At 41.1% G+C, this 144,179-nt stretch overlaps 1 protein-coding gene and 1 long non-coding RNA gene across 4 annotated transcripts in view; both read right to left on the reverse strand.

Moving 5' to 3' along the window:
- Positions 1–2,036: 2,036 nt before the first annotated feature.
- On the reverse strand, positions 2,037–104,275 carry PCSK2 (proprotein convertase subtilisin/kexin type 2). Of its 2 annotated transcripts, XM_040059104.2 has the most exons (13): positions 104,270–104,275; positions 103,689–103,883; positions 85,404–85,508; positions 54,050–54,163; positions 52,601–52,709; positions 50,536–50,573; positions 33,532–33,608; positions 27,867–27,955; positions 24,743–24,918; positions 14,036–14,251; positions 12,725–12,825; positions 9,960–10,187; positions 2,037–5,179 (listed from the first exon to the last, which is right to left on the reverse strand). In XM_040059104.2, the coding sequence occupies exons 2-13, from the start codon at positions 103,872–103,874 to the stop codon at positions 4,693–4,695; spliced, it is 1,926 nt and encodes a 641-aa protein (XP_039915038.1). In that variant the 5' UTR covers positions 103,875–103,883; positions 104,270–104,275; the 3' UTR covers positions 2,037–4,692. The 2 variants fall into 2 exon arrangements, with proteins under 2 accessions (XP_039915038.1, XP_039915036.1); XM_040059102.2 differs by lacking the exon at positions 104,270–104,275 and having other exon boundaries at positions 103,689–103,932.
- A 32,005-nt stretch (positions 104,276–136,280) lies between these two features.
- LOC120751316 (uncharacterized) overlaps positions 136,281–144,179 on the reverse strand; it is a 43,701-nt gene continuing 35,802 nt past the window's right edge. Inside the window, exons 2-5 of one of the 2 annotated variants that reach the window (XR_005700380.2) lie at positions 141,798–142,256; positions 140,444–140,712; positions 139,042–139,753; positions 136,281–138,244 (exon numbers count right to left, since the gene is read on the reverse strand). This is a non-coding gene — a long non-coding RNA (uncharacterized LOC120751316). Of the gene's footprint in view, positions 139,754–140,443; positions 140,713–141,797; positions 142,257–144,179 lie in introns of both variants that reach the window. The other variant, XR_005700379.2, reaches the window with a different exon arrangement.

Here is a 144,179-nt window from a genome sequence, read left to right on the forward strand (position 1 = left end):
GGCACACAAATGATCCCACTAAAGCCCAAGACTTACTGAAGGGCTTAGACTTACTAGACACGTACTAGATTAGTCTCTACACATTTCTTGTCTAATCCGATCCCAGCTCTCTAAGTTTTCATTTCAGCTTCCAGCACTGTTGTGCCTTTCCCTCCTGCCTGTTAACTCCTGTCAGCTGCAGCAAAGCAGGGCTAAAAGCCATTTGAGCTGACAAGCCTGAGCTTCAGGAACTCCTCACAGCACCCAAGATTTTCCTCTGATAATACGTTGGTTCGGGTCATTTCATTCATGAGGTCCAGCACAAGTGTAGCATCTGATCCACTGTGATTGTTATGCCTGGTAAAGTGGCACCTTATTCTTTAAAACAGGGGCAGGTCAGAGGCACAAATTTAGCCAGGACTTTTTGTCAAGGCCGTTTTATCGGAATGCTGTGGGAGTTTATTCCAGACACGGCTTACTAGAGCATGTTGCCTTACAGTTTAATATATTAACTGTGTAAATAACTGCAGAGAAGGAATTTATCAATGCCTGTGCAGGCTGGGCTCTGGTGAGCTGGGAGCAGCTGCTGCTGAAAGAGTTTGACTGTTGCAAGGTAAACAAAACAAAAAACAAAGAAAATCAAACAAACAAAATAAAACAAAACCCAAAAAACCCAAAACGAAACAAACAAAAAACCACACACTAAAAAACCCTGCCCTCCTTGCAGCAATAGGCAATGTTTAATAGTTCTGTCACAAAGCAGGGTGTAAACAGGTTCAGGCAGTACCTAGATGGAACTGGGTATTCTTCCCCCTCTCCCAGTCCACCTGATTTCAAGGCAATACAGTGGACTCAATGTCCAGAATACAAAAGGCCTCTCATTCAATGACGAGGAGGCAATGTCAGTGCAGCCTGGGTGAGGTGTGAACACCTGCACCACCTTAATCCTCTTTGCTTTGTGGTGTCACCACTGGCTGCTGGCCCAGACCTGGCTGATGATGCCCGTAACCCTTACTCAGCAGCTCGGCACGATGTAAGAACTGCTCCTAGATCTGGTTTGATGGCACTTACTGCTGAAGGAAGTCACATACTGCATTGCCTGGGCAGCAACCAGCAGAAGTCAGGGACTAAAGAGGTGAGGGCAAAATTCTGCCACAATCTCTGACCTACCTTCCACAGACACTGCAGTTGCCCAGTAAGGCCGCAGACCACAGGCATCTTTCTGTGAATTTGCATGAAAATTATACAGAAAGCCACTAGCAGTATCTGGTTAATGGTGACCATGCTGAAATGTATAGTACATCTCACTATTTAGGGGGCTAAGCTCTTCATCAAATGCAGATTCTCGATGAAGTGTTTAAATCCTGAAGTTCAATGGTGAAACAGTTGCAAGCACCTGTTCAACAAGAGACTGGAATGAGACACAGGTTACTACAGGCACATTCTCACTTCTGAGGAAACCAGAACTAGATCAGGAGGTTCCCTGCCAGATTGTACTGCTGCAGACACAGTAAGATATTATAAAATGAAATGTACCTTCTGCCATGGGAACACATGAGCTAAAAAGTACCCAAAAGGGTGGGAAGTAGAGCTGAAAAGGGGAACAGGGGGTTTAATGTGAATCAAAGTGCTCCAAGCAGCAGAGGAAAAACCAATCTGCTTATGAGCTGCAGTGCAAAACTGTCACAGTCTCTATTCCTGATCATCCTCTTCCCAGTGCAGCCCAGCACCTGCACTGCTGCTGCTTTTGCAGAGCTGACCTTGGAGCCAATGGGTTTGAACCACGAAAATATTATCACGTAAATTAAAAAAAGCTCCTCCCAGCCTGTGGCTTGTATGTGCCAGAGTTTGCACAGAGTTAAAGTGCTTTACTCTCAACCTGCTGCTCTCAACTCTTTTGGAGTATGGTCTTTATCTTCTCCGCATCCAGTATATATATGCAAGATACACATTTCTTTATGGGTGTAAAAAACAGAGAAGCAGGAAGTCATCCCACTTAGAGCATTATTTCACCTCCCGTGTACCTTCAGGTAAGCAATGATGATAGGACCTGCCAGTTTATAACAGCTCTTTATTTTACTGATATTATAAAACATCATCACAGGGTTCACCTGTTTTGCATCATGAGCTTAATTTTCCCTTTTATTATAAATACTAGCAAATTAACTTTATTTTCCATCAGCAATACCATAAAAACTCCATCTAGCTGGACATATTTTTCAGTGATCCCTTGAAGCAAAAATCCCCAAGAATTTGATCTCTATATTGTATATAAATGCAGTTTTATATTTATATATATAATTATATCAAAAGTAATCATTTCTGCATATCACTCTTACTGTGATTTTTCAATTAATAAATTATGTCAGCATTATGAAAATATGGACAGCCATCTAGTTATTTTGCTGCTTTATAAGATATTTAATAATTGAACAGACAACTGCAAAATTACATGAATGCAATGGAAAGTCGTGTACACGTTCATTTAAGAATTCCACATGGACTTTTCTGATTCCAAAACTTTTCCACATTTTAGAAGTCCAGTTAAAAACTTTCAGTAACCTCTTTCTTTGATCACATACACACACGATGTATGTGTATTATACCTTACATACCATATGTAATTCTAGACATATTTATATGCAAATATACGTAGCATACTCTGAATATATATTGTATGTTAATTATAATTATAATTAATTATAATTATACAGAGAGAGCGATACCACAGGTGTGCGTGTATTTAGTCATACAGGTGTATGCATAAATATATATATGGTAAATTTTTCTGATGGGACTGCAGCACACAACGAGAAACCTGTGAGTAGTGTGAGGCTGCTTGGCCTGGCTTTAGGGTGTAATTCACATAGACTTTGAGTTGGCTGAGCTGTTTATCTTTCATTTGGAAAAGGAAAGAACAGGCCTCTAATGGAAAAACAGAAGATGGATAGACTCTTGTATTAACATTATTCTTACACATTCTTAAGTGAAACATGTCCACCATAGAACCTCTGGGTTATGGTTTTTATTTGTTAGATAAATATTTACTTACTGAATGTGTTTCTACTGCCATGCACCGGATCAACCAGGACAACTTTTATTAAAACATCTTAGATTAATACTCTGCATATTAAAAATACATAATAAAATTCTGAAACTAGTCACTGCTAAAATGTGGATCCTGGAAAGATCTGAAATACCTGCTTAAAATTACCATTTGAGCAGGTCCACTGATGGGCTTTAGTGCAAGTGCCTAAATATTTGCAGAATCAGGACCCTTTATTTCTCAAAGGTCAAATTTGGGATCTCACACCTGAGAACATGTAGTGGTTGCTCCCATCAGTAATTCCCACCAGGGAGAACGTTATGTTTTGCAGCAATAGCCAGAGCATACTCTGAGGGTGAGAGAGATGGACTTTAACTCATCAAAGTGGGACTGACTTTAAACAGCAAAGAACAGTGACTGCCAACAAATCTTCCCAAATATACTACATTTTATTTCTCAAGAAGGCCAACTTTGCATTACACTTTAATAACTTCAGCATATTTTTCTCCTTAAATATATCTGTACAACATAATACCAGCAAATATATACCTTTTAAAAAAAATTAAATTAAAAATTGCTTTGGGACTGACACTGTGTGCTTCGACTTTTCCCCACAGCAGTTTAGTGGCAGCTGGAAACCAGGTGGCAACCCAGGTGTCTGTGGTTGGTAATGCTGAAACAGCCTCATTTTACAGTGCTGGAGAACATCTCAGCAGAGAGACCAGCAGATGCACACAAAAGCTGCCAGGAATCCTACAGCTCATGTTCTTACATGTGCTTGTTCTCCCGTAAGATGGTAAATTGATTTAAACTGCCAAAATTGAAAAAAAAAAAAAAACAAACCCAAAAAAACCCCACCACAACACAGGAAAAGAACCCCCAAAACAACCAAACTAAAAAAAAAAAAACAAACCTCCAGCAAAAGTGGGACTTGTGCTTCTAGAAGGCCCTGACCCAGTTTGCAAATCACTTCCCCCTGCCACCCAGCTTCGGCATCGCTTTGCCTTCCTTATTGCATATCTGTTGATCCATCCTGTAGCTGAAGGGTGTACGTAGTGTAACTGTAGTATGAAACAAACATCTCAAAAGAATCGGGTTTCTGCAAATCGGATTGGCGAGTTTTCCTTATTTCTGGATTATTTCTTTTTGTGGGGTCTAATGCTACTTTGGTTGAACCCAACAGAGAAAGTCCCACTGAAGTCAGTGATGCAGAAGGAGCATGTTCAAAGACCTCTCCAGACAACTTCTTTGTGATTCCCTCTCTCACAGTCCTTTTTTTAAATGTGCTCATTATCACCATCTTCCAGCGTTAAAATTCACTCTTTTTTAAATACAAACATTTACCACAGAAATATGAAGGGAAAAGCCATTAACTTCTTTGCAGGTTATTACCTATTTGTATGACACAAAAGAAAAATCATCATTTACAGTCACAAACTATACATAGTATTTGGTGGGAGTACATTTTGTGGTTTAGAGATAAAAAACGGACTGCTTCAGTGGCAATTAAAATAATTATCGACGAGATATAAGACTTCAAAATCAAGAAAGGGCGATAATTTGGCTACAGAGACAATCATTGTAATACGTCTAACACAGAGGTTTGGATAGTAGAACGGTGAGTAGAGGGGTCTGGGGAAGGAAAGACACCGTCATGCAACACAGCACTAGTTCTTGCTCAGTATACTCTTCAGGCTTCTCTCCACCGCTTCATCTAATTCCTCCTCCAGCTCTTCCTTCTTGGACATGGCCAGTTTGGACTGATAATCTTTTACGATTTGGTCTATGTACGGTGCACTCTGAGTCCCGTGCAGCATCAGTGTCCACTCCTTCAGCACGCCCCGCTGGGGCTGGCTGCCGACAAAGCCGATCTCCAGGGCCCAGGTGCCTCGGGGGTCTTCTCCCCAAGTGTGAGTCGTCATGAAAGGCCATTTGTCAAAACCCACCTTGGAGTCATCATCCCTGGGGCGCCGGCTCAGCAAAATGGACTTTGTTCCCATCGGCGAGGTCATGTTGATGTTGAGGTCTCCTCGCCGCGTGGAATTCACAGTTATGACTGCCTGGACGTGCTCGAGGTAGCGGACAAAGTTTTCCTTCCCCTCGCACGCGTCGGTTGTCAGCGTGAGGACCAGTTTGCCACTCGGTGGTATCTTTCTGTGGGCCAGAGAAGATAAGGAAGCAAATTAAAACAGCACAACGTGGCTGATGCTGAAACTACTGGGGTTTAATGCCTCACAGAAAAACACTGTGTTATTTTCCTAATTAATACGCCGTTGCTGTGTATTATTTGGTTTCATATTGTATTTCATTTTTATACTGGGTTTTGTAATGGTTTCTTCTGTACCCTCCTGTTCCCCTGGAAAATTTAACATCCCAAAGTTTGTCCCTGCCCCTTTTCCCCGCCCATTCTCCCACACTGTTCCCTTCCGGGAATGTAATCCAACCCTGTTCCATTCCCACCTTATCCCTGATTGGGTAGTTGTGGGAAGGATGAAGCCAGAAAGCCCTATAAATATGATTGCTTAGATTCTGAGAATGTGAAACCTGTAACTGAGATAGAATTGAAAGTAAGTTTTGATGTTTGAGATGTCCTAGCTGCTGGATGCCTGCGAAAACCACCCCCAATGTATGATTCATCCTCCCCTGAAGTATCAAGTATCTGTAACCCCATTGGCACAAGCCTGTTACAGCCCACCTCGAGACCCCTTATCAGGGGGCTGCGAGAGTGGGCCTGTTTCCTCTTGTCTCTTTGTTCTCTTCTCCTTCGCTCATCTCTCTTGCCTCTTGCATCTTGCTCTTGGAATTTCCTTATCTCTCACTGCCCCCACCTTCCAAGGCCATGCTACAGCTGCGCCTGGCGGCTCCGAGCAAGGCCTCACGTCCCATACAATGAACCCCTTCTTCTAAAACCTAACTTCAGAGATCTCTCGTCTACATTCATCCACACCGTCCTGGAGTCCTCAGCAGCAAGCAGGAGGAGGCATTTCTACAGGTAGTGGCTTGTTCCTGCCTTTAGCCTCTTCCCTGGATATAAGCCGAAGCAACAAGTGGAAAAGGTCTCTTGGCTCCGGGGATTGGGATGGGGCTCCTGACCCAGGCTGGGGCAGGACCACAGAAGAAAGACTGAATAAAGCCCTAATTTCCCCCTGGATCAAGTGCAGACATTCCTTTCCATCAATGAGGTCTTGCTCTCTGCTAAGGGAAAAGTTCCTGGCCACTCCTGGGTTTTTGGGACCCTGAGGAAAAATCTTTCCAACTGTGGTTTGTCGCTCAAGCTAGCCGGAGCGAAAACAGAGCCGGGGCTCCGAGAGAGACAAGCCACAATATACGAAGAACTAAGGAACTAATAACTGCACACTTAGCCAGAAAGTAAATGGTCCCCTTTTAAAAAATCATACCAAAACCTTAATTTGAAAATAATGATGAAATGCACACCTACGCAAAGAGGGAAGTAATGCAATTTTAGAAGCACATACTGCTCTTTAAGGACTAACATTAATGGTTGTCTTATCTATCATTTCTGTATGGATAATTGCATAATAAGGTGCATACTCAGTAAAAGAACTGAGTAGTCAGTCATGAGGGTTTCCTTAAATGACAGCAGCAAATGGCTCTCTGGTGTTGGAGGAACCAACTGCGCAGAATTTCAGTGCAGTCACATTAAGGCCTATGTTCTTGTTCTGCTTTGGAAACCAGCACAAACGTGGGATCCCAGAGCTCATTTGAAAAATACTTTTCTGTGAAGATTTCCATCCTCTCCAGCTCCTGTACACAAGCACATACACCAAGGAAGGAAGCTGCACTTGTTTACTGAGTCGCCAAAGTGCTGCCTGGCCCAGGAGCCAAGGCTGTAAAGCGCCTTCTAAACCCGCTGGGGTCAGGATGCAGCTTCAATTACCCACGGCCTCAGAAACTGGCTGACAAAATACATGGTATTTTATATGGAAAGTGTAAAAATGCTCTACATCTTCACCATCAGTGTTCTGCGAGCAGTATGACATTTTCCTCTGTCTAAAAGAAATAAATGAAACACAAGAATTACAGCAATTATTAAAAAAGAGACCAAGTCACAAAAGACTCCAGTCACCTTGTCATTATCTTGTCTTCCAGTGGCTTCTCCCCGACCTCAGTTGTGCAGCCAAATTGAGAGTCTTTTGAAGAGCATTGACTACCGTGGCAATGAATACCTTCTTTTCAAAAGAAATCTGTACCAGCTTTTTCCCTCTGCTAATGAAATACAGTGTTCTTTAGAGACCAGTGAAAGCATTTCAGTCAAGCCTAGCTTCCAGGAATTCTTTTCTTCTTGAGATGAGCTCCAGATATTACACTTCACTAAGTGGCTCAGGCCAGTCTCCGTTCCCCTTTCATAGGGCATTACCTTCCTGGAAGTACTTGCAGAGCAAAATGTCATTCAGATCCAGATCCTCAAGGCATTTAAACACCTTAAACTGAAAAAACTGTGTTGTTCTGAGTATTATGGAGCAGAAGTTGGTATAACAAACATTGTATAGCTGAAATATTTGGACATCTAACATAATACCATTGAGATACTTATTTTATATGCCAAAGCACAAGAAAAATGCAGTATGTGCAGACAGAGGTGAAGGATCATGATTGCAGGATTTTGCCATGTGCTTGCAGTTTCTCTGCATGGGAAGCCTCAATCTCAACTCAGTCTGAATTCATGTTGTCCCACAGCCCTTTCACACAGTGGACAAAGCTTTGCCAAACACTGCTTCATTCCCAGAGATGTGATAAGTGTTTTATCTCCCCCAGTTAATGAGGAGGGACATCACAGTGTGAGTTTTCTCATTGTCAAGACTAAAACCCAAAAGAACAAAAGCAATGTGTTCCCACTACATCTGCTCTGCAGAAGGCTTGACAGCTGCAAAAAGCTTTTCTCTCCACCTTCTCAAATACTTGAGTGCAGAAGTACTCTCAGGTCTCTAAAAACATGTGAAAAGGCTTGCTCTATTTCCCCCTCTTGTATTAATTAGGATCTAATAGTGTCTGTTTCACTAGACTATTTATTTTAAGTCCAGGTGAATTTTCCCAAAGAAACAGAAAGAACCAGGAGTGGTGGAAAAAGCCTGACACAAAGGAGCAGAAGAGAAGATGGATTTTCCACAGCCTTACCAAGTGCCACTGCCCAGTTTATGTGTGTGTGTGTGTACATATAGTGTATCCATGGCATAGTACCCAGGGGGAGATTTTATATAATATATCCACTTTTTCATGAGTAGCACCTAGTGAGAGATGAGCAGGGGGAGCTCCTGTGTGCTCCTGTTCCTCAGCTAATAGATTTAAAACTTTAAGGTCTTATAACTTTGTATCTCCCTAAACCAGCCAGAACAACTGTCAGGAGAAGTCCCTATTGCTAACAAATGTTTCTATTTTAAATACTGATTGCTTTCAGCACACAGTATATTATGTCTGGTAATTATTTCCTGGCCTTTTGCTTAATTGACAATGCTGCTCTGAAACACACCTCCCTATCAGCTACTCACCTTCATAAAGCTATACTAAATACGTATTTTATGTGTACAAATATCTATACTTAAATAAAAATATGGAGAATATATATATAGAAAGTGTTGCTTCAGCAAACTGAAAGAATGACCCAATTATCCACAGCAGAATTGCAGAGTAGAAGCACACAGTTTTCATTTCCAAGAAATCTCTGGAGATGCTGGGACTTAGCTAGTTTGTTTTTTTATACAGTGCAATTCAAAAAATGTACATGTTGCACTTCCTAACGCTTATTATCTCTTGTCAGTGACATTTTCATTGGGGAATGCAAATATTACAGCAGTGCTGTTAATATATAGATGTGTCAGACAATTAACAGGGGGGCACCCTTACAGCCTACAGAAAGAAGTGTTCTCTCCTCCTCTAGGATGATCCCCATTTCAATAAATGGAGCTTCCCTAAGATAAATGAGATTATTTGTCTTCAATTAATTATTAATAAACTAGAGATATTTTAAAACTAGCTTCGGCATTCTCATTTGGTTTTTTTTACCTGTGAGTATGCTTATGACAAATAAACTAAAACTCAGAGCTCAGCTTTTATTCCTTGAGTCATCCAAATTCAATTTGCAAGGCTGGGGAAAAACTCACTCTTTGCCTGAGTGAGCTATGTGCCAGGGTGGCATCCTGGTTTGTTTTCTTTTTCCAACAGAATAATGTTGCCTTCAAAAATGTCTCTGAAAAGTCAAATTTCAAATGGTATAGATATAATTTAGGCCATTATTAGGTTAGAATTTCAATTACTTAAATTAAACTAAAGCTGTTGTAGTCAATTAGTATTAATTCATTCACTTGTTGACTCATTCACTTTTGCACATAAAGGTAAATCAGAAAATCATCTGACCACCTACCCTGTAATTAGAGATTTGAAGAGCTTAAAACAAGCACAGTTAAATGCTGTAGTGTTCAAATTGTATCACTGGTACCTGTAGATGATTGCTTCAGTCTTCTGGAGATAAAATTTTCTGCTGAAGAATCTCACAACGAGATATCACCTGGCTGATGGATATTTAATGTGGCAGCAGTTTATGTAACTTACAGTGCTAGTCTCCCAGAATTTTTATTTGGGGATAGGCTTTTTATTCACAGAAACTTTAGCACAAACATTTCTGTGAGTGCCCAGGGGAATCGGATGTTGTTATTAACACTACTGGCACTAGCAGTGAGGATACAGATGCGCTATGGACTGCTCCAGCAAGCCAGGAACCGAAAGATCATATAGTTTCATCAAGCATTGTTTGATAAAAAGCGTTTATCAGCTTGTTATTGGTAATGTTAGGGTTTCTTAGGAAAAAAAGCCAAACAAAACTTCATTAAGTTTCTGTAACTGTCAATGTAATTGTACGCCTGCAGTCTCCCAGATGCCTGGAAGAAGCCAAACACATCCACTAGGACTATCCACTTACTCAGGTTCCTGTATTGACCCTCCAACACAATGGAATCTCTCAGGGACAGTCTTCCAGTCTTTTGCCATCTTAACCATTGCTCCTGCATCGAGGACACCGTAGCCAAACAAGTGGTTGAACTCCAGCCCAACGCCATTCCTGCGCCACCTGTGAACCTCATCGTGAAGCTGGTTCCTCTTGGAGGTGAGCACTGTCAGATGCTGCATGTCTCTCCACGTCAGATGCAAACTATAAAAAAAGCAACATGAGGAACAAAACATTATTTCCAAGCAGACATTGAAGAGAAACTGTGTTTGAGCAAGGCTTTGGGTAAAATTTGCTTCTATGAATATCACTGAAATTGTAACTGCACGTGTCTCAATAATAAAGCTTCTATTGATCTCAGTGGGAACAAAAATAGGTTTGAATTATATAGCACTTTTCCAAATACGTTCTCCAAAACTGCAAAATCCTTTCTGATTAAAAATAACTTCCTTTAACTAGACATTACAGATCCAACATGCAAATTTTAAACTAATAAAATGAGTGAGATATTATACCAGATCCTGAGAGAAATACAAAAAAATTCAAACAATAAAAAAATTTCACCTAGCTTTCCTCTCAGATCTTGCCCCCTTTTTCTTGACTGCTTCTTCTGCTTTTCCCATGGAACTTCCAAGTTCCACCCTGAGAAGTCTATTGGGTGTTAGTAATGTCAGGATTCTGTGAATACGGATACAGGGGCCGTGGGTGGCTGCAGCTTTGCAGTATAAGGTATGGCAGAGGTTTTCCACCCGTGTTCTATTAGCATGAATGGATGCAGTCAAGTAATGTCTGCCCAGTTGCAATGGTTACTTTTCATCATCCTCTCTTGTGTTCCTAGATGTACAGTGATTATGATAACAGGAAGGGCACTTGCTATTCTAAAAAGCTTCAGAACCGACATTCTAATTCTACATAACTAAAGCTATTCCAGTTGTTCTATGATGAACTCTTTCAACATCACAATATGTTTGATTCAAACCATCAGCCTAAAAGGAACTGCTTTTCAGCTTTCTGTGCCCCAAGTAATAAGCATGTGTGCGTGCTGAATGTACTCCAGAATAGCCAATTACTGTCGTTCCCCCAAGGTGACACGAGAGAGCTGAAAAGAAGATATCACTTGCATCATTCTTATGAAATCTTTAAGAGCTTGCTTAAAAGTACAGCTTAAAGCTGTACTTTCTATTTCACAGATTGGTCTGATTTGAGAGACATTGTCAGCCCCATATTGTGTATGAGCTGACAGACATCATGCAGGCAAGAACGGGCTTCATGGGAGATTGTCAGTGATTCCCAGGAAGGCTCATCCAGGATAGTACTGCACAATGCAATTCAATACAGCCAGAAGGATATAGAAGACACTGACAGTCCCTTCTCTCTCCTGCTGCCTTCTCAGCAAAGCCTAGAAATTCTAGCGCAAGCCGGGGGTATTAAGTCTAATTCCTATTCATGATAATTTAGGCAGAGTAATTCCAGTCCTTATGGGTAGCTCAAATGAAGAAGAATGATAATTATTACTGAGATATTTAGGTTCCAGTCCAGTTTAAACATTCAGTGGTCAGAAAATTCATTAAACATTTCCATTTTTATGGCCATATTAATATTTTACCTAGTGCTGTCCCACTGAATGAATTTGACAGTAGAAGGAATGATCATCCAAAGCTAAACATTTGGCATGTGTTTTGCATGTATAAAACCTGAAAAAATGAGACTTGGACCAAGTCATGTTCTGAGCACGACAATCATTGCTCTGCTAATGTAAACTTGGCCTCCTCTCACAAATCTTCATTACTCTGCACTGTTGAAGGAAACTATGCACACAGTACTCACTTCATGCCATCGTTACAGAAACTGAAGCTCTGTAACTAAGCAAATGTTGCCTGAGTTCATAAAAAAACTTAACATTAAGTAAAAAGGTGGTATAAGTTATTGTAAGGAAAACTTTTTCTAATCAGTAGAGAAGAAGATAATGATTCCAAGATACATAAAAGGTTCCAGTGTCAGGAATACCACAGAGATGGTAAATAGACAATGGATATTTATTCCTTCAATTAACAATTAACAGCAATTAACAGCACAGAAGCAAGCTACCAGCAATGGGTTAAGAAAACAAAGAAAACGTTCCACACCACCACTGCCAAAAAAATATTGAGGAACTGATTATTACTGGATGGCCTAGATGCCAAATGCAGACAATTTGAAAAAGAGTTAGGCAGCCTCAAGGAAGATCAGTCTGCCTGTGGCTATTAAACAGAACACCCACTGCTGTCTCTACAAACCACGGATCGACAAAGCTCTTGTTGAAAGATCACTCTTAATCCCCATTCTTTGTCCTCTTCCCAAGCATCTGTCATTGCAGACAGTACCCTGGCACAAGAGGAACTCCTGTCTCATACTACACGGTCATTCCTCTGTTTTGGTCGGCTGAGTGGTTCACACAGGACATGTGGAGAAATTAAATAATCTCTTCCTCCAAACAGTGCTAGAGAAGTCTAATCCCTGGATGCAGAGGATGGGGAGGACACAGAGAGAGCCAGCCAGCCAATATACATCTGCCACGAGACTTTGGCAAGGCTGTTGCTCCGTCTGCAAGTCGCCACGCCCGTCACTGCTGCACGAGGTGGCTTTTGAGCTGGTTATTGCAGCCTCGTGCCACAGCCAGCCAACTGAAATGATGAACACCATTAAACAAACCACAGGCCCTGTCCTCTCCAGAGCTCATGAGGAATTTCTCAGCAGCATACTTAGCCTCCAGGGCCAGGGCGAACACTCCGGCTGCTTCAGGGGCAGCTGCAGACGTGCCAGAATGACGCAGGGTGCAGTTACCGTACAAATCTGTTGTAGCCTGCAATGACATTAGATGTAATTAATGAAACCAGCTATCCCATTTTCGTTGCAGCTACAGACTCAGAAAAACACAGAAAGTGGAGTTTGTGCCCTTGCTCTTTAATTGTGTTTGTGCCCACGATCTGTTTTCTTTTTCGGAAGAGCGTATCAATTTAAAACCACAGTGAGACACATTTAGAGCATAAATGAAAGAGCAAGTCATCAGGTAGTAAACCAGTGCTCATTATCACTTAGAACCCATCTATTTCTTACAAACACAGTTTAACCAAAGGCCTTAAATTGCTTTCTGATTATCAAGAAAGATTTGAAACTAGAATTGTTAACACTATTGAGCTTTTCAACATTTGTCCAGCTCTGAGACCAGCAGCGGCACCAGATTGCTGTCTTCTGTGCAGATTAGTCACTAGCAGAGACCAGAAAAAAACCTTAGAAATGCATTTTATGGCAATAATTACAAAGATCATTTTGGTTGGTATCATCACAGAGCTGATGTGAAGATAGAAACCGGTGTTCTGTCCTCTACTGCACATGGATATTTAGGGTGTGTCTTGGGGGTCTGAGACAGGGCCATGGAAAATGTACAACAGCTTTTGGCAAAAACTAACCTTGAGTGAGCACACCTGCATTTTCCAATCTGTAACTGAACTAAGCCCTGGCAAGTCTGAAGTGCTGTAGAGCTGAAGAGCAGTGATCACCACGGTGGAAGAGAATCCCAAATACAATTGAGCAGAACCTGCCTGTTTTCCAGCTGTAGGTGTGGCCCTGCAGCAACAGCAGGCTCTGGTGATCTGAACCCCCATATGTCCTCTGTGGGTGAATAAATGTCATTCTGCCCTGTGCTGCTTGTACAGCAGAAGTCTGCCAGTACAAGTAAATACAATCTCAGATGTTAACTTAGATTTTTACAGAGACCTCCTGTCACACCATCCTCCAAAAAGAGGACAACTGAACTTCTGAATCTGGTTTCTGATAGAGGAAAGCACCAACTTTCCTTTGAAGCGCTAAAAGATCATTGCTGTTCTCAGTATAAATCCCACATCTTCTCAGCTGACAGTTTTGGCCCCATCACATACCGCAAATGAGAAAATACTCATCTGAACGAAGAACCATCTGCTGCTCCAAAGCACACACAGTTGCAATAGGTCATGCACACAGACATGCATCATGGACAGAGACAATAAAAACAGCACAACAGTACGAGGACTCACCACGCCAGCCTCTGGATTTCTCTTCCTGCCGTTACTGAAGGTGGAAGCTAAGGTTGAGGAGCAGCTTTCATCATAGAGAGCCGTCCGTCCATCGTTTATGGCAGAATTGATGGAGATCGTCCACATGCTCGATGCATAACCATCGCAGTTACAGTCGTCATAGCTGCCTCCATCTCCAGAGGCCCAGACATAGATGCTGCCTTTTCCACCCCGGCCCTGTGAAAATCGACCCTCTGGAGTCAAACAGCAAACAGGAGATAGCAGCAACCTCAAACTGCTGAAGTGCTCAGGCCTGAACAACAGGCCCCAGCCAAAGCTGACTCAGATAAATCCTGAAAATCACGTGATAGATACTGTCTGTGTTAGCCATTTAACAAAAGAACCTTGCACACAGACTGACTAAACTGCTTTAATGCGAAATCAGCTGCTATAGGAACTTTCACGTGACCTTGTGTAATTATCGGCAAGATATGTTAATAAATGTATCCTTTCAAGAAACCTTCCCAACTGACATCACCAGATGCTTATTTGCAAGAAAACCCTATCCCCACTGTGGCCGGGGCTGTGGCCAAGCCCTGGTCCTGGTTGGTCGGGAATTGTGTTATAAAAGCTGGAACTCCCCATTTGCAGCAGCTTTGGAGACCTCACTTAGGAGTGAATGCCCTTCCAGGACCACCCAATTCCCTGGAAAGTTCTCCACATCACCACTGCAACAAAACCAGCCACTGTGGGTTCTGGATGATGGTAAAGTATTTAGGTAATTGGTGATGCATCTTTCTCAACCACTATTCTCTCTCTCTCTCATTTAGTGCATTATCTTGCTTATTTTGTTCGCTGCTGAAGCCAAGTGCATAGTAAGCTCATTGTTTTATTAAGAGTAGCATTTTGCCTCTGTGTTGCCCTAGTATTAGCAGTAAAATAAGACCATTCTTTATTGGTGTCTGTCCTTTAAATTTCCCCCATCAACTGGCAAAACAACTTGCACATCTAACTGTAAAGCTGAGTATCTATAAAGGAGAAAACTGGTACGAACAAAACATACATGAAGCTTCAGCTGAAATGCACAGACCTCTGCAGGTTATTAAATCCAGGTAACTGGCAGCCAAAGCCAGTTCTGCAACCTTGTGTACACAGAGCATTTCCATTTATCTCCTGGTTTGCTTCTGTGGCAGATGCTCCTGAAGGCTCCTGTGGCAGATGCTAAGACATCTAAGACATTTTATGGATTCATTAGCATTTATGTCATGGTCTAAGTGCCGTGAGGAAAAGCGTTCTTTTAAAACAGATATAGGTCATCTCACAGGCTGGGTTTGTAAGAACCACCTAGGTTCAGACAACTGCTAAAAATCTCTACCAGCACATTTTTCTCTCAATAAATTTCTTTTTCCAAAGATATGATTGGTCCAGAGCTGTTTTTCTGACAAACCAGCTTCTACTTCTAAGGAGAAGATAAATTTATGAGGCCATACAAATAATCTACAGAAAAACAGCCCAGCTATTATGCTGAGATTGACAGGAGTGACTGAGGCAGAAGGGGCACTACAAAGGCTTCCCATTAATTTAAGGAGAAAAATCCATACCCTCTCCCCAACTTCCAGATAGGCAGGTAGTGGGAAGGGATCAACTCAGCTCCTTCTAATTCCATGGTCAGAAAGAGGTAGGAGCTGCCTGAAAGAGAGTCAGACCTGAGAACTTCAGCTCTCAGGGTGAGATCAGTGCTATGGAACTCAAAGTTCAGATCTCCAACTGATTCCAGCACAGCCACCATTTCTCTCACTGTGTTTACTTCAAGTAATTCAACATTTACTTCCAAGAGCACCAGAAGTCTTCAAGGCTGGAATTTAACACACTGCTTGGATGTACTGAGCAAAAGACTAAAAAAATTCTTCTGGTCTTCTCACTGCCCAGCATGAAATGGAAGTTCATGAATATACAAACTTAGTAACCTGCAGTGGCATTTTAATAGGGAACCTTTTCAGTCAGGATTTTAAATCAAATCTGAGTTTCCCAGCAGTAGCTTCTATTTTTCACTGCACCCCACTGAACAGAGCAACCTCATTATTTCAAGCACGTTGGTGAGTTGCATTATAATCCACTGAATTGCACAGCAGGACTGCTGACACTGGGATATGTAACGTCTCAGGACACAGATTTTCATAATAAAGATAATGACTATGAAAAAGCTCACTGAAATCCATCTAAGAACTTCCACAAAGACCTGGTATCATTCGAATTTTAAGGGAGGATGATACTGTTGCAAAAATATATTCTGTTAAGAACAAAATAATTCTAGCAATTTATTGTAAAAAAATAAAATAAAAATCAGTAAAACCAGACCAGTTACGCCTTTTTTATCTTTGACCTTTTCCATATCCCACCTTGTGCTCTGACTGCTTTAGTTTACAGGGCCCAAACCTGGTCTTTGGACTGCCTTCAGAGGCTGCATCCCACTCTTGCCACCAACATGCCCACCTATACCACCACACCACTTTGCAACCCTCTACCCGCTCTGGACAGCTTCTGTCCCAAAAAAGCAGGTGGCTGCTGGTGGCAGGAATAGGATGCTTGTCATGTAGGGAGCCGTTCTTCAACAATCTCCCTTCTTGTCATTTGAAAGGGATGGGTTTTATGCATGCAATTACTGTAACTTGAGAATGGCCTCAGGATGTCACTTGTACGGGAATCACATCCACAAGTGGGTCTTAGTGTTTAAAACCTGTAATTAATCTCTTAATACTCTGATTTCAATTGCCTTCCCTTCCTAGCCAGGACTGGAAAGATGAGCAAACAGTGCTGGAACAAACTGCCAGCAGCCCAACTGCATTATTTGCAATGATGCTTAGGACTGGTTGCTCGTACGTCCCACAAGCCAGACCCCACAGTGGGACAGCTTGCACAGGCAAACTCTCTGGTGGCTGTTCTCAGGCATCATGTCATTCATCAGGAAGAAACATACAGCTTCAGAAGAAGTGGATTTTCAATGCTCTGGATGGCAGTAGTAGTAAAACTGATCTAGTCCTGATCCAGTGGGATCTAATCCCCTGCTCATGGCATGGCAGGGGGTTAGAACTAGATGGCCTTTAAGGTCCCGTCCTGCTTAAACCACTCTATGATTGTATGATAAGCCAGAAAAAAAAAATAAAATCAGTTGGGTTAACTAAACATCAAGACTTAAAGTGAACTGAAAGCTCCTCTTTGCATCTCAACCTTACGTGAACTTAAAAAATGTTACTAGTGTGACTCAAGCTGCTGCACATTTGGACCAAAAACGGGGCTGAGGAAGGCAGTAGTGACGTCCACTATAACCAGCAGAGGGAGCCTGAAGGAAGAGTCAGGAAGAATTAAATTATTATTAAAGAATTAAGGACCCCAGCAAGATTGTAAGACACAAGTTTGAGGAGAATCTTTCTTCTAGAATGTGTATTCCACCTTGTGGAAGTGGTGCACCAAGAGGGATCCTTATTAAAATACCGAGGTAAAAAACCCTTATCCCTTAACCATGCCTGGCTCTCAATTTTTAAGACCACGAAAAGGCATCAGGACACCAGGAGGCAGACTGGAGTGGGGAAAAAAGAGGAAAAAAAAAAAAAAAAGCAGCACCTGACTGTGAGGAGGTATTTTTTTTAGGTGCAGTGAAAAGCTGTTCCAGGATAAGGATAGACAAATGGTTTGCTGATGTTTACGGACTGTTTCATTTCTACGGTAGCAAATGCAAATGGAGCACATTGGAGAAAAATGAGAAAAAATTACAGAACTGAAAACTGCTTTCTGTAACAAATTCAAAGCACACGTTGTTTTATAAGCATCTTTCTTTCTGCTTGACATGTGATAGCTATTTTGTAATTCTTTCTCCTAGGAAAATAGAGGTGTTTCAAGCACATTCTATATCATTTAATGGCAATTTGTGTGCCTGCTACAGCAAGAGATAAACTGGTTTTCCTGGGAAAGCAGAAGAAATTCTACAGTTTCTTCTCATCTTTTTCAGGGGTCCTACTGACTTATGAACAGGACACAGTTTCTGGCCTCTATTAATTTTGACTACAATTTCCTCTGTAAAGAGGATTCCTTTCTCTTCACGACTGAATTATTCGAAAATCCTTACATGTTTTGTAATTAAAACCCGCATCCTTCACTAATGATTGTTAATTATTGCAGAAAGTATAGTCTGCAGCCTGGAAGGTAAAATGAAATCACCATCGTATTCCCTGGCTGGGACACTCCAAGGCAAGGACAGACTGGAAGAGCTCTGGGATCATTTTTCTGCTGTCACGAGCTGTCGGGGAGGGTCTTGGGCTCCCAAAACCTCCCTCCAGGAGATTACACAGAGACCTTGCTCTGCCTTGGTGTCCCCAGTTTTCCTGTTCACCAGCAATCTGGCCATGCAGTGTAAGCCAGCTGGAGGCAGTGAGTCCTTGGCATCCCTGAACTGCTGCCCATTTTTTTGTACTGCCGGGGCTTTCTGCAGCCTGCCTGCATGTTCCTGCATCCCTGACATCCCTCGCTCTCCTGGCTCCTCCAGCTGCCAGGATGATTTGCCTACAGCAATCTGGTAGCCGCTGACTTCTTGGATCCCTTTGCTCCTTCCCTATACTGATAATTTGGGCGCTGTTAAAAATGTAAAGCAAAATCTAGGCTGGAACACATTCCTGACAGCCAGCCAAGCAATCTTGATTTAACCTAGAGAAACCTAAGAGAAAGTCTAAGCAGGAGACACATTTGGATTGCCAAAGTTTGCCACCACACAGGTTCAGGGGGACAGCTGCGTTGTTTACTCTGCTTTTCTCCTACATCCAGCTCCTTCTGAAAGCCTGGAGATGCTGAACTGTAACTCTGGAAAAGCCCAGCACAGCCACAAGCCAGGAAGTTCAGCTCAGAAGAAACAGCAATGGGGTTATCCTCTCAAATTCACCACTGATGAAGGCCCTGTCCTTTCCCTGCTGGCCTCTCTAACCAATCTGTTCAGCAGTGGAAGGGGAAAGGCTGTTTTGGGAGGAACAAGAGCTCCGTTCAGCACTTGGCTACTGTGCAGGTGACAGCTGTCCCTTGGAACCACATTTCAGCCATGCTTCTCCTTCACATCCTCCCTTTCACATTTTGCTGTCTTTAATAACTCTGTCCAGTTTATCCTAGCAGATTTCTGAAACCATTTGGGTCAAGCAATAACCACCAAACTCCGAAAGACCGCTGCATATGAGACTCTCAAGAAACCTAAGCCATATAATTTGTTAGCCCTAGTAAAAGGCTTTCGGTAACTTATTTTAGAATTGGTCACAGAAGAGTACTGAACTCACATCCACCAACCCACAATTAATTGCATAATTGTTAATACCTCCTTTGGCTAAAAATAATGCTTGAGCTATTTTCTACATCGAAATTGCTGTTCAAATTGGATTAACTTCTCTCAGCCAAGGGAAATGAATGTAAAATTATACTTTTGGTGAAGAGAGGCAGTGTTAGGTTTCAGTGAGGGCTCAGCCTAGCAGGGAAGTGAGGAGGGAACTTTGAAAATGCTGAGGCAAAAGTCTTTTAATTAGCCATTTCTTTTTTGCTGGATGCTGGGCTGTGTACCACAAGTGATAATTCAAGAATTCTACAGGTGTAATTCTAGCATCAACAATATTTGCAAAAAAAAAAAAAAAAAAAAAAAAATCAATCTCATCTTCTCCTCATCATAAACAATTTACTCTTTACCAGTGACAGCATTTCCCTTCCCAGCATTCCCAAGTGTGTGATGAACTCCGGTCTCATAGCTTCACCTGCGCCCTTGGAAGCACTGGGCAAAGCTTCCCAGCTTGCAGCATCAGCTTTGCTGGGAAGCTAAACCAGGTATCTGCTGAGCTGTGGCACAGTTACTAGGCAAAAAAACCACTCCTGGGGGCAGAGTGAGACAACAAAATCAGCATTTTTAGGCTACAGTATTGTCTTGCCTCCTTAGAAAACGCCCCTGTCAGATGATCAGGGCTCAGAATTCCAAGCAGATACAATGTGTGGGGGGTTTTAATAAGGTTTGATTTTATCTTAGATGAATAAGACAAGGCATGGAATTATAATGTATATTTCAGACAGGTAAGAAGCTTGCTTGGCTTCCTCAAAAATGGAGTAATCAGATGGTTGCCATGTCATTAATTTCCCTGTCCTCACTCAGCTGTTGAACAAATAAAATTATGTTAGAGGTATCTAACTGTATATACTTCATTAACATGCTGTTTTCAAAGAACAATAACACAGTTTCTGTGCATGTGGAGAGAGGCAAATGAGAAATATTTCCTTTTTTTTTTTTTTAACATTGTCCTTTCTTCCTTCATTGGTGAGCCCAATTACAAAGCCATGATGTGACTATGAATTCTTAATACTGCTCCCCTGGTAATTTATACTTGGTCATTGTTTTCTTAGGTAGAACAATATTAGGGAAGCAATAATGTTTTCACAGGCACAAATGGCTCATGTCTTATATTCTGGCTGAAACGGTGAAGTCTCAAGGAATTAATTCAGTCCACGAGCAACTCCTCACAACCTCCTAATATAAAAGCCTACATCATAAAAATGCGATAGGTAAGAGACCAGTTTATTTGATTACTTCTTTTTGTTGCCTTAAATTCCAATAACTGAAGCTGGAAAGAACTGGACTCATGAAATGGGAAATAAGAAATGTTTACTTGACACTACATTAAAGACAGGATCGACCATGAAATATAAGTGGAATTAGTTTGTGACCTAAGTTGCCTTTTCCTGTTTAAGATAATGGCTGCTACGATTCTGGATGCAAGATACTAGAGAACAAAAAGTCTCTGTTTAAGAGAGAGGCGTTGTCACAGGATTCCCACCTCCCATCTCTGCCTCCCTCTACAAGCCTTCTAGCCCCCAAAGTGGGTAAGCACAGCTCAGACAAGGGATATATAAATCACACAGCATTGCTTTGTCCAGTCATACTACAATGAACGCAAGGACCATTCACTAGACAAGTATTGTACATATACAAGTTTCAGCCTGATCTTTAAAAACTAGAAGGTTTTAGAAGTCCTTTCCAATTACATCCCAAATACATCTTTTCTAGCAGCTGAAAGTTGCATTAGGTAAGAACACATCCTGTTCATCTGTGTCAGGCCAGTGCTGGTAATTACCAAATACCTGTGGATCCTTGTGTGCGTGAAACTCTTTTCAGTCCCTATTCCCAAGTTCTTGCTAATTCAACTGTGAGCTCGTTTATCTTTGCAGTGCAACCACCACTGCTCAGTCACGCTGCTGACTACTGTCCCTGAACTAAAGCCACAGGATAACACAGTGAAGCCAGATCACATTAAAAAAAAACAGCAAAAAAGGATTGTTACTGTGTATTAGTAACAAAAAGCAGCTTGAGTACCTTTCCCAGTAACTTCTGATTACATGGGTTATGCTGGTACCCAGCTCACACCATCCCTTTTGTGTTCAGCCTGGGATACAGTGCTAGTAAAAGAGCCCATAAAGGAGCTGCCAGTGTGATGGCAGATTCTGTTGTCCTTAATTATGCTTAATTATGCTATTTAGTGCTGCCTCTATCCGTGTTATTTACCTTCCAAGAGAACAGCACACCAAAATGAAGGTATGATTAAGACAGAAGGCAAGAATGAGTTTAACACGTGCTAAGAATGGATAATGGAAGAGGAAACGTAGGAAAATACAATCAGAGAATAGTTTGGGTTGGAAGGGACCCTTTAAAGGCCATCTAGTCCAACTCTGCTCTGCAATGAGCAGGGACATCTTCAGCTAGAAGAATAAAATAGAAGACACGTTGGCCTTAGCCCACCTGGTTATAGCTGGGTGGCTTCAAGACATAAAAATAGACAAAGAAACATGAAGTTTCACAGTTTCTGCAGTTTTTATCGTATTGTCATTGTCAGGTGACTAGTTACCCCCACATCTCAGTAGCTCTGGAAGGAGGAATTCTAAAGGACCTGACCGTGGAATGGAGATTGTGGGAAGGACGAAACACTTGGCAGTGAGCTCCTCTTTGAGCTGGGCTCCCAAGTGTGGTGGCAGCAAGGCAAACCTTACCTGTGTTTGTCAATTCAATTAAATGCATATTCTGTGTAAGAATCCTATATCACTCCTACTTACTGACTTTTATTTCATTGCATTAGAAGCAAGGATATTAATCTTGCTCCATGCAAGAGCTCTTATATTGCCTTCTAGGACATTTGGAAGTATTGCTTTTAGTTTAAGAACACATTTTTATTCTCAGCATGTTGCTTCCTCCCCGCCAATATTTCAGCTTTATCATTAATTTGTGAACCATAACTCTAGTGAGAATATTCTCTAGGCTGATAAAAATAATTCCTACATTTCTTTGTCTCTCAGTTTATGAAAAAACTTTTTAATAAGACAGGAGGGTTACACTGAAAAATAATCATAAACTAGATTTACATTTTTACAGTCAATAGAGAATGTGACACATATATTATAGACCTAAACTAGGTAAAAGGGTATTATTTCAAAGGCTTGTTAGGCTTCCTTTACCCGCAACCAACTCTGTCGTGGGTTTTTCAGAGCACCAGCACCCACTGATAGCTTGAAATATCTCTATAAAATCTGTCTCTAAAAAAAAACCAGACCAGAACAAACTATACCCCAAAACCTCATTCTATTAGGAAATGCAATGAGCAAAAGAAGGGTAGATATAGCTATGACCACAACACAAAGGGAGTTATCTGGGGTGGAACTGTCTCATCTTCTGCGTACATATTGCCAGGTTGATAGCTGGGATGCTGCCACTACAAGATTAAGTGTAATTTCTGCTGGACAACAATATTTATTTAGGTAGAATCCAGTATCATTCCTCCTAATTCTGCAATGGCTGACAGAACTGGCTTACTAATGCAGTCTCTCCTGTTAATTTTATGTCTCCTGAGAAGAGAGACATATGTCTCCTGATGAGAGCAACCCCTGCCAGAGCACAGCTCACTATGTTCACTGTCACTGCTCTCTCTTTCCTGAGCCTTCAACCTGAGTGATCTCAGGGCCCCTTCTGATCTTAATATTGCAAATTATTTCTTGAAGAGAATCACAAACACTCCTGAGGGTAAGGTATTAAAAAGGCAACATGCCCAACACTCTGAGTATGGGACTTCAACCAAGCAATAAAACAGAAAACAAAAATCCCTACTCTGATACCAAACATTCCAAGAGAAGGTAAATTCAAAGGTAACTCCACAAATTAAAGCAGAGGGCAATATGACAGCAAGTAAATTCAAAGGTATTTTATATACCAAATGGCAAAAAATCCCCAAGATTATGACTTAAAATCTGCTTCTCTTGAAGGGTAAAATAACTCTAGTTCAGTTTTCATACTTCCACTTTTTTGCTGCTTTTAGACAAGTCCTCCATTGGAGGGGGACAACACAAAAATTACACAGAAGCTTTTCTGTGTTCAGAGTTTGTATCTGTGCAACCAAGATTAGTGGAAGAGAGATCAAGCAACTATAACACACCAAGGTGCTGCTAAAATGGTCAAACACCTAAAAAGGATTCTCCTCAAGACCAAAGTGTTTATGGGCACCTTCATGGAAACACCAGATGAATGAAAATTGTGAGAAGAAGCACAGCCTGTGTAAGGTGACTTCAGAGGGACTCCAAACTCATCACAGGTTTGTTTACAGTTTATAATACAAAACTGAGCAGACTCAGAAGGAATTTGTGACAAGTCTTCCAGTGTTATCAAAGTACATTGACAATTTTATGGGTGGAAGCATGAAAATTACTATAAGCCCTCTGTTACAGACAAAACATCTGAGGCTCAGCATTCGAGAAAGCTTTAGATGCTCCACCACTTATCACAGCGGTAGATTTAATTATCATGTCACAAAACACGGTACGCTGAATGTGCTGCTTACAGCGAGCTGGTGACGAAGAGTTTGGCACAAGTAAAAGGAAGAAATAATTTGGATGGAAAAGTAATTGTGGAGCTCCCACGCAAAACCGTCCCAGATGTCCCGGGTGATTTCAGATCTTGTCGATACAGGAACCCACCTACAATCAGCCAAGGGGAAGAGGCTCATTCCCTACAGCACCAGGGGCAGCCATGGCTGTCTTGGCTGCATGACACTGAAGAGGTGGAGACAAAGCCATGCAAGGTTGGTTTGTTTGGGCTAATCTATTTTATTTTTGAGTTGTGCCACATACATTTCCTCCAAGTGTCTTATAGTGTACCAGCTAAACAGATTACAGGATGATATTGAGTGTCTTTTACAAAGACTACAGACTACTCCTTAGAAGGAGCTGGAAATGTGGGGATAAACAAGGATGCTCCTGGATGATGTTAATCCATGGGCATCTGAACTGTTGCAGTTCAACCGCAGCTATAATAATGACCATACACGAGTGACCCAAGAGACACTCCAAATCCAAAACACTAAGTTGGTAACACACCAAAACAGATAATGCAGTGTCAGTAGCTCAGCTGCCATGTTTCAACTCGGGGAGTATTTACAGGTTCAGGCTCTTCCATTTTGACTGCGATGGCCCATGAAAAGCATCTGCAAGCTGACTAGGGATAAAGACAGTACGCCGAGACAATACAATAAAGTCAACATCAAAATATTGCGGAGGGAACGCCAAAGAGCCTGGAAATATGCTGAAAGTTGGACAATTTGTGCAACCGCGTTGTGTTCCCAAGTCCGGCACAAGAATGTACAAATCATTCTGCCCCAGAACTCGGATGACTAAAACCATTACCTTATTCACACCATCTGCCATTGCTTGCAGTGTTAGCTCTCTAGGTCCATCCACAGTCTTCCCATTATCAGTTGGTCCCCAGCTGGCACTGTATATATCAATGACTTGAGGCATATGACTGATGGAGGAAGCCTCAATAATGTCCGTCATGAACGGCTGGTCGAGCATCCGAATACCTGTTGTTTTAACCAACATGAGCACGGAAAAATGCATGAACCAGCACAAAATGTATGAACCAGCACCTGCAGAAGGCCCCCCAATCACAGGTATTTTAAGTAACTGGCAGTTTCACCCATTCAGGAACTCTGCTCTTGGCATTCCCATTTCACCAGGGTGTGCTTACCCAGCAGGATGCCAGTGTTAAACACCCAGCAACCAAGGCAACACGGCCCAGAAAGACAAAGAACAGTATTGTTAGCTTCGTAATTACACCATGTTTTCCATCTACTCTTGGAGAACACTTTAAAAATACCAGAGTTCAGCAATCTCAGAAATTCAGTGTTTCAATAGTAACAATGGCATTTAAAATAATATTTTGTAAGCTAGCAAAAAAGAGTAAAACCACCCCCTCATCTAACTTACATTCGGTTTTGTGTTCACATGTCATTAGTTTTTCAAGTAATTTTTCTATTTATTTTGGTGCATCTCCAGAATTTAATCAGAGGAGGGAAACATGCTACACAGCAATTTCCTGGAAAAATATCATTCTGTCAACAGGCAGACACAATAGCAAAATATGGCCAGCATGTGGAGGAAAAAAGCAAACTAAAACCTGCTTCCTTTAACCCATACTGCAGTAGAAGTTAAGAGTTTAAATGATGCAATCTTAGGGCATGTCAGCTTCATAAAACCTCAGCGTTGACTCTAAGTGAGCCAGAGTGCAACAGACAGCAGTGCAAGCCCTTACATCCATCGTGCCCCACACAGGGGACAATTTCACTGACAGCCAGCCTGTCACTTGGCCTCAGGATGAGACCTGAGTAACCAGGGACTCATTCCAAGTTTAATTTGTATCCCTGGGCTGAAGTTCAGCTTTTCCCAACGGTTTAGGATAGGGATGGGGAAGAAATCAGTAGCACGAGTGCCAAACAGTGTGAATGGAGATCAGGGTCCAGAGTAAGAAGCCAGTGGCTTTACTGGTATTTAACAGAAAACCAGTGTGTCAACAAAGCTGGAAAAAGGGTGGTATAAGTTTCATATAGAAGTCAGACCAAAGCTGGATGTTCTTGATGGGCTAATTTGAGCTAGAAATTATGAAGTCAGACTCAATGGGTGAGAAATTGCTTCCCATACTTAAAAAATGCAGATCTGCACAGAAACCACTGTCCTGGTTAAAAATACAGGTGTCTGCCAAGGAAGGCAGGAACCCTTCCAGGAATGGAAATGGCCCCCTCCCTCCAAATTATTTTAACTTTGAAATTATGGGGCTTTCAGGCAAAAACTATGGGGAAAGCAGTAACAGTTCTTCACTAGAACATATATGTGTCACAAGACACACAAACAACAACAAAACAATGCCAGCAGTTCCCCACCCATTAAACAATTTCCCCTTTTTGTGTGGCTATGACCACAACAGGCCGTGGTTCCAGACAAACCAGCAGCGTGGACCTGAGGACAGTGGGGGAACAGGAGGAGCCACACCATCTTCGAGGAAAAAAAAGAGGTACAAGAAAAAAATCAAGTGAGGCACCAGATCCTTGGCAATCGACCTCCCATTCATTCTGCAAACATGGACTCTGAACCATGGCAGCAGCAGACCCTCAGCTTTCATGGACTTCCAATGCCACGGACCACACAGCGGTGTTGCCAATGCACATTGTCCTCAGGCAGGGAAGGCTGGCAGACACTTCCAAAAAACTAGAGGGGATTTTGTTACAATGTGGACAAACACCAAAGATTATTTGTGAGCGGTTGGTCATCAGAAAAAGTCTTCACACCTCTTGATTTTTAAGCAACCAGCTTGAAGTTGTAGAGTTATATGAATAATATGGGCACGGTCCAGACAAAATCCTATGCCTCAATTCAGATTCCTTGAAGAGTTAACTCTTGAAAGAATGTAAATTTTGTGGAATATCCCATCCCCAAAGGAGATGTTACCCTCACTGAAGAAAGGAGACATTCATTAGACCTGCCCAGCCAGTTACTAACCCTCAGTGATTTTTCTTGGGTAACAGCTTAGCAAACATTGCTTGGTGCCCTTCTCTGGTGGAGATTCAGCTTTCAGTCATATAGGTGACAGGTGAAATGCAGCTTTCCTCAGATTCTCCTGACACTACAGTGAAACAGGGACTGGCCAAGCAGAGCAGAGCTGTCTGTGAGCACACACTGTGGACCATCTCCAAGAAGCAATGGGTACATCCATGCTGATGCCCTGGTGTGGATCAGGGAAAGCAAAGTGAAATTCATAAGCATCTATCCCTGCCTTCTGTGCCTCAGCTCTTGTCATGGAACAGTTTTAAAAGTGGGAAAACTGGATCTCCTCAGATTTAGCTAAACTGACACAGGGTGTTGAGAGCCTAACTTGCTCACAAGCACTGTGTTCAATATATATGTGCAGAGAAGAACTCGTTAGAAGTAAAAATACCCAAACACACACAAGGTGTGGATGCTGGGTGCTAGGTACCACCTGCTTCATGCTCTGCATCCTCTCCTATCACTCTGTATCACTGTTAATAAAGAGGAAACCAACAACCACAGAGACCTACAGCACGGCAGGTCCTGCCCTGTGAGAGCCTAAAAAGTAAGAGCAGCCTGAGATTTGCCTTTTCAAATGGTTTTTAGGCGCAGCAGGAATTCATACTTTACCTCCTGCAAAATGAGATTTGCCACAAATGGTTCTACAGCTGTGCAGGGAAGAAGCACTGAAAATCAGTACACGAACAGGAGCTGGCCCATGAAGGAGCAGAGCTGCTCTTCTGCACTGTTATTAAAGAGCCTGTATAAGGCCCTTGATTGAAAAGGCAAAGCCATGGAGAAATTCCTCTCTCCAGCTACTGTGATAAGTAATAAATACATGGTCCTGTACCAGTATGCAGCCCTGTCCAGGGCAGCACTCTCTGTCTCTGCAGGAGGAGCTCTGCCTGGAGCACAGTGGACCATTTACAACTTTGGATTTCCACCATACCTGCCACTTTGGAGTTGTAGGCAACTCCCACGCCGCAGATGTTGTTGTTGGCAGCAGCTGACACCTCTCCTGCACACCTTGTCCCGTGGCTGTGAAAAGGAAGGCAGAGAGACCAGGTGAGCCCCAGTTAATGCACGTGCTGAGCTGAGCCGGATCACTGTGAGCTTGTTTTGCCTCAGTCAGCTCCCAGTGCTGCAGAGGAAAACCATCCCATGGCAAGCTGCTGAGTGCTGGATACTGGGATGAGCTCATTCCTTCCCAAAGGAGGTGATATCCCGTCTCCCCTCTTGCAGAATGAGTGATGCTTGCTCTGAAGTTAACACGTACTCTTACACTGCGTTTAATTGTAAAGCTAACCAGGCCTTTTCCTTTTAGCTCATGAGACAAGTTCTGCCACGTTACCAACTCTCAACAGACGCAGCCCCTGACAGAACAGTGTAAATATAGGATCAATATTAATCCCTTTATTTCTGTGGCTTGACAGCGTGACACCCATTACTTTGAACCTTACGGAACAAAATCTGGTTGCCTTTTTGCTGTTTGAACATGCAAAAAGAGCACATCCCTGCCCACCAAAAAAATGCTACAGGAAGAGGTGGGTGCAGAGGAGTAGCAGAAGGGAGCCACAATGGTCACAGCAGCGCTGCAGCACGGCTGGCCAGGCCCAAAGCTGTGGGACCTGAGGCATGTGCACCCCTCTCACCCAGTGCCTAATTCCCAAAAGAGCTGACAGGGTGCTCCAGCTCACAGAGCTACTGCTTTCTGCTCAAGTGGGAAAAGTCTCTGCTCCGGTACAGAGGTCCAGGTTAGGGCAGACATGTGGTATTTCAATAACACCTGGTGTCTGTGAAGTGCTTTACAGCTCTTAACAGAGACTCTTTAAATGGGAGTGGCTCCTGCAGGAAGGGAGATTGCATTTTCCTTTCTCCTAATTCATCATAGAAATTAAACTCAAGGGAAGAGAAATGCAGACAACATAACCTAGTTTTTAAAAAATAGCACAGCAGCAGGGAAACTACTGAAACCTGTGCTGCTCTCAGGGTTGTTTTTTTTTTTTTTTTTTTTAAAGTCTAAGATGTTGAATCAATACATGAATCCATCCTACTGCTCACATCAATCCACTCTTCATCGAAACTGGCGTTGATCCTGCAGCATGCTAAGGATTCATGCAATTCAAAATACTACATTATAAAGTTATACTGAGTATCAGATGGACCTCCTTGGGAGGCAGCAAAACTATTTTAATCACCTTTTTCTCTCTCCTTCCCTTCTTAAGGTGTCTGGAAAAGGTAAGTGGAACATTAGCAAAAAGGTGAAAAGAGGCACATACTTTTTCCTGCTCTACTTGGGAGAATGTATTTTTAGAGGCAGTTCCATAAAGATGACTGAAGAAGATCTCATCTGCTTCCTTTTAGAAAGGGGGCAGAGAAGACAGCAATACAGATTTCTTATTCAGCTGCTGCAGAAATTGCTATCAACAATCGAACAACAAGATTTTCCCTCATGTTCTTGCTCAAGGAAGTGTGACAGAAAACATTCATTGCTAGGTGCTATCAGTGCTGGGCATTCATTATCTCGTCACCTATGGGCCAACTACAAGCCACAAAGAATAAATGGCTTTGTTCAAAATTGGCTTGACTAATGCTGCGGTGCAAAACATCAGTGATGCTGCCAGATTACTGTGAGAAAAACTGTATTAGGACCTTCCTGTCAAAAAATTTTTACCATAACGTCCTCTCCCTGTCCTGGCCTCCCCATAGCAGTGGCCCACACAATGGAGATTATAAACAGGCCTATTCCAGCAGCTCAGAGTTTCAATATTGTGCTGCTGACTAGAGAGAGAGAAAAAAAAAAATCACTTTGAAGTTAGTGGAAATGCATTTGGTTGAATTATTAATGGCAAATAGCAGACGTTTCCAACTCAGCCCTATTTGGTGTTCATGTATCATTGATAAACCCTTTGTGGTTTCTATGAAGTGACTCATGCCACAGGAATAAATCCCAGCCTTTCTCTACAGTGTTCACCTCATCCCTATTTCAATATTTGAAGCAAGGGGCTAGAACACAAAAATATTTTCATCTGCGAACAAGCTACTTCAAGTCTAATTTATGTATGTATTTATGTATTTATTTATTTATTTATTTAGCAAGTGGAACAAGCCTTACATAAACTTCATGTAAGTGAAAAGATGTTACATGAACATGCATGAAAAAGTAAGGTTGGGAGAAGCAGATATAGCTGGAAGATGGTTTGGTGTATTTGTGTATTTGAAAAAATATCCATACTAGCTATGAAAATTTCACTCTGCTTTGTCTTTGAAAACAATTCTAAAATCCACTGCCAATGGTACTGTGCACGCCTCCCCACTGACATATTTTTGGAAGTGTCAGAAGTGGCACAGATTTTTATTGAGGCTCCTTTTCACCTGCTTTGAAACGCTTCTGCAGACAGCAAAGGAGAGGACCCACACATCCTATCTCCAGCTGTTTGCAGGGGAGGGCTAGGCAGAGCTGCAGTCTCAACAGCTGGGACCATCTGCCTTTCCTGACCACTTTAGCTGCTTGCATTGGGCAGCAATTAAACATGCAGAGCTCAGGTGGACACTTTTCTGTGGCAAATGCAATCCCCTTTTTACTCAGATGGCATTGTCAGCTTCTGAGCGTTTGAGTGTTCACAGAAGGGAAAGCATTCTCCTGCTTTGGTTTGGATCCATAGTTAGAAAAAGGTTCTCGTGTCTGAGGAATATAGGTTTCTAAGATAGCAAATAAATGTTGCCCTGCTAACTCATTAGCTGAGTGAGAGAATACACAGAATACAAAGGCTTTTAGATGGAAAGGCCAAAGTGATTCCAGCAGTCTTACAAAGCACCAAATGGAAGGAGAATCTGTGCTTACAAGCAGAGCAGCTGTGATTAATGAAATACTCCTTGCAAAAACCTCTCCTATTTATTCTTAAAGTCTAATGAACACATTGCACATGCAGCTGGCAGCTCACAAAAGCCCTTTGGTGATCAGTCCTCTGCTTCTTGTTCCACAAATCACTTGAATTGCTCACACAGAAATGTATTCTTTATGGGAAAAGGGATATTACGCTCTCCTATTTCGAGTCTGATCCTTCTGCACGCATAACATTCAATGGGAGATACATCACTGCCTGTGCAAAATGGAGCCTTTATTCCAGGTTTCTCTCAATAGATCTTCCATGTAATCACGTCCTATCCAGATGCAGCTACACGTAGGGACAGACAGACTGTCAGAGGCAGACAGCTGTCACATACCAGTGACACTAATTCAGGAGTCAGAAGCCATGGCAAGAGCTTATATGGGAGTATGTCAGCTCGATTAACAGAATAGCAAAGAAATACACAGAGAAAAACAGTCACAGCTACTCCTGGGCAGCTGGGTATGGTGTGCTGGTTTGCACCTTAACCTGTGGAAAACTAAGAGTCCTGCATCTTAAAATTTTCTTATATCATGAAAGCAGGAAAGGGATGCTCCAATGAATGTGCTGCTCCCATGATTTACCTTGCAAGACAGAAAATTCCCTGTGTTACCATAGAAATGTCAAGGTTCGTGGTATCATAGAGAGGTTTGGGTTGGAAGGGACTTTAAAGATCATCCAGCTCCAATCTCCCTGTCATGGGCAGAGATGCCACCCACGAGATCAGGCTGCTTGCTCAGGGCTCCATCCAGCCTGGCCCTGAACATTTCCAGGGATGGAGCATCCCATTGTGACTAAGGATCATTGACAAACAATGTTATACTTCCTAAATATCGAATTTTTTTTTTTTTTCTGAAAAGAAAGAACAGTAAAGGAAATCCACAAAGCAATTTCTCCACCATTTTCCTCCTCCTGTTGCTGATCTGGGCTCCCCATTCCCCCAAGAAACAGAAGAAAGTGCCACAGCTTTCTGAAAACCTGAATGATGTTGTTCTCAATCATCAGAGATCGGGTCACAGACAATATTGCTGCTCAATCCTTCACTGAAGTGCTGTCTTCACCTGGGACCAGAGACAACAACCCCTGCCACATCTGGAATGCTTGAGGTCCATTCAAAGAGACTTTGGGATGTAACTCTCCCTCCAGGGAGAGCTGACCTTGCAGAACAGGTAAGGTTGGCAAACTGGGCCCCACTGTAAAATACTTGATAGCAGCAGAACCAGCGTTAATGGGACTTGGCAGAACATACTTAATTTTATGAAGTTCCACACTGAAAACAACAAAAGCTACCATCACACACTACAGCTAAATTGAATTTTCTTCCTCTCCAGGGCTAAGTGGTGTCTGTCTCCTAAAAAGGTACTTTGCATAAATAAAGCAAGAAAGTCGGCCAACCTTCACAAATTAGAGGCCCAGTCTTTCTCTGACTTTCCATTCACTAACTGGATTCATACTACTTTAAAAGTGCCAGATGTCCTTTCCCATAATGAAGCAGAAATCTCATTGAGATCCTGCTTTGCCTGAAAAATTGCAGGACTACAAAGAAGGACATCACAGCTCCTAACTCTCTTTAATCCATTCCAGGAGGCCCATGTCTGAGGTGGAAGCACAGCTGCTTCTTTGTTGTGTCACTCTGACAGAACTACAATTGATTTCTTTAGAAATAAAAACAAAAAAACCCCATCCAAAACTGGGAGGCCATCCAGTCATCCTAAGTTAGAGATGAAAGCCACATCAAATAGGCCTGAAATATTTTTGGATAGGCACTCAGTCTGAGCCCTGAAATCTTTAAAAAGTTTTCAAATCCTCAGCACTACTGGCAACTTCTGTCTAAGGGATATTTGGAAATTTCACTGAAAATACCCGGAAATAATTTTTGCAAATCCAAGCTAAGATGCAGAACACTTGGTAAAAAAACTGTCAAAAATGTTTCCACTCTATGGAAGGAAAAAAAAAAAAAAAAGTTTAGGGAAAGTGAAAGTCACACTTCCTAAAATCTCAAGCCTTTTCTTTTGGGCCATCCTTATTTATACCATACCTTGAGAACCAGTCCTTCTCCTACTGGTTAAGTTCAGAGCTTTGTTCAGAACACACTGAAGAAGGAATGGGTCTTGGGCCATCACTGGGTATTCAGGAGAAATAACACAACAAGCAGAGCTGCACTGTTGATTCCAAATTTATAAACATGACAGAACAGATTCCACTGTCTGTGGACCTCTCCAGCACCTACAAAAACGCTGCCCATGCACACTGTTCTTAAATCAAGGTGATTCAGAACTTAATCTAAGATCTAATTGTTTTTGAACTGGTCATTCTACACCACGCTGCTGTTCTGACTTCCTTGGCTGCAATAGGATGAAAAAACTTTTTTCCCCAAAGTCTTTCCTCTCTCCAGCTTACTCCCTTTAAATTTAGCTAGCAGATGGGAATCCAGTTTACACAGGTATGGATTACTGGACTGTCCTAGGACAGCTGACAAAAAAGGTATGTAGCCATCACTTATCCAAACAATCTAAAAATAACCTCTTCTGGAGCAGCAACTTCATTTATCAACTGCAAACTTGAAAAAATGATGTTGTAAGTAACCTCTAATTTTCAAGCAGTAGTGAGGCTGCAGTGTCTGCTGTGTGATGATTGAATTTAGCAGGAAACAGACATTTCACAAAGATGCAGAATTTCTTACACAAACCAAAGTGAAGGGCAGGCTGCCCAAAATCCATTTACCTGTTAAACCAGTCATCTGTGTAGCGGGGATAGGGGTAGGGATCATTGCTGCTGAAGTCATAGCTGGCCTTGGCATTCTGCAAAACACAAAGAACACAGAAAATCAGCTGAAGGAACGGGCATGCAGGGCAAAGTGAAACACAAATTGAATGGGAAGCTGAGAATCACTAGCAAACTTTGCCCTCTTCATTCTGTGAGATGTATCTGGACAGAAATTATTGTGCTGTGCCGTTTCCCATCTTCCACAGCAGCGAGCCTGGGGAACAACACTTTCTGGCATGCAAAGCCTCCTGTAGACTAGTGTGGTTAATTGTGAGAGTCCAGGTCACTTACTGAGGGACTGTTCATCAACACTTACAAGAGTATTCAGGTATTAAACAACTTGGTGCAGCAAAGCAAAGGTTAAATCCTATTTTCCAAACAGCGGTGGAAGTGACAAGATGCATGGGTCTTCTGCAAAAGAAGTATTTTTGAAAACCTCATCTGTGGTATTACAACAGTCACATTTCTAAAAGCATTTCAATGCCTAAGAATGTAAATTTCTAAAAATTCAACTGTGAAAACTGCATTAATGGCCAGCACATATGCCTGAAAATCTCTTTGCATACTTTCTCATTCCTTTAGTTGTCTCAACAGCTTCATAAATGTGGCTTTCAGGCACTTTTCAAAATGTCATCCCATGTCTCTGCTTTCCACATAAATCTAAATCATTCCTGATTTGTCCTATCAGCAGTTAAGGACACTCAGCAACTTTTTGATCTGAAGCAGATAGAAAGTTTCAGAAAGTCAAGTGCCATCTTCTTTTTTCTCTCTTAATTAAAAAATAAAGGGTGACTGAAAATCAGGCTTTTAAAAATATTTAGCATCTTCCTCTCAAGTGTATGTTCATTGAGTTTATGTTTTAATAGTCACCATACTCAAGGAACAGAATTATGTTAATTCTTAATTAATGTGTACTTGTATTCCTTTTAAGATTTGGCTGAGCATGCTGTTGAAGATAATTTGAGACTTGTGCATGAATAACTTTGCTCCTAAAAACATTCCCTTTCATCTGATTCTCAGTTCCTGGGATACAGGAATAGATAGTCCACTGGGAGCACCCAAGTCCTTGGGTTTTGGGTTCAAACCCTTCAACTCCCAAAAACTTGTTCCAGAATGAAGTGAGTACAACCTTGTCCTTGATACTCGGAGGGCAGAACTAAGTATCTTTCAAGTTATTGTACAGTGGGGTTTTTTGGGCGGTCATTTCAAAGCCTGGTTGCTTATATTTCAGCAAGGACAGTAAATATTTTGCAGCACTGGAATGGAGCAGAGATTTTCAGAATGGCCCTCAAGTGGCTTGATGCCGTCCTCCAGAGCTCAGAGATGAATCCCTTTTTGAGATCCCTACAGATCTCTCTGTATCGCCACACTAAGGCCCTGATTTTCAGCCTGAAGACGCCTTCCAATCACGTCAGCTATGGCCACAAATTCTCACTGCTTCTAAGTCTTTGTGCCCAGGTGTCTGATGAATTTGCTGCTTTTAATTACCACATCTGCTTACACAGCACTTTGAACAGCATAGGTTTGCATGAGCTAAGAGTAAACAGAACATCACTTTTCAGCCAGGGAAAAAGGGGGAATTTGACACTCGCCTGTAATTCATACGTACAGAGAAGGTGGACAAGAAGCTATTTTTTACTGCTTCTCGTAATTCAAGAAATTACCAAGGGGGAGACTTAGAAGCAGCAGGAAACAAGAAGTACTTTTCCACAGAACACGTAATGAGTTACAAAACCCACTGTCATGTAAATACCACGCAGACATATTACCAACTTCATATTCACTCAGAACTTCTGCTCCCACTCTAAAAATATTGTACCAATGAGAATTGAAACTCAGTCATGTGTTGTGGGAAATGAAGGCATAGAAAGCTCTCAAAACCTTGTGCATGCAGGCCCAGACACAGAAACGAACACAGGGTTTGATCTAAGACCTCGGGAAAGGCTTCCAGATTTAGAGACCAGAAGCAAGAATGTGGATTTGTAGCTTAAGCAGAAACACATTGAGCTAGGTAGTGGAAAGTTTCAGAGCAGAAAAGTTTGACTAGAGAATCTGTTACAAAGGTAGTAAGAAGCTATAAGGTGTAGTACTGTAGGTTTGTGTGTCGTCGTAGGATTGGTAATGAAAATCCACACTGCAACAAAACGTGTACAACAAAATAATTAACTATTGGTTTAAAGACACTAACAAACTTTGGGGCTGTAGTTCATTGGGTAATAAATCGATATGAGACTTTGTAACTAGAGATCTTGCGACTACTGACCTCTGCCGAATGATGTGAAGATGTTCTCACCCTCTCCGAGACAGATGAAGATAAGAGCAATAAATCACGCTTTAAGACATCTCTCAGTCGTCCTGTCTCTCACTCAATCCCCATAATGTGTCAACTGTGTTTTGTTTTCCCACCTAGAAGATATGCAGTCCCCCTTACATGCCCTAAGCTCAAAGGGGGTCTGGTGAGGCTGACTTTTCAGGACATCATCAAACATGCAAGCACCTTGCTATCAACCACTCCTGACTCCAGAATTATCCTGTGCAAAAATTAAGGCTGAAATAACCCTGCAGCTGTGCTGACGCACCACTCGCGCTCGTCGTAGCGACAGAATGAACGATTCAGACACCCCACAGCAATCTGCAGCCCTGCTGTAGCCCCCAGGTAACAAAGCTTATGTAAAGATGCCTCTAGGAAGGCTGTAAACCAAGTTGTGCAGCCACATCCCGTAGCTCTCATTCACTTCATTTTGGATCACGGCACTCCAAGGAAAGAGATAACTAATGGAGTGGGAACCCTCCACAAAGGGCAAAATTAAGAAGAAGTCTTGGAAAGAAAACAACTGCTAACTGAGCAATTTATCTTCATTAGGGTCTCTGATAAAAGATAGTGAGTTTCAGCATGGTGAAGGAGTCTTTCACCCACACTGTGGAAGCAGTGATGGGTAATGAAACAGCAGAGACAAGTACAAATGGACTGCTTCAAGTTCCTAATTTAAAGATCAAATTCACAAATACCTAAGCCTCAGCTTTTTAATTTCTTTTTTTTTTTTTTTTTTTCCTGAGCTTAAGCAAGAAATTAAATCAACTTCAAAACTGCATCACAAAGGGAACTGCTTTAGTGGATAGCTTGAATATTTAATTTTGTGTTTTCAAAGTGAATATTAAAATCTCTAGTTGCCATTGTCCTCCACAGGCTGGAGTCCCCAGCAGGCAGCAAGAGGGAATTTATTGCTAACAAGGAGAATTAATCAGCATAGGAACCTGTGAGGTAACAACCAAAACCAGCGCAGATGAGGAACCACAGCAGCACACTGAAATGGGAACACTTTGCTTTTCCACGCAGGTGATTCAGTGCCTGATTTTCTTGCCAAACTAGTCTACTGGCAGTTCCTCCTCTTAGACTTGAAGTGTTTAACACTTGATTTTCAATATCTAAGGCTGCTGCCAGGTTTTTAACCTCAGGGAGAACTTAAGCCACCAATCCCGGACACTGGTCTGGCCTTAGACCAGTCCCTGGCACTGAGTGTTACAATGAGGTGAATCTAATCCCTCATGTTCAATCAAAACCAGGTCATTGCTGCAGGGATTTGATGTTTATCAGCCACTATCTATACACAATTACTTATAAACAACATCTATTATATAATAAAAATGCTACTGCATAGAAGAATGATATTGTTTTCTAAGGAATATCTCTATTTTTGCTTTCTAGCCTCTACACCAAATAAAATACTAACATCAGATCCCAGGATGAGATCCTTCCAATCATTTATTAAGTAATGGCTTGTATACCATGACACTAATAGATTACTTTTGCCTCTGCATAAAATTCTGCTTTCCTTAAAAATAAGCTGACTAGAATTTCCCAAAGAATTGCCTTGTACCTTTTAAAACACATGCAGTAAAATCATCTGTGGAAAAAATCCACTATGCAAAATATGACACTAACAATAAATCAGCTGTCCCATGTGCTGTTCAGCACTGTAATAAAATTATGAACCTTGAATAATGCAGTAAGCCCATAAATTTTTGTATGACTTCACAAGCTTCTGCGGAGTAATTCACATACACTTCTTATTTTCTCTGTAAGTCAAGAAAGATGCCTACGCTCACATGCTAGTCCAGGAGACAATTAAAGACACATCCAACTGGTCACAGCCTGATCTGGTTCATGACATTAAAGTCCTGGACTAGATCTGACGCAGAAAGATACCTTTTGTTTATTTGATTTCGTTACTGATCCAAAGAGCAAGCAAAGCCATGAACTCAAATCACAACACATAACACCTCAGGGAAAACGTACTAAAGCAACTAAAGCAACTAAAACATCACCTGGTGGCAAAATGAAATTTGGATTTGTACACACAGGCTTAAATACGTGGAATATGCTCACCAGAAGGCGAAAAAGGAGGCAACGTGTTTAACCTAGCAGAGGCGCTGCAAGGCTCAAAGGTCATTCACAAAAAACAGAGGCACTGCTGCTAAGTCAGCCATTGTACAACAAGCCCTTCTCCTCTCTGCCATGGGAAGCACACTTTTATTTTGGTTTGGTTTATGGGGGTTTTTAAATGGAAATGAAAAAAACCCCTGTAATTATTTAAATACCTCAGCCCCAACATGAACAAATGTACATGCCCTGTATTTCCACCCAGCAAATTCTGAGCTGCCTTGAAGACCATGCAAACACCAAGAATGTACATCCACAAAGTAACGGGGTTTGCTCTGAAATGTCAGCCCTAAAGAGTAAATTCACAACTGGTGAAATCTGCCACGTCTCTCTCTCCAGACACAGCAGCCTTTTATCCAGTTCTTATAGGTACGTCACAGAAGTAAAAATACTGAGCCAGGCAACACCAGCCAGATCTTGAATAATAAATAAGACAGCAGTACACTTCTCTGCTGTTCTTCTTTTCAAAACAGCCACAGAATAATAAATCAGAACATCATTTGAAATGGATGGAGTTGTGTCCTGGGTCCAGAATAGATACCTGAGGTGCCTGCAAGCCCTCCTGGTATTCCAGTTCCAGGTGCTCAGTACAGGCTCTACTTGGCCACAGAATGAGCAAGTAAAGAGCTCACCACAACAGTGATTTCATTTTGCAGTCATTACTGAAAAAAACTTCAATTTCCTCAACGATCACCAACCATCTGGGATTAGGTCAAAGGAAAAACTAGTGGTATTACAGCCAAAAGAAGATAAACTGACTGCAAACAACAAATTGCTACTGCTTAATTTACAACAATTAATATAGCTGAGATTACAGGAAGTAAGAATTCTAATAATCCAGCTTCAGAGTTTACAGGAAGACAGGTTGGCTGTCCCCCACCTCTTATCTAACAACTTATTTCGCAAAATTTAAAGTTTTTCACTTCTTGGGTTTAAAAGCAAACAAACAAAAAGGCAGTTGAAAAAAAACCATGGAGTCTCACTTTAACACTTGCATTTATCTTCATTAAGGTAGCATTATTTTAAAGTTACAGTTATGAAGAAAAATAGCTTTCCTGAGGTCATGTCATACTGTATTATTTTTTCTATATTGAACAGATTTCTTTGTCAAGTAGCTGATGATCCTCTCTACATATCACTTAGCGCTACAATGTCACACAATCACTTATTTTACTTTTACCTCAGTAATGGCCTTCCTATTTCCCCTGCAGGCAAAATGAGAAAACCAACATCAGTTACAGTGCTGGCTGGTGCTCTCCAGCATCTGAGCATCAGTTTTTTCTTTAAAAAGGGTGCAGTAAACACACTTTTATTTCCCACAGGGTAAAGCACATGGGGAATGCTGTATACCAACCAGGCAGATCTAAGCACAGACATTTCCCAGCTCCAAAGAAGTGGAAAGAAAACAGAAATTAATTCTTAGGTACCAAGGTTGTTAGGTGTTTCCCCAGTGAACAAAAAGAAAGTCCAAATGCATCCAGCTAAATGCCGTCTAACTCTGTGGTTGTTTGCTAATGCTTGGCTCAGAGGTATATAGTCAAACTAAAAAAAAAAAAAAAATAGGAATCACAAAGACTCAAGAAAATGTTAGGTTGGGCAGATTTTTTTAGATGTAGAGAATTCTTTTTTTCCAATCTATTTTTTAAAATAAAACCAGGTTATTGAAATACCCTCCATTACTTTCCCCTGCATCTTCACCCGACACAGGAAAAAAGAGTAAAAAATTGAGGCAAGCATGAGACTTCACTAAAAAGAAGCAGCCAAATGAATTTTTGTTTATAATAAACACACTGCTTCATGAATCACCTCTTGGCATTCTTAGCCTGCTCCACAATTTTCAGGTTGATGGGGAGAAAACCTGAAGCACATCACCAGTTGTTAATTTCTCAGAGCCAGGGCTCTGAAGGCAAAAACAAGTTAACCTACAGGACTGACACCTATTTCTGCTCAGCCAAAAATTCCTTCATTTTCAGAGGGGAGGCACAAGAACCTTGAAGCTGTACCTACAACACACCAAAGAGGTATGTTCATAGGGAGTCATAAGGCAATAAAATTAGTAAAAATAAAAATAAACTAAGCAACTTGTTGCTGTTAAAGATTTTCAGGGCAAGTGGCAAATTTAAAGCCTTGGATTGTGGAGGGAACTCCTTGGTTTCTTTAATTCGGGGGGAAATGAAAAGGGGAAAAAAAGGCATATAAGTTGTCAGAGAGATGTGAGTCCTTGGATTATTTTATTATAATAGGAAATGCAAATTGTGCAATGACTTCCACAGAAAAAAAAAAGAAAAATCTCTGAACACACTTCTCGTCTAGCTTGAGCGTTCCACTTTATTAAAAACCTGGCCCACATTCCCCTTCCAATGGATAGTTTTCCCGTTCAGATACTTTGACTGTGCATTAGTTTGACCCAGTGAAGATGAGAGACTCACAGAGGTATAAAGCTGGCAGCAGAGAAATGAAGTCCAAGCCCATTATTCTTAGTTATGTCCCTGTAAGAAACAGCTGACAAGTCCATCAATACATCAAATAAGTGCTTGCTGGGCACTGAGCTGCAGAAAAGGTTGTGTTTGCAATGTTTTGATGGCAGCCAGCACTTGGAGCCTCTCAGAGGGATAAGCAGGAAGGGAAAGGGAGCTAAACAGTCTTGCTCCTGCCAATGAGCCCAACATCTAGCAAAATCTGCCATGGGCTCTTCTCATCAAACGTGGTAAGATCCAGATCACACCTAGCATCAAGGTCTGTTCAGCGACACGTGGGTGGTAAGTGAGAAATATTTTTCCATCACTGTAAGAAAATCTACAGCTCAGAGGACTCAGCAGTCCTCCAGGTCCAGCCATTTAGCATGACACGCTCTGGCAAGGAGCGGTCACTCGTGCTGGGAGAGCCAACCCTTCCCTGCAGGCACTGGCACCCACGTGGCAGAGCCCACAAACACTGACAATTATCAGCAATGCTCACAGCAAAGGGCAGCAATACTGGGCTTGTGGCTGCAATGGCACTCAGACAACAAACACGGCACGTTGTTAAAGATGCCTGCTCCTAGAGGCTACACCAACCCATTGTTACAGAACAGCCACACCGCAGCTTTGCAAAGAGGGAAACCAAAGTGGCTTAGGTGGTTTGGGAGGTGACTACAACAGAGAGACCTGGTCCGTGTGGGTTACTGAGAGGTTAGGACAGAGAAAACTAGTCTGGGGATGCAGGGGAACTGAAAGTGAAAGCAGACAAGACAGAAAACTGGTTGGGTATTTTCCTTCTCATGAAAGGCTTCTCAGCTGATAGAGAACTGAAGTTAACAACCACACAGCTGGTGTTTCACCTAAATTGCATTAACATGGAGGACAAATGAACACATAAAAGTGACCTTGTAGATGAAGCGAAAGGAGGAGAAAATTTCAGGGAAGAGACTCAAAAAACCGTAACGCAAACTATTACCTACATTTCTTCCATCACAAATAGCAAGCGGAGCTTGATTTACAATCCTGAGAGTTAAAAGGTCTTGAAGACCTATTGTGTTTTATTCCAGTTGTATGCTGACCTCATTAGCATCCCAGGGGAGAATTAATAATGTGACTAATACCTGTCAAGACATGCTGGGCTCTCAGGGATTTTAATGCACCAATTCAGATGCTTTGGCATTAATTAAAAAGGTTGCATTTCTTATTCTAATTTAATCCAAAATTACAGAGAGAAAAACTGGAATCTTCAGAATGTGCTTGTGTAAATCCATACCTACTAAATTTTTCAAATATTTAAGATTTTAACTAATACATGATCATTCCAGATTCTTCTGTTAAAGATTAGTATATTTGATTGTAGCTAATGTTTTCACAGTAATTTACTGGATGTTTAAATTTAAGAAGTGTCCTAGACATCATTAGATGACTGACAGAAAGATTCACAGCTACATCTGTCAGACGTGGTATCACGGTTGACTAATCCTGCAAATGAGTTAAGTGCCACTGAATTAAAGTGATTTCATTTCTCACAAGAAGGAATTCTAAAAAACTTGTGCTAGCATTGAAATTATGAAGTCTTTGAACACAGAAAAGTCTTCATCCTTACCTTTGTATATATTTAAAACAGAGATTCACTTAATTTAACAAAAGTCAGAACACAATTTGAAAAGCATTTCCAACAATTCCCAATCTACATCAATGCTTACAGGTAAGGACAGCACAGGGAGCGTGTGACTGGGGTATCCACTACCATACACATTTAAGTTTCACAGAACAACAGCTATGCAGTACTGGAAGGAGCCCAAATTTCATCAAATACAAGCTCCTGTTCCACATGAAAACATGTTATCCCAGGCAGTCATGTTTCCACAGCCCTTGGCATCATTATTGGCTCTGCTGAAGTCTGTGCCTCTTACTGCAATGCTTAAAAAAAGAAATAAATAAAAAAGGCAATGAACAGTAGAACAAACATGAAAAACTTGCTATTTATATGATCTGTCAAATTGCTGATTTTTAACACAAAAACTACCACTGACTTTAATGTGGCCAGCATTTTATTGGTCGTTGTGCACTGCTATTCAGTACCCAGGTAAGAGGTGTTCATTATGCACATTGCTTCTATTGGGAATGAAACAGAAATTATGAACATTATACTTAAATCAAAGCAATCTGAAATAAAGCAGGTGTCTAAAAATATCTTAACTACCTACACAGCTGCCAGGAAGTAAAAGATTAATATGAAGACCACAAATGCATACAAATAAAATCAAACAATGCAAAGCAAACAATCATGCCAAGATGAAGTCCCGGGACAGAAAACATTGAATTAATTTCAAATTAACCAAATTAATTTACAGATACAGTGAAGGGGAGGTGTTTAAAGTACTGGAGATCATCTGTAGCTTTATTTACTGTATTTAGGCCATTTTGATTCCACAGAAGAAAAGGCACTACTTGTGAATTACAGGTCTCCTACACTCCTTTGCTTTGCAAGACTGGCTTATCCAGAGGGCTTGGCAAAAACTCTCCTTTTAAAACCAGTTGAAAGTGCAGTAGTTAAGAGTGGGTTTGTGACTTTCCTTGCCCACTGGGCCCAAAAAACTCTCCCTTAACCCCATCAAATTTAGATGAAGCTTTGTCAGGGAACAGCGCTCTCCACGTGCACCATCTAACTCAGACTTCCCTGGTGATACCTTGGTAACCAAAAATAACTACAGCATGAATTTTAATTAGGTTGCATCTAAGCATTAGTGGATATTCAGGGATTTCCACACTGGTTTATGTCTTAAACAATATCAGCAGCTGAAATAACTGTTCTTTGAGAAACAGAAAACAAAGGTTTTAAATGGAAAAATCTTTAAAAATTATCTGGGCTATTTTCAACACAAAATGCATTACTTTCATTTTGGGGAAAGGAAAGCTCTTTCCTTCAACTTGTAGAATTTGGTTTTAAAATTATCTGGTCCTCACTGCTTCCAGGGGACCACGTGTCTGACCCTCTCCTCCCAAGTGCACAACGCACCAGAGTTGGAATTTGTCACTGCTGTTTTAATTCACCACGTTCTGGATGTCAAATATTTAAAATTAGGTTGAACTGATCCAAACCAAAAATGTTTTGCTTTCATTTTCCCATGGACACTTTAATTTTATAAAAAGACTTACTTGGAGAAACCCCAGAGAGAGGCACAAGCCAATTCCAAAAGCACCAGGCAGAACTGACGCAGAAATGTCATCTCCTCTTTCACCCTTGTGCATTTCTCATTTCAACAATTTTAATTTACTTTCCACAGACGATGCCTTAAGTGAAAATTAATACTAGTGCTTTATGATTAAAGCAATTAGCCACCTTGCACTTTCTCAGTGTGCAACTGATTAAGTGCATTGATTATAGAGAAAAATAAATGCTGCAGACAATGAGTGGTTGTTAGCTTGCAAAGTAAGTATTTTGGCACCATCTCACATTGCTTGCACACCAGGCATGTGTTTAACTTGAAAATCATCTCTTTCAGGTGGTTCTAAGACAGAATAAAGCTGGAAACTTTTTGCAGCATGCATTGATCTGAAAATAATCTCAGGCAAATGCAGATACAATCATATGAGTACCTTTTGATTCCAAAGGAACAGTGTTTTGAGGTTATTTTATAGCCAGTATAAATCAGTGCATCCCCCTGGAGAGGCCAACATCAGCAGAGTGGTGCCAACTCCAGCTGCATGGATGGTACTAAGCACCAAGCCCCAGGTCCTGACACAGCATTCAGGGTACAGATCTCTTAAAATGGGCTTTAGCAAAGACATTCACAGAATAACTTGCAGTGGAAGAAATCCAGTTTTCAGCTGTAAACACAGCCCTGTGACAGAAATCATCTGTCCTTAAGGCTATCACACCTCCCTCACAAGTCACAGCCTCCTCTGAGGAAAAAGCCTCTTCCTGTGCCCTCTGGCCATATGAAATAATCCAGTGGGAAAAGAGCCTTTAAATTCTTTCTGCTGTTTGATTGAGTTTAAAACTAGAGATTTCAATTACAGAAAATTTTTTATCTTTCATTAAATAGGAAGACCCTGACATCTCCTTTACGCAGGCTTCTCTCCCCCATTGGCAGTGCTCTTGTTAAGCAGCACCAAGGCACAGAGCAGAGGAACTGCACAGTCATCTTATTTAGTCTTTAATACACCAGCACCAATGATAGGTACCTTTAATAACAGTTACTTTTGGGAGCAGGGAAGGACTGTTTGTAGGAGCCCGTTATGTTTTCCAAGATTTGAAGCGTTTTCTGTTTGTGACTAACTCAGGACACCCCTCCAGGTACACTGAGGACCTTACATGCCTGGCTGATATGATCAGAGAAGGCATCATCTCTTTTTTTAGCCTTTAATTATGTTCTGAGAAAAAAAAAAACAAAAACAAAACCAAAAATAACAACAACAAAAAAACACCCACCAAAAAAAAAACCCCAAAACAAACCAAACCAACCAAACAAAAAAAACCAAAACCAAAACAAAACAAAAAACAAAAAGCAAACAAAAAAAGCCCACAAAAACAACAACCACCAGATTGCACAGAACACAGAAATGAGCCCAGAAGCTGATCCTGCACGGAATAACAGAAAAAAATAGCCACGTCTGAAAGAGAGAATTTCATCCTTTTCCCAGTAACTTCTAATTTCTGCCAATGAAACTTGATGGTCATGCATGTCCATTCTAAATGCTGAAATCAGGCCCTGAGCTGCCAGAAGCCACCTGAGCAGCATAAACAGCCCAACAGCTTTGACTGCTAAGGCATCAGTCAGCCTTGCATTTAAACAGCTGATCCATCCTCCCAGCCTGGCAGAAGAGAGGCTTCATTCTGTCTCAGCAATTTCTTGAAGCAGATTGTGGCAGAAATTTCATCAACAGCCTTCATCCACCAGTGTTCTAACTGAATTGTCAGTGCTAGCAGAAGGATGCATTGTGAATTCATCCCAGGGTTTGGTTTTAGGGTTTATGCTAGTGTTTATTTTAGAAAACCTATTAGCAGGAACCCAACTCCAAAGCAACAGCAAAAATCTAATTAGTGTTGTGCTGAAACAGGTTTATCCCGTTCTTTATTTTTTGGTAATAAATGTTGTTTTTAACATTACAATTAAAAATGGAGTTTGCTCATAAAATACTTTAATGTATCAGAAGCAAATGTTTATTGAAATGAAGTGTCATTGGGCATGTGCCCAATAACCTTTTGAAATGCAGTAGGAAATGCAGTGTAACTGTCTCAGGGTCTTTTGAAAATCATGCCATGGGAATTAGATCTCATAAAGCTGCCTGAAATCATTCCCTGACACTAGGCCAGTGTGAACCTGACTCTTCTGTGCTTTGTGTTTAAAATCCCTGAGGGTTCCCTGGGTTCATATTAAGTGCAGAGACACTGGGAGCTTTTCAATGCCTTCAGAGTGTTTCCTACAAAATTTGCTCTTCGAAGGGTAATATTTTTCTCCCCACCCGCTGTATGTGGAGTCTATTGGACTAAGGAAAAAAATCAGCTGGGATTTCGGGGTGGGAGGGTGGTGGGTCACCAAGGCTGGATCAATAAATGTCAGTGGAGCTTTGTCAGCTCTACAAAATCCCACAACGAGGCCCCAGAGATTTTTAGTGAAGATACTGATGGTTTGTACTGGTCAGTCATTGTGATCAGGCTCATGGCTGCCAGAACAGCTCGCTGGTTCTTTTTGGGGAGGCCAAAGGACACTCAAAAATTCATGGTAATGAAGGAAAAACAGACTTTCTAAAAGTAAGAAGACCCTTCCTGCTGTTGCTACGCTGTGCTGCACATATTGCAGTGTGAAATTTACTGCCCGTACTATTTTTTTATTCCTTTTGTGGCTGTAAGGATTATTCCATGATGTTTTTGTTCCTCTAGCAAACAATGGCAAATGCAGCTCAGAACAGAAGTGGAACATCTCCCCGCTTCACTGCTTATGTGATAAGATAATTATTCCAAAAATAAGCTCCCACTCTCAGCAAGGCAGGGGGAGGTGTGATGGTATTGGCTGGAGACAAGTTGCCAGAAGTTACGAGAGAGAGACTGCTTTGTGTTTGGAGATGCTGACAAAGTGGAAAGAGAAGATAGGTTAAGAGCATCAGCTGTCCACATCTGAAGGAGAAATGGCAGATGACAGAAAACTTTGACTAAGCTTGAGGTAAATCCAAAAAGCCTTCCCTCATTCCTTACAAAGGGCTTTTCCTGCATAAAAAGGAGTTTGAGTTTGTCACTCCAGTTTGACTGACAGCTGGCAAAGACCTTGGAAGACAAGGCTGCACCGTAAGGACTCATAGTACAGAGAAGAAAAGAGAGGAGGTTTGGGGAAGGCTAGCAATGAAGCACTGCTCAGGCTGATGCTTGCTTGCACATGTTACATCTGTGCAATTCTACAGAGTTCAAAGTCTTTTAACTTGCTATCTATTACTAAGAATTGCTGATTGATTCTCATTCTACACGTACCAATACTTTGTGAAAATGTTACCTACCCACATAGTCACCTCCAGTTCTCCTACAGCGTTTCTCTTGCTCTCTCTCTCTCTCTCTCTCTATCCTTAGGTTTTCTGAAAAAAAGCTGTCAGCTTCAGGCAGAGTTCAGACACTGAAACCAGCAATTTTTAACTCCTGGCCCGAGTCTCTTGGAGGAATTCTGATTTTTCTAACTACTGCTAATCAGAGACAAACCCACTTACAGGAGATGATCAACTCCCTGCTGCTCTAAGTGGGATAATGCTGCTACACTGCCCTTCACCAGCAGACAGTGGCCAAGGATAAAATACCACAAGAAAAAACTGGTATCAGAGAGAGCTCAGCTTGTTTCTGTTTGTGGCACAACAAATCTCTACTTGCTTAGTTTTTTCTTTAAAACAGCTTGCTGTGTCCATCTCCAACAGCTGGTTTTTCTCCCTTTTAATTAGACATATCTCAGACGCAGCCCCTGTAACCTGACTTTTCTTTCTCGCTCAGATGCGGTATCTTGGAGAAGTCAGTCCTGAAAATTGCTGGGTTTATAGGTACATTATGATTTGAAAGCAAACCATGGCGTACATTAGGCCCCAGCTTTTTAATTAGCAGTTCATAATGAAGGGCTCTCTATGCGGTGAAAAAAATAATTTCCTGAAGGTTTCCAAGGTTCCCTGCAGGGTTTCCAAGGCTTGGAAGAAGAAAATATAGCTCATTTGACAATGAGTCTCTCCGCATTCACAGTGTAGAATGGAAAATTCCAGCTTTGCCATAACCCCCCAATCCCAGAAAAGCAAGGAGCTACACTGCAGCAAGCCAGGAGGCAATGCTGGGAGAGCAGTCCACCCACAAGCCGTGAGCAGGCACATGTCTTTCCATGTATATAAAGAGCATTAAAACCAGAAATGGATGATTCAAGCAGTAAATCATAAAAAACTACAAAGAAAAAATATGGATGGAAGTGCACTCCATATGATAGGTCAAAGTTCAGCGCTCTTAAGAGAACATAGGAAGTTTTCTTCTTTAGAAAGATCTTCCTCTTTCCTGACCCTGCATTTCATCTAAGTGCTAACCTCCATTAAACTATTCAAGCAAGAAAACCAGAAAGTCAAAATCATAAAAGCCAAATTAAACTGAGGAACCAAGGCCACGGTTTTACACTTGGAAATGCTCAACTGCCAAACCTACCACCTTTGAGAGACTTTCTCGTTGCTCCCAATTTTCCAAGCAAGATGTATGGACACTGCCAGGGTATGTAGGCTTTAATACAATTGAGAAACTTTTTATTTCCTAAAAATAAACAACACAACTTCAGAAGAAGCTGCCCCAAAGTGCAGATACAGTGAAACACCAAGGAGTAGTACAAAGATGACTATAATTGCTATGCCTGAAGCGGGTTAACCCCTCATTCCTTAAGAGACTCGTTCCATGGCCTTTTTACATCTAAACCGATCTTTTTCTTCAGCAGAATTTAATTCCTTATCTTTAGTTCATGCCCAAATTACTACTGGGAAAAAGGCCCCCGTGGGCTCTGAGGGACAGCAGATGCTGCCAGAGCAGGAACTCCTGGGACTCAAGGAGGCCCGTGCAGCCTCGCAGGGAGAGGCAAAGAGCAGGGGAACCAAGCCCTGCACTCACTCTGCTGTGGCTGGGCAAGGTTTTAGCAGCAGGAGAAGGAGCCAGCCTTGTCCTTAACCAGCCACCTCCCAGACAAAGCACTGTGGCAGCCTAGGACCACAGAGCTCATGTGCTAAGTCCTATTTTTGAATTTCAGCATTAAAGCCTGGAGGTCTTGTCACCTTCAAGATCTTTTGGATGGGATTTCTGCTGCTCCATTAATGACTGTCTTGTCAACTAGCCATTCGCTTCTGCATTTTGTACTAGCCAGCTAATCTTCTCTTTTCCCTCCACAGCATGATCACTGCTGCACTACAGAACATCCCATCACTTGGACAAAGTCACTTCTGCATAAATCTTTTCAGATTCTCGTTTCAAAGTCAGTCTTCTCACAAGTCTTCCATGACTGCCATTAAAGGTTTGATGACCCCATGCCCAGACAGCTTTTCTTTCCAATTTTCATCCTAATATCTCTTTACTTTCAGATTTTTCTCCAGCTACATTATTTCAGGATTTCTACCATCATCTCTGTGCATCATTCTTCTCTGTCATTTTCCATTAATTTCCACAATACTCACCATTACCACTCCAAAACCACTCTATTTCTGCTAAACCTGACAAATATTTATCCATCAAACAGAAAATATTTTGGAGTTAAAAGAGAAAACACTGTATTACAACAGAGTCTAGTTTTGATTTCTGGGCATGACTGTAGATTCACTCTTAACAGAACTGTTACATCGGGCATATTGTGCCGACTTTTTGCTTGTCTATTTGAAACATGATTTTTAGAAACAGAATATTCCCACATAATTTGTCCACACTTGCTGTTGAAAAGTGAATGTAGATCATGTGCTTTGCCCACGTCACACAGTAGAAACACACACAGAGCACAATTCCTGCAAAGAAAAAGGCTGCCTTTTACAGATTCCTTTATTTCTATCAATTTATGGGAACATCCTACTGGGTTATTTCACTTGGGAGAGAATTCTGCTGTCAGGGCACAGGGTTTAATTAGCTGCTACTAAGCCAGTTCGTAAGGAGTGAAACTGGCTAATCTGCATTCTGTGGTCAGCTGTTTCCCAAATTCCTTCTCTAAAGCCTTCTATATGCCTTCTATGTCCCCTTAACGATCTACCAAATGTGCTTTGCTACTTGCAACACAAATAGGTTTCCATCCTGTGTGTTATTATGTTCCAAACTGCACATACATAAAAATGTCTTCCTCATTTTGGAGCTGTTCTATCCAAGCGTCTGATATATTTTTTTTCCCGTAATCTCCAGCTCACCTTGTTCCTCTTTTCATTTAATTGCAATTACAAACTAAACCACATTGCTCAGCTGAAGCAGCCTGGGTTTCCCTCAGGAAGGGACCTGAAGGCACCTGGAGATAGGAATGCTAGTGCCAATGGAGGGTTGGAGGGAGACAAAGAGTTAAGACATGCAAAAACATTCAGTCCAAAGGTCTGAATCCTGAGATAGATTTCAGGAATAATCAATTTGCATAGCATGTGCTGAGAATATACAATCTGCCCTGCATACGCTTTGAAGCACTGGATCAAAAAACCTGTTATAACGGAATGAAACTCTTCCTGGAGGTTTCAAAGGCTAATACATGCCTTGTCACAGCCCGCAGCTCCATGGGCCTCCAAGTGACAGGGGCATTCTGCATCTTAATAGCAGAACTTGCAGCCAATTCACAGGTTGCTCATTTACTAAATCAAATATTACAAACTGCAGCTTGTTTAATGTGACACAGGACTGTCACTCCTCCACAAAGAGCCTTGTCACCTTTCCACTCCTTGCACAGGCAGTCCCATTTCCAGTCTGCTTCTTTCACTGGGAAACGTACCATCACTAAGATCAGGAGTCCAGCTGTACTTCTGTTCGACCCTCTATTTAAAATTTTGTAGCAGAGGGACTATAATAACAAGAAAATTCACATCTTACAGAAAAGGTCAGCATGAACTTACGTAGTTTGATGCAAGATCTGGATGCAGATAATCAATTCCTGCAATAAGACAACGACAGAACAGAAAACCAAAGGTTAAGAGTTTCAAAAAAGATTTCCTAATGATGACAGAACAAGATTCCTTTACAACCAGAGGAAAATAATCACGGTGAATAATGCAACTGATTGAAGTGAGATTCCAGTTTTTAAATGTGGACTTTTCAAACATTTATGTCAAAATCCAGATGCCATTTGAAAAAGTGAGCTGAATGACAAAGTTTATTGTTTTGTAGACTGGATCATATTTACTTATAAGGATTAGGTTAAATCACAATTTATCTTCGCGTAAGTTTTGTCACCTCAAAGCATACCCAAACTAACAAGATTGGTAAGCACTGGATAAGTACAGGATAGAAAACCAAGTATTTTAACCACTGTAAACTAAGTGGAAAATTACCTAGAGTAGACTTGGGGTGATCACTAAGGCAAACATTGCAGATTATATGCATGAAAGAGAACTTTTAATATTGGATTAAACCATTTTAGCAAACACCTGTGTCTAGGCTCCACATTTTGGTAGCGTGCCAAAGATTCTAACAGAGCACTGGTGGGTAATATCCTCATCCTATTGCATGGCATCTTTCTACACACGGGAAATGTAAAAATCCCAGTAGATGGTGTAACAGAGGCAGAAGATCTGCACTCAGCTGGGATAAGATGACCTATCACACAGCCAGTTAAAACATACAAAGAAATGGCCACCAACCTCATGCTACATTTTCATCATCACCTCTCTATCCTGTTTTTCCAACCACCTCACCATTACATTCTCTATTTTATTTGCAAGGAGAATGCCATGTTATCATAGCAATTCTGACGGAAAGATTACTTCTCATTTTGTAGGGTCCTTAGCACTAGATTTGCACTAGGAGACCCTTGTTACTGATCCAAATGCTAGATGGACAATAAAAACCTCTATGAAGAATCCTGTTATTCGAGCTGTCTTTTTTTAGAGTTACTAGAAACAAATTATAAGGCAAATTACTCCCTTCTCTAAAAGCTGTATCTGATGGACCATCAGTTTTATTGGCGCAAAGCTCAAATGGTTTTCCATCGTTCCCACCAGAGTTGTGCCTTGCTGATCTGAAAGCCAAGTCCTGCCCCTGTGAGATCAGTGAAATTTTGACACAAGAGATCATCTCTCAGATGAGACTGATCTTTTGTCAATACACAGATCAGGTTGATCAAGGCCTTCTCCAACCTGGCCTTGAACACTGCCACAACCTTCCTTGGCAACCTCTTACAGTATCTCATGACCCTCATAGCAAAGAATTTCTTCCTAAGATTCACATGTCTGAGTTTACTTTCTTACTTCCACAAAAACCTTGCCATAGGAGTAAGCAGGTGAGGAAGAGAAATAAGTGAGGACAGATCCTGGCTGACCCTAGGAAACATATGTGGATACAGAAGCTTTATTTATTTTTAATACTGTTCAGCCCCATTAGAAGAAAATATCCAAAATTTATTCCAAAGAACAGTGTTGAAAGACAGCATGGAATTCCCGTACTTCAGCAAGAACCCGTAAGTAGAGGAGCTGTAACTTCAACTGTAGCTTTTATTTTCATCTTTCCTGAACTTAGTCTGAAACTAGCAATATATCTAATATGCAGCCCTTCACTGACATTCAGCATGAAAGTGTTTAATTATTTCAGCTATGAAGGATGACTTTGAAAATAATATAATCCAAAAAACATTTTCTTAAATATTTTTTGCACAGCAATTACGTCCTCCAGTCAGTGCCTACAGAAGTCAAGGAGAGATTTTTCCTTAGGTTTAATGGCCATTACAGTGTGCCCTGGAAGATATCTGAGTGATAATTGCAAACTACTTGTAATGCTTGGATATCCATGCTTCAGTACCCCATCTTTGTATCATATTTTCCCTGAAGATCTCAAAGTATTTAGAGGCTGGTTGTCTCACCACTAAGCAATTGGTTATTAATTTTTAATCTTTTTTTTTTTTTAAACTTCAATTGCATGAAAAAAGTCTACTTAAAAGCATTAAATTAGCACTCGGTTTTCACTTACCATCATCCATAATTCCTATGGTTACTCCCTTCCCTGTGTATCCCAGCTCCCATGCTTCAGCTACATTAAGGTCAAGTCCAGGAGTCCCATCTGCTTGACCAGTGTTAATCTAATACATCAGTGAAAAAAAAAATAGCTTTTTTTACTTGACTGACATATTTCCACAGCCATTGTTTTTTTTCTTTATGTCTCTGCATGCATCTTTGGTAAAGAAAATATATTCCATATGTTTTTGGAGTACACATCTGTCCATAATAGTACCTACTGCAAGAATGCAGCTGTAAAAAAAAAGAAAAAAAAAAGAAAAAACCCAACACTGGCAAAATTCAATTTTTTGTGATTTATATGGTTTGGTTAAACACTGAATCTTTTGGACCCCAAAAAAGGACTTTTCTACTTAATATGTCAGCCAATGGGTCAATTCAGGAAAAAAGTTAGAACAATTGATTTTACAGAGGACTTTTTTTTTTGAGCAGGAAATACATTCTTTCTAAAAGCAGGGTTCTACTGTACAGCTTCCTAAATTTTTGTTACTGTGATCACTGCAACATTTTGATTAACTACCAGAAAATAAGTGAATTAATCCTCACTTTAATTTATCAACTCATCAAGGATAAAATCCCATCCATGCTAATATGCCTCCAATTCATTTGAAAACTCTTGCTTTAGGAAAAAAACCTGCAGCCATATTGGATGGATCCATAAAACATAAGAAATGGATTAAGAAGAAGAAACATTGTTCTTAAGCAAAAACGCCCTTCTTAAGTTAACAAGGCAGTACTGCATTTACTGTGTATTTCATCATAAATATGTTGCAACAATAAAACTGACCAGAATTACTTTATCAACTTTTTAAATAAAAAAATAATTTCACTTCAAAGTAAAAATATAAAGTGTTTTTTTATGACTAAAGACTTCTCCCTGGAAAAATATGACACAGAAAAACTGAAACAATTTAGCAAAATATGAATTTCCTTTGACATTAGCTTTAAGCAGAAATTCATCAGTTTTCAGCTGTTCTGTTTTTGACAAATGAAACTATATTCAAATTTCCATACGAAAAGCTTTAACTTTTACTAGCAAATACATTACAATATTTTGTTATAATTCCATAACAATATTTTACCCGGCAACAACTCAAAGACATGATTCATATGCAGTTCTACGGGTCACATCAGCACCCCAGTAATGCCCACAGGACAATCAGTACAGTTCTCTTTCAAGCCTTCTAAGGATCCTTCCATTGACTGAAATTAAATTTATCTCTTGAAATGTGCTGGATCTTCCCAATATAAAAGGGGTACAATTAAAAGCAACACAACAGAGCCTTGGATCCATTCCCAAGTCCTGCATTTGGAAAAAGCTGTTGTGAAACAGTGGAACTGCACAGAATGGCTTGAATGACAATTATTTAGTTATGATTGCTGTGATTTTTCTCTCAAAACTTACCAGGTACCACTGCTTTGTAAATAAAGGATCGTTCATGTTGATGTCAATGTCATTGATGTCTCTATATCCTCGTTTCCTTCTGATGAATCCCTCCTGCTGCACAGCTTTCCTCACCTGGAAGGGTTAATTTTTACACCATTAGCTCAGCATTCTTGACACACATAAAAAGCTTCTTTGAGACTTGTTTTCATGAGAGATAAGGGTTATGAAAACACATTCTTTGTGTTTGTGTCATTCATTTGCAACCTCTAAACCAGGGACTGATTGCAGTCAGAATTCACAAAGAGGTAGAAAACTCCACGACTACTGCAACAGCTGCGAGGGGAAGAGACTCCCCCAGAGTGTCCTCTCTGGAGAAAAGCTCAGCTTGAACATGTTTTAGACACCAAACAATCAGCATAAGAATGAGCCCCTCTCCACATCATTATCATGAGTCTTCTTGCCATAGTTTTATTTTTTGTTGCCACCGAAATAGAAGCTAAAATTATTTAGCTAATTCCAAATATGTCACAGCTCCAAGCTGTAGACATTTGACAAAATGAGGAAGCAGATCTCAACCACAGTTGTACTTCTTCAGATTTTTCCCCAGGGTATTATCAGACCATTAGATAACCTTTCCTGCCAGAGAGGGACCAATCTGATTATTTATGCCTCAACTCAACATTATACATAAGGTGAAGGATTCCTATAGGGGCTGTACATGTGCTGGCAGCCCTGTCCCCAGGGAGACTTTGCCTGCCAGCTGATCAGGGGAGAGGAGCTTCCACTGATGCCTTAAGTTTTAGCTTTCATATTTTTCAGACTCTTTGCTGCCTAGGGGTGTTGTTCTGAGCCTTATATTGGATGCTGGTAAGCTCTCTTCACAGAGTAGGGAGACAAAACAAATCCTTTTCCTGCTGGACACCAAAGACAACTTTCAGGCCCAAAAGCACAAACAACAGTGGCTGAAGGGATGAACAAGAAGGATGAGACCTCACAACCTGAAGCTGTCATTGGACAATTAAACCCCAATACACAAATGGACCAAAACTTATAAAAGTGTGAAACCTCGTGACTGGCTGTCCATTTTGTGACCATTTTTTAGTCCACCTTGGGTGTTGCCCTGGCCAGGCTCTTATCCTGCCCAAGGTGTACCCTAAAGGCCTTTCAATAAAACTCTACTTTATTCTCTAGCTCTGTCCAGTCTCTGTTTCACGTCAGCCTTCCCAAGGCATCACCATGATCAGGCTGCAAGCGACCCCCACTTCCTAGCAGAGCAGAGCCCCGAATGCCCAGGAAAATGCTCTGGAAATTGAGCTATGGGAAGAGCTGTAGCAAATAAAAGCAGTTAAAGCTTTTATCATAATAGCTTGCAACATTACTGGGGCCTTTTTTTTTTTTTTCTTGCAGGGAGCGGGGGCTCACCTGGAGGGTTAGCTTGGCCCCCTCTGCTATAGATGAGTAACGGGACGATTGGCTCTCGCAGTTAAGGGATGAACCTTGCATGTACGTTAAGAGAAGTTTTACTGATGTACAGGTATGCTATTGTGGTTTGTCGTTTAGATGTCCTCTAATGTTCTCCCCATAGACCCCTTTCCCCTGCTCTGCTTTTGTTGTAACTGGACAGCCTGGGTTGTCTGAGACATGGGGAGAGAAGGTGTATAATGGGGGAAAGGTTGCTGCTGAGGGGAGCGGCATGGCAACACCTGAGCTGCAATCAAGTTGCAAGAAAGCAGCCACCACCAATAAAGAGCAAAGAAGAGTTGACTGGCAGACTTTGGGAGGGGCCAGGATTGCCTGATGCAACACCAGGGTATAAAAGGCGGAGCAGCCGTTTTGTAGGCGACCACATGGCGGGCAAGTCATGCACTCTCAGCGATGCCGTCCCTTTGCCTTATTCAGTCCTTTGTTGAATTTGTTAAGGTTTAATAAACCTTCAAAATTTTAAAAGTGAGCATCGTTTCTCACACCCTCCCTCCCTCCCTCCCCTTTATTCTCTGCAGTACCACTTCTTCCCTGGCTTGCTTCCCTGTCCGCACCTGTCCTGCCTTCTCCCCTCTCTGCTCCCTTTTCTATCCCCCTTTGGTAGGAACACTTACTTTATCAAAAAAGTCCTCAGATATAAAATCACTGCATTTGCGCTTTTTTTCATCCGAGAAATCTATCAAAACGAATCCCCCCGACTCCTCTTTTTACAGCGGGATGGGACACTGCCAAAGAAATTTTCTGGGAGGAAAAAAACCTGGTGTTGTGAGCTTTCATCATACTTCTGAGGCTCTCAAAAATGTCTTGTAAAGCGATCTACTTTTGCATTACCCTTGCAATAAATAAGTGATAAATACATATACTGGCAAGAAAATCTATATGGCAAAAAGGCCAGTAAACTGACCACACTGGCTGAAGTATAGGATAGGAAAATACAGGTTATAAAACACAAGTTGTCACAGGGTTTTAGCAACACTTTTCTTTATGCACCGCAAATCCACAAGACATTTAAGGAAGCACTGTGGAATATCAGAAAAGTTAAACATGCAAATATCTTCGGAGGCAGGAATTTCACATGTCAGACCATAATCACCTTACTTGTAGCCATGTAAAAGATCATTCCTAAAGGAGACCACTCAGTGGTTTTAACTGGAGTTTTAACACGTACTAAGATATTCACAGACCTTCCAAAAGGTGCTGTCAACTTTGGAACACTCATTTTGTACTCTTCAGTACAAAACACCTGGAAACAAGATAGCTTGAAGAGTACCAACATTCAATTGTAAAAAAAAAAAAAAAAAAAATCTAGCCTTCTTGATCAAAAAAGAATGCTTAAAACCATTAAGTACATGTTTAGGTGCAGCAAGAAGGCAGTAAGACCCCTAACATTTAAATAAGACCCCTAACATTCACTTAGGTGTGCTCTTGAAAATAATCCACGGTTATTAAATAAATCTAGTAACTCAGAGAACCACTTCTACATGCGTGACTTTGGCATTTGAGATTAAAAAGGCATACATACAAGTTATATGAGTTACCCTGCTGTGTCATAGCAACTTTATATATATAGTGTCAGTCAAAATCAACAGAGGAGAAATTCATCCCAAGGTTCAATCAGATCTTAGGACAGTTGAATCACTCTTGGAGGCATCTTTCTGTCTCAGTTAATTAAAGCATGAGCATAAAACACAGTGCTCAGTGAGGTGTCTTAAGACAGAGATGAAACTGGGGTCTAACTGATGTGGGCTAAAAGCTGTTTTCCTCACAGCTATATTGTTTCATTATAACCCCAAAAACCTAATACCAATTCACAATGAGCAGGATGGGGCACAGCACAGCCTGAAAAGGCAGTGTCAAAGGTTTCTAAACAAAGGTGTCATACTTGTATGAATTTTAACTCCTTAACTAAGGGCACCAAATGGTAAATACTGAACTGGTGCTTTCATTTATACGTGTGTTCGCAGTACTCGCGCGAGTTCATTAAAAGTGGACTGAAAAAACCTAACATGAAATAACCTGGTAAGAGGACAGTGACTAAGCAGGACGCATACAAGGTGTATTTTGTGGCACCAGGCTGCTGTACACAGTAAAGAAAGGCATAAGCACAGCGTTTGACAGCTCTAAGATAAAGCTCAGTGATGCCATGGAGACAGAGCAATCACCTGTCACTCTGCCTCCCCCTTCCCCATTCTCACCCCTGCCTCTCCGCTTGCCACTGCAAACCCCAAGCTGTCACCACAGAACATAATTAGGAACAGAGGACAAGCCTCATTCAGAGGGATGCCAGAGAAAAAATGATTTCAGGTGTTTGTGCTCCCACGTAAGCTTGCTGGCTCTGCAGGACCTGCCTGCATTAAGGCACTGAATTAAAGGATTTCTACTAATTAAAAAGCAATGCTGGGGAGCCCTGACTTATCATTTAAGCCAACAGGGAGGAAGAGGGAGAGCAATTTGCAGAAATAGCACAGGCTCTTTTCCCTCTTCAGTATCATCTCGTTTTTCTGATTTGTTCCATCTTCACAATACATCATAATGTATTTTTTGTATAACATTGTAATTTCCCAAGACAAGGAAATATACCCCTCAAAGAGGCATAACCTTCACTGAACTGAAATCACTCTGCAGGCTGTTTTCTGAATGTTTCACCTGGAGAAAGGGCATTCGGGAGGTCACCATCCACAGACAGATCAGTCTCAGAAATTCAGAAATTCCGGGACCTCTTTTTTCACCACAAAAACAAAGGGGGTTTCCTCATATTTGCAAATGACAGTAAGTTATGCAATTGAATCTGGAAAAAATTAGGCATTTGTATTAAAAAAAAAAAAAAAAAAAAAAAAAAAGTTGAAATTTTTGGGAAAGGTCTTGGTAGCTTTTCCCATGAACTGCCTCAGTCAGTTGCCTTGTGATCTTAACCAGCACGAAGTAAGAATTTGCCTTTCTCCTCACAAAGATGTGTTCAGAAAGCAATGAGCCCAAGAACAAGCAACATCCACATAGTGCAGAAAGAAAGATCCCCAGAGAAGAGACTTGGAAAACAGTAATGCAAATCCAGTGATCTGGAGGGAAAACTGCCCATTTAGGGCTGCTGGCTCAGCAAAATCTTTGTCTTCTTCCCAACTGCGTACCTACATTAGAAAAATGCCTTTTTTTTTTTTTTTTTTTCCCAAGAAGGAAGTTTCTGCTTTCATATTTAGTCTAGATCAGGAGAGGGACTGCATCTGATTCTGCTTCTATTTCATGGTTTTCTTCTGAAAGAAGAGTAGGCCTGCCCCAGACATCAGTAATACAGAGGCATTAAGTACAGCATCAAAGTTTCAAAAACACACGTGAGAGAACATGTCTGCAACAGCAGAAAAGTACAGGAAAACACTCTCATCTTGTGACATCCATAATCCCATCTGCTTGTGTGACATTCAGATCTGGAACCCAGCCCTCAATCCAGCCCACAATGCAACCTCATACCAGCTTTTAAATCCTTGTTTCTCTAACTGAAGCAGAAAAAGCATCATTCGCAGGACTCAGGCTTTTGATAACAGTCACTAAATGATTCAAGCCTGTGAAGTATGGTATTTATTAGAACCTAGTGAAACAACAAGATTTTATTACAAAAATAGCATGAATTTTACCATCTCAAAATTAGGCTTATTTATCTACAATAACAGCCTTTTGTTTATTTCATTCTTAAATAATTTATTCCTTTTTCATCAGGATACAAGTTTGAGTATCAGAATCTGAGCGTCTACTTTATTAGCATAGGAATAAATTATGAAAAAGTTACTAGCTGTGTTGCAAGCAGAATAAAGGTCATGTCTCAAAGGCAGCCCATGGATCCTAAGATCTTTACAAGGAAAGAAAGGTTTCAGGTATTGATTTTTACAATACTTGTACTTATGCATGGTGCATAAAGTCACTTGGATGATACTAAAGCAGCAGGATACTGGATGCAAAACCAATTAACAAAATAATCAATTGACTGCAGTACTGCTCTGGAAGGGCCAGGAACTTGCAGCACTCTACTGCACTCTCTGCTCCCATGAATGCCAAGACAATCAGCTCCTCATTTTAAAGGAACAGGGTTAATTGCACTGATGAGATCCTGCGGTTAAATTACTTTGTTATATTGAGCATGAATGACAGATTTACTAAATTATACCAGTGGGTGTGCAAAAGTGGAACAGCACCCACAACTTGAACCTCAAATACCAAGAACTTCAAAACAGGAGAATTTGAATCAAATTCCAGAGGAAGAAGGCATTCCCAACTGATGACATTAAAAAGGCATGTTGGGGGATAAAAAAAAAAAAAAACCACAAAACCAAAACCAAAACCAACAAACAAAAAAACACCACCAAAAAACAAACAATGAACACACAGCAGTGTCAAAGGAAGTAAGGGTTATTTTTGCTCTAAAGCCTCAGGGTCAATACAGGTCTGTTCCTGAAGGTGAAGTTAGAAGTGGAAACTGGTAGCCTGTATTTTTGAAGAAGGGTAACAACTCTCCTTGAGCAATAGAAGAAACCACAGGTGATGAAATGGCCATAACCCCAGTTACTTTTCATAATCCTGCTCTGATTCTCTTAGTGTAATAAATGCAGTTTGTATCTCCAATTACAGCCTGTTTTGCCTGCGATGTTTGATGAGTGATCTCTCCCAGTCCTTATCTCAACACATGAACCCTCCCTCAGTGTATTCTCTCTCCCCTGTCCAGCTCTGCAGAGGAGTGAGAGAGCAGCTTTGGCAGGAACCTGGCATCTGACCAGGGTCAACCCGTCACACACAGCAATGCAGAAAATTGATGCCCTTTGTTGTGACAGAGTTGGATCCATCTGCTTGATTTCAAACTTTCTGAGCCTATTTTGCAGCCCAGAAAGCACAAGCACAGACATCAGGGGGCTTGTGAGTGTCACTGACCATCCAATTCTTACTAATAAAATGAGAACTGCTCCTCTCAAGCAAACTAATGACTTTCAAAGGCTCTCATGGATCTCTACATACCTAGCAACTAGTCCCTGTTGCTAAACATAGGTGTTTCTGGAGGATTATTGATAACAACTTCTCCAAGTGTCTCTTCTAGCTGTACCCATTAATCCCTGAGGAATGTTTTGTACAGAGACTTACCCTATAGCAAAGATGTAGCAGCTGTTACAGCATAAACCCTGTGTTAGAGCACAAATCCTTAGAACCTTGGAAGTTTATCGACACAACCTTCCCCACCACTTCTAAGCAAAGGACTGATGAAGAATTTAATTTTTTTTAATTTAAAAGATTTCATTAAAGGAAAAATTCATCTCTTTCCATAAAATACTTGTTTCACTCTTGGTTTATGTGTTTTTAAATGGTTATTTTCGTAATGACATGCAGAGACAGCATGAGAATTGCTTGGACTTCTAGGAAAAGTTACATTTAGTGTAAAATAGATCTTTTGCATTGTTTTTAACCATCCCTCTACCTTTACTTTTCTGTTTTCTTATTAGTTGAAACAACGTCACTGGCTATCAAGGACATGCTGGGTTTTTTTATTATTACACTTGGATGTTCTGGACCAGTTCTAGTTTTACCCTTTCTGTAACCAGCCCCATTTGCCTGGCCAAACACATCTAAGCTTGCACAGATCATCAGCAGATACTAAAAATCTCTGAACTCTCAGGATGTCCCCAGTGATACCTCTTGGCACGTCTTCCCATTTTTACCTGTCTCCAGCTTGCATTCCTTGATCTTTTTCTCTAAACTTGTTTTTTCAAAATGTCACACTTGTGGATGAGCAAAACAGGAACAAAACACTGTACAATAAACCTTACAAAACTCTACAATAAACTCTAACAAGAGACTTACTGATTGCATTCCATATTAAAACCTGGCATAGCTGGGACTGCTTGTTAACTTCTCTACAAAAGTCACAGAAAATCATAACACTAGAGGCACAGCCATTTAGGAAACCACCCCAGAAGTTCATCATCAATTGGACAATAGTATAATATGAAGCTGAACAGCCTGAGTTCAAAGGTTTCAGACAAGCAAATAACCTTTCTTGATGAAAACACAACTTTAAGGACTCCAATTTCAACCAAGTTCATATGTTTTTTAAAAAATACACAAAAACTACCTTCTTTCTGCCTTTTTTTGTGACCTTTTCTTTTCCTGATATTAGTTCAGTTCTTGGTAAATAAGGAGCTTTTGAAAATAAAAGAGGGGGAGAGGAAATCAATATTTTTGTCCATTTAGCAGGCCTCTCACAGTTCAGTGACATTCAGGAAGCAGAGAGTAAAGAGACAAGGAATCAATGTGTAAGAGGAGACTGCAGATCATATTCAACCTGCTCAGCTAAGCAATCAATAGCTCCTCTAGCTTTTACTTTGAAATGCAAGTGAGCTGGTCAAGCTGCAATGTAAAATCAATGCAGAGCATGCATGGTTTACAATGGAAAATGCCAATTTGGTAAAACAGAAATTTTCATGGGATCATGCCCTCTTTGGCAAGATTTTTTTTTTTTTTTTTTTTTTTTGCCCCAGGATAGAATTTATTAAGGGGAAACACTGAGAGAGGAAAAAGCCCTGCATATATTGATATTCTGTGCACTGCCTCAAAAACAAGCCAACTGGTTCACACCTCTACTTTCTCTTCAGTTTGCCAGGAGGGGCCTATTAGGATCTACACTATCACAAGTGCTGGCTATTATCAGAAATCCGTTTCTATTTTTTTTTTTTTTCCCACTGCTTAGATGAGCCAGAACGAGAGCAAGAGCATTTCTGAAATCTTAAGAAGTTTCCAAAGGAATGAAAAGCCACTTCTTATTCTGCATAATACCAAAAAAGATAAAGTAAATTGTATTTTCTTCAATGTCTTCTTGCAAGATAGCAGGAGAGACACTTCAGTTACAAACTCAAACATCCCTGTAAGAAAAAAATTCCCTGGAGTTGGGCTGTAACTATACATTAATCTTTCCAGTAGATTTTCAGAGACTGCAAACCACAGGGACACTTTATCAGCAGCTTATGGGTAAATCTTGCACTTTGCTGTCTCACCAGTTACATAGGTCAAAGAAATGATCAGCCTTTGCAAATCAATCAGAATAATGACCCCTCAGTGTGGGTATAAACAGCATGCCCAGTGACAGAAAAGAAAATTGGGCCTTGTGTATATAGGTCATTATCAACTGCAGATCCTACCTAGCAGCGAAATTACGAAAACTGTGACTTGCAGAAACTTTATCTTACATTCCTTTGCCAAGTATTGCAGATATGACCTTCTTACAACATTATATTTGGGGAAAAAAACCAAACCTGCCTTCTTCTTCCTCACCAGTAAAAGTCCTTTTGTGGAGTGATTTTTACTTATTACAAAGAACACCATCAATCTTTGAGGTGATAACCAGAGTAGGTCTAAGTTCTATTTGCACCCTCTCTGTGGTATAAAAAGGGTTTTAGTTTAAATCAGGCCCAGATCACATTTAAGATTGCAAATCTTTTGGCTGTATCTGTGCAATACAAAGAGAGATGCTCATGATGCTGAATATTCTAATTTAATTATTTTCTCACTTGTAACTTTGCACCATTTCTTATACCCCTGGGCAGTCATCCAGCAATGAACTTCCCTTCTCCTTCACAGCTCTCTGGTCCTATAAGGAGATATGTACTACACAATCCACCTTAATATAACCTCCTTTTTAGTGATTCCTTTAGTACACTAGCTGCTTCCACACAAGCCATGAATATCTGATACATCCCAAGAGAACAGGAGTGCTCACAGGCTAAAGATTTCTCTAACTCTGTTGATTTTAAGTTAATTCATTTCACAAAGCAAGTCTTCAGATATGTGAGGACTGGGAGAAAATACCGCTTGGAGAAAAATCTGCTGAATTTGGTTTGTATGGAAAGACTCAACTAAAAGGTAAAGCTATTCTTTTTGTTGAAATGTCCCCTTGAGTCACCCTAACACAGAAGAGACTTCTTGTAAACGTGTGAACACTTGTGCTAATGCCCAAACACATTTGGAGTCACAAAGCACCACTTGTAGCAGCCTCACCTCTAACTTCATGTATTTCTTTTGTAGAGATACAAATTTGCTTTTCAGACATTAAGTTTCAGTGTATTCCATGTGGACAGATTAGAAAGCCTTTGCAATACACCTGTGGAGGTAAAGCTTAGGGAAATAGAGTCAGCAGGATGAAATCTTGAACTAAGTCTGTAGCACATGCTGAAAATAGACCCCCCTGGTCTCCAAAGTGATTCTGCACTTAAAAGCCAGCTTCTGACCTTTGCTATAACTCATCATACTTCCACTTCATTCTCCACAGCCTCCTTCCCACTCAAATTTCATCTAAATAGCTCATCACTCACCTTGAACCATCTGCTTGGAAAATTATAATACGCATTTTCTCCCACAGCATTACTGGCAGAGATTTCCCTTGTTTCCATGTTACGGGAAATCCGCCCGAATGTCCCACTCATCGAAGAGCTGCCTGTTGCCCTGTCCTTTGCGTCATTTATTCTGCTCTTTGCCTGTACTCCATTTCTAAACTGCTTCTGAGTCAAAAACCCAGACGTTTTTATATAGCTGACCCCCAAACCAAATGACAGCATTCAGTCACGGTAACCGTGGGCAGGACCTGTTGGTGGAGCTTGGAGTAAAAGTTTACTTCAGCTTCTGCAGCTCCTTCTGAGCAGTTGGGCCCCACTGGATCCAGAGGTAGTGAAATACTTTCACACAAAATTGTTGCCAGAATCTCAGCTGAAGAGCAGTTTCCCAGAATAAAAATGGTATCACAGCCTGGGGCGGCGAGGGAAGGCACACTAGTGTCAGTGATGCTGTCCAACATGCAGTGCATAAACTGAGCTGAAAATCAACCTGATCTTCATTAATTTAAGGAAGTCTGAATTAAAAGAATTATTTTAAACTAGCTGTGGGTCCTCAAACCTGCAGTCAGGAGGTGACAGTGAAGTAAAGGTTGGCTCCACCATGCAGAATCCAAGCCTTCTCAAAACCGGTTTCAGAAAGCACACCAAGTGCCTTTTGATTGAGTTCTCCTGGCTGCAACCCTCAGAGTGCCCTGCAGAAGGCAATTCTTCTCCTTTGTAACCTCTTCTGCAGTGTCATTGCTCGATACAATTTTTTCCTTTCCCGGCTTTTCCTGCTCTGCCAGCAAACCATGCAGCCTGAAGCTGAGAAGAGGCGTTTGGCTACCATGAAAGGAGCATGTGTGCATGGACAGAAGGACACCACAGCCAGCCACACACCCCTCCTCCAGCAGCTCCTGCAGTCCCTGCTCTGACTCAGGTCCTCACTGCACCATGCTGACAGCTTGCTGAGGAAGGATTATGGCCCACTGCTGTCAACACCTCCCAGCCAGGTGGTAACGACAACTGCAGAAGATCCATTTAGCTTTAATAAAGAACAAAGGCTATTTTTTCAAAGCTGCCTGCCCGGAGTGATACAGCAACAATTGCCAATGAAGTCTAAGCTCATTCTAGTATTTCAAACCTGTAATACTTCGAAGTCAATGTTCACATGAGTGGTAGTGATATACTAGTGAGCCTTTCTTGACCATTTGTAACACCCTCAGAGCTCTGTTGCTACTGCAGTGGAAATGAGATAAAGAATTGCAAACCACTGACTTTCCTTAAGCGCTGTCTAGCCGATAGCACAGAGGCTGCACAATGTCTTCTCCGAGGAAATTTCATAACTAGAAGCCAGACACAAAACAGAAGCCAGTCAGTCTTTTGACAGAGAGGAAAACTGCAATTAATGCTGCTGCTGGCATTCACGTATCTGCTCATGCAACCAAAAGCAGCGCAGTTGTTCGCAGCTACTTTATTACCACAAAACACGGGACAGAAAAGACATGGGAGCTTGCTCTCACCCGTGCCTTTCCCAGCCCAGTAGGGAGCTACTGATGATTTATATTGATTGAGCTGTGCAGGTTGCAATTGCACTTTTTTCAGTGCCTAGATTCAGAGGTTCATGGATCCCCATCACAAACCACATTAATAAAATCAGCAGAGGCTTATGCATCACTGCTGTAGAGCACTGGGTTAGTAGAGTATAGCTGCCAGGGACAGGCCATCTGCCACACAGAAAGCATCAACACAGAACCATTTCTAGAGAGCAATTTCCATAATAAGAGGAAACGTAGGAAAAAAATGACAAGAGGTGAGCTTACAAAAAGGAAAGAACCAGCCAGAGTCCTACTGTTCTGGCCTTTAACCAAACTAGTTCTTGTTTTGATACTTGCAGAGGATTGTGCTTGACCCTTGTCAAGACTTGTACATCAGAGTCCCATCTTTGTCAAATGTTGTCTTTCGGTTCCAGCCTCGGACCCTGCAGAGTGCAGTTGCAGAGCTTGCTGGTGCCCAGCACCAAGGCTGGGATATCCATATCAGGGCACTTTTCCTGCCTCATCCCAGAATCTGGCTGCCATCAATTGGCAGAATGTTGCTTTTTATCTTCTTTTCTGCCAGAGTTGGGATTAAATGCTCGAGAGGGTGTTTCGTGTTCGGACTCAGATGTTTATTAATTCTTATCTATATGACAGTCTCACAAACTATGAGTTCTACAGCACTTCTAGCTAACAAAGTAAAAAATGGCCCCCATCTCTCTTTACAAGGCCTTTTAAGGATAAATTGTCCAATTAAGAAATGACACCTAAATTATTTTTACTTTTAATCCAGTAACCAACCACCCATGGTCTGCAATGCGGATTTTTCTATCCAATTACAAAATACCACCCAGACTCATGAAGAAGAGGGTGAAAGAGAAGAAGTAGCCACCACCCTAAAACCTCCATCTTGCATTATATATATTACTATATTCTAAAACCTTAAACTCTTAAGTTTTCCACCATTTGATATTACACACTTCTATTCAAACTACACACGCATAATCCTGGTGCTATCATTCAATTTTGGAAACCTTCTACAAGGCCTCAGGTCAAATGCAGTATTTTCTTGGGGGTCAGTGCCTGTCAGCACAGAAAGCCTGAAATTCTCAGTGCCCAGGGTTCTAACAGCAGAACAACACCATTCTGCACCTGAACTCCTGAGCTTTCCAGTGCTCAGTTTGAGCAGCGTGTTGAACCCCTCTCCCCCCAGCAAAAGCCTACAGTTCCTTCCTTGACAAGAGAGGCACCAGATGGTGAGTGATTTGGCAAAGGGATCACATCCCGTATGAAACTGTGGGCAGGAGAGCTGACACAGTGCAGTGGTGAGGTCAACAATGCAGGGAGAGACACACAGAGCTAGCCATGCATAACAGAGAAGGAAAAACCCGTGAAACTGAGATGGGTATTAATATGCTCAGAGTTTATCCCAGAGGAAACTCTCCTCAGTGACACAACACAGACACAGGGCAGTACGAGGCATCCCCATCCTTGGAAGTGTCCAAAGCCAAGCTGGATGGGGTTTTGAGCAACCTGGTCTTCTGGAAGGTGTCCCTGCCTGGCAAGGGGGTTGGAACTAGATGGTCTTTAAGGTCTCTACCATCCCACACCATTCTTTGATACTAAGCCACAGAAGTGTGGTCTGAATAATCTTCACAGGTTTTCTCAACACCCACTTTAGCAGAGAAGTTTTTACATCCTTCCCCATGTTTTCCAGCAGCCTGTCCCACAGGCCAACCCCCCTCCTAAAGCGTATCTGCACAATTAATTTTTTTTCAAAAATCTTAACATGCAATGGGGCTTCTGCCTTGATTTCAAGGGACCGGGTCATCCAAGTGGTTTGGAGCTGTCACAAGCCCCTCTATTTATCCACTGCCTACAGCAATGAAAAATGGTTCCTGAAGAATACAAAGCTCATTATTAATTGCAGTTGCATGTGCAGGGATTTTGGTACCAGAATTTTTCCTAGTTCCCACTGGGTCAGAGCAGAGACTGGTTTAAATGAAGTGATTAAATGGTCATCCTGCTGAAAATTCTTTGAACCATTGTTGCTTTTTTGGCCAGGAATGAGGAATTATCTTTTCAGTTCAGTTATTAGCATAAAATAATTAGACTTCAGGGTATATTTTGCTCCCAGTGCACATACATAGCTTGCATTAATATTAATCGGGACTTCTCTATTCATGCTTATTGAAAGGAGATACCTCAGTGGATTGAGAAAAGCAAAAGCACATTTAGGGTTTAGTCTACCACTGAAGATTTCCACAGACTCCTATAAACTGCTGTCTTCATCTCATACTTCTTTCTCTTCCTAGTTTGTTTTCACTGAGACAAATGTTTAGCAGATCATGGAAGAAAAATAATTTGCTTGGGATTCCCACTGCAGGCAATCCAAAATGTGCATGCAAAATCTATGGAAATTACTGTGTCCAGACTTTGAGACCAAATTCATGTTATGGTTTCCACAGAGTAAAAAATTTAACAGAAAAGCTTCCCTCATGTAAATGTGTTTCTTTCATATGAGAAGTGATGAGTCTCTGACTAATACTAACAGTGCCTGCTGCACGCCCATTTAGGAGCTCTTCATATTTCTAAAAAGCCAGAATTAATTTGTGTTATGTCAAGCACTCGAGAAGTATCTTCCCAGAGCAACAAAAGGGAGATTTGGGAAAATAAACTGCTACAGCAGAAGGATTCACTTCATGGCAATTTCAAGAGATACCTAGACTTGCACCAGGATATAAAGCCCCACATGTCTTGGGCCTGAAGAAATAAAATATCCAGTGCTAAATGACAGAATCATAGACATGGCAAGTTGTCATTAATGCAATGACATCAGAGATGACATCCTTTGTCCTGGGCCTTTCCTTGAAGGGCAAGGTGAGCTGTATGTACAAATGACCTTCACCAAAGAAAAATGATAAACAGCAAAGTGGCACCAAAGGTACAGCAGAATTATATAAGGGATGGAACTGCCCAAGTCTTGGCTCAAAATATCATTTTATGATACTGAGGGTAACAGTAGTGTTCTGCAAAACAGAGAAACCTGGAAAAAAAAAACCAAAAAAACTCCCCAAAAAAACAAAACAGAAAAAACCTCTGGGGTCTGTGAAAAGGACTGAAAATTTCCTTCGTCTCTCCTGAGTAGGGCCCCTCATCATTCCTCACTTTCCTGTCAATGAGATTTCGGTAATATTCTAGCTTAGAAAGAACTTTTTTTAAATACAATCACATTCCCTATCCTAACACCACTGCAAAGCTGGCACTGCAACAACAACAACGAAAGTGAGAATGGTGTCAGAGGAACAAGCAGCCAGGATGGAGGAGGCAGGAATATTTAAACTCAGGAACACCAACAGCAAAAAATAATCAGGTGAACCTCTACAGTGGAACAACAGTGTACATTTGGTATTAGCTTCTTGGCAAAGATTCAGTTCTCCAGAAGTGCAAAGACCCAGGTTCCACCTCCTCTTGTCCAAGGGTAAATACACTGCATTCATTTCAGTGAGATTACATCAGATTTTCACTGCTGCAAACTGGAGAAACATCTGTCTCTTGTTTTTAACACCATCCCTCTAAGGAAAAACACTGTTCAAAACCTCCCTCCAGTTGAACTCAAACTTCACAGGTCCTGACAGGTAATGAAAACTGTCCAGGGCAATTTTTCTTCCCTTTTTATTAATTCCCAAAGCAGGCAACATTAAGAGAAGCTGAAAGCATCAGCTCATACCTTGCATGAGCGTGTAACTGAGGTCATGGCTTGGCCAAGAATGAAAGAAGCAGATGGTTATTTTGTTTGTCTTTTTTCCTTGAGATCTCATGAAAACACAGTCCTTGAAAGCTACTTTATTGCTCAGAAATCTTACCTGAGGTCCTTACGTAAAATAGGGCTGAAAAGAAAAAAAAACACCTTATCTGTTGTCAATCTTCACAAGAAAAAAAATAAAGGCAGGACTGAAAAAATTCTCTCCTATTTCCCCCTCATATGTTTCCTCTCAATTTAACTCAGGATCTGGCAAAAAAAACCCCCATATAAATCTCAAGCAAATTATTCATTGTGTCTTTCATCAAAATCATTAGCTCCCCTAGTCAGGCCAGGCAGGCAGCTACTGCTTTAATCAAGCAAAACATATTAAAAAAGGTTTCAAATCACTACACAAAAGGGACAAAAACTATTTATCATTTCATTTTCCATCTCCATCAGAGTGTAATGCACTCACAGACAACAAAACCTGGGCCTGGAGGCAGTGCTGCAGTGTGGGATAAGACCTTAGAAGATTCCTGGTCCTGATGCTGCTCCTGGCAGTTGGGGCAGGAAGACTGCAAGGAGCTAGGTAACAGCTTCCTACATGCTGAGATCCAGGAGACCTCCAATTTCCATAGGCAAATATTCTAATAAAAACCTGCAACACCCACGTTAACTCTAATTGCTAAGAAATCACTGATACATCTGTCTGAGAAACCATCCCTTCCCAGCCAATCGTCACAAGTTTGGGGTCAGTAGTTATAGGTGAATGCAGGTCTGAGGTAGCAAAAGACACACAGCTCCCCAAATTTCTGCTGCTTTTCACCTGAAAATATAAAGGCAAGGGGCTCTTGGATTTCACCTTCTGGGAAACATTGTACCTGTATATTTTAGACACGTGAACTAAAACACATTCAGTCAAATAACTTGTGCATAGCTTATGCAAAAAAGCAAGCTGTTCACTGGACAGCAAAGAATGAAAATAGTGAATTAAAAAATGCTGTTTAGGTTAAAGTCTCCTGAGCATGAAGTCTGCTCCCTCAAATCTTTGTTAACGCTAGAGAGGTTTTCTCCATCTGCTGCTGTTTTTACACAGGACAAGGAAACACCTGGGGAAAGCTGGAATGAGCCACGGGGAAGCAAGGACAGGAACAGAGGCAGGACCACTAATACTGCAATAAACCTAAGGATAAATTACTCCATGCAATTGTGTTGTTATTTTATGCTTAGATAGCCTCTAGCACAGTCATTTCTCCTGTGGCTCCAGATCATGCCTGTGGAAACGCTAGAGAACTAATTACAGTTTAAGGTTACTGTCCTTTGTCTAAGTCTTTTGGGCTTCAGAGGATCTGCTCTAATCTCTTGGGTTTCATTTTTCTCCCACTGTTCTCATCTCAGTTTTCTTATTGCCCAGGTGTTGTAAAGACTATATAAATGGCTGTAATCCAACTTCTCTCTCTCTCTTTTTTTTTTTTTTTCTTTTTTTCTTTTTTTTTCTTTTTTTTTTCCCTTCCAGACAGTCGATTAGGCATCTCAGATCTACTCCTACTTTTGCTCTGCTTTGCTGTATGACCTTTTGGGAAATTTAACGTCCTCTTCCTCCCACATTTATTTCCAGCATTTGCGAAATACGCATACTCCGTATTTGAAACCTGTACTTAAATATTATTTCATTAAATATCATAAAAGATCACAAATCATTTCAGATGGACAGATCATTTCAGTGGGAGAGCTGTTAAGTATTAAATCACCAAAGCAGTCCTTTTCTCACTTTTGTCTATTTTCTAGGCAGACAGAAAGTATTTGGGAAGATTCATTCGACTTTCTGGCTCACACTGAATTATTCATTGTTTGCAAGTCAAGTAGGTAATTCACCTTGCACACACTTCTCAAGTGCAGTGTTAATAAGAAAACCATGCTGAGTTGATTTTTCTGACAAACAACATTTTCATGTAAACAGCTGTCCTTAAAGAAATACATTGTCTCTCTATGCAAAAATGTTCAGTATTCCACCATGAATGGCAGGACACCAACAGACATTAGATCGATTCAGACTCCTAAAGGCAATGTTCTTTTTCATACCTTTCCATCTCAATCTGGAATTTGCAGTTCTTTCACACATTTAAACTTTCTTCCTAACTTTGCTGGCACTTGAAAGTGAAAAACACTTCATCATTAAAATATAAAGTTCCACTGAGATAGCATATGGCAACTCTGAAATGAAACAAAAACAAAAACAAAACAAAACAAAACAAAACAAAAAAAAAAATAAAAAAAAAATCTATGGCAAGTTGCTCACTCCATACAAAGTTTTCATCCTTAGGGATAATGACCCAAACCCAATCACCCATACCCCCTTTCCAGGTTTTTCATCAGCAAGCTTCCAGGATCTAAAAAAAGATGCTAGTTGTATCTCATCTTCTCAAGTTAACTGGTGGTCTTTTTCAGTTTGCAGTGAATTGCAGACTATGAGCAAAGTGCTTCCTCCTCTGAGGGACGGCATCACTCAGCTTGCATCATCTCAGAACTGCTTCAAGAAGATGTGAAGTCTGCTCTGACTGAATGAAATCTCAGCCTCCTCAGATGCTTTTTAGAAAAGGCAGAGTGAGCTGAGCTCCCCTGGGTTTGTTTGTGGGAAGCTCTAGTCCCTCACAGTGGCACTGCTGCCTGTAAGTTTGTTTTTAGCCATCTAGAACCAATTAAGAAGACCAGCAGTGAGTTAACCAAAGAATGCTGGCTGGAGGAGTCTTGGCTGATCATCAGATGCTTCATTTAGGGCTTGTCTTCCACTAGCTGTTTTTCTTTGAAATATGCATGAAACAGACTTTTCACACTCCAGAAACTGGAGTCAGACTGACAGAAGTCTGGGATTAGGATGTTCATTTGGAAAGAATAATAAAACTGAAGAAAACAGTCAAAAATGACCATGAAACAAAATCTAGAAGGTTCCAACCAGAAACTCTGAAACAAAATGAAACTACTTTTTTTTTTTTTAATAAATAAAATAATTTGTTAAATTTTTTTCCTGATGAAGTATTTCAAATATGAAAATGCAGATTCTACTTCCTGGTGATTCACTATCAACAATATGAGTTGAAGTCTTAAAGATATTTTTTTCATTGGGAAAACAGTAATTATAATTATTTGACTGTCCAAAGGAAAAAAATTCATAAGTTTTCCTTATAACTTGCCCTGCACAACTTGGGGAAGGACCCTTGAGAATTCATGAGATATGTACATGATTAGAGCTGGAAACAGGGAAATAAGTTTAAAATGGATATTACCCTTCCTCTTTTCCGAAAATGAACAAACCAATAGCAATCAAGGGATTTATTCCAAGAGAAGCTCATGTTCCAAAAGAAGTAAAACATATTCCAATGAATGTTTTCCCAGGAGAGCATCAAAATTGAGAAGTGAAAACTGAGCAAGCACTGCACAATTATATTAGTATATCCTGGCCTAAGATATTCAGCATTTTTGTCCAAATTCTGTCAGTGATACTTGCTGGTCCAAGGGAGCAGGTCCAGGAGATAAGTGAAGGTTTTAGAACACGAGTTCAGCTTGTTTAGAGTTGAAAAAAAAAAAAAAAAAAAAAGAAAAGAGTAGCTAAAGTGGTACTTACAAGGTTTAGAGAGGAATTTTAAGTCTCTGTGCAGTCACAGACTACGCTGTGGTTTTTCCAAAGCATGAGGTAGCTGCAGTCAACAGCTCCTCAAACTCCTTGTTTGGCTGGGAGAAAATGCCTCCAGACATAATAGCATGTGCCTCCCTGACTTTGGTGGAACCACAGGGAGAACAAAAGCAATCCAAAAGCTCTGCAGGGCAAGGCTGGCTGAGTGCCAGGGAACGCAACAGCCAAACGCGGATGATGGGCTCAGCACTGAGTTTATCATATTTGCTGGATGACAAAGCCAAGTTAGATGGGAACAAATGTAATCAATCCCTCAGCCCCAGACTCCGGGATGAAACACAGGGCATCTCCTCACCCCGGTGGCTTATTTTATTTTTCAGGTTCTCAATGCGGACATGTCCAGTTTATCTGTACCCCCTCCAAAGAAAAGGAATAGGAGTGTGAAAAGCTGGCAAGGAAGAAGAGCACCAGGTATTAATGCTGACCATAACACTGCAGTGTTACATAACCTGGAGCCTGGCAGTAATCAGCTCAGTGACATTGCTGTGAGACCAGGGGCATAACAATAATAATCGGATCTGGCAATTCTGGTTCTTCTGTGAAGACTTCACGTCTGCAAAGCTCGAGGGTCCCTTACCATGTATTCCTCTGCATGAAATAATGCTCAGAATCAAGTAAGGTAAAAAGCATGAAGACAGACGATTTACACTGATGACATATTAAATCTGTACCCATAACAAGAGTGTATTTCTTTTCAGCACTCAGAGGGTGGATAGCTTGCAACGTAAAACACAAAGCTGCATTTTCACAGAAATGTGGTCATTCACATATCACTCTTCATAAGCAAAATCGTAATATTTAAGAGAGGCCACTTATAATGGTATGGAATTGATACTATACAAATAATTAGGGAAAATATGTACCATAGAGATGTTTAATATTTCTTAGTCTTTCCATGGTGCTTTTTTCTACCCAGGCCTGTTCTCTGCTTCAGTATAGAAGTTCCCAAGGCCAAGAAGCATTTATTCAACTTCACCAACCCATGACATATGTATTAGCATTTTAATTACTACTGGCTATTTTCAGCTGTTAGAGGCTGGAAAAGCCATATTCCAATGCAGCATCAAATAACTACTGCAGCAAACTGCTTAGAAATAATTTCGATCTAAACCTTTCATTTATTTCCATTGTATCTCCAAATACTGCAATCAACTTTCAGTGACCTTTGTAAAACCCATTTTTGTATTCATGGAGCACATCATGCATACAAACAGTAAAAAGCACATTAAATGGCAAGAGTGGAAGCACTACATAATACATTTATTGTGTGATACAGTAGCATATGCCATTAAAGTGATTCTTTTAACTTAAGTCTCATAGGAGAAAGGGGGTGGGGTTTTTAAAGTCACACCCCTGTGACACAAGCACCAGTACACCACGCTTAGACGCCCCAAAAGACTACACTAAAACATATTCTAGTCTTACATTGTGATTGATTTAACTGTACACTCTCAGTTGCACTGCCTTTTATTTACCGCCAATGTCATCTACATTAAATGGTTCTGGTCATTTAACTGTACACACAAGAAACCCCATCAGCTGTTTTCACAGCTGATTTTCTGACATCAAGAAAGAATAGAAATAAACTTACAAATCTATTTGGCTTCATTCTAGACCTACCATCTCACAGTCTGGCTACCATATACTATCAGATACAATATTATACTAATTCCATGATCTTCCGAAGTCGCATGTTGAACAATATATTTAAAATCTTTTGAAAGGCAATTTTCCAGTCTCCATATTTTCTATCAGGCTTAGAGATTTGCCCAAAAGAAAACAGAGCCCAAAATGTTTGTTGCCTTGCTCCTGAGGACAATTTCTTAAAATACAATTTACTTGTACAGGAGAAAGGGAAGTACAGCTGAATACACACATTTCCTAAACTGCAAGTGAAGCCAGCCTTGAAGACAGAGTTGCACACGGCAGTCTGAATTCTGTCACAGCTCCAATGTTGGTGACTTGGTCATTTTTGAATCCCCACATATTTTGCACTCATCAAGCACCAACAGTCTCCTTATGGATTCCTGGATCCAGTGAAGGCTGAGACGCTCACAACCTTCAGTGACCGTTAGCTCAGCATTATCAAAGCACTGCATTCCTTTTTCAAGACCAAACCAATCTTGTCCTAAACCAAACCAAAATTCTGCATCACAGTGGGTTCCATGTTAATGCAAAGCCACTGGCTCACCCTGTCCATTCTTCTCTACATCCTACTAAAAAACCCCAAAACCACATCTCCTCACCACTGCCACTGCTTGTACCGTAACATTTAACAGACCTCTCTGAAGATCCAAGGCTGGAACTTGCACAAAGGACAAAAGCAAGGCCTGCTCTACGAAACAGAGACTCTCTGCATCAGGCAGGAAACAAGAGGAAACCGGAAAAGGCAGAGGAAGACAGTGGAGTGACACTGCAGCCAGGAGAAAAGACATCAACAATAAAGCAGAAACTTAACTAATGCACATTCAGCAATTTACAGGCAGGAGAACCGAGGCTGAATGTGGCCAGCTATCACAACAGGGTTTTGTAAAAGTACTGAACTTCCTCATGGTTAGAAGTGGTTCTGAGAGATAAACTCTCATTCTATTGCCTCACCTCAAGTATCGTGTCCAGCAACCAGAAAATTATGCGATATGTGACTAGAAGCAGCTTCACTGAACCACTCCAGAGCCACAGAGAGAAATCAGACACATCCAACTCAGCCGTGGCTGCTGTCTAACCTTGTCTTTAAACCACCAGCCATGCAGACTCCCCAGATCCTAGTGGCACCAGGACAGCAGCACATAATTGCTTTTATTTTTGGAAAATTCCACATTAATCTGCACAGTGCTGCCTTTGCCTTTCACTCTATTATACTGCAGTACATTCATTTATATTTTTTTTCTAATAGAAACACTTCTAGCTTACCCTGTAATCTCAGTTACACAGTATTTTCATAAGACGCTCTGAATTTGATGTAATTTTGGTAGTCTGTTATTTTGTGTGCGGCTAATGGTGCTTTTTCATACAAAATAGATATAAAAGATTTCCACCATTCATTAATGTTGATGGATTGGGGTTTTTCCCTCCATCTTTCTAGTTACAAATAGAAATAATACATTAATTAAGATCAGCTTTTACATTGTGCTGGACATAATTTTCTCCAGTAGCAACCTGTTTGAAACATTTAATATTCCATACTCAACGGTGTTGTGATATTTTACTTTAGAACAGTATTGCACATCACAAATGCAATACACGTAAGCAGTCCAAAGATGAGCCAGCGATGCCACATCAAATCTGAGGTATTTAAACTTAGAAGCTGAGATTCTTCAGCATATGCTCAACACCCTCACACTGCAGTGAAGAGGACTTCCACGTCAATCTGTGTGACAGCTCAAGTATCTGAATAACTCTAGGCCTCGTTATTTTTATTATCGGAGAGTCCTTCCTCTGACGACAGAAACTGATCATACAGTAATTGTGGTATCTGAATTAAAGAGCAGCTCGGTGCTTTACAGCTGGAAGCCCCACTGGTCAACTACACAAAACATAGCTGGACAGGGCTTTCCATGAGCAGTTAAATCCAACAACCCTTGCTGGGCAGGAACAGAGTCTACAAAGGCCAAGGACAACAAAAATAGGACTCCCTCAGATTCAGTTTTCAACAGCGAACTCAGCAATCACTGTCTGCAGGGACAACAACCATGCTATGTATATAGCACAGTCACAGACGAAACTTGATACCTGACCAAATTTCTGATACATTTCTTTTGGAATTATCACAGAAACTATTTCAGGATGTAAAGACTAATTTATCCCCTGCATTCCCGAGGCACAGGAGTACCCTCTTACTTATAGCAGCAAGAAGGGCAAGAGTAGAGGGAAAACCTTTTTCCTCACTCAACAGACACTTAAATCTCCCCTTTGCAGCCCTGATGATTTCTTGTTTGGAATGGCACAGCTCATACAACATATGCAGCATATTTCCTGCAATTACTTTTCGCTGCCCTGCTGCCTGTATGACCCTTTCTCTTTCCCTGTTGGAAGTGCAAGTTGAATTCTGTCTTCCCAGAAACTGATTCTGTGTCTGACCTATTTTTTTTTTTAACACTGTGCTGTAATCTCTGCTGCTTCTTCCTTCTTGTGTTCTCCCATAACAATCATAAACCTGTGTATTTCAATAACCACCTGCCAACATCTGCAAAGGGTCCAATTATCATAAAAGAAAAATGCCCATTTAAGGATTAAATTTTCTCAGCAATAAGATACACACAAGATCAATTACCAGATGACATAGAGATGATTAAAGTTCCTTCAAGAAAATTGTCTTTTTTTTTTTTCTTACAATGCTGGCCAGCTGGCTTCATTATGAATTAGAAACACAGAATCTTCAAAAACAGCCCTGAGCTGCGTAGGGAAAGCAAAATAAATGCAGTTCAAGATGGTATTTACTGGAAAAGCTAACAGTGCCAGAAGAGGTCTCTGTCTGTGAACTGGCACAGACTCTTGGAAACCTCTTCCTCAAACACACTGGATAAAGCATAAGACAACTTACACCAGAAATGATAACCCAGGAAATCCAAACATGGAAGTCACTGCCTGTTTTCTGCACAACATGGCTCATTTCATCAGGATGACTGAGACAAAAATTTCTTCAGTACTTGTTCACAGTGGAGCTTCAATGAATAGTGTATAGGTTTGAGGGTGGTTACGGAGGGTTTTTTTCAGCATTGGAAAGAAGACATTTCCCCTCATGAGTTTTCATTGGCTGTTCAATATTTATTACAGATACTTAAGCAGAGCTTTTACTACCTAACATTCCATTTCACATCAAAAAGATAACACCGATGCAGGTGTAATGCTGCCCTGTAGTCTCATAAAATTATGGCAGCTCCAAATTCCTGAACATAATCCTACCAGAATGCCAGCCCCGTGACAACAGACATTACAGCAAAATGCTAAATAGATTTTACTGGGAAGTCTGTCAACCTCTGAAGCATACATTTATTTACATAAGAGAGACAAAAACATGAAGGGCTTTTTGTCCTGCCATTCTCCCATCTCTCTGTTGTAACACACACACACCCCACTCCCTGCACAGCAGAGAGCTGGGTGATGAACCTGAAGCTTCCATCTAAGATTTGAGAGGGGATGGCAAGTCTTGGGCACTACATTCATTTATATAACATTTAGCTCCACAGAGGCTGATAATTTTGTATCAATCTGTGCTCACTGCTGTGGCGAACTGCACAAAAACAGTGCCCTTTTTTCCCTCTGCCCACAGTGTCAACAGCAGGATTACAACAGGGAACTGGTCAGATGATGGCCCTGTCTCCTCCTGCTGCCCCTAGGCTTTCAGAAGCAAACCTGCTTTCTTCTCAGACGGAGCAAGCATCTTGGGATACCTTCCAAGCTTTTATCAGAAACTTCCCAGGGAATCAAAGTCACTAGCACTGGTCAGGAATCTGAGAAATCAAGATGTGGGGCGTGAAGCAGGAGGAAAAATGGCAAAAATTGCCATTAAAAATATTAATAATTGTTAATTATATTAATAAAAATATTAATAATTGCTTCTCTCCAGGAACAGAAAACTATTTGCCTCCAGTAACAGAAGGCTGGAGAAACAAGATACATCTCCACAGCAAATACAAAGATCTGAACAAAGAAAAGCTCTGATGGCTCACAGCCCTTGCATTCCCAGATCACTGCACTCCACACTGGCTGGAGAACTAGGGAGAACTGAGGAAAAACTGGGTTTCCCGAGCTTATCAGGAAGATTTTCATTTTTGCAAAGGGAAAGATCTGTGCTGACTCCTAAGAGAGTAAGACCAAAGGCTCCACCTTTAGCCCAGCTCAAACCTGTCATTAATGCTGCTGGAAAAGGCCCTGAAGATTGACTTATATTGCACTGCCATTGCTAAGGACTGCTGTGCTTCTTCTTCCCAAACTGCCACCCATCCTTCTTTTTCCCTGTTAAAGATGAACCATGGATGAAATATTAAGCTCTGGCAGCACTGGAGAACCCCTGCCTGAGGGGGCAGAGGGCACTTCTGCCTTCACAGTTTGCAAGGGTCCGACCATAAATAAGCCAGTCACATTAAGGGGGCACATAAAGGATCTCAGGTGAGGAAGAGGATGAAAGATTTTTGATTTATTCTGTTAAAAGCTTAGATCCTCTGCATTAGCAGCCCCCTTTTTCTCCTTGTCCCATCAAACAAGCAGTTAAGGAGTACTGTTAACCATGGGCACCTGGTTAACTATTCCTGGAAGAAGATCTGCATCCACCTTCCTCAGACTCCTTGACCAGCACAACCAAGTCTCCTTCTCTAATCCCTTCCTGAAATGCAACAACTGCAATTACTGGGACATTTCTTTCCAAAGAAGTCATAATCTAAGTGCTAAACTCACTTTTAGTGGAAGATTTTCATTTAACCATTCCTCCCTCCACACATACACATTTATTCTCCCAATAGCAACACAGATCCACTAGCATAGAGATATCAGTAATGGGACTCAGCTCTTCTCTGTACATTATAGCTTCTTTCCTGAGCAGGATTAATCTTGGCAGCTGTCTGACAAGAGAGACTGTGTGGGAGGAAAATGGTTTTATCTTAAACTTGAAAAAAACCCAAAATAATCTTCAAGAGAACAAACTGTGTTTCAACCCTTCTCCCTCAGTGGAAGACTATTTACTAACAGAAAATATCCATCAACAGCAAAAAATACAGAAGCATTGTTCGGAAAGGTAACAAAATGACCACGCGTCTTTTTCTTTCCTTTTATTTATGTGGCCGCTTTTCAAAATGTTTATATAATAAGGCCACAGCTATATTTATAATACAGGAGTCCAGAAGGTAAGTCAGCTTTGAAAGTAACAATGAAGCTGTATTGGATTTGAATGGCCTGGTTTTGGTAGCAGTGGGGCTGCAGGGGTGGCTTCTGCAAGGAGCTGCCAGAAGCTTCCACCATGTCTGGCAGAGACAATTCCTGGCAGCTCCAAAGACAGAATTGCCACTGGCAAGCCTGGGACAATTAGAAATGGTGGGAAAGCCTCTGTGGTAACACATTTAAGATGAAAGAATAAAGAAGTTGTTGTGCAGTTGTAATTGCCAGAGAAGAGTGGGGTGGAACAACTCTGCAGACACCAAGGTGAGTGCAGAAGGAGGGGCAGGAGGTGCTCCAGGCACTGGAGCTGGGATTCCTCTGCAGCCTGTGGTGAAGACCACAGTGAAGCAGCTGTGCCCTGCAGCCCATGGGGATCCATGGGGATGCAGAAAGCCACCTGCAGCCCATGGAGGAGACCCTGCCAGAGCAGGTGGATGCCTGAGAGGAGGCTGTGACCCCGTGGGAGGCCCCTGGATAGAGGAACCCATGCCAGAGCAGCCTGTCCTTGAAGGACTGCACCCCATGGAAGAGTGACCCACACTGCAGTGGATTTGGGAGGACTGCTGCTCATGAGATGGACTCATGCTGGGAGTTTGTGAAGAGCTGTCTCCTGCGGGAGGGTCCCCACAGCGGCGCAGGGGAACAACCCCTCTCCCTGAGCAAGGGAAGAAACCACTTGTAATGAACTGACCATAACCCCATTCCCTGTCTCCTTGTGCCACTGGAGTAGGAGGAAAAGCTGGAAAGGAGGGAGAGGTGGGGAGAAGGTATTTTTAACAGTTCATTTCACTTCTCATTATCCTGCTCTGATTTTGTTAGTGTCACGAATTCAATTCATATCTCTAACTACAGCCTGTTTTGCCCATGATGCTATCTGATGAGTGATCTCTCCCAGTCCTTATCTCAGCCCATGAACTCTTCATTATATTTTTCTTTTTCCAGTCCCGGTGGACAGGGGAGTGACAGAGTGCATTGGCAGGCTCCTGGCATCAGCTCACTACAGATGCAAATCCCATGGTTTTGTTTTCTTTTAGCTGTGGTGGAGCAGGAGATGACTCCGTTGCCAACCCTTCCTCTACTGTACTAACAAACAACAAGGCAGTATGAAGTATCTCCATATTTCTGATCCATTCTTCCAAGGCAGTCACATTGCTCAAACATACCACTGGCCCTCATTATTAAAAACGACCTCTAAAGGTCCCCTTGCTCTGAGATTGTGTTGTGACCTGCACTTGGGAAGCCACATACTCTGATGTCAATGTGGATACCTGGTTTCCAGTCCCTCCAGTCAACACACGCCCCTCCGTGTCCCACTCAGCTCATGGGCTCCTCCCTACCTAGATCACTCAACCTCCTCACTGACTCTGGGCTTTCCTTCCAGCCTGTCCCACTTCTCCTCCCTTCACTTTTGCACTGATGCCTGGACCCATATTACTCTGGCTCCTCACAGCTTTATTCCACCCAGGGCTCTTATCCTTGCTGTCACCTCCTCACAGCTATCTGTCTGTCCATGGGTCATGGCAAGGGCTACTTTCTTGCCTGCAGCTCCAGGGCAAAGTACAGCAGCCCCTTAAATGAAGTCTTTCAAGCCCAAAAAAGCCTAATGGCTGACCTTTTGGTCTGAGACATTTCTGCTAAAGCAATTATCAGACAAAGGCACACGAAAATGCAATTTCACAGAATGCTGGAGATGTCGCTGCTATATCTTAGCTCATTAAGAATTCCAGCTAAAAGATGCAAAAATGGTAAAGGGAATCCCTCCCCTCCCGGCAACTCATTTGGCACCAAAGGTATGTAAGCTAAAATAACAAAATAGAATTGCACCTGGTAATCACAGAAATTTGCAACTGATGCAAAAGAGTCAAAGCAAACCTCTCCTGGAAGGTTCTCCGGACCTCAGATAAAGTAATTTAAATAACAAAACAGTCTCCATTTGAAGCAGTTCAGTTCACTGTGGAATTTACCATCTTGACAGTCAGGATCCCTCACAGGACAGTACTGACAGCAAAAGCCACTGGTGCCTCCCTGCACTTTTTTCTTGAACAGTTCAGTAGGACAAGGCACTACGTGACAACACTACCTGTACCTTCACCCACTGCCAGAATGGCTTCAGGCTCCAGCAATATGAATCTATTCAATAATGTTAAAACCATTGTGTTTGAGATGGTTCTTCAAAGATTAGTTCTTGCTGGATTTCTAGGAATTTAATAACGTTCCGTTCCCACCCCCTTGACTGCAGTGAGGTTCATCACATTACTGCTGCAATGTTTTGAGCATAGCTCCAAATTATTTTGGTTCAAACATACAGTAAATTTTACGCAACACAGCATTTTTGAGCATTTTAAAAGACATGCAGATCATGGAAACAGTAACCCGTTTGCATAGTGCTGTGTCATCTGTCCTAGACTCCTGAAAAACTGACATGGATTCTCAAAGGACTCACTTGATTAAAAAACATTCATTAATTGAGAGAACATCTGTGCTGTTTTTCAGCTAATAACTAAAATTACCTAGGCATCGTAACCTCCTTAGAAGTGAAAAGTACACAAAATAAGTGCAGCCCACTTTCTCACATTCAGGTAGGGCCAAGCAACTTTTTGCAACAGCATTTACCATAACGGTTCCTGAGAGATTTTTATAGCCCTGTGGTGGAAGTTTTCTTCCTGGCTAGCCTGAAAACAGGAACATTTTATTCTTGGTTTCACGCATTAATGTATTAACCATGACAGTGCTGACATTTGTTGCTAAGTAAAATTGATCGTAAATGGTCTAGAAAGCTGCCATTAAATTTAGAAATTAGTTTTAGAGTTTGAAATTAAGTCCTGTCAACACAACTCATGTTTCCATTTATACACAAATTTGACAGGAATTTTTATGGCTTCACACAGAAAAGAAACTTCACATAGAAAAGAAGACAGGAGATAAAACTAATGATTTTAATTGCTCTCAAACTGTATTACATAAAGCAACTGACCTATATGGTATCATAAGAGCTCAAAGACTATTCAGCAGGATAGGCTAGATGTGAAAATGTCATGTTACATGTGGAAATGAAACATTGCTTCACCCCCCCTTCCATTTCCCGGCGCAAACCACAAAGGCAGAATTCACCCAGGGCCATCCTTTTCCTCACATGGGAGATAGTCTCAGTTATTTAAACACGGCTTTATTCCCTGAAATCAAAGGAGGGAGCCATTGGTATGCAGTACCAGGATGAGGCAGAGATTATCAGGAAAAATGAGACTTCACTGCATGTGACAGAAGCCAACTGGGAGTATAGAAACTGCAAATATCAGATGATTACAAAAGGGAACATCTCTGAACGAGAAGGTAGATTCACTTGAGCTGTTCTTAATAGCAGTGCAGACACTTAGTCTAGAGGTATCAAGACAAGTGCCAGTCTGGAATTAGTACAGGAGTGCTCAGACACGTGATATTAGGCTGCAGTGAGAATTGGTGGTTTCATACAAATATTCATACAGGTACTTGTAAAATTTTCAGAGACTTACAGAAATATTTATTTCCAAAGAGCATAGGGAATGAGACTGCACAGTGACTGTACCCAGACACTGCTCTTCAATGTTCTGACTTAATTCAGTGCTTTTCCTCTTAAATTTTCTCATGCATTTTCTCATAAATGACTTTACAAGATCAGGTGGTTCAGAGACAGGAAACACATCTCAGGACAATTTGCTTTAGTATCCACTAATTGTAGATTTTCCCCAGTGATTTATTCTCTGATCCCTGCTTAGTAAACAAAACAATGGAAACCTGAGAATTTCTGTTCAAGGCAGGTTGGACATGTCTCTGCCTCGTAACCCCTCACCTGTATCTGGTTTCTCTTTAGAGAAGGGGATCAGGAAGAGGTACCCCAGAGCACCCAGCTATGAGCATCTCAGGACAATGCAGCACCTAGAGGCTGTGTGGCTCCCTCACATGGCTCTCAACCACAGAAGTGACCTGCCATGAGCATCCTAGTTGGACCTGGGCCAGGAATCACTTGGAATTTCTGCAGAAGCAGGAAAATTAAGCTGGGAATTCATCACACCTTGCTTGCTCTGGTGTCACAACAACAATTACAATCTTATTTAACTTATTTTCCTCTGCTTCCTACGCAAGTATTTCATTGTCATGGGTGTTCCAATGACACAAATCCGGCAATCACATTCTGTCTGGAATAAAATTATTTCCCCCTCTTCATGGTGCAGTGAATTGAAATCTTACTGAAGGATTAAAAAATAATCTATTTGTTGTCATGATATCATTCTTTAGGCCAACCTACTTTCCTTGGGTAGCAAATATATTTTTTGTGCTACCTGGTCCAACTTCAGCCCAGTATTAAACTGGTGCAAAACTCTGTATATGAGGAAAGAGAATCTGCCAGCTCAGAGCCTTCCACAAAAAGGGCCTTTTTCTCCTAAGAGGTTTGTGCTTCTGAAAACTGAGCACACCATTTTTGTAGACTGCAATCAAGAGCCTCGGAAAGAACTACTCAAGTTTGACATCTTACACCCTTCTAGTAACTGGTGTTTATACTATTCCCTGAGAAGAAGGGTATCTATGGTGATTGCTGAGAAAATGCCACCATTCATACCACAAGGTATTTGTCTTGGGTTACAACAATGGAAGATGGAACCAAAAGCATGTATTCTATTACTATCTGTTGAAACTGGTTGGGGAAGTGGTTTTTTCTCTTCTATGACCCATTCCTCATAATTCCAGGGGGAGGGGGTGGGTGTCTTCTGTTAATGGGCCAGCTGTTCAAACCAGGTGGGGCAGTGTTCTTTATCTCTTCCAGGACCCATCCTCCCTCCAGGGGATATCTGCTGTTAATGGGCCATCGAGGCTCACTGCATGGCTGATACAATTACATCATCCCATTGGGAGATGCTCCACCCAGTGGGAGGAGCCAAGCATTCCCACCTGGATAAAACCTGAGAGTCTGAATACCAGGAGAGCCTGTTTGCACTGGATTCCCAGAGGAAGACCAGACACATCTTGCCATCACTGGACACTTCTACAGGACCATCTCTACTCCAACAGAACCACATCTGTCACTGCAGGAGGACTTATTTGGACTGCTCCCAACACCCTGACCAGCAGGGTGTCAGGTTGTGTTCTGACTCTGTCACTGTTTCTTTTTTTTGTTTGTTTGCTTTATTTTTACTACGATATTTTTTATTTTTAATATTCCTAGCAAAGAACGATTATTCCTATTCCCTTATCTTTGCTTAAAAGCCCCTTAATTTCAAAATAATAATAATCAGGAGGAAGGGGGTTACAATCTCCTTTACAAGGGAAGCTCCAGCTTTTCCCTGGCAGACACCTGTTTTTCCAAACTACGACAGTATTCAGGGCTGAATAACCCATGGGTAGCAGGATTCATGGAGGGGATAACCAGGACATGCACTTCAGGTGGCTTCTCCCCATATTAGCGAGTGCACAGAGATGTCCTGGAGACTATGGCATCACTGAATCTTACTGGAGAGACGATACATCTCAGAAAATGTATTACTACTTCTAACAGTGAAATAAAAATAAAAACTGAGGCTATCTGGGAAATGTGTGCATACAGAGGCCACCAAGCTTGAAACAAGCACGGGGAAAAAAGACCCATAATCATAGCCACAGATTTGATCACCTCGATCTCATTAAAAAATGGTCTGTGTCACAAAGAAAACACGACAGCTGCATATAATGATGGAACACTTACCCTGGAGTCCTTTTCCAGATGAAGCTTGTGTTGAAGGCTGCGTCTTCTCCTGGCTTTAGCAAGACCATTGTGATAAAAAAAGTATCCAGATTCTAAAAAAGGGAGCTGAGGAAGAGAGAGAGGGAAAAAAAAAAAAAAGAAACCATCATGGAGCTATTGGTTGTTAATAAGGACGACAAGAAATCTTTTACCTGTGAAGTGATTCAGGAATCTACAACAAGACTTGCGAAGAGTTATACAAAAGAGTCCAAATCACCTTTGAGAATGCCACTCCTAAGTTATTTTTTGAAAATCCAGCAGCATTAAAGTTGTTTGCTACAGGTATACGGTGTATAACTTCACTTGTATACACTTGGTACTCTTTCCACCTTACATTTAAGGTCAACAGTGCCAGTATTTCTGATAGGCAGAAATTCCCTATTTCCTGAAAAAGTCAGAATATAAGAAGAAAATGAACTGCAAAAGATTTGAGACTCCAGAGAGCACCCCTCACCAAGAGAGCTTTACAAAAACGCTTTGCTGAGCTGTTTGCAACATACCCGAACTGACACCATAAGATGGAAGGCAAAAATCAAAGAGATTTCCGCTTTCAGAAAAATATTATACTTGGAATTTTTTCTGAGCACCCCAAAATAGAACGTACAAAGCATATTAAGGAAACAGCTCAGTGTTAGGTGGGAACAGTGTTCTGCACTGGTCTTAATGTCCATGACATTTAAGGAGCAAGCAAACACCTCTGGAGGGCTTCCTAATATTAAATGCATTTCTCTCCTCAGGACTGGCAGAGAGCAACTGGAAGGTTAGTAGATATTTAGCTTTTAGAAGGCTGAAAGACATAGTGTTAGGAGAACAGCATCCCACTTCCAGCACTTGATTAGGGAGCTCCACCTGAATCTCAAATGATCAGTTCTTTCTCCATTTGAACTTAATAGAGACATTCCAGTTGAACATTTAAATCTAACTGCACATTTTTAAATTAATCTTGTCCCTGTTAAAGTGAAAAAAAAATGGTTGGGAAGTTATACATTAATGCTGTGAATATTTCAACTTCAAAGGTTTGACTACCCTGCATGTAAAATACCTTTTTAAAAGAGATATTCTAGAACAGCTATTACAGCCTGTGTATCTCCTTTTTATTACCTATACTTCATGATAACATAAACATCTTAGCAAGAGTTCAGAGATCTTTACTAAAATACCAAGGCTGATGTCTAGATGGAAAAAATGTTGAGAAAACCTGGGCTGAATGCCGGTAGCAGCATCACGGTGCCATAAAACAGATTCTGTTCCTGTATACAGGTATATACAGTGCACAAATATAAATTACCTTCTATGAAATTATCTCCTGTTTCAGTCAGTCTGTCACTAGATCTGGTACACTTCCACGAACATATCTTACCAGGCATGGGAAGCCGTGTGGTAATGGAAGATAGTGAATACTGAAATTTTAAAATCTGGTCATTCCAAAAATGAGTATACACGTTTGGGTTTTCTTTTTCTTCAAAGCACTTTTTTAGTGTTAATTGAAACATTTAGTATCACTGAAATGAAAGCATTTAATTTTCACATTAAAGTTTCATTCTGTATGATACATAAACATGAAGTAACTTTAAAAAAAAATCAAAGCATTCTGTTGTGATAAAAAGACCTCTTTTAAAGTGTTTATTAAAGGTCAAGGAGATTTCATCAAAATCATTATGGTTCCCTGGAGCTGATCTGCATGGCTGACTGGAGAGCTTTTCTGGGCAAATAATCAGAATATTTAGCTTCAGCTCCACAGACCTGTGAAAAATACAACAGCTGAGGCAGAAGAAGAAAGTAGGCTATGAAAGCTCACTGTAGAGGCCACAAAAGTCTCCTGCACTTTGTATACATCCTCAGAGTCAGAGCTCTGAAAGTTCAAATTCTGTCTGGGCCTGGGTAATGGTTTTAAAAAGCAGATTTACATTTAAACTTGTACCTGACATCTTTACCAACTGGGTGATCAGGTATTTACATAATACAGATTTTAGTAATAGATCTGGCTCTCCAGGAAAAGGCCCTTCCCCCACATTACTCTATGCCTCAAAAACATGCAGGCGGAAAAAAAAAATCTAAACAGGCAGATTAGTTACAGCTTGAAATCCATCCTGGTGTGCTATCCATTACCATCCTTTGCTGTCTGTGGCCCAATTAACCATCTGATTCTCTCCAATAAATCAAGATACTTTTCTTCCTTTTATTTCAGTATCAACCATTAAAATCAAATCCAGTCAAATATTGATTGTGATGTTCCTCCATTAAGGATTAGTCTAAGCAACTTTGAAGATATCTGGAAATAGATATTTGCTGTTTATTTTCCATTTAAGGTTAGTTTCTAATACCTCTTAGCATGAAGCAACGTTGACTACAGCAACCTTTTAAATCTGGTGTATTCAAGTTTGACCACGAGCAATTACAATCAGTACAACAATGACCAGATTTACGAACAAAGTCCATAATGAGATTGACTAAGATTATCCCACTCTTTCCACAGTTATCCCAGTAACCTCTGGGGAACTCGGATATTTTACGGTTCACGTGGTTTTTCACACCAGATCAATTAAACCTAGAGAGGGACACCCAGGAAGGCAGCTCAGTGAGGCAACATCTCAAAGATTATGTGATCCAGCACTGTGGGTTGGGAATAATTAACAGCAGAAACCAAGCAATTTTCAGGAAGAACCCAAACTCTGCAGTAAATCCTTGAAATCAATGAACATACACATGGGAGAAATCAGACACCAGAGAAAGGGCCTAAAATGTCAAGCTTTGATGAGGATTTTGTGCTGAGATCTGTGAATACCACAAGAAATTACTGAAACTTCCAATTCTGAGGGACTCTTGCTACCAGGCCAGTAGCTTCTTGACCTCAACCAAATGGAGAACACAGGTAGCCCATGGCAGGATTTACATTCCCACTATCCAGGAAGTCTCTTGTTTTAGAGCTACAGCAAAAGAGCAACTTGTGAAACCAACAGTGCAAATAATGAAGCAATGAAAACAGATCTCCTGTACATAAAGGCTCCAAAGTGTCATCAGCAGGATCTGCTCTGTAATGCTGTAGCTGTAAAGCTGGAATTGCTGTGGAGTAAAATTCCTATTCTGGCAACAGCAGGCTCAGCACATACCATGGAGCAATAAAGCACTCAGCCTGGTGGTTCAGGTTCTTTTTGTAAGAGAAAAGCAAAGCTTCCCGCCCTCAAAAAAAAAAATTAGCAATTAAGTAAGATAACTAATTACCGGAAAGCACTTTAACGTTCAAGTGAGGAGGATTATTTAGAATTAGAAATGGGCCTACTTATTGCCTTGATGTATAAATATTGCCCATTACAGTGCACAACTTTCAGAATCTCGGGAATTACAAGCACTTCATTACTCGCAATTTTTGTATAAAAAGTACTGGTGAAAAATACATGCAAGCAAAACCAGAATCACAAATAAAAAACATTTTATATCCACCTCTCTCCTCCTTTTCTTCCTATTTGCAGCCTCCTTGTGGTTATTAATAACACTTTCTGAAGCAAAGATGAAATGTGTTTAACCCTCTTCCTGAAGGATGAGAACAACAAAAAAAACTTGTAAAAATTCAGTGATCAACTAAACGCAGGAAGGAAAAGCTTTTTCAATGGAAGAGGCTTAACTGAAAGCAGAATAGACTTGATGATCTTAGGGTCTTTTCCAACCTTAACAGTCCATGATTCTAGGAAAATGGCTAGGATGTACAATTTGGTATAGAAAGAAGCAGGAAAAGTTTCATATTGTCCACAGTTTTAGCACCAACACGTCTGAGCCACAGAAGTTGAGGTATAATCATTACTGAAATAAAAATAAGTTAAATTCATGGCTATCATGAGGTTTCAACCCTTCTGCACTCTCCCTCCTTACAGTCTTTCCCCAGCAAGAAAAGGGAGTGACTCTGTGCTGCCCTAGATGCCACTGCTGGGAAGAAGGGCTGTAAACACGCAGCTACAATTCTCGCGTCAGGCCAGGCATTGCTCCTGAGAGAGGCCATTCCCCGGTATTAAAAGGGAGAAAAAAGCCCACTGCTGAGCCCTCAACTGCTTTGAGAAGGAAAAATCAGGCATAAAGCAGCCTGCTCCTCAGAGACACCTGATCTGGGATGGGGCAGCACACATGGTTCCCTCAGAGCTGGTGGCTCCCATCCCATCTTGTCTACTTGACAGAAAAAATCAAACTGCCCTCCTTTCCCGGTCTTGCCTCGAACAACATCCACCAATGACACCAGCTGCAGTTCTGCCTGTCACAAAGCAGAAGAAATCAATTATCAGCTACAAAGCAGTGCAGAAGTTTAAAGAAAAGCCACACAAAGACTAAAATCAGATACTGTTCCTCATTCTAAAACTGCAGCAACTGAGACCACCTTGGGCAGAGCTAACACTGAAAACAAGCATCAGCATGTCCTGACCAGAAAAGCCCATCTAGCACAGGTATTACGAAGTAGCAATAAATTCTTAAGAAAATACCCAAGTCGAATAAAGCTGCCAGCAGCATCAATACTTTATCTGGCTCTCAGGGAGAGGCCTGGCATTCACACACTGTCACTAATTTTAAGAGGTAATATATGATACAAAAATAAAGATGAACATTGGTTCCAAGGCTTATCTTTAATAGCAAATTTTACTGGCTCCTTATCTTTAACATTGCATTTTACTGCTCACTACAGAGATCTATCTACATACATTATGGTGCCCACAAAAAAGCCCAAGAACAACCCGGATTGCCCCCTCTTGTTTTAATGGGAACTCTCTCTGCCCAGCCTTCCCAGATTGCCTTTCCCAGTGTTTCACATCATGCAGAATCCCTACAGCACACTGCTGGCTTTTGTGCATCATTTCCAACGATTTCTCCCCAACACTAATATTCTAAAACCAGTTTAATTTTTTGTTAAGGTTCCTCTCCCAAGTTAAAAATGGGGACAACAGTCTGCAACAGCTTTCTTTTGAGCAAAATCATTTATGAATACAAGCAAAGGGCAATTTATAGCAAGTTACCACCTTCTTTGGTCACCAAAATCAGCATAAATGGATCTGTCAGCGAATGGGATTCACAGAAAGCCCTCATTCAGCCAGGCTGACAAAGACCCTCCCCAGAGCTCCTTGCCTGCCTTAGTATGAATATGTAGCTGGGGATATGAGAGTTCAGACAAACACTGGTGCTAAAGGGAAAAAAATACACCCATCCCCCAAATAATAATTTAATTTTTTTTTTAAAGAAGTATAACACAAAACATCTCTCCCCACAGAGTCCAAGCACTGCTCAAGCATCACTCCTGACTTTGACAGGAACCATAAATCAGCACAGGTGAGTTCTTTCAACCCATTACTGCTCAGTAATTACAAAACAGAAAATATGACTTCAACTCTGTAAAAATAAATGTATTTGGAGCCTTCACAGCCCCCACAGGCCTCACACCTTCAGTTACCTTTGTAAGTGAAGCACAACAAAGTACCTTGCAGCAGAAATTAGAAACCTTTTCATCCCAGTTTCACCAAATGCACTGAGGGTGCTTATAAATATTCAGTATGAATTTTTAAACTCTCTCTCTCTAATTTTCCCTCACCCCAATTAGCATTAGAAACCATTTTTCCTTTAAATACACCGATGGGAGCCAAGTCTGAAGTCAAAAAACACTCACTCACTTTAGGGACAAGGGCCATGTAAGAGGAGAGCTAGCTAGAAACACAAGCAGCCTCAGGCACCAAAATGACACAGAACAAAGCACAAACATGAAAGGATTAATTCAAACATGGGTAGAGAAATGTGAAACAGCACTAAAGCTGCACCAGGGATCACCCAACATGAAATCCAGTCTACTGTGTCCCCATGGCCCCAGGCAAGGATTTGACACTTTCTCATTTGCGTGCTATAATTACTCCGAAGGCTCAAAACAAGGAGCTCAGGTGGAGCCAGGGTTCTGCACAAGCTCCAAAGAGCCCCAAAGCCTGGCACAGTCAGACCAAGGCCTGAGTGCTATGATTCAGACTTCCTGGCTCAGTTCTCATTGCACTTGTGTCTTAACCAGCTGCCTCCACCAAAGTCTAATCTGCTTCTCTTGGCAAATCTGGCAGGTGGAGGTGTTATAGCCAGAGCTCCAACACTCCCAAAAGGTACGTTTCATATTAAAACATCATCAGATCACCCTGGTGAAATCAATTCATTAGCACAAGGCCAAAGGTTCTCTTACAAATTAATTCATAATTGCCTGACTTAAGACATTTTCATGTGTTTTCAGCTCTGTTTCAAATAAATATCCAACCATCTCCCTTAAAGGAATCAGCAGTGGGTGGCAGTAGTAAGAAAGGACCAAGACTAAGTAGAGAGATACAAGTCAATGGAAATACTGAAACAAACATGACAACAAGGGCACCAGCTACTGTTATTTAGAACAGTGGGTAACCTGCAAGAACACAGCAAAAATGCTTAAAAAGTTCCATTACATCTTCTCAAGCCAGCAGACGTAGTTTCCAATAGTTTCTGAAAGGTCTCCTCATCCCCACAGCAAAATATCTTTTTCTCTAGAAAGAGTGTAAAGTCAAGAGTGATGTCCAAACACTTTGTAGAATATATGCCTCTGGATTTTATTTTATCCAAAAGGATAAAACAAAGCCTTTTGCCTTGTCCCTCTTGCATGCAGCAAGAACAAGGTTAAACAGTCTTCTCAACAGCTGGACGTGAGGTGCTTGATAAAAACCTGGAAGTAAATAAAAGAAACTGAACCAGTCGTGGACTGCTACTACACTTACATGTCCAATCTGCCTGCGTGGAATTCATCTGAATGCCCTGTACAATTCATGGCAAAAGAAAAAGAGGCCCTTTGAAAGCATCATTATCTCACTTATCTGAGGTGGCCATGTTAAAATACAAGCAGAGCTGAGCTCTTTTACTCTGAAGTCTGTAAGAGAAGCACTGCTGTTCAGGTAGATCAGTTCTGATGTTAAATGGCTATCGTCATTTTCTCGTCAGTTTTGTTGTTACAACACCCTACCCAGTGCTTCCAAGCACTTACAAAACACTGCTCCACTGGTTTGGTTACAAGTTCGTGATATTTGGACCTTGATCTGCAATTGAATGAATCACACAGCTGTAAGGTTTTACTGCACCTGTATCACTGTTAAGTTTGTCACTGAAGATCTCCATCCTGCAAGCACATGGAGTCATAAAAGTCATCAGTGACAATACCCTGGATTTGCTGATAGTTTTATCAGTGAATTGGAGAAGCCATTTGACATTTAAGAAATGGTTATTCTAGTTTATGGGAATGGATCTGTGCAGTTTAGAGAGTTTTATCCGTTACTCCCCAGTAACTGTAAACACCATTATCAATTCTACCACGTGCCCTGTTGAAAGCAGGATACTTCCCAGATTTCAGGGAGAATGCTGTTGCTTATGCACTAGCCTTCAAATTGGACTGTCTGGGTTAATCCAGATTGTCATTACCTGGATGAGGCGATTATTATTGTTTGGCTGACAGGCTGAAGCAGAGGCTGAGCAATCATCATTATGTCCTCTCACATAATTGGGGGGGGTGTGTGTGTGTGTATGTGTGCAAGAAGAGATGCTCAGTCAAGCCCTGGGCACCAGAAATAATTCTGGAGTTCAGCACCAAAAAAGTCACTGGGAGCATCTACCAACTGTGTTGTCATTTTTAGCAGCCACTAACATCCACTGGGAAAAGGAGACAACCTCTCCAATCATGCAGCTACACAACTCCATAACAACCTCACAAACAACAGATAAACATACACATCATTTAGAATAATTAAGTAAGCATGAGTTCATCAGAAGGTGAATCAATTAAATTTTCTTAAAGCATGTATGTGTAACATAAAATGTTTTTTCTACAGAAATTGGGAGAATTTTACCCTCCCATTAAAACAAAACAAAAATACCTCCACTCCCCAAAAAGAAATAACAAAAGAAAATAAACAAACACACACCTCCATCCCCACCCAAACAAACAAAAATGAGAAAAGAGGACAGAAATCAGACTCCAGACATTCTTTAGAGACAGTTGGTCAGTACTTGACCCTGTTAATTAACCATAACTCATTTAGTCTGAGGCAGTCAGCACTGTAACAATAAAGCGGGGGGCAGGGGGGGGTGAGGATGGTAATCCAGAAGTGGCTTTGACAGTTCTACATTTTATTAACAAAAGTGAATAAAATTTTGTAAGTGCCTGTCTCCTGCTTGGAGCAATGGAGCTCCTCAGGGTATCCTGTCACTTTTTTGATGTTCTGGTGTGTTTTCAAAGCATCTCTCAAGATTCTGTGAAAGTTTTCACACCTCGAACGACCCTCTCTCCAAGACCATTCAACCTATGACCATTTCCTTTGCTATTTCCCTCTCTGCTCTTGCTTCACATGGTAACAACTCTGCTCTAGGACAGAATCAGAACTAAATCTCCAAAGACATGAGTTTCAGGATCTTCTAATATTCGGAGAGAATCTTGGGCAATTAGAGCTGTAATATTCTTGTTTCAGCTGCCTCCCATGTAAAATGGCCTACTCTTATAAGTACTAGTGGAGTAGTTTTATTGATTGATAGGATTCATATAATTAATGTTTGCACAGCACTGCAGACTGTGATATGAAATTCTTAACTGTAAAACACCAAGTGCCATTGCAAACATACATTAATGTGTATTATCTACACATGTAATATACCTGTGTGCAATCAGGCACCTCTTTAGCAAAAAGTATTTGTTAAATGTTGTAATATATTTAAGGAGTATAAGATGGAAATCTCTTCTTCCTATCACTGTATCTCCCTTAGAGAAAACTCGTAAGAAACGTTTTGATTCAAAATTAGAGTCTGCAAATTTAAATGGCCATGGCACACTTCTGAGATAGATTAATAGTGCTGACAGCAATTAGCACTGCCTACAAAAGGCCACTTTGCCTCACCCCTGATTTACAGCCCATCTCTCCTTTTGAGAATAACCAAACAGGTTGACTGCTATTGTCACACAGGAGCCTCGTGTCACATCAGCTCCAGAAACACAAGAGACAAAAGCCATGAGCTAAAGTTTGCCATTTAAAGAACATTAAGATGCAGTGTGCCCCAGACACAAATCACCAGTACTTAAAACCTCACGGATGAAAGAGGGGCAAGACATTGCTAAACACTGAGATCATGATTTGCAGTAAGGCACCTCAGAGTTATTTTTAAGTCCACATTCATGTAACAAAGTGTCCACATAAACATGTACGCAAGTGCTCAGCCCAGGCAGCATCTAAAAGCAGAGCCAGGAACTGAAGTTTGAATGAAGTAGAGCTGTAAGAGCAACTCAGAGCAAAATTAGTTGGTTACTGACAAGAGCTACTCAAGAAGGCACAGAAGATGTGAATTACTCTAATGCAAAGATGTCAGTTCTTACCGACACCTTCAGAAGATCTGACCTCTCATGCAATTCAAAACCTTTACTCTTTCCTTTTTGCTCCACGTCTGTTTAATGCTAGGCTGCCAAGCAAGAGCTGATAGACAGAAAGTGCTTCACAAAGAGGTTTCTGTTATTACACCACTCTGAAAAAGTCTTCCAGTTGCCAGAGAAGCAGTCAGTTCCTTGAGAAAAATACGTGCTTTATAGGAGAGAATCCGATGAGTAACAATTAGAAACAAAACTGTGACATTAAGGGACAGAATGACAGGAGGGTCACACTTTCTTCCATTTTTTTTTTTTTTTTTTCCCAACATAAGGTAGTAGGATTGAGAAGAGCAGGGGAAGGAAGCTTCAAGAAAAAACATTTTCAGCGGAGCCAAGAAAAACAGAACATTTTGGAAGACTGCTGTTTTCCTTATTTTTGTCATGTTCCTTGATTCTGCTAGGAGGAAGTCACAGGCATCAATCCTCGCTATTACAAGATCAGGTCAGAGGCAAATCCTTTACTCAGGCTACCACAACCTGGAGAGAGCTCCTGTTGGCTCTTGACACAACAGCACAATGGTCACTTCACAACAAGGAGCAACTGCTCTGAGTGGGGTCAAGAACTCTGCAGTACACGGAAGGAAAAGGACAACCAACCTAACAATAATGACGAGAAAGGAAAGCAAACAGCAACACCACCTCTTGGCCTCCCTCCCAGGACCTCCCTCACTGACCTTTCAGGCAACTATGAAATAAGTCTTTTACTGCCAATTAATAAATGATGGAAGTTTATTGCTGGCAGAAATTGTTCTCAGTCCAGCTTGTGCATATATGTTATCTCGCTCCTATGACATTAGTCGAGCAAGGGAAATGTAGGGTTTTAATTAATCACTCAGCCTTTAGAGCCTGAAAAACTGCTTTCTCTAGCAAGGCATAATATATTTAACACGAATAATATATGTTCAGTTAGAAGAAGGAAAAATGGGATTTTACAGAGTCACGCTAAATGTTTTAATCGCCATCAAAAGAAAGAGAAAAAAAATCCACTTGCTTTTCTGACATGGTTCTATTCTGAACTATATCTTAATTGTAGGAGAAATGGAAAGGTTTTACAGTTAGGAGACGAAAAGTACATTTGCCCATGAAGCTTGGGGGTTTGAATGGCAATATAAAAATTAAAAGGTGGAAATGCTGCCAAGATGATGATGTTGTAATCCACGACCATCATTCCATCAATGCTAGCAGCCAATTCTTCCAAATCTGCAAATGTGTTCCAGTTCTGATTTCTGGTACTTCACTCAAATTCTGAACTGACAGTTCCACCTTACAACTGGCTCAAAATAACTTCTAAATAGCTAAATGCAGTTGAAGTACAGTTCTAAAGTTAATTGATACAGGGAAGAGTAAAGTCCCCATGGGACTGATGGGAATCCAACAGTCATGGTTAGAGCTAATTCACCGTATCTTGGCTGCAGCTAAAAGCCTAAAAAAGAAGCTTTTGCTGCACTTGGTGTTGCACAGCAGGTGACAGAGACAGTACTCACCCACAGAGCAGATTTCAGAATCACACTCCTCCGTTTCACTGGCTTTTCATACAGAATGAGTAGGTAGAAAGAAGGAACCTCTGTCATGAGGAAAGGGGAGGCTATATTCCACCTCTTTTACTACCCATACAAGGAAGAGATTTACCTCTTTGCCTCTAGTTATCCAACAACCATCTGAAGCAGCAAATTTCTCTACTTAATAATAATACTATTTAAATATATATTTGCTGGGTTTCAAGTTTTTCACAGATTGGTTCTCTGGAAAAAGCCACTCTGACATATTACCATCTTATTTATCTGGTAAGCAAACAATCTAGTTCAGTCATGAGTATCTGCGACACATTTGCCAACTGGTTTGATGTAAACACTGAGGTCATTATTTCCATTTACTTTCTGGGGACAAAGTAGTTAAGAATGTAACACTTCCACAGAAGTTTTGTTTGAGAAGGTAGGTAATGCAGGACAACATCCCAGTTCACTCCTTGTGAAAGAGCTATCACTACCCAATTTATTTATTTATAATCACAGTGTATAACTGGAGAGAGTGGCCGAGCTCGTAATTTCTTTTTTAAGTCCAACCTCCTGCTACTTGCTGAACACAGCTGAGTTACACTGTCGAGCTACTGTCATAAATCCATGACCAAATCGTATTTCACACTGCATGACAAACTACGTGTCACGGCCACTCAGAACTTCACACCGTACACACCGGATTCAGCTCTCTCTGGGATGGTGCTTTCTGTCACAAAACACGGCCTGAGCCTGCTGAGCTGAAATGAAATCTCCATTTCAGTAGCACGGGGTTTGCTTTTTCAATGAACTTATGAGAGTTAAATGCAGAGCTTGCCTTGATTTACAAGAGCAACACATTAGACTTTGACAAATACTTGAGCAGTTCAGCTTCCTCCCGCCAGAGGCCATGGATGGAGGGAAGTGTTGGGCTGCTCACTGCAATATTTATAGCCACCGTGCAGCAGCATCCTGTAGAGACCTGACCCATTTAATTATCTGAAAAAGTTGAAAGGAAAAAAAAAAAAAAAAAAAAAAAAAAAAAAAAAAAAAAAAAAAAAAAAAAAAAAAGAAGAAGAGGAAGAACAGGGTTTCTGATGACTGGAATAACATTGCGGGACCAAGGTAAATTTTAGATCTATTAACAGCACTGAATTTGCTGCTACTGCTCAGACAGAAGCTACCCACCCATTCTGTGGACTGCAACAGCACAAAAGGGTCTCCCAGCTGTAATGCTTTAATAAGAACTGGCAGAATTTATCATTCATTTTAACAATTTGGCCTGATTTCCAGCTCACAGAATTTCCCATGAGCATGGACATTTCTCAGAACTTACTAATGGAAACTAACTACCACATAAATTCTACCCATGTTTTGACTACTACTTTGCAACTGCTTTATTGCAAGCATTTGAAACCTGAGTTGCATGCATCAATTTTAATTGAACAACTCCATAGATGGATGAGATTAAGGGTCACATGCAAACTTCTACTTAGCTACACTAAGCTAACTAAGTAACTATTACCAGCATAACTCTTCCAGGAAGTCTAGAAGCTCTTACATTGTTGTTGCTTTGGCTTGGTTTTGTTTGTTTGGTGTTTTTTTTTGAAATCGACATGGTCTTACTGCTAAAAGCTCCAGTGGAAATGAAATTTCTGCTAATATTGTTCTGAATTGGAATGAGTTAAACGTGTCAGCACTCCTATACTGATAGTAGCAGCACTGCAAATGGGTTTGTTTCCCCACTTTTACCTCATCAGTAGAGTTACAGCAGTAAAAGTTTTCCTAAGGGTTGGTGGGGTCTTTTATCATCTGTCATGTTCTGCGAAGAAGATAGAAAGCTATCTTTCACACAACAGTTGGACTTTTAAAAGGATAACACAAATTCAAACACTTCTGTCCTTCTCTGAAGAACCCAAGCAGCAGACTCAGTCTCTGGGACCATTTGCCTGCTAATAATCAAATACCAAGGATGCCACAGGATCTTGGAAGGAAGCATTTCAAGCTGGGTGTGAACTTATAATTTCTTTTGGTCTAGGACTTCAATCTGGATTTGAACTCCCAAACTACAAACAAACTGCCCTCCCTCATTTGCAGTACCCTAAACCATCTCGGTCTGGTTAGGCATGCAATGGGATCTGTCCTTCTGGCCCGAGTCTTCAAAGCAGGGGACTCTTGGAATAAACAGTTTCACTTTTGCTGCACAGCTCTGCAGACCAAGGTTAGGGGACAGATTCAATGCTGGGTATGTTCACAGCTCCTCAGTAACAGCCCTCAGACTGCTCTCAGCATCCAAAAAGCCCACCTAGAGGAATGAGAGCTTTCAGCGGGACCACAGACGGAGCTACAGCATGTGGGATCCCAAAAGTCACACACACACAGAGGCAATTTGTGTGTCTGTATGTTGTAGAGCCCAAGAATAGTCCGAAAATCATCTTCAAGAAAGCTACCTGGGCAGAAGGAAGGAGATCCCAGACTGACAGGCACTCTGGGGTAGACAGCAGGAGACAGGCTACTACACAGCACGTTCAGTCCTGGTGTGCTGGGATCACAGCGTTCAGGGAATGCTCTCCACTTCCTATATGCTTTTTCCTTGACACTGGCAAAACTGGCATAATGTAAATGAAAACCAACGATTGCACATTCCCCATTGGTGCTGCAGCATTAAAAAAAAAAAAAAAAAAAAGGGAAAAAAGAACTCCACTTGTGATGCAGTTCCTGAGTCTCTGCCACATGTTCCCATTTTGCAAATGGGTCCAAAAAATACGGAATAAATAAAATTATAAATGCTGGCAGCTTTATAAACAGCCAGAATTCCACACCGCTCTGTTTACTGAGCTGTAGTTCAGGAAACAAACAACAAAAAAAACCCTGTAAAGGTAAGGTTTAATCTGCATGTTTTGCAAGAAACAACTACATTAAAACAGTTATGAAGCAATTACAAGTGGGGATCTACAGTAGAGGAGACTGACCTTCTTGTTTTACACTCAAACAAATACAGAATCTGAAAAATTAATTATTTTATAGCTCAACATGCACTCAGCACCAGCAAACAGTCTGAGTCTCTAGTAGAGAAGGAGCTTTACAAAAACTGGGTTAGGGATGTGCTTGAGCCTGTGGTTTACAGATCTTCTTGATAACTTACAACTTTCATGTGCATAGTTGATTACATTTAAGTAACAGGGATTTTTTTTTTCTGTTTGTTCCAAGCGAGCCAGTGTTTGCTCCTGGAACTGTTTATGCATCCAACACAGGACAAAAAGTATATTAAAAAAAAAAAAAAAAAAAAAAAAGGCAAACACCTATTTTTTAGATTTAGAGGTTGATCTGCACAGGAGGACATTTTAAGGTTTTACTATGTGCATCCCAGGATGAAATGTTGAGGATCCCTGACAGAAATCCCAGCAAAGCGCTCCCAATGCTGCAAACTCATTATTCTGCCTCTTGGTCTGCCTTCTACACCACATCAACTCCAACCTCACAGGCTCCCTGCCTAAATGCAGGGACGTGGGTTGCTGCAGTAAGAAATATAGCTTCTTTATCTGTTAAGTTTTGCTTTTGATAAGTCTGTATTTATGCAATGTAAAGAAAAAAAAAAAAAAAAAAAAAGAAAACTTGAATGCTCAAAGTGTTTCATCAAGAAATTACTGGTTGGTTCCACAAAGCCTGGTTCTCAACCAGCAGCCTCCTTAGCAAAAAAAACCCCAAAAAACCAGGAAGCAAAGCAGTCACTGCTGTCAGAGGTACACTGAGTTTTGCAAGGTGTAGAGGCATAAGCGATCAGGTGATACATCAAGGAAAAAATAGACCAGCTTTAGGCAACATAAACATAAAATTCTCCATCTTTTCAAATCCATGTTTGGCTCCTGTGTTAAAATCTGAGGCTGCTGAATGCTAATTGTTCAAAACCCTTCACCTCAATGCTACAGAAGCAGAACATTTAGCCTTCTACTTATGGTGGCAGCTCATGTCAGTCTTGCTGTTGTTGATGAAATGGAAAAAGATGCCTAAACTCTGATCTCCAAATAGAAGACCTTTCTAAATGCATCTTTCCAACTCTTCTTGTTAGAAATCAATTGAGAATTGCAAGGCAAGGTCAGAAATCAGCTTTTTTCAGCCTACATTAAGAAATGTATTTTGGTGACAACCATGCCAAGAGGCAAATAAATCAAATGGGGGAAAAAAACCCCAATTAAAACCAAAAACTTGTTCTTTTTGCAGTTCCTAAAATATATGGGGGGGCGTTCTCCTAACTCCTGAATGCTCAAAGATGGTAAGACTTACCATTTTAAGAAAAAAGTATGTTTTACCACAGCATCTGTTTCACCAGAAATACACAGAGTCAATTTTGGCAAGTAAAAACGGATTGAAAAATTCCAAACATTAAAAATAAAAACCAAAGAGCACAATCAGCATTACGAAGATGTCTGTATTGGGGATTAATTCAGGGAAGATTAAAGAGAAACTGACTACTGCTTTTGACATGTTAGGATCCTAGACCTAAACAAAAGCACCTGTTTACGTAAGCACCAAGCCCTTCTTAATCAATTCACCAAGCACTGAATTTAAAGCACACATTTAGCCCACCTGATGTCTTGTAGTGGTTTCAGAATGATGGTAAGGAGCGTGGCCAGAGAATGAATTAGAAAGTGCATCATGCAGTCCACAACATTAATCTTAAAGGCAATGTTTTCTCACGCATTTCTACAGAAGTCTGCTGTTAAGTAAATGTAACATGCGCTTGCTCAGAGATTGCTTGTTATTGAGGAAAAAAACATGTGCACTAAAAATATGTAATTTAAAAAACAGCTCCCATAAAGTTGCGTTAAAAGAGATCTGTGATACCCTGACGGGCACAAAAGAAATCTTTCTCATGCGCATCTTGAATTCACGCACGATAAAAAATGAGGAATCTGCTCCTGTGTTCCTCCTGGGAAAGTCCCTGCCCTGAAATAAAGGTGATTATCTTCAGAGCTTGGTTCTTCTCCACTAAGGTAAAGTTACCTGGATTTGTTTTAAGTAGATAACTCAATGTATCACCCAAACAGCATGTGTCATTGAAGCACCTAAAAGATCACTTCTCCTTGTGATGCAATTTGGGTGGGGAGGGGGGGTGCTGGTATTTTTTGAATATTTCATTAGACAGCGTATCTACACGTAGTACTTTCCCTCGAGAGTTTCCCACCAACAACAGCTGTGTGCTTCCCTACACACAGCCACGTTCAACTTCCTGCGCTGTCGATATCGCCATGAAAGCTGAGTCTGCAGACTGTGAGCTGCTAGACAAGCCTGATGATAGCAAAAACAGACAGGAGATTCTTCAGCAGCACCGAAGAGCCACTGGCATAAATGGCATGAGCTTCCATGGGCAGCCAACTATCAGCACCCAAACCCCGACAGGAACAGAGATTGCTATCAACCTGTCAAGGATTATCCTCCGACACATCCAGCAACGTGTCAAACCCTACCCAACTTTTCCCTAGAATTACTGCTTTGCAGAAAGCAAGGCGCTTGTTTCCTCTTACAGCTGGGGAGGAAGGAGTGGGAAGGCTCACTAGCTTTTCAGGGATTGGGATAGCATAACCCAAAAACCTCGGGAGAGCATGTGCTGAGTACGCGACCCACCGCAACCACCTGCTGCCCCGCGCCCTGAGCACACACACGCATCACGCCGTGGCTCTGCTGGGCTTCATTCCTAGAGACACCCGTGCCCACTGCCCCTCCCACGGCATGTCCTGGAAAGCAGGCACTCTCCCCTCCTGCACACCCGAGGGACTTCCCTCCAGCTCTCTCCTCAGATGAGCTACAAGGCTGGATTTCCATGAAGAAGCTGTAGGTCTCCTAAAGGGGTCGAGGTACCCTGGAGAGAAGCATGGTTAGAGGGGACAGGATTCTAACAGCCCAGGAGCTGCATTTCTCCATCCTACAAAATTCCTCGCTCCCTGTCTCTTCCCCACTTGGACCACAGGGCCATTTGAAAGCCTCTAGCAAAAGTCATAAGAAATTGAGCTATACAGGAATGTACTCTCCTATCACAAGGCCTTATCAGTCAGACAACCCCAGGACAGGAGGAAGGGAGCACAATCAGCAACAGACTAGAAGAGGAAAACTGCTGACCAAAAAGCTGCATCTAAATCTCCTATAACAAAACTTAATCCCCACAATTAATCCTTTCCCAAATGTATCAGCAGCCCAGCTCTGTCACTACCATGACAAAGGCTGTGAGCCTGAAACAAAAGCATCTTATCAGAGCAGGAATTAGCTGTGGTCACAGCAACAATGATCTTGTCCTCATTTCTCTAACAAGCTCCCACCGGAGTTGAAACGAGGCAACCTGAGGGAGTTTCGCTTGATATGCTCTTTTGATTTTTATTTTTAAATCGAGGTTTAAAGCCATTTCACTCATTCAAGTTCAGGGTGCTCTTATCATTCATTTCCTTGGATGTAGGACCAGGCTGTCATTGCATAACTGCCAAGGAAAAAGAAAAAAAAACCAAAACAAACGAAACAAACAAACCAAACAAGCAGCAGCAACACTCAGAGCCTGCTTTCCTTTCACACACCTCCGAGCAAGTCTGCCAGGAACTGTATTGACCAGAGCACTCTATCAGCCCCCCCCACTTTTCACTCCAGGTCTTACTGCACCCTAGAATATTTAGAGGTCTAATTATTATTCAAATGGGAGAGATTTCTAGCAGAGCTCGACACTCTAGGAACCGGGAGGGGACCTGGTTACTTTTGATTTCCTAAGACCTCAGGAGCGAAAACAACCTCCAATGGCACTTGAAGTTTCCCAACTTACATTCATTAGTGAAAAGCACTCGCTGCTCATCATGGGGTCATGCTATTTCTCTGGGAGAGAGATACGGATATTAAGAAGCATCACGAACTTGAGTGTCAAACCCCCTATGAAATCCTTTCTCTAAATCGCGTGCAGGCTTCTCCATGGAGATGAGGCTTTCATTTTTCCGTAGGTGCTCCGAGCCGGCACGGTCGCGCTGAGGAAGCCCGAGGAGGCACTCCCAGCCCCGCAGGGTGGGAGCTCCTCCATGGCAGGATGTTTACATAGTAAGTCAAAAAGCACCGAGTTACCATGTGGGAAACTCCGCTCTCCCTCCAGCCCGAGATAACCACCCAGCCGGGCCAATACCGAGGAGCACATGCGATGGCTTCCAGCACCGCTATTCCCCGGAACCCCTGGGGAAGCGGGGATTAAAGGCGGGCACAGCGGGACGCGCGTCCCTTCCCGCAGGTGAGCGGCGGGCAGACACCCCGAGCCCAGCGCCAAGGGCACCGCAGCGCTCCGACCCTGCGCGGGGGGCTTACCTTGCGCACCCCGCCGAAGCCGTGCTCCGCCGCTACCCGCTCGGCCTCCGCCTGGCCCCCGCCGTGCAGCTCCACCAAGAAATGGTTGGTGTAGACGGCTCCGCGGGCCGGGGCGCCGAGGAAGTGCAGGAGGAGGAGGAGGAGGAGAAGGAGGGAGCCCCGAAGCAGCGGCGGCCCCGGCGGCATGGCCCCGCGCTGCGCGCCCGCGGAGGCAGCCCGCCGGGCGGGCGGGCGAGCGGGGGAAGCGCCCAAAAGATGGGAGGAGGAGGAGGTCGGGGCGGGGGGGGAAAAAAAAAAAAAAAAAAAAAAATTAAAACCAATGAGAGCGGCAGAGGCTAGAGGAGAGCAGCGCGGAGAGCACCGGCCGGGCGGTGCGGCTGTGCGCTCCGCGGCGGCCGAGGGGCAGCACCAGCCGGGCGGGGAGAGGGGGGAACGCCGCGCTGCCAATCATGGGGGGGGAGGATCGCCCCGGCCCCCTCCCTCCCTCCCTCCCTCCCTCCCTCCCTCCCTCCCTCCCAGCCCGCGGCTCCCGGAACGCTCCGCACGCCTCCCTGGCACCCCACCCACGCCTCAGCTCCCACCTTCCACAGCCCGGCCCCTACAAAGCCGCACCCCCCGAGCAGCGCGCAGCGTCCCCCTCACGGCTCCGGCCGGGCCGTGCCCACAGCCCGCCCGCTGCTCTCCCCTTCCTGAGGGGAAAGGTCGCCCAGGGGAGGCGGACGGCCCGAAGCCGGAGCCTTTACACGGGTGGCTGTGGGGACAGGAGAACCGAAGACTTGGGCGAGACCTTCACCGCCGGGCCCTGCAGCTCAGCTTCTGTGTTCGAGCCGGCGAACACAAAATATCCGGAGTTCCCCACGAATCTCCCGTTCTAGCCAGAACCCTGCACCAGCTGCGCGCAGGGCCACCAGCAACCTGTCCTTTATCCCAAGGGACGGGGAGGTGGTCAAGCAGTGATGGGGCAAAGCCAGGGGAAAACCTCCGGCGCCGGGCTTCTCACTCTGCACTGACTCCCAGTCCATACTGGCAGGATGCTCGGGAGCACACAGGTGTCCCAGGCTCCCTGAACAATCCCCAGTTTGGAGGGAATGACTGGCAGGAAAGTAACTTGACCTTCCCCATTCTGAGACAGCCAAGAGTTGAGAGTGCTCCGTGCACTGGTGGGATTGCAGAGGTAGCAGCGCCTAAAAAGAACGTGAGCTCCGTTCTGTAAGTAATCTGCCACCTGCAAAACTACGATTGGAAAGGAAGAGTGCAGATTATGCAAGTTTATGGCAAAAGTATAGTTTAGATTTTTCCCACAGATACATCTCTTAATTTGTCATGCCAAAGGTTAATCCTTTGATGGATCCCTGAATGATCCCCTGGGAAAGACTTGGGGCACAGAAAGCACAATCTTCTTTAAAACAAACAAAATTATAGATTTACTGTAATCTGTCTTGCAAATGGTCAAATGGAGTGCAGATGTTAAATAAATCAGGGAAAACAAAGGAAAGCATCAGAAAACACAAAGAAGACTCCTCTTCCATTATCTTAAAATGCTTTAGAAAACAACAGAAGAGCTGACCGCATCATTGTGAATTCAAATGAGCATTGGTTTGCCATGACAAATTATTGATTTCCTTCCTCTGGATAAAAGAAATCCCTCTTCAAACAGAAAGGAAATGGCAACTCGGAGCCTAATCCAAAGCCCAGTTACAGAAGTGTTGTAAAATGAATGACTGACTTTGAAAAGAAATCAAACATGAGGGAAAGGTAAAACATGAGAAATGGCCCAGTAGAGAAGGAAAACAGCTTTGCACTCTCATTAAGAGATTAGTATTAGTAGAATTCACCTTTTAGATGCTTGTTCCAAGAAGAGACAGTTATTAAAAACAGCTTCATATATTATTTCTTCAAGCCAAGTTGTTTGTTTTCATCAATAGTCAGCAGCACCTTTCCTTACAAAACCTTTCCATTATTAAAGCATTTCCAGGTAACTTGGGGCCTGTGAGCTCCTGGATCAGTAATATCTACTGGTGACTGCTTGACAGTCAATGGACCCTGCTGGTTTCCTTCCACAGCTGTGGAATCAGAAACAAAAGGAAATCCTTGGAATCAGAAACAAAAAGAAAATAAAAGCAAGGAAAAGGAAAAAAAAGGAAAACAAAAGCAATAAAAGCCATTTTCCCTACTTTAAATTCCTGTATATAGTTTCTTCTTTCCCCAGTGATCTTCCCTTGGTCAACACACCTCTTTTTATTCTGGTGCCAGTCCACGGAAAGAGGAACATCAATAACAAAGGCAATGGAGCAGCCCCTGCTGGCTCCCTCTAACCAGCAAGGCGAGATCTTGCACACGTTCAGAAATGAGGATCATAGCACAGGTCTGGGTGAGGGCTGGGACTAAATCATTGTCTGTGCACATTCTGACAGCCCCAGCTGCCACCTGTCAGCACTGCCCTGCAAGCTGCTGCCACCCAAGGGACATTGCCAACGAGGGAGCCTCCGCTGTCTAGAGCTTGTAAACCTTAGCAATGACAAGCTTTGGTGGCTTTGTCTATGTGATGTTAAAAATAATAATAATAAAAAAATATTAAAAATTATTAAAATTTAGAAAATAAAATCTGAGCATCTAGAAGAGAAAACTCCATCAAAAGCAATTTAAAGAAAACGAGTCATTGCGTTGATGACTACAGAAGTTTAGGACCAGACAGGACCACTGGGATTTCTAACCTAGTACTTTATGTTAAATGTAGGGCTTCTTTGCATTAATTCTTGCATCTGGTCTACAGTCCTTCTTTTCCTTAACATACAAACGTTGAATTAGCAATCAAGACTGATCTATTACAGCCACTGGGGAAATATTCCAATTACTGCTTACAGTCACTTGTAAAAAGTTACAACTCTGCCTCTCTTTAAAATGCTGATCAGTCCTACATTGACTTCTAGGTTTTCTTTCTTACTATTAATTTTTTCATGGAACTGCTGAACTACTATTTTCTCCAGATGAGTTTTAAGACTGGGATGATAAAGACAGAGTTAACACTCCCTTGAATGTCTTCCTGTAAGGCATATTTTCCATCTCTTCAACCATTCCCATAAATCTTTTTACTCCTTGAATTGTGAACTGTAGCTGCATCAGATATTTTTTCAGCAGAGGTCAGGCCAGTGTTAAATGGATGTTACATCAAAATTCAGATTTTTTTTTTTTTTCAGGAGAGGTCAAGCCAGTGTTAAATTGATGTTACATCACAATCCTGTTCTTACTGGGTACCCAGTCTTTCACCAGCTGAGGATTTCATTCAGCCTCCATGCTGCAGAGTCTCCCTGATGTGCAGCAATGCTAATGCTGACCTGCAGATCTCTCATCCTCCCTGAGCCCTCTTCAGCTCTGCTGCTCTCTAGGACAGTTTATCATATCCTGCATGGCCAACAATCTTTGTACCTAGATATTTATTACTCTTGGTCAAAAATACACATAATTTACCTGCATGGAGCTTTCCAAACACTACAGATCACTCAGCACTAATCTCTTTTATACTTTATGGCTTTCTTCTTTAACCTACTCACTTTATTAGTAATGACTTTATATTGCTGTACTGGATTAGCAAGATCTTATAGAGATAATTTCTTGGCCCCAGTCCTTTGGAACCTCTGCTGGAGTTCATTTGATTCTGCAATGATGCCCAGTTTGTAATTATACTTAAGAACCTAGCATTTAACCAGTTTTTAGTCTGTGACATAAAAACCATTTTGATTTTTGTATCCTATTTATTTACTGACATGTCACACAATATTAAGGGTCTCTTGGACACAAGCAATATCAAAAATACAATGGATTAAAAAAAAAAAAACCAACCTTTTTTTTTTTTTTTTTTTTCAGTTATATCAGGTAGTCCAGTATAAGAGACTAAGATTCCCCACAAATTCTGGCTTGTTTAGCAGAAGGCAAATAAACAACAATACTAGCTTTACCAGTGGAAACTACAACAGTGCTTAAAAAAAAAAAAAAAAAAAAAAATTAGTTTAAAAATTCCAGTTCTCAAATGGATTGCTGACTACATTTTTAAACAACCATTAAATTACTGCAGTTATTTTACAACAAGTAATTGGCTTTCACTATGAGGTCAATGAAGTACTAACTTTAAAGGAGACGTTTCTTTCCCTGGGGGGCTGCACAGGATGGTGCCAAGCCAAGAGACCAGTATGTCAGAGGAAGCTGCAAGAACTCATTTCCTTGCTGTGGAAGTAAACAGAATCCTAAGCCCGAGATTCACAATTCACATCTTTAATCATTCATCCTCGCAGATGCAGGAGCAGTAGTGTTCTGAAGAGCTGGAAACAGAATATTGCAATAATTAAATTTCGCGTTATGAGAGAACAAAACACATCAGCATCCTTTGGCACAGCTCTGAGCCTCCCTTAAAACCTATCTTTCTGAAGCTGTGAAGTGAGCATATATGCTCTAAGTGGACTCTGGAGCAGGCTCAAAGATAATACCTACATTTGGAGGAACAAAAATGGGATTAAAAAGGCTTGAGAAGAGATTCCCAAAGAAAAGAATTGGGTGCATAGTTAAAAAGGCTACAGTCGAAAGAAAGTGAAACAGTATCATTTGACAATTTTGTTTAGGACAGGGAACAGACAGACCTATATGAAGAAAAGCAAAAACTAGAGAATATAGAAGAATATAAAGCTTATATTTTGTCTGTGTATCACGAACACAGGACAACATGCATAGCTGAATGTACAGAATGAAAAGAACAGAGTGAAATGCGATGAGGAAATGCCATAGAAGTTGAGCTGAAAAAAATCCCCTGCTGAGTTGGCCCACTACAGCTACAGGATTAAAGTCACTTCAGGCTTCTAGAAGCTCATTGCTGTGGATCATCTTATGGCAGCATATAAAAACAAGTTTTAATTGGTTTGCTTTGATAATGAGCAGCACAGGTATGAGTAAAGCAAAGCAGAAATTGCAGTAAATGAGTTCAGAGATAGCATAGCTACGATCCGCTTTGGGCTGATTTGGCAATCAGCCTCGACTGTCTTAAGGAGGATTTCCATAAAACACATCTGGGCCATTTCAGTACAATGATGAAAAGATGGATTTATGGGTTACCACAGCAAAGCCAGGTGTGAGGACGCCAAGCAACAGCAGCGATTCTGTGCAGAGGTTCTAGATTAAAGGGCTTGGGATACATTTCTCTTAGATGTCTTCAAGATTATTTTCCCTATTTAAAAATACTTCCCTGACCATTTTCATTGTTTTATACTATCAAAATGTTTTATTGCTGTTACAAATGTATTAACAATGGCAGCATTATTTATAGGCACGTGGCTCCCGGTCTGCTGCATGTTATGTTAAATGTTGTTCCTGAAGAGAGAGGGCTACAGCAGGAACTCCTTCCATATCCAAGATATGTGAGGCCAGGAAGGTCAGTAGTTACCAGGCACAGGAATTATGACCAAGAATAAAATATTTTGTTGCCATCACCACGTGAAACTGCATGGATCTTTCAAAGTTAAAAGACTTTTGGGAACTGGGAGCCTATTGCACAGCTTCTAGTTACATGAACTTTAAGTTGCAGGCAGAATCTTTTCAATACACTTTCATCTATGCAAGTGTTATACTGCCAAGTGTCAGAGAGAACACATATTAATTTAGTGACGTGATAATGCAGATAGTAAAGAGTGTAGCTTTCAGCATCCATTGCCTGCAGGCCAGCAGGGCTGTGCAAAAAGGAGAAGAAAAAGTATAATTACCTCTTCAAGCCTTTTGTGTTTTCTTTGATTTATTACTCCCAGATATAAGGACCAGAGGGGGTGTTAAGCAACATGGTACCTGACAGGGAAGTGAAAACTATTGAGATAACCAGTGAGCATAATCTCCTGCACTTACTTAATGAGGGTACAATCCAAAATCAACAGGGAGAAATAGCTTACAGGTAAAATATATGTTTACAAAACAGAAAAATAAATCCCTTGAAAGAAGGGTTTGAGGTTGGGCCCGTGCTGAAAGGCTCAAGAGATTATGGCATGTACAAGTCTGTTTGCTAAGTAGGAATATGATTATCCATGCACAGAAGTTGTTTCCTGATTCTGACTCTTAGCCGCTGCCTAATATCCACGTAGACAAATGTTCAGCTTAGGCAGCTATGGCAAAGAGGTACTAAAAGTAATAAAAATATGTGGTTCATTTATTTTAAAAGGATTTGCTTGCCATTTTTGCCAGACTTGTTTGCTTTTTCTGCTACTTAGTCTTTGCTGAAGACAGTCTGTCTGGAAAAATAATGTCTGTGCAAATGATCTTAGAGAACTATAATTTCTCAGCAGAGTCAGTTTGGAGCAGATGGTCTCAGTGACATTTTAGAAGATAACAATGGGTGAGAGAAAGCTTCTAAGCAAGACCTGGAAATACTAGCATTAAAAAAAGCCAAAACAAAACCAAAAGCCGACAACAGACTTGTGGAGAAGGATACAAGAGATACAAGAAACCCAAGGTAAAAAGATGTCTATTGGGCCTGGGAATGACTGGGTGAAGGAAAATGGATGTGTGGAGTTCAGGACAGAAAACACACATCAGAAAAAAAAAAAAGTCAAAAAAAAGTCAAAAGATCCAGAAAGCTGGTCTCCAAGAAGTCCACCCACACAGGTGATAAAAGTTTCATCAATTACTAACTAATCTAACTTTGCTTTGGGAAGCTCCAAACTGTGTCTTAAATTAATTACAGGAAGGCTGAGAAATAGAATGCAGTAATTACAGTTTCTTCAGCTTTCTGAGCCCTTGCAACTGTTCATCACCTTGACAGAAAGGAATGGGTGACAACATGCAGGTAGGACATAAATAATAATGAGCTCTTCAACTTTGGTGGAAAACTAATAGTGAAGATTTAGCTCAAACAACAAAACAGCTGTCCCCAAAAATGCAAGTTATTGCAATCATAGCTCACATGTGGTTCTGACAATTCCATCACAATTTTTGGGGATGTCTGATTCCTAATAAATAAATGTTGAAAAATCTTGTGTTTACTGTTTCCTTTTCATTTTAGACTTCATTCACTCAGACATGTTATGCTCCCCACAAAAGGTTTGATAATTTTTATCTTAGTAGTTAACAATCATCTATATGAAACACAATATGTTTATAGATTTTTTTTTTTATTTCCATGCATTAAAATCTCAGGCTTTCCTTACAACAACAACAAAAAATCAGAAGAAAATCCATAATTAGTTTTTAAGCACAATTTTAAAGAAAAACCAAGAGGAATGATCATATAAACGTAACTTATAAAGTCAAGATTGAAAATAAAAGAAGTTGCCCCCATCTGAGCTAAAAGCTCTCTATGAACAGACTTAATTTTGCATTCATAAATTAGAGACGTGGCAACATATATCCAGATAAATATAGGTTTCTTTCAAGTTTATCTTTGAGATTTCAAGTTCCTAAAAGGCAAATCAAACTCTTCCACTACTAACTTTGTTCTACTCGTTGACAGGAAAATAAACATGTCACAACTTCTTCGTACAAATATCCTTTTGCTGGAACTTACGAAGTTTCTGTATATTTCTATTGTAAATTAAAGTCTTGCAGCACATAGAAAAGTAGAGGCAAATAGAATTATCTCTGCTGGGCAGCTTTGATCAACTGTCTCATAATTCAGCTGCCAAGTTCTACTAGAGTTAAGGTGCTTGGTTAATGACTGAGGTGAATTAGTCTGTGATCATCCCCGTACCAATTTCACATGCCTCTAATTCACCTCCCACCCTGGAAAAGACTACAGACCGGCAGCTTTCCCCTCACATCAGCAAGAATTACAAGAAAATCCACAAAATATCCTAAAGCATCACATCAAAATACCAGTTTTAAGTTAACAGATGTTTACCTCTGTTGAGATTCGTTTCCTGCAGGATCTCTGCATAGCTACCTCTCCATTTTTGTCATATTTGCCTCATTCTCAGCCTTTGCCTAAAAGCATTTTCCTAGAAACCAGTGGTGGTTTTGCATTCCTGGTAGGGAGGGACTCAAGCTGGAATGCAAGCACAACCTAAAAACCAAAGGACTCTGGTGGAGATCCTGGTTTGGGAATCAGGAGAGTCATCGTGCAGCGTTCCCAGCATGGTAAGACTGAGGTTAGGCTGCCACCACTCACCACCCCAGCCCGCTGTCACCAGTTGTGCCCCAAAAAGCTGTTTGCTCGAGGTTAGCAATGGGAGAGGCAAAGGGAGAAATGAAAACTCGTTTTTTTTTTTTCCCTTCATCTTGCATCTGGTGTAGTCATTACTGTTTGGACAAAGAAAGGTAATTCCACTCTGAGGTTCCGAAGTGCTTGTGCCGTAGACAACGGCAATAAACAACCTTTTGTAAGGAAAAATAGAGGATTTTCAAAAAGCCAGGCCACACAAAGCCTGCTGAAATTCAGTGGGAGATGGATAACAAAGCTGTCTGTTCTTTGAAATTCTCCTCTGGCAGAAATAATTTTGTCTGGATTTTTAGCATGAAAACAAACACATCTATTCCTTTACCTTTGCTTTTGTAGTGCTGTCCTTTTCCGAGTCATTAAGAAATGCATGTTGTCACACTAAGCAGACTCACAGCTTCTTAAACAATTCACCAAAAAGCCACTACACATTCTGAATTTTAAAAAGCAAATTTTCAGTAAGGAAAATAAAAAAAAAATATGAACAAGTAAAATCACTAGGGAAAAAAAATTACTCAGCCCCTAAACACATCTCTTATCATTCTGTTCACAAAGAAATCCATTATCTGCTACTATTTCTTCTGTGAGATGACTGTAATGAACACAACAAAAGCATGTGCAGGCTGTGCTCAAGAGTTAATTTCAAAACTACTACAAGAACCTGATGTTTGGCTACATCTTTATTTCATTTGCAGAAAATAAAGAAGCCTGAAGGAGCAGATGAGAATGCAAGTCTTCCATAAACATCTCAGTATGGGAAAACTGACATTTCTGTTACTGTGGGGTTTGGGTGTCGTTTTGGTTTTGTTTTTACTTTGCTACATGATCAGATTTCAAAAACTGAGAGCCTCTTTTCCATCACAACAACCACGCTGGCTTCAAGAGACTTCTCAATGATTTTTAGTTCTTTGCAATCCTTATCTCTTGATGGGAGCGGAGCTGCATCAGTGACTAAAAAGAAATAAAAGTTCTGCATTTTAAAACAGTTTTGCCTTTTCACATGTATCTTACCCACAATATATGATAAGACACTGGTCTTGGCAAAGCCCTGGATCACTATTTTTTAAAAATGAAAGAGAGAGAGCATCTGGCTCTCCTACTGTGCATTGCTGTTTTGCCCAGAGTCTTGTTTTGGCAGGTTCTTTTATTCTTATCCTGTTCAGGTTACTCTCTGGAACCATCCCTTTGAAACATGGTGATACCTTCCATGAAGAGATGAAGCAGAAGGATCACCAACATCATGAAAGGCATCATGAGAGAAAAAGACTCTCAGTGGGAAATATATCAATTCTGTCTGCTTGTGGAAGTGCATAATGTAGAACAGTCCTAATAATTTTTCGTTGTTAAAGGATCACAGTAATGTATTGCAGATACTGAATACCTGTTTGCATGACCAACAAAAAAAAAAAAAAAAAAAAGAAAAGAAATTTGGGAAAAAAAGGGAACTACCAGAAAAATGAGCACTGGAAAAGGAAAGCCTGCAATGTTCTATTTCCTGTGAAACAATCAGGGATCTCATCAAATCATTATTTCTTTGTATAGACTCCTCTGTGTGATCACTGCTAAAATATGGGACAAAGTATGTCCTCATATTAAACTGATATAGGCTGAACAACACTGAAAAAACAATTTTTTTTTTTTTTAATAAGGAACAGATGGACACCTTCTTCAAGCAGGTGTTGTGGGGGAAAAATTATTCACAGTCAGGCATCAAAGGCTAAAAATGGTCAAATTCAGATGCACGCCCTCCTGCTAAGTAGTGGTATCAGCATCTAGCCACTAACTGATATAAGAGAAGTGAGGTGAGAAGGCTCCTCCTGGTCAGCTCTCTGTGAGATATCAGCCATAATTGCAAATCTTCTAACTATGCTTCAGGGTGGTTTTTTTAATGTCCAAGTTTAATGCTAACAAGTAGAATTGCCAGAAAAAGTAAAGAAATAAAAAACGTGCAGCCTGAAAAAAAAAATTAAATTTATTTCTTTCAGGAGATTTACTTTTAGCACTAGGTGGCATTGCTCTAAATCTTTCAGTGCCTCTCTCCTGAGCTCTTTCCTGCATGGGTAATACCCTAACAGCTGGTGAAATACACAGCTTCACTGAGGTGGCACCAGCCATGCTGCTCAAAATGCGCGCAACGTGTCAGGCAATCTATACGAGGAGAGATTTTGTCCTGACTTTGGTCTCAACTCTTCTGTTTACTACTGTAGAAATAAACACAGTCAATAACCAGATGTTCAGCTTCTCCAGCTGAAAGGCTCAGCCTACCTCAAAGCTGCTATAAAACAACGCTAGCACACTCTGGTGTTCTTCCCCTTCACTGTCACCCTCAAAAATCTTTCTACCAGGGACTACACGGTGGGTTTATAGCTCATCTTCATGTGTTACACACCGCTGTAAGACCAGGGTTTTTTATCAATTCACTGCTCTACTGCTTTGACTCGTTGGCCTGTGGATTTTGAGAAATATTTTTTGAAGTTGTTTTCTTTTTTTTTTTTTTTTTTGACTAGCACTATTGAATTGTATGTGAAAGCCATTAATGAAAAATCCAGCAGCATAAGAGGAGTAAAAAGCATGGATCTCTAAATACAAATAAAGTTTTCAAGACTGTGGAACTTACACAAGCCCCTCAAACTTCCATTTTCAAACAACCTCAGCAAAATGTGTCCCTAATTAAATTTTGTAAACTCCTGAAATCTTTCTGACTTCACCAACCAAATCTTAGGTGCTGTGTCTGAGGCTTATGACCCAATGTGCAGCAGTACCATAACCCAAGGAGGGTTTAAAGCTTCAAGGAGATAAAGTTTAACCAAGTCCAGAAACACAATGCTGAAATTCCGTAGCCTGTAATCACCTAAAGCTTAGATTGGGCAAAAAGACTGTTTATGCACTTCATGTTCAGGAGTCACTAGAAAAATAACAAAGCAGGATCTAGGAAAAGTGATTAGAGCCTAGAACTCCTCACTCTCAGCTGAAGACCACAGGCACCAGATAAATCATGATTCATCCAGTTTCACCTTTTCAAGAGGACAAGTGAGGACATTCAGCCCCTCACATAAGAAACTCATGCTCAGGACATCAGAACAGCACTGTGACCAGTGATGCTTCTCTTCCACAGATTTTATCCTGGGAATGAGGTGATTTGTAACTCTGAACATCACTGAGTTTTAGCAGAAATACATTCCAGCCTCTTTGAAACCATTTTTGAGCAAAGACAGAGTGCTGTTCAGTAGAGGAAAACAAGACAGTTAAAAAAAAAAAAAAAAAAAAAAAAAAAAAAAAAAAAAAAAAAAAAAAAAAAAAAAGTAGTTATTTTCACTTTCAATGCCCCATGGAGCCAAGTTTGGAAAGTGAAAGGATTTATATAAAAGAACCTTTATCTCCTTTACGTTCCACCTCATGTGCCCTCTCATGCCAACAAGCATGCATACAAGCAACCCCAGCTCTGAGGAGCAAGACACATCCTCACAGAAGGAGGTCAAGGAGTCTTTCCCCACTGTCCCATCCCATAGAGCCTGAGCTTCATTCACAGGTTCTCCAACAATTGCCTCGAGTCCTTGTAACTGGGCAGGTGGAACCATTCAATCAGATTGGTAACACTCATCCTCCCAAAGCACTTGAGCTCTGGGGATAGAAACCGCTCAGCGCTAATGGTAATTATCTTCTTTATTCTACAAAAGCCTTGAATACATACTGGGATTAAAAAAAAAAAAAAAAAAAGAGAGAATAATGTTTCAGCTCTTTAATTGAATCAGTTTAGACAAAAACCAGTGAATTTCCCTTGTTCTGGCTGTCATGAGAATGTATGTTAATCAGTTGCTGAACCCTTTAAGAAGGAGCAGCTCGAGGTGCATGGCACGTGCCAGTGTGCTCCTTGCCTGACAGACACTACCACGTCCTGGTACAACTCTCCTCCTTCTCTTCCTTCTTTACTGAAACAAATTCCTTGATAGGTACACAACTGGGAAACAGCCCCTCCTTCATAAAGGGTAAAGGGGTTTATTTGTTTGGGGATTTTTTGTTGTTGTTGTTGTTTTTCCACTTTTCACATCCATCTAATCACATAAATGACAGCCACCATGAGATTATCATATCATTTTCACTCCTGCTACCTTGCAAGTACCGTTTCTTCCTGAAGTGGCCCAGTGCAGATGGACCAGTACATTCATTTGTTCATACTTTGAAAATCACACATTGAATCACTGTGGTTAAGAGGTGACTATCACAGCTGTATAGACGTGGGTTGAGTGCACCCATTATACCATTGGGGAACTATTAAGCGGTCTGTTAATAATCTTAAAACTAAAACATTGTTTGCTAGTAATATATTAGTCATCTTCATAAAAGTATCCACATGTCCATGATAAATGATGGTCCTGACAAAAGGATTTTAAAAAGAAAAACTTTGTGGTGATTGCATACCCTCAAAGGGAAGTGGTTAAGCACATGAATTCAGAGACTGAATTCCCTCAATTCCAGTGTGATATTCACCTACACATACATAAATTAGGGATGTCTAATTTAGTCAGGCACTCAGTATTGAAACACTTGCACTGACGTTTATGAGGAAACACAAAGTGCCACATTGGTTCTCTGCAGAAGCAACTCACTGGAGTCTGCAAGGATTCTAAATTTTTTTTTTTTTTTTTTTTTTTTTGGCAGAGAAACAATCTCTTCCTTCTCAAGAACAGAGTATTCTTATTTACCCTTGACTTCTTCAGCTGCCTGTTTGAGGTCTGGCATTTCTCTTCTCAGGAAGCGATTCTCTTTGTTTCAGTAGCATCCCTCATGAGTCCCAACAGGGCTGAGCACTGAAAGGAAAGGTCACCAGCAAAACAAAGCAGGAGTGGGCTATGAGCTGGCACTCACAACAGCAGGAGAAGGATATTTTTTTGTGACTACAGGCACATGGGCTTATTGCAGCTTTCTTGACCTCCAAGGATTTGGCTAAGATGTCAGATCTGAATTTCTTTTATTGAACGTACAAAGGGAAGCCATGCAAATGCTAGGAGGGAGAATGACTTCTGGAAAGAAGGCATAAGAATATCATACTGAACTACTCATGTCTAAAGGAAATTATATCTTAGAATCAGTGTTTGTTGCAAGGTTAAAGAGCACCTGAAATTGAAGTACTTATCTATTTTTCCGCTGGTAGTCATTGGTAATTGTTAGTTATATAACATTTCTGACAAAAACAAGCTTTCTCTGTAGTCAAGAGTTTAACTAGTTGCACTGGGAATATTTGGAATAACAAATAATTCTAGTCACTGAGATTCAAGAAAGATTAAAATTGCTGCAGGTATTAAAAAACAAAACAAAACCAAACAATTAAGCCAGTCATGGGAACCAAGAGTCAGCCAAAACACTGCAAAGTCCAGCTGGGCTTTTTTCAATCAATCAAAACAGAAGAGAAGGGCTAGAGCTGCTCTGAAAATCTTGATCAGAGGATCACCCATCTAAGGGAAAGCACTGACAAAGAAGGGGCATTTAAGACTCGTCATATTATTGTTATAAAAACATATCCTTCTGGCAGGATTACACCTGTACCTTCTGTACTTTACCAGTTATGACTAATTAAACCAAGCACAACTGAGGGAAAAATAATACAAAAAATTTATGGCAAGAGTATCTTGACCTGATCTTCTCTACAAAACAGTACAGGAGTCCTTGATCCAAACATGACAGCTCAGGTTCCAGTTGTACCTTTCTCTTTGGGAAAGGATGGAGGTCTCAGATCCTCCCTAAAGAAGAAATTGAGCTGCAGCTCTCCTTCTGAACTGCCTGTGATCAGTCAGGATCCATGTGCTGGTCTTTTTCCCCGAGCCCAGGGGTGTCTGGAAGATGCAATGGTTTTAAGGGCTCAAGAAGTTTCAGCCCTGCTCCCATTTGGATGTGGCAAGAGTAATTACACCCAGTTGGCCCCTGCATGCTGCCCAGGAAAATGCAGAGATGGAATTAATTAAGAAAAAGTGGCAAAGCTGCCCGAAGAAAAAAAAATGTATGAGACTGAGAGAAAGGAAAAGTGAGGAGAGAAGCAATGGGAATGGCAGGAGAAAATGGAGGCAAAGAAGTGAAAGATTGATAAAGCAGTGAAAATTTAGAAAAGAAAAATGTTTGGAAATAGACAGATAAAGAAGAGATGGGGCCAAACTATGTGCAAAGCCCATGAGAGAAAGCCAGTGTGAGAAACTGCTATGGGAGATTTAAAAACCGAGCAAATGTGTGAACAAGATGCATATTTCTGTCATGGCAAACGAGAAGCCTCCTTTTTTCCTCCCTCCAGGCAGTTTCCCAGAGATAGTTTCCATTTCTGGTACAGCTGCCCAGCGTTCATCTCCCTGTGAACATCTCCTAAGAGTGTACATCTCTTTATCTATTGATCCTAATGTTTGACATAGTATCCTGCAAAGCAACCAACACCAGCTCTAAATAATCAGCTAATGCAGTCTCTGTACATCTGTGAGGGCTGGAATGCAGCACCTTTTCAGCACAGCATCATCACAGGATGCCCTTAAGACTCTGCAAACAAATCCAACCGGAGAACAGTTATTAATTTATCATGCAGCTTCCTGGAGACACAGTAAGGTTCAATTCACCTACTGGATTCACCACTCAAATTCCTGAGAGGTCACTTGAATTACATTTAGTCTTTGCTGGAATACGAAAAGGTTGAGGTGTGAAATGCCTCCATCCCTTAAAATAAAATGAAATTATTTCATTCCCAGAAAAGCAAAGGTGCTGCTTCAGCTCCGTCAGACAACACAACTTCTGCTGAAGTCAACAGAAATGCCACTGATGCAATGGAGGCAGAACAGATTGCAATTCTGCACTGTATTTATTTGGTAGTAGTCATCTCAGACACGCAGACTGTGCCCCAGAGTGTGCTTGCACACAGACCTGGCTGCTTATGTGAACAGAATCTGGCAGTAGCTGTCTTAGGTATAAAGCTGCAAATTTACTATTCATAAGCTTTCAACACTTATTTGCTTCTGGCATCCAAAAGTTGTCAAAAAACAGAGAAAAACTATACCTTCTTTTGTGAAATTATAGAATAGTGGTAGTCCTCCCAGCTGGAGAGCTGTAAAAAGATGCTCACTGTTAGACATATTCTTTCTGACTGTATTTTTGCAGGAAGAAATCAGTGCCAGTATGTATAATTCAAGATGGTAGTTGAAAACAGGTTGGGTGGGGGTTTTTTTAAACACACAGGAGAACAGAGCTTCTTTTACAAGAGAAGCTGTCCCTATCTCAAAAAACCCAAATTTCTTAAGGGTCCAAATCTTTCCTGGGGTATCTGCAACCCCAGGTATGTGTATTTGTGCTCTCTTCTAGCAGTCATCCCTCTCTCATGCTGTTCCATCAGTAGGGGAGCACCGCCCAAACTCGGGTGTCCCTTCCTAGTAAACCTTTATTCTAGTGCAGCTTTAGTCACTAATCTGTTAATACTTTGTTAATTTGTTACTCAGGATTACAGAGACCCCCAAGCCACAACCATCACTGCCCAATACACGCTCTGCTGCTTCTATTTGAAGGGCTACTAGAGCACATTGCCAAAACAGCTGTCTGAAATGGAGAGAGCGTTGAGACATACCTGCAGATGCTAATGGCACAGTATTCCCTGGCTCTTCCTGGGGCTGAGATAGAATCACTGATGTCCTTATCCATGGACATAACAAAAAACTAAAGACTTTTGTTTCTTTTGTTGCCGTTTTTGCAACAGAACTAACGCAGTGACAAGCAAAATTCATATGTGTACCTTACAAAAACAAACTTGTACCTTACAAGGTACATACATATGTTGCTTATAAAAATAAAAAAAAAATTATAAAAATAAAATTTCTAAAGTTTTAAAGCTTATATAGATAATTTCTGTCCTTCTCAGTTTGATAATCTCAATCATGAAAAACCTACAAAAAGTACTTTATAGAATTAGTTTCCCTAATGCACTATGGTAACTCAAGCAGCTTGTCTTTGCAGAGGACCAAGGATATCAGTGACAGCAAAAACTACCCTCTAAGCTCTATTTTTATGAGAACAATTTTAATTTAGAAACCAGAGCACATACTTCTGCAGAGATGGAACAGAAACAGTGGGCAGGTAAAGTCTTTTTACCTTGAAACACTCTGTCCTCATTTCAAAGTGATCTTACAGCTCACTTCCTTGACTCTTCCCCTCTGGCACTGCAGAGCAAAGGGCAGAGGTTTAAAAGCGCTATGTGTCCCAATGTTAACAGCAAGAAAACATCATAAGGATGGGATAAGGATGCTGTAAGTATTCATTAAGGTCCCAAAACAGATTAAATTTACCACTCATTTTGGCTGCAGGATTCCTTGCACTGTTCGTTTAAGCGTTAAACTGCACTTACATGTGCAACTAACGTTTAGGGCTTTGGGAAACCTTTCTCAGCAGAGATCCCCATGAGCAAGGAAGGAATCTGACTCCAGAACTCAAGGCACAGTCAAAGATAATCCCTGGAGGAGAGCTGGGACCACTAGTGGCTCCAGCACAGAGTGAACAGTGACCATGTGTCGCTGTCAGACATGTCACGCACCCACCACCATTAAGGTACTCTTTATATAAGAACGTTAATAACATGTGAAATGCTAGAAAAGAAGACGTAAAAATTCGTGTAAAGGAAAAAAAAAAAAAAAGCTGAAGCATTTCAGTAGCCTTTAGTATTTATTATTCAGTAGCCACAGAGTTTGAGGCTTTGCACGTAGCAGGAGGTATTTGACATTTTCCTCTTCAGAGATTAGCACTTCCAGGTATTGATTTAAACTAGGATTTATACCATGGCTACCATTTTTATGAAGGGCATAATAAGAAAGATTAGCAAGAAATTGCCAGGCACACCACCCCTAATCAGCTGCAAACTGTTTTCATCCGAAAGCTGCAGCTTTGTCAATAAAAGCAAAATGTTCATTACTAACTGAGGTAGCAGGAAAAGAGAATTCAGCCCAGTTTTGAATACAAATAGCCACTGAGAAAGGGTACCATAAGAGAGCTTTTTATCTTTTCTTTTTAACCTGGGATAGAATCATGATTCACACTCATCTTAAACATTATTATCTGGTTTGAAGTTCCTTCTCAAGCTCCAAGTTCTCCCCACACCCTTGAAAGGACATGGGGTCCCATCTGAGCATTTCAGAAGGCTGCCAGGCAAACGTCTCATACCCAAGTCCCTTGCTGGACACAATCTCAAGTGATGTACATCCCTTTTTTAGCCCATGAGTCTTCCCCTTGGAAAAAATAGACATTTAAAACCACAATATATAGGGAAAAAAATCCTGTGCAGGTCTGTGCCAATGCAACCTGAGGACTGAATACATAATTAAGAAAGATTTTCGTTTGCACAATTAGAAATGAAAGCCTTGGCTCCTTCTGATTTTCAGAAAGAGTTCAGCACATACTTTGTTCTCAGTGAAATTTCCCAGGTGCTTTTCAACATGCCTTGCCCATCTAATCAGTTCTTAAAAATCCTAATTTTGTCTACTTGGCAGTTGTGGAAACATTTGCTACAGCCAGGCATATTTTAATAATGAAGAATAAAAATTGAAGGGAAAAATCACTACATTTCTGCCTCTCTCCTAGTTACCCAAGCCCTAAATTAAAAGCAGGAAAACAGATGCCTCATTCACTGCTCAGCTCTGCTTGGAAATCGGTTACCTGCACCATAAGATTTAAATTATTATTAGTTACAAAGCACCAGAGGTTCCTGCCACTGAATAAAACGGATTAATATTACAAGAATTATATTTTTCTTGATAAAGTTCAATTGGCACAGCATTATTTCAATGGTGCCATGATAAGATAAAGCTGTTTCTGTTAAGGTTAGGTTCAGGCAACAAGTAGAGCAGGTTTTCTTCACTTTCTGCCTTCTTAGGTGAGGCACAGCGCTAAGTCCCTGTGAGGCTCAACTGATGTCCTGAATGCCAAAACCTTTGGATCTCTCTTCTGCTCTGTCTACAACCAATAAAAAAATCACAACTGACCAGTTAAGGGAAAAAAAAAAAATTGAAGCAGCTGTCTCTCACTCAATACTATCTTTTGAGTTCATGTTATTGATACAGAGATAATTGAAAATCCATGTGTTGTAAAAGGAAAGCGATGGAGCCAAGAGAGCAGGGGAGCTGTCCATGGTGCTCAGGGATCGTCATGGGTGTAGACACCTGTCTGCACTTCTGCAGTGTCTCCAAAGCTGTTCCTCCTGCAAGCGGCCAGCTTTGGAGCTACATTTCCTCTCATCCTGCGGGGAAAGGTCACAGAGGCCAGGCTATGCTGGGCTATTTCTGTCACAGAAATTGAAGAGTAAGAAAAGAAGAAAGGCTGGGACAGAGACCTGGAGCCTTAGTGGGCTGCTTCAGAGGGAATCACAGAGGTGAGGCACAGTCACACCTGTCTCCTACCCCAAACAGCAGTTTTGCCCCTTGGAACAGCAGCGACCAGCTTGACTTCTGTCACGGTTTCACCTCAGCCAGCAGCTAAGCCCCAGGCAGCTCACTGCCCCACCAGCAAGGTCAGGGAGAGCAGGGAAAGGTAAAAGCTGGAAAACTCATGGGTTGGGATAAAGAGAGTTTAACAGGGAAAGCAGAAGCTGCATATGCAAACAAAGCAAAACAAGGAATTAATTCAGTGCTTCCCACGGACAGGCAGGTGTTTGGCTGCCTCCATCACATGTAACATTTCTTTGGGTAGACAAAGGTCATCACTCCAAACATCCCATTCTTCCTCCTTCTTTCCTCCACTTTATGTACTGAGCACGATGCCATACAGCATGGAAAGTCCCTTTTGGCTCTGTGTAAGCCCTGCTCAGCAATAACTAAGCCATTTTTACGTTATCAGCCCTGTGTTCAGCAAAAAATCCGAAACACAGCCCTACACCAGCCACTGTGAAGAAAATTAACTCTATCCCAGTCAAAGCCAGCACAACTTCCTAAGCCTCTAGGCTAAAAGTAAACAGGGGGAACACTTTTCTCTATGGGGGTTTTTAAATTCTGTCTATAGAAGTTTTCTCCAGTTTCTCCAGCATCTATAGTTTAGGGGAATCTCCAGTGGGAAGTACTCAAAGGAATAATGTCAAAATGCAGCACACCTCCATAGCCCACTGGGGCAAATTTTTGGTGTCTGAGGATCTGCCCCTGACTGCTTCTCTCATTTCTCTGCTACTCGATCTATATTCAAAATGTTATCAGAGGCTTATCTTATGAAATATTAATACTCTTCTCATCCAGTGCTAAGGCATGGCAACACAGGAAATCAGCTAAGTAATTCAACTGTCACTCACAGCTCCCTGAAATGGTCCTGGCAATAATAAATGTTGTCAGATATGCTTCTGGCTGATGCATTTAAAAGAGCATCCAGCAAACATGAGACTTGGCTCTCGGTACACAATGTGTCTAACAAAATTGCAATGATCCAATCAACCAGCCAGGAAATAATTTTAGCTCTTTTATAAACATCTCTTTTTAAGCAGGGATACACAGCCATCTCAGAGAGAACTCAATAAGCATTATTAACATTAAATAAAGTGTAACTCAACATAATTGTCAAAGTAGAAAATTAAGACTATTTGTGCCCAAAGAAAACAAAAAACTTCTGGAAGAGGATGAACAATAAAAACCCCAAAACCATATTTTTTGTTTATTGTAGAAGGGTTGTACTGTTATAGCTAGACCACAAATTAAAATACTATTTTTAAAGCATTTTAATATTTAAAGTATTTTAAAGGACTTTGAAAACAGGCTAATACAGCAAACCAGCCAGACCATAAACCCTCTACAGACTTTATCTACTGACACCTTACTCATCACCCACTAGTGGGGTAGAATGTGAATGTGCCTGCACTCCTGATTTCTTACATTTTTCGGTCAGACAGTGTTAAGAGATGGAAAACAACACTTTTCCAAAGGCCAAGCTGTAGCAAAATTGTCAGCCCTCAGTGTTTTACAGTACTTTAGAAATCATCCTTGCCTTTGCCTTGCCCACTCACAGAACTGTTGCCTGTCACCTGGGATAAACTACATGTTTTTACTCGCTTGACAGAAGCATTTACTCAGGGCTGAAAACCAAAACCCCCAAGTCATGAAAACAGGGAGTCTAATAAGGGAGAAGTTGAAGTTGTAGTTTTCATTACAGCCGGCCAGAAATATTTAAGGAAAAAAAAAAATTTCCTCACAAAATTGAAAGATCAAATAAGTCTGGGGTTAGGAAGGGGAAATGCTCCACCTCTGCACAGCAGCATGCTATGAAACAGAAAGGAAAATCGGACAGCATTCTGAGGAACTACGGGAAACACCCAGAAGGATCCCAAAAATAACTGCTCCTTGAGTCCTCACTCTCTAATAGCCAGTTACCACTACTGACACCAATGAATTCTCCACAAGCAGAAGCCACCCAAACATTTTGAATCTCGAGCATAGCACAAATCTCTTCCAGAACTGACAGTTTTGGGGTTTTTTTCCCTGAAATAGGAGAGGTTGAAAGAGCTATTCCATCTTGAGTATCTAGAAAGCATCTGAATGTCATCTTTCTACCCCACAGGACTGCAGTTACGGAGCCATCCCGAGAGGGAGAATTCACACATGCCAACACTTCTCACATACAGTTGTGTATTTACCAAATCTTGTCAAATACACATATATCTCCTATTTCCCCTTTCCTCAGGAAAGATACAACACCAATATTTTTCTTGTGCCCTGCTCCTACCACAGGGAGTGTGCTGAGCAGTGCCACTTCCACATCCTTCCTGCAGCATTCTACTGCCTTTTCCAATCTCATTTAAAATGTCCTCAGGTTAAAGTTTCTCGAGTTTCCCTTCTCATATATGCTCCTTCCAGGAATGGAGGACTATACTTCAGTGTTTACATTTCAATTACTGCCCTCCATCAGTTCATTCTGCGTGCCCTCTGCTCTTTGATGAAAATACACTTTGTTTTCCTGTTGTGCGCAACAACTTTTAGCTGATATAACCCTAGACCAGAGAAGCCATTAATGAGGCATTAATTTATTGTGCTGCTAGAGTTATAGCTCCTGGCTGGGCAAACTAAAAGGTCCTCTGTCACAGGAACAGGTTTGTTACACTCAACTGTGTGTCTTACACTGAGTCATCAAAGCATTTGATGTCTCTGAACAACATCAAAATATCCAAGTCAAGCAGGAAAGGCTAACAAAAAAAATCAAAAAGCTGGATACTGGCTCACACTGCCTCATATGATTAAAGAGAATTAGAGATTGAGCAAAAAAAAAGCCCCCTAGGGTCTGTGACATTGATGTTGTGCAGAAATGCATACCTAGGGAGATGCTCAAACTGCTTCCACTTGGGTCTCTTGTGTCTTTCTCGCTATGGGAGACAAAGCAATTAACCTGCAGCCTATTAACCTTGGCCAGCCCAAGAAAGGAAGAAAGAGATAAGCAGGAAGTTGATCAAACCTGAAATTTATGACATCTGAGGTTTGTCAAGGGAGGCAGCTTGAGCAGAGCAAGTTTTAAGGCAAAGCACAAGGCTGAGAACCAGGACAATGGGATTTTACTCCTAACCTGGTCCATGGAGAGAAAAATTTTATTTTCCTATTCCCTTACTTATCTCTTTGTCTGCTCTATCAGCTTAAACAAAAATGCCTTGTGTGCATTGGCAAATTGGCACCCTGTGCCAATGAATAAGACCAGATAGTGCAGCATGCTATAAATAAGATAAATATCAAAATTGTACTTGTTTGGGAGGTCACTTCACACATTGGGTCAGAGGAGTCATTCCTGCCATGCTTCACAATAAAAGCCATCCCACAGGAAGTTTCCTTTCTTGCTGTGTTGGCCAGAGCAGACCTGATTGAGAGGAAATCCACAATTTCAATCCTTCCTTTATTTAAACAGAAAACCCAATCACCTGTAAAATATCTCATTAAAACACATTCAGTTTAAATGAAAGATTCTACTCTTGCACAAGCTCTCCAATCCTAATACCGGATTTGGTCTATTCTGAACAAAAAGGATATCTTCAAACAATATTGAGAAACTTTTAAAGGAGAAGGGCTGGGAATATCTCCAAGTAGGTTTTCCAGTTACTAAAGTTCTTCCCCAAATAAGGCCTACACCAGAGCAAAGTCTTGCTTAAAATATAACTTTTCATTTCTTCTTCAATAGAGGCAGAAATGATTCAATGAAGTGAAGGGACAAAGAGCAGCTAAGGAGTAGCCCCTCACGCTGTCTGTAGTGAGCACAAAACACATTTAGAAACCCTTTGACTCTCTCCTGCAGTGCCTCAAGGGGAAATAGAGCTCAGAAAACCCCTTTTTTCAATAAAAACTTTTATCCAGGAAATAGTACAGTGAGCAAGCCTGAACATAACGTTATCTCCTAGTACTGGCAGGCTAAGTTTGCCATAAGTAGCCTTAGAAATCTCTTAGAATTTGATAAATCATTAAGAAAGTCCAGTGAAGATGCATATTAGGTTATTGCAGGCACATGCATCAATATCTGTTTAAAAACACACACCACTGTTAATTCTTGTCAGTTTTTTGAGAATGCCAAAGGAAAAAAATGGAACATCCCTGTTTAATATGTTAATCAGGGGAGAGGTTATCACCATAAAAAAGACCTGCACTTCTTACACACACCTCTTCTTTTAGACCTGGCTCGTTTCTTGACACGCCACAAAATGGTAAGTCAATACATTTTAGATGAAAGTTGATGCCCACATTACCAAAGTGAATTAAACTACAAAGAAAAACAAGACCAGCTAAAAGTATGGGTTGAAAAATATGCAAAAGCACATTAAACAATTCACCCAGGTCATTAACAATCTTGTGACATTGTTAGTGGAAAACTGAATTACAGACTCCAAGCACATTCTCTCTCTCAACTCTAAGCCTGGATATATCACCAGAGCAGAACACGTTGAATTTAAAGCTAATCTGATCTAGGCTTTGCTATCCCTCTCTGAGGGCTAAGAATTCTGTGACATTTGGAAATGGCAGCAAGTTACACACCGTGCATTTTTCAGTAGTATTTATTTCAAATTGGTGTCATTACCAATAACACTACTCGAGGAGATCTTTGCCTGGCCTGGTTTGTTATTTTTTTTTTCTTTACAAATGATTGTATAGCATAAAACTCTGACTAGCATACATTTATGAACCTGAGTGTCAAGTGTGCTGCTATTTTCACAGGAAAATTGCCATTGCAAAATCACCCCAGCACATGTCTTTATGTCACTTACCTTCGCAAGACAATTGGTTTCATGGAGAGAACATCAGCAGCTGCATTATCATATAATGCGAGGATTGTGATGGATAAATAATAAAAACCAGATCTGTTTGTGAGAAGAAAGAGACTGAAAGAAATTAATCTTTGCAGCTCCTCTTCAGAATATCAAATCTGGCTCATGAAAGATCTTACAGCTGCACACACAGACAGCATTCGTTTTAATGAGGCCATGTATATGCACCCAAAAGCTCTAGAAGAGGGAGTTTTACCTTGTAGTTTTGAGAATTTGGTGTTCAGCCCAAAAGTCATTTAAAATGCTACCATTTTTTATTCATACCTTTGTTTTATTCAAACAGCAGACATAGCATAACCTGCAGAGAGAAAAAGAAAATTAATTACTCTAAATACACTTAAAGCCAATTAAAATGCAGCATTACCTAAACTATACGTATTTCATAGGCAACAAAAAAACCTCTTTTCAACATATCCTATGGAAAAAAATATTTCAGTTCCTTGCCCTTACTCTGAGGGTTCGGCCTAAATTGCTGCCATCCTTAAAAGCTGTCAGCTCTAAAAAGCAGAAGAATACTTCAGAAAACAAATAACTGGATATCTTGAGATAATCAAGAAATTTAACAATGACCCTTCTCCTCTGTTCATTGTGGACTCATCTTTTCTGCCAAGGATTCATTTCAGTCTATCGATTTCTTGTTAGCCATCAATCCTGCTTAAGTATTTCTAGCTAAAAACAACCAAAACACTGATTTGACACTGAACAAATCCACCTAACGAAGCTTGCATGAAATTGAACTTATTTATCCTTTTGTTTACTGAACCATGAGCAGTGGCTTTCCCTGGCCACATAAGATTTTAGCTATTATTCTAAGCAAGTGAAATCAAAATAGAAGCAGCCATTTAAAGATAATGCTACTGTATAATTCTTATTTCCAGTTCTTTCTATGCATGTAAGCGTAAGTTGTGTAAATTCTTCATGATACTCCAATCAAACCGAATTAAAATGCTTTTCAAATATGATTTTGTGCTATATTAGCTTGTCTCATTAAAAACTTAGACAGGGGGAAACAACCTTGTGACTATGAGGTAAAATAGTGCTCACACTACTTTTTGAGAGCCAGGCAGATTCTTTGTACTCTCACATTGCTTGTTTTTGCAAATGAAAGAAAATAGTGATCGGAATTCAATACGTGTATTTAGAACCTCCAAAGCAGAACTTACAAGAAATAATAAGGTATCAAGCTAGCCTAACAAAAGTCTCTCATGCCCTAAACACAGCAGCACTTCATGCAGCTGAAGGTGCCAAAATGATCCTTCTGTACAATAGCTGGTTAATGGGACAGTTTTGATAACAGAACAAAGGGAATTAAAAATAATTATCACCTCCAGGAAGATGTTTCTTTTATATCACCACTTAACCTGATTACGAGGACGTGCAGTAGCTTTGCAAACCCTGGTGATCTGAAGCACTGCTCTGCACAAACAGCTTTTTCATTTCCTCGCTAAGGGAGCCTAGTAATTATTCCAGGGCTCCTTTTCATTCCTTCGTTGGCATTGTGATAGTACTAAAAATCCGTGGAAGCTTCCAGCATGTGAGTTTTCACATTGCTACAGCAAATCCCATGTCAATTCAAACACAGCAAGTTCCTCAAAGCTATGTGTGGTCCCTACCAGGAAGGATTTGAGGTGCAAGATTCCTGAGAGAGATCACTCAGTGGCTGTGGAGGAGCAGCAGGACAGGCAGGATTGTCCTTGCAAAGGCAATCAGGAATGATACACATTCACACAAAACAACTTGAAACTATGTGTGAGAGAATGAACCACAGAAGTCTTTTTTTGTGTCCAGATAAAGAACCTCAGAGTCAGCAGTGCTTCCCCTGATCCTCAGGACCACAGCAAGCAACTGCACACATGCTTTGTAGGGGAAATTTGCTGCTTCAATCATGGTTATATCAAGAAGGAAAGGAGGCAGAGCATCCGGTAGGGAAGTGAACCAGGGCTCTGAGGAGCAGGAGCACTTGGATCCTCTTTTATTTTAATTAACTCCTACACAAGAATAACACAATATACTAACTTCTTTCAATCCTCTTGGTACTGTATCTAAAGTGGTTATGCCATGCTGCCATTCCACCCCAGGAATTTCCAGTTCTCTGTTTCAAATGTCACAGCTGAGTCAAGAGCCATCATCAGAAGAAGCTGGAACAGGAGAATGAGTATGCACCTGTAGAAAATTTGCACTAAGTGATCCTCTGTGCCCATTCTCTGATCAAAACCATTTCCCATCTTACCGTTTAGCCCTCAGGGCTAACATGACCCAGAAAACTGTCAGTTTCATAACAAAATATTTTTGAATAAAATTCTCTTCCCAGATTCAACAATCTCCATCGACCCATGATGTAATGGCGACAGAGCTGGTAGGTAAGCAACATCCTATTTTTGAGGAAATTTTTAAGCACAAATGTTTATCCATAATTTAACTGGGTGCTCCTAAGGTAGTTTCAAATTTTCTTGCCTTTTTCAGCCCTAAATTGTAGCGAAGGAAATGTCTCAATAGAAATTGTCAGATGAAAAGTTGCAGCTTGAATGGCAGCAATACCGCTTTGGTTTGTTAAGCAGGACAACAGACATGGCAAGGACTTGGAGCTAAAGGGCTGAGAGCTCTGTCATCAAATTGATTGCCCAAAAAAATATACTGATATTCTGATGGCTCCAAGTCAGACTGTCCTTTCCTCTGTTTCTCCCAATTTCTCTGGTATGGGCAGAGAGGCACACAAGACCCCTGGATTTTGGAGAAAAGTCATTGAAGAACAATGCCATTGCTTTAGTTCAACTAGAGAGAGAAGGGTGGACCAGCAAACTGAAAAGAGTCATTTGAGGCACTCTCACCCTTCCCCACCAATGGTTGCTGGTTTATCTGGTCATTTCCATCTTTGTTATGGCCTCTAAATAACCTGATAATGAATCTCCTCCAAGAGCAATACAGACTAGAGCAGAAGTTCAGAAAAAAGTGCCTGAAATTGAATAGCACAGAGCTGGGCTTTTCTCTCTGCACAGTGCTGCTCTCAACCCTTCCCTGACCTCAAGCAGTTGTGTGTGTCACTGCCACATTCTCTGTCTGCAGAGGCAGCTGCAAGCAGGATCACAATAGCATAACAAGGGGGAGATCTCACTCCATCATCAGCACAGAGCTGACCACCTGCCCCTCACTCAGCTCCTCTTGGCACCGTATCTGAGTTTGCTCCAAGTGGTAGCAGTATGCCAAGGCTTTTAAGCCCAGTGTTGAGCAGGACTTAAAAAATCTCGCTTTTCTCAGAAGGTAGGAAATCAGCTCATGGAAGGGAGGTTACACCTCTCCATGCTGAGCTCTTGGTAGGTTGAGCACATTTTGTGGAGCAGCAGTGCCAAAGGTCTGGTCCAATTCTCGTCAAGTTGCGTTCTGACCTTGTCAGTTTAAATCAGTGTTTCTGTGCTATTTCCCTTTTTGTAATTTTCCAATTAAATTAGAGTTCTTGGACTTGGAATGTCTCGGAAGATACTTGTGTGGAGTTAATTCCTCCCGACAGTTTGCCTTCAAACCAGAAGAGAAAGGCATAGATCAGTTGGGCAATGGTCAGAAGCCTAGAAGACAGGACCTGGGGGAGTATATACAATGAGTGCGCAGTTTAAAGAGAAACCATCTGAAAAAAAAATGAGATTAAAAAAAACATTCAAAACAAAAGCGGAATTGCCACAAGGAGAGGGAGAATCAAATGGAAAACTTAGCAAATCTTGCTCAAGCCTCTGGCTGTGATTGTTGCTGGAGGCAGACTGCAGTGTTAGACGATGAGAGCATTTCTTGCAATCCTGTATGTTGTTCTCCACACCCATAGTGAGTAAAGACAGAATGGTGAGGCTTAAATCTACATAAATGAAAAACCAAGTTACCTCTGAAGAAAAGCAGAGCCAAAAGTCTCTCTATCAAAAAAGTACAATGATTCTTCTAGCTAAACAGTCAATGGAAAGACAGGATTGCCATCAAAGGAAATTTTTTCAGAAGAATTTTTTGTCAGGGTACGACACAAATGCTGCCTTTAGAGAGAAAAATGGACTGGATGACTACCAGGCCTTCTCTCATCTTATTGCATGGGGATTTAATCTTGAAAGGCTGTCCGCCCACCACTCTCCCTGCATAAAAGGTCTCTGGATTGGTTTGAGAGGTCTGAACTAACTAGAAACCATCTGGTTGGAGCATACCTATCATGCTAAAGCATTATTTCTCTGAGGTAAAAACCAAAATAAAAGAGGTAAGGAAGAGCCTGTCTACCCAAGGCTGCTACTGGGTCAGCTACTGAGCACTAACAAACATACATCTGCCAACACACTCTGTGAACCTTCTCTGCCTGTTGAAAATATCTTTGCAGACTGGTTGCTAGGAGCTCTACTCCTTGACATTTACATGCTCGAGCGAAAACCTGCTGTTTAGCAAAACGTCACGGTAAATGTGTCAGGGGGTTGACGCTGGATAGAAGCCAGGTACCCATGAAAAAAATTATTCCCTCGTTCTCCTCTGCTATAGTTGAGCAGAGGAGGGGGAAAGAACAATTAAAAGGCTTATGGGGTGAAATAAGGAGTAGGAGAAAACACTCTAAGGAAAAACAGGCTCAAAACTTAAAAGATAGAAAGAAAAATTTATAAACAGGACTAAAAAGAAAATAATGAGAACTAAAAACCTTTAGAATACCTTCCCCTCCCCATCTCCCAGCCTTTCTTTCCTCCCCACTGACAGCACAGGAGGACAAAACATGGAGTTTTCAGCCAGTTTGTCACTTCCAAAATTTTTTCTTCAGTTGGCTTAGGGAGAGGAGTCTCTTTTGCTATGCCACGGGGTCTTTCTCGCAGGAGACAGTTCTCTGTGAACTTTTCTAACGTGGTTCTAGTTTTCACAAGAAGCAGTTCCACCCAGCCTGCTGTAACATGAGTCCCTCCCACGGGCAAAGCAGCCTTCCCACAACTGTTTTATCGTGGGCCATTTGGTTCATGGGGTGTAGCTTTTAAGGATGAGCTGTTCCAGCATAAAAGCAAGGATCCTCTTCCTCTATCTCTGAGAAGCAAGGGTTCTTTCTCTCTCTCTCTCTCTGTTTAAGCCTCTCACCAGATCACAGCTTCTCAGGATCCATCTGTTCCAGCACGATTACCTTTTTCTCCTGGGCTGTGGGTGAATTCTGTGTCCGCCCATGCACTTCACGAATTATAGGGAAACAATTTGCTTTATTATAGTCCTCACCAGGGCTCGCAGAAGTATCTCAGCCCTGACTCCCAAAGCAACTCCTTCTCCCACGTTTGCACTGACCTTAGTTGTCTCCATGCTGCTCTCTTCACCTCTCCCTTTTCTCTGATACAAGAGAGAATTGGTGTCCATAAGTTCATTTGTTTTCAAGTTCTATCAATTAAAAAGTTTTTTTTAGAGTTCTGGAATGCTGAAAGCTTGATCCTGGTCCAGGCTTCTTGGTGTTCGTAAGGTGACACACCATCTATTATTTTTAAAAGTGATGCATTTACCCTGAAATCCTATGGCTCAGGCTATAAATTAAGGAACTAACAAACTCAATTAATAATCTAACAAATTAACAGTCCTAGTAATGAAAACTTCCACATCAGTCATAATATCAACATTTTTTCTTTTCCATCTGCTATGAGAAGTTTATCAATACACATCTGACAACACACATTTTTAAGCAAGACAGAGAGCACTAGCAGGCATTCAAATTCCTCATGTAAATTTGTGTTAATCAGCGCTACAAACACTTAGCAGGGGAGGTCTGTTTCACAGCATCTAATGTTTATCCATGTTTGGGAGACTATTTTAAGAAAGCTGAAGTCAGAGTAAGGTTATTTCACAAACATTTCAGCGTGCTGTTTCTCACAAAGCCCGAGTGATTAGCACTGAAGGTTGAGCTAAAAATACAAAGTATAAGTTAAATTTCTACAAGTTATTCAAGACCATGTATTTAATAACTGAGTCTGATTGGGATGAAAAAAGATTTAGGATCCAACCTTGTGCTATGTTTTTTTCCTGCAGCTTTCAAAAGTAACGAGTAAAATTCAGTCGATTATATAATTGAAGACTGATAGTTTTGTCTATACAAAAATAGAATAAGAATGTAGCTCATGCTATGTTAAGGGATGTGCATTGTGTTTGGAAGGAGGAGAAATCTCTGTACATTTTTGGCGGAATCATCTAAAAACTTCCTTATTTACAGGGGAAGAATTCTAGATATTATGAGATACGCAACGCCCTGAAAATTAGCACTCGGACTTGAGAGAAATAAATCTGTTCAAAATTGTGCAATAGCCTCCCACAAATCAAGCACCATTTTAAGCACGCCTCAAACTTACTGGTAACCCTATTAACCAATGTGTTCTAATGCAGTCTTGGGGTGATTTTACGATGATACTCCATTCCCGATCATCTGCTTTATGCCCAGAATGGCTGTGTAGCTTTCAGGTGGATCTGAGAGAAGGGCAGAGCCTGGGAAACCTGGCATGGTTTCTGCTCAAAGACTCTCTCCGCGGTGTGCTTGTTGCAGCGCAGACTGGACACTATTTTGTTGCTTTGCTAGGTTAGTTTTTTGTGGCTTAAGCAAGAAGGGGGTTTTTTTACCATTCCCTGCCTTGGAAGCTGCAGCAGCAATTTTTTGGTGGCTTCTGTTTTTTTTCTTTCTTAAACTATTTGGCTTAGTTTTGGTCCAAAATCAGACAATTGCCAAGATGGATGACTGGGACCTGCAGGAGACTGGCAGAGGGGCAGCTCCAGCCAGGCTGAGACCTTGGGAAAAAACTGAACCAACAAGAGAAAGGACAACAAAATCTGCTGTGAGTATAAGACCAACACCAGAAATTCAACAGCTTCCCATCTGTTTTGCCCCAGCTGCTGAGCAAACTCCCTTCTTCCCTTCCCTGAGACAAAGGGGTCAACCACCATTTTGCCTTCCCTGCCAGCAGCCAGTCAAGTGTGTTTTCTTCCCCAGTCATTCTGGGGTTTCTTGGGTTTTTTCTGTTCTGCTGGAAGGGGGCTGGAGTGGGGAAAGGATGGAAGTGAGGGGGGGGGGTTAAGGTTCTCAAAGTTCAATATCTTGCATTTATTCAATTTTTTTCCCCCTCGTGGTGTGCGGGCACTTTGTTCTGTTAATAAACAGAGTTTTTTTCCTCCACTTTCACCCACTGGCATTCATTTTCCTCACTGGCAAAAGGGATTACACTGAAGTCCTTCTCTTCAGCGGAAGCATTGATTCCAGAGTGTTTTCTCCGAGGTTGTCTCTGAACTGAGACATTCACTGTAAAGGTGAGTACAATAAACCTTTCAGAGTCATGTCAAAACATCCCTTTCCGATGAAGCCCTTAAGGAGCTGAACTTCATAAGGGAAGTAAACATTTGGATGGTTACCAGATGATAAATTGTCTACACCTGGTGAGCTAATATCAACCAAACCCACCAGCTTATGGAACTGCAGGATGCCCATTGAGCTGGAAGTTCACCAGCCCATGCCCTGCCAACTCGAGTATGTCAGCTGTAGCACTGGGGTCTACAACCATTTGGGACCACCAGAGAGATCTCCAGGACAAAAAAAATATCACAGGTACAGGGGAGGCAAAATATGTTAATGATCTCAGGAAAATGATTGTCATATGCTGGGGCAATCAGTGAATGTATACTGTCTTTTACATACATAAACTGAAACTTCCCTGTACTCAGCATGCATGGATTTGGGAGGAGGTATTCCCCCATGCATGCAGCCAAAAAAAGAATGCCTGCTTCTTAACACTACCTTGATGTTCAGGGTTCTTTTTTTATTATTTTACCAAATTTTTTTTTGTAATAGATCACATTAAAAAAAAAAAAAAAAGCCACACAACAAATGCATCACTCCAATGCATTTCTCAGTGCAGCCCTCTGAAAATTAGCTCCATCATATGTGATAAGAGATCCATCTTTTAGAAAGTTAAACTTTCTGGAGTACTGATCCACCTACCATAACATCAAATCATAATGCTTAAAATATTCCTTCAGTACAACATCCCATGGAGGGTGGACACAACCTTCATTCCACCCATTGTAGCATAAATTGAATTGTTTAACTTATGCTCATGTTCCCTATTCCTGATGTTCCCTATACTGCAGACCACAAAGTTTTTAAAAATTGGGAATATGTTTCTCAAGTTTTGGTTTCTGCTTCAAGCAAAAGCCCTTCATTTATTCTGAGGGTAATTTATTAGGCATGCTGGCAAATTCCACTTTGGCATTTGCTGATAGAAAGAGACCTGGCATCTCTTATTCTGTGTGCAAACAGATTTCTTTAGCATAGCATTCCTCAGAAATAATTACCAGGTAGGGTTGCATCCCCCTGAGACGCTGTTACTGTCCAAGTTTTTAAAGTTATTGGAAAAGCCTCTACCCAAATTAAGGTGCAAAAACACCCACACTGCAATTGAAAGAGATTTCTTTTGATGAGGAAATTAGAAGTGAATGAAAACAAAGCATCCTGAGGCTTTTAATATAAAAACATTACCTTCAAAAATATTTTAGATGAGCTTGCCTCTCTTGGATAAACAGGTATTAGGGTAATATTTGTTGTTTTAAATAAACATTTCACAAAATGTTAGGAAAATATTTACTAACATTGTGTCCTGCCTAAGCAATTTATTTTTCTACTTCACTAAATTAAAGAATAGGTCAAATTACCAAAACCTAATTTGTAGCACTGAGATCACAGTGAGTAATCTCACTTAATGAAGCTGTAATCAATTGTCTGAGCAACTCCATTATTAGTTGTCCATTATTAATCCATCATTACATTATATATTTATGCACAATGAACACTTGACCATAGACAGTCTTCAAAGGCAAAATTTTCATATGCTGATTTATAGCTTCAGAGTTTTCTGGATTTCAGTTCAAACAATTTTTCACCTTTTAAAAACAAATGCATCTAAAGTGGACAGGAAGTGTTTTAGCAGTTGTTAGAGTTCTGACAGGAGAATTTGCTTGCTAGTGATAACTACAGCAGCTTCCTTCAGGACCACTTCTGCCTGTACCATTTTATAGTGATTATGAGACCATAGGATATAACCTGTTCTTTTAGAAGATCCCACTTGTGAGCTCCACTGTAAGCAACAGAGGAAATTTCAATGTCAGCAGTTAAAACATAGCCAATTAATAAAATAAAAACACAAACCAGAGGTCTCCACTGCTACCTCTGGAAGAGGCTCCTTTATTTTCACATGCCTCCTATGACACATCAGCAATAACTTTTAAGTCACTTTGACACTGGAGGAGCTTCTCAGATGTAAAATAGTTTGTGACATGTCAGTGCATTAAGAAAACCTGTAACATTTCTTTTCCTAGTACTGGAAGGCTGCAGTTCTGTCCTTATTGTTCATCAAGTACCTGTCATGCTTGTTTCACCTGGTGGCACCTTCAAGGACTGGAACCAGTCTGAGAATGCATCAAGTACCAAGACCTCCCCAGCACGAGCAACAAAATGCAAAGGCAAAAGATGCAGAAGTTCCTTTGCTCCAAAGCCTCCAGAACCACATTTTCTAGAGCTTGTGAGCCCTTCAGAGCCACCCTTTACCACTTCAGAACAGAAGTAATGGTTTGTTTTATGTATTAAGATGGATGGACAGAAGGATGGCCAAATAGCTTCTTTCATCAGTTTTGTCTCCGAAATATGCAATAATCTGGTCAAGGTCCAAAAAAAAAAAAAAAAAAAAAAAAAAGAGGTACAGCGGTCCCCTAGATCTATGGCAAGCTAATTAAGTATCTTTTTCCCATTAACCTCAGGCACAACAGGCAGTGCTTATTTCATGAGATGACGACTATCACAGAAGGCAGAGCCAAAGAAAACCTCAAATCAATTCAGAATCCTTCTGCGCAATGAAAAGCTGTTTCTTTTAAGGGGTGGGAAACTGCTTTGCACCTGCTGCTCTGGGTGGAAGTGGCACTTGTGTGAACTGACACAGCTACTACATAAAATAAGCCTAACTAAATCAGTGCGGCTGCATACTTGTATCTATCGATGCCAGTAACCACAACTAGCCCAAAGAAGTTGCAGTCAGATGTTAACCTAGTACAGTGGAAGATTATTTTTAAATTACATTATAATAAGAGATGTTAAAAACAAAAGCAGTGGTGATTAAGCGCCCTCTTAAGGGCATTAGGTACGAGTATCATTCCTTCAGTGCACTTTAAGTTCAATTCTGAACATCTCCTTACAGTAAAAATGGCAGCTACTAACATTTCTCCCCTTCACAATAGTCTAAAAGTGCTGTGTAATACTTTTAAAATATTACAGTCCCAGTCATTTCTACTTCTAAAGAGAATTATCAATCACTGGATATACTGAGTTGGCAAAAAGTTACATAAAACTATTCATTCCAGTGTATCAAATATTCACCTATTCCATTCCTCTTATGGGAATTAATACCACAATGTTTTTACCTATATGAGATAGGAGGGGAATAAGGAGAAGAAAAATAAATGCATAGGTTTAGTCTCTGGTTGCAGTAAACCAAAATAAGAATAAGAGAACTTCCTAATTATTCATATTTCAGACACAGTCATTTTCCTGATCACCCCTGCCTGTAAGGAAAAAAAATAATCAAAGTGCCCTTTTGAGATACTAATCAGTGTCAAAGAAACATGTCAGGCATGAAACTGGCTTTGGAAATTGTAGCAAGAAATCTATAGGTAAATACCTACGTAGCACTCTGAAAAAAGCTTGGCCTTGCCACGTGGGATGGTTTGGGAGAATTCCCACAAGTTTAGCTTGTTGTGACAGGACAGAGGAGTACCCTCACTTTTTCCCCAACACATGGTTACTGCAGGAAGCAGGTTTAGGTCTTTGCCACTTCAGAGCTCTCCCATGATCACACAGCGGCGCTTTCAGGCTCCAAATTCAACGTGCGGGCGATGAAGAATCTCCTCTCCTTTGGCAGGATATCCTAATAGCTATTTCCACACCTTAGGTCAGTGAGGTGAGTGCAGAGCTATTCCTAATGACATGCAAGGCTTTCTTTCTGTTCAGATTAGACACTCACACATAGGGTTTATCTTTACACAGTCTTGGAGGTGATACAGAGCGGTGGGGGAGGCTGTTGCAGGAAAGGAGTTCTTTCCATCCTGTGGCTGCAAGGAGAGAAATTGGGAAGTGCTAGCAGTAGAAGGGGCACTGATAGCTTTGCATCCTTTCTACCAGGAGGCTGTGACAGCTCTTAAATCACACTGGCACAAAAATTAGCACTCCAAGTCTCTTTGACTGCAAAAATCAAGTTCTCCACAAGTCTATTCCAGTTGTTCTAATATAAAGCAATACTGTTTAAAGTAAAAAGAGTATTAGCTGGTTTGTCTAGGACTGTACACCCAGATTCTTAATTTCATTCCCCAGGAAGAGCTAAAACTGGAAAGGCCTAAAGGAAGATAAAAATCCTTTTTATAGAGAACCAAGTAGAGTAATTTTGGAGAGCTAAAGTGTGCAGCTTGTGCCTTCACGAGGTAATCCACCACAGTTCTGTTAAGTACCTCTTAATAACAATGGATTCATTACCATCACAATCATAGTTATGTCCATTTCTCAGACAGATACACATTTTAGTGCTTTATTTCTAATTAAGTGTTGTACTTCCGAACCCAGCACTACCAACAGCCTACGTTTAGCTTTTTTACAATTACATTCATAAAGAAAATACTTTTAGGAGATGCAAGTGAAGACGTGAAAGGCAGCTGAAAAAGCAATGAGGTTGAGTGACTAATGGACAAGTTTTCTCTGAATTTATTCACTCCTATTCCTGCTCAATTTTTTTCTATAACATGACATTCCCTCTCACTCTCCCACTTTGTGCATTTGCATTTCACACACACAGGTCTGACCAACAGTGGCTGAGGAAGAGAAATACTATTATAGACCGTAAATGTGCAAACCTAACCTTTTCTCCAATCGGATGACGTCTGCTAAGATATTCAGAGACTCTTTTTTTATTTTCTCAGCTACAAGAATGTAAATCAGGATGAGTTTCTTCTGAGATGAGGAAAAATTTTGTTCTTCAGCCTCTATGCCTTCTGGTAGTTTATTGGCCAAAAGCACACACACATCCTTTTGCTCACAGGTGAGACACTTTTCTCTCTGGCATGTTGTCAGTAGGATCCAAGGTGAACTAGCACCTTTGATTAAGCTACTGGGCAGGATCCAGCAGACATTGATTGTAACAATTGATTTGTCCAGTCCTGGAATCACCAGCATGATGACCAGGAGCTGAACCACGGCTTGTTCTTACAGGTGGTGCAGCAGACCTCAATATTTCTGTGTAAGGAAACCTGTTCGTGAGGATTCGCATTCTTCAAGCCAGCTCTTAGAGACTGGGTCCCAAATGCAAATTAAAGACCTCTCTAAGCTGATGGCAGTTGGCCCCCAAGTCAACTGTACTGCTTAAGCATGAAAGTTTGTTCTTACGATCACCAGCTGTAGAAATAAAACAAGCATGATATTTTCAAACAAATTTCTTGCTGTTTTGTCTTGGAAGGAGGTTACCTTCTGGCTATAAATCAACGCCCCGCTAGTAAGTGTCTCAGGAACAGCATGTAGGAATGTGGAAAAGCTCTCTTGACAGAATTCAGGAGTTATCATCCTCTCAATTTAACCTTGGGAAAAAAAAAAAAAGTGCTTTTGAAAGTGCTCCAAGGAATACATCAAAACAGCATTTTCAATCAAGCATACAATAAAATCTAACACATAGGAAACCAACATTCCCAGTTAGACAGAGGAAGTGTTTCCATAGTCTCTTTTGTTGAGGAGAAATGAAAGACTTTGTGGGAGCAGACAAACTGCTGGAAAATGCAGCATGGCTAAACTCCTGGCCCAAAAGCTTGAAGAATATTACACATCAAAGCATTTTAGGGCATTGGCAAGTGAAGATGGAGTTAATCAAAAGAATATTTACATATGAATAACATAGCTCATACACATTCATAGCCATCCATGAAAAATTAAATTAATTTGCAATGCAAACCAACTGGAGCAGCTAGCAAATGCCAATGAATGATGAATACCACTAATGAACAGAACTGTACTTAATTGGTTTTTGAAAAAGCATATTAATTTTTTCACTAAGTGGTTTGTTGTACATTATAAAGATTTTCTAAAGTTGCTGAGCTACTGGTAAAACGTCCAGTAGATGAATTCTCAGAGCAGGTTAGGATCTTTCCATTTCTTCATCTACACAAGAATTAGTTTAACCATCAAAGAAAGGAACTTGGGAAATGTGGTAAAAAAAAAATATAGAGAGGTTGGGAAAACCACACTACGCTTTGTTGCAGCTTGTTTGTACCTACAGGGCACGAAGGCGATGACAGCATCACCTCCAGAAGTACTCAGTGACTGCACACCCAAGCTTCAATGGCACAGAAGAGTCAATCAATGACTGAAGCTCTGAGCAGCTTCCAAGCCCATCTGATGCCAGTACTCAGTTCAGAATGCCAGGCTAAATCGAGTCCCACAGAAACCTGACAAGGCAGCGCTCAATGGAGATGTAAAGGCCTCACTAGCAAGGTTTTCCAGCTACTGTTCGGTTCATGGAATTGCTAGCGCACATAGATACAGCCTAAAAGCAAGAGGCAAAGAAAATACACCCTCAAACCTCTTCTTGCATGTTGAAATTGTACATAAAATTCTCTAAAATCTGGTTATTGAGACCAGTGCTAGTAAGAGCTCACTAACTGCTAAAGCCCATGTAGAGACCAAAAGTTACACAGTTCATGAAACAATGAGCAGGTAAATATCATCAGGTGTGTTTGTTCAGAATAGTAGTTGGTTTTTTTTTTTTCAAATAACCCAAATCTCAAAATGGCCTCAACTTGCTCTCCAAATCCCAAAACACACTTGAGTATTTCAGTGCACCTAGAATGCTTCAGCTGCAAAGAGCGTCCCAAACAATGTGCACTGATGGCTGCTGTCTTTGTTTAAGACAAATTGAGGGGGTGGACATCCTAAAATGAGTTCCCTCCCCTTAGTTTCAGCCAATCCCTCTCCACCAATAAGGAGAAAATGAGTATTAGTAAAGTGGAAACAAAGAATGTTTATGAACAGCCAAAAGATAAGAAAAATCACTAGATACAAAATTACTAGTCCCAAGATCATTCTTTCACTAAGATTTATTCCAAGATTTATATAACAAAAATAAATATATTTATCAAACATCAGGCTATAGTTTATATTTTTCATATTATAAAAGGAAGAATGATCTAAGACCTGTGGTAGTCAACAATTAATTAATAGATTAGGGTTTCCAAGTCACAACCCTCAGATTGAAACAACATTTCAGATTAAATCCACCTTGAGGGATGTTTCCCAAACAAACAGAAGTTAAAGACACAATACTCCAATATTGCGTATTCTTACGATGTGTCAAGGTTTGATCTTTTTTTTCTTCATATTTGGTCATGAGATGATTTCTATACATTTTTACAGGAGGGAACTGGTGTGCTCAAGGAAATAAAAACAGACTTCAAGTGGAGCTAAGGAAATGAACTGACCACACCAAGCTTTTGAATGACACAAATGCGTGTAAGTTTCTGCTCTAGCTGTCCAGAAATCACTTCATAACGTGACTTGAGTAAGCACATCCAACTAGTGAAATATCACACAAAAAATTTTAAAACACCTCCTCCTCCCTGTAAATAACCATACCTTTCTGTGACGTGGTTCGGATTCGCAAGAGCAGACCATGAGACTGTCTTTTCTACAGTCTGCCATCTGGAAGCTCGTACTATCACACACCTCCATTCCTTGTGGAACCCTTAGGAGACCCAATAGCGCTTCGCTGCCATCTGTTATTTTGGGACTCCTCGTGCCTCTTTCACCATCCTGTCAGAGTGCCACTTTGCTGTTCCCGTATAGGACGGGGGATGATCAGCAAGCGCTGGCGCTGCTGCGTGTGGAGCTGCGCGTCCTGTGACGTCCAAGACAGCCCCCTCCTAACGTCTCTTCTTGGAGCAATGCAGAAGCTTATAAATAGGGTCTGTGACAGCAGAATTAAATATAATCCTTGGCAGTAAACTACATGTGAACTTGATCATACCAGTTCCATTCATTCACAGTTATTAAGAGTTGCAAGCAAGTTCCTGTGAAGCCCTCTTTTGTCCAACTCTAGAACATTAAAAAAGAAATACAACACTGCTGTTGTGGTGCAGTAACAAGTACTGTTATTTAATACAGGTTGTGTTAAAGAAAAAACAGTACTTTATAGCAGATATGATGAATTTGTCACAGCCCTCTTTGAGCAAGTGAAGTACTGCTCAAAATTATGATTACATTTGTTCTGGTTTAAAAAAATATATATAAAGATAAGCTTGACTGAGCCAAAACAGGTAAAAGTGCAAGGATGGTTCTTATGGAACTATTGACAGAAACACTGTTGCCATAACAACAGTATATCAGAAGGATGAAGGGAAGGACCAGAAACACAACTTTAATAACTAAAAAGATCTTGTTTCAGATCTTCTCATTACCTGCTAGAGCTTATTTACCACAGGTAAGTAAGCACAGTTTATGCAAATAATCTCAAGCCACAAAATAATTATTTTTTTCTTTGTTACCATCATCTTTGGCACCTAAATACTTCAGAAAATGTTAGTCATTATGGTACCCTTTTGAGGCAAGGGGCTTTAACCCTGCTGTTTGCCATTAGGGTAAGTCAGGGAGCAGTGCCTCTGATTAAACTGCCTCAAATCGCATTAGAAGCCTTCCACAGGATCAGGACTGTGTTCCTGACTGCCACACCCACATGTGACCTTACCTTCTGCATCTGTCTTCCCACCAGGGCTTAAGAGATGCTCAGCCCCTTCCCCACCTTTCAGAAAAAGGGCAGACATGGATATTTTGGTAACAGAGAAAGTTCTGTGCAGAATAAATAGCCTAGTGAGCATTAGGAGTTCCTCTGCTGTTTGTTCCAATTACAGGACAGGCTCCCCAGATTCCAGTGAAAAAACAGAGCTTTCCCCATTTGCATAAGCTGTACTTAATGGAGAAGAAAATGTCTGGAATGGCATCTCTCTTTAAAGGAAAAAACTGTCTCCAAAACAATAAAATAAATTTATTATCTGCATGATACTGCCTGGAAGAATTACCCCTCAGGCCAAGAACTGTCAAGCTAATAGCTAATGTAGTTTTTCTTTTCTTCCTTTCCCTCCCTTTAGAGTATTCCTCTAAGGGCTGAGTTACCACGGCACTTTATTTCCCTGGAGTTCCTAAATGCTGCTGTTATTCCTTGGGCACATCTGACTGAGAGCCCTGCAACTTGCTTACTAGCAGGTTTCAGCCTAGCCTATCTGACATAGGACAAATTATTACAAAGTTTCTATAATTGATTTATAAAGTTTTACATGCTGTATGGAAGGTTGGTTTTTCGCTATGACTTTTGCCGGTCTTCTTCCCTCAAATATATTTAGGAGGTCGCAAGGATTTTAGCAAGCTACTCACTAGGCTTCTGTCGAATGTTCTTAATGACCACAGAAGTTTTATTTTCTTTCTGTCCTGTGGCCATGAAACTAGCTCCCAGAGGGTGTTTAAGGTAACTCCATCATGCATTTCTGTTGCTAGCACAGTGGGGAATAGAACAGTGGCAAAGCAGCAAAATCTGGGGTTGGTAGTGCCTTTTACCTGTAACACTACTATTCTACTTCTTTACAGATGCCAGTAGAGAGAAGTATTAGTGAGTGCCATGGGACAAAGCCCCCAGATGCTTTTCTGCTCACATTCCCTCTCCCCATCAGAGCCATGTGCAGAGTTAAATTCCTGCTCCTCAGGAGTTTTGACCCCCTGTCTCCATCTCTTCGCAAATTTGCCACTCTACAAGGCTTTGCAGGTAGAGAAAAGGGCAACACAAGACCTTTTCTAGGAGGATTTATGCTGTGGTCCCTCACTTCAAAAAAAAAAAGAAGTTCTGTGACCGCTATTTCTCCCCTGGAATGCCAGTTTGGGTCTCTGAAGATCAAATGGCCAGACCTACTGCTTGACTAACAATCAGTACAGCAGTGCCAAAATGGTGGCACACAGGTTCATTTACAGGAA

Source organism: Hirundo rustica, chromosome 3 (genome assembly GCF_015227805.2).
Source record: "Hirundo rustica isolate bHirRus1 chromosome 3, bHirRus1.pri.v3, whole genome shotgun sequence".
In the NCBI taxonomy this organism is placed as follows: domain Eukaryota; kingdom Metazoa; phylum Chordata; class Aves; order Passeriformes; family Hirundinidae; genus Hirundo; species Hirundo rustica.

Excerpts from the sequence above, each read along its gene's own strand:
- PCSK2 (XM_040059104.2), bottom strand. The coding sequence starts at position 103,874 with ATGCCGCCGGGGCCGCCGCTGCTTCGGGGCTCCCTCCTTCTCCTCCTC. Across the intron at positions 33,609-50,535 it reads CAGATCTTGCATCAAACTAC|AATGCCAAGGCCAGCTATGA; the intron begins GTAAGTTCATGC and ends TGTGTTTTGCAG. Across the intron at positions 5,180-9,959 it reads GGGTCAATACAGGAACCTGA|AAAGATACCACCGAGTGGCA; the intron begins GTAAGTGGATAG and ends TCTGGCCCACAG.